Source organism: Onychostoma macrolepis, chromosome 17 (assembly GCF_012432095.1).
Source record: "Onychostoma macrolepis isolate SWU-2019 chromosome 17, ASM1243209v1, whole genome shotgun sequence".
NCBI lineage: Eukaryota > Metazoa > Chordata > Actinopteri > Cypriniformes > Cyprinidae > Onychostoma > Onychostoma macrolepis.
The window spans coordinates 30,898,625-31,042,803 of NC_081171.1; the positions used below are offsets into that span (position 1 = coordinate 30,898,625).

Genomic DNA, 144,179 nt, shown 5'->3' on the forward strand with positions numbered 1-144,179 from the left:
TCGAGGAAAACCACAGCTGATTTTTTTTTTACATATCTGATTAAAGTTAATAAACGACATTGTTTGGTGAGGAAATGATGCAAATCAGTTAAATGAGGTAAATTCTCAGAGTAGACATGCATGAGCTGCCATCGCATCAATCTCAATCGCCATCATAGACACGCAAATTGAAAACTAAAGAAAGTCATTTTGTGCCCAATGGAAGTGTTCCTGACTAAATTTTGTTTGCCATTAAGAAGTAAATTAAGTGCTGGTCCGCTGCTTTGAGACTCATATAAACCCATACACACACTTGACAGGACTAGTTCACCCAAAAATTAACATTTGCAAAAATATGCTCACTTTCAGGTCATCCAAGATGTAGATGTAGCAGAAGATGTAGAAATGTGTCTCTGCATCAGTGTCTCAGCAATGGATGCTCTGCAGTGAATGGGTGCCGTCAGAATGAGAGTCCAAACAGCTGATAAAAACATCACAATAATCCACACCACTCCAGTCCATCAGTTAACGTCTGGAGAAGACAAAAGCTGAAACTAATCCAGCATTAAGATGTTTTTAGCTTCAAACTGTTGCTTCCGGCTAAAATCCATAATCCATAATTCCGCTTCCTCCAGTGAAAAAGTCCATCTCCTATTGTCTCACACATCACCAGTTTTTCACTGGAGGAAGTGTTATTATGGATTATGGATTCATTTTTGCTAATTTCTCCAAATCTGTTCCCATGAAGAAACAAGCTCATCAACATCTTGGATGTCCTGAGCACATCTTCATCTTGTGTTATGTGTGAGTGAAGGATTGCTGTCTTGTCAATACTCTGTGAATAAAAAAAGAGGTATGTTTGACACAGAATAAAATAACAGGGATTTCAATTTAAATATGCATGATGCAGCGCTATATAAGAGCAGATAACGCCTGGTCGGTGAATAAGACACTGAAATATGGCACAACTTCATACCCAGAAGTCAGCTCAACTTCCCAAAACAAAGAGTTTAGTGTGAGGGGTAGGTTTAGGTGTAGAGTTTGGGGAAGGAGACAGAAAATACAGTTTGTACAGTAAAAAAAAAATATTACGTCTATGGAATCAACCCACAAGAAAAGGAAACAAGTGTGTGTATGTGTGTTTAAGGTAAAGAAGTGCACAGCCATCCTTCATGCTGGTGTTTGGTCAACTTTACTCTGGTGAGCAGAGCGGGACAGTGAAGGTCACACACTGACTGATGTTTTTTTCCATCAATCTCTGTAAAACGATATTTTCTTCTGCTACCATGTATTTTGTTGTTTTCTTATCAGAGATGTCTTTGTTGTGTTGTTTTGAGTGGCACTGTCATCCTCACTTGTGTGTTTTCTTTGGTAAGTTTATGTTGTGTCTGTATCATGTGCTTTCAGGGTTTTTTTATTATTATTTCTATAGACTATTTCTCTAAGAGATAAATAAACCTCCCTCTTTCCTTTACATTTTTCTTTTTTTTTTCTTTTCCACAGTTTTCTTATTCCATTTAGGATGTCTTGCTGAGTAAGCCAGTGTTGGCACATGAGAAATCGCAAACATTTTTACAAACTCATGAAAACCTCATGTTCATCTGATTTTGAATTGGATAAACAAAGAATCTGACCATGGCTATTTTTATATTTTTCTTTCGATTAGCACAATTAATATCACAGGACGTGATTATTTCAGTGATATATTTCAGTGAGAAACATTTTAGGTTCATTATTCCATCTAAAAAAAAAAAAAAAACATTTTAGCATTCAAAATCCTTTTTTTTTTTTTTTTTTACTTGCTGTGTCACTCCTGCCAGTGTCATTTCTGTTTTCATGTTAATATTAGTTAAAGTTCAAGTACTTTTTTATGTCTGTATAGATTCTATTAAGTTGAATTTTTGTTTAATCAGTTTCAGTTATTTTATTACTTAAACTAAACAAAAATGAGAAATCTTGCCTTGGCTACTAGATGAAAAAAATAAGTTCAAGGGTTTTCTTCTTATATATATATATATATATATATATATATATATTCAGTTAATATTTATTTCAAGTAATATAAAAATGCTTTTTTAAAGTTTTTAGTTTTTAGTAAACGATAATGACCTTGAATTTTTAGCTTTGAGAACAATGCCATTTTTTTTAACTTCTTTAAATATCAAATTGATATCAGTGCACCTAAAGGTGCCATTTTTGATTATTAATCAACAATGACATTTCAGTCTGTTCCTCACACAAAGCATCAACTTACAGTTCTGCATTCTGTCATCTCTCTTCATTTTTACTGTTAAATACTTTTATTATGCTGCTTTTATTGAACTTGACGGTAAAAATCACCACTACATTGCATGGAAAGGTACTGATCGGACAACATCTTCTTCTGTGTTTCATTGAGGAAGGAAACAACATGAATGACAATGAATCAATGAACTGTAGCTAAACTATTCCATAAATAAAGTGGACAGTAATGAAAATGAAGTCAAACGCAGATGCAGGAAAGTGTCAGCGGTGCTGGCTGAAGGTCCCTCAAGCGTCCACGGCTCTTTTGTTGAGGAGCGTCACTGATAGCAGATATCCCTGATCAATAAAAGCTGTTGGCTCCTCTCTTTCTCCTCAGGCCTTTCATTTCTGCTGCTCCTCCAGTCATCATGTGGATCTGAGTACATGCATGCGTCTGGAGGAGAGGAGGCATGTGCCGCCGGTACTGTGGCCAGTCTCGGACCCCTTTATCAATCAGGATTTTAATTATACACATCCCAGCTGACAGCTAGATTAGAAAGCAATCGACGCTATCGGCCACCAAATCTAATTACTGTTTATTGACAGATAAGAACGCGCTCCTTTCACTTTCCCAAATGAGATAAACTTCCTTTTAGCCGCCTCTTGGTGTGAAGAGGGTCCGACGCGCTTACTGTCCACCAAAGACTTTCTAATGACCTGCTTGTTATGATGGGATTCACAGGTTTAGTGTCAGATGTGAGCAGCATTATCAGACTCGGTGCAAGTGGATGACCGTATGAGTTTTTCAACGGACGAAACGAGAGAGCGATGGCAAATACAATTTAATTACAGAAAACGAGATGTTAAAAAAAAAAAAAAAGAAAAAACGAAAAGTAGTCGGTAGTTTCGGTGCCTTCGTGTGTTCATGCTAAAGTCTGAGTGAGATCATTATTACTCTCTTACATGAAGTCAGAAACTAAATACGGAAGCAGCCAAAACAAACTAAATAAACAATGTGTGACTGACATGACACCTGCAAAAATGTCAAATGTTTGTGGTCTATAAAAAGTCTCTTCTGCTCACAAGGCTGCTTTTATTTGATAAAAAATACAGTAAAAACTGTGAAATATTATTTCAGTGTAAAACAGCTGTTTTCTGTGTGAATGTGTTAAACTGTAATTTATTTCTGAGATCAAAGCTGTATTTTCAGCATCATTACTCCAGTCTTCAGAGTCACATGATCTTCAGAAATCATAATAATATGCTGATTTGCTGCTCAAGAAACATTTCTGATTATTATCAATGTTGGAAACAGTCGTGCTGCTCAATATTTTTATGGAAACCGTGATGCATTTTATTTTCCAGGATTCGCAGATAAATAGAAAGTTAAAAAAACTGTGTTTATTTGAAATAGAAAACATTATAAACATCTTTACTGTCATCAATTTAATGCGTCCTTGCTGAATAAAAGTAATAATTTCTTTTTAGAAAAAAAAGTAGTTTTTACAGAAAAAACTCTCACCTGTGGTTGCCAGAATGATTCTATAAAAATACAGTAATAATGTAAACATATTTACAGAACGACGTGTAAATATTATAGTTTAAATATATTAGTTTTTCATTGTAAATTATATATATGTATATATATATATATATATATGCTGTATGCTGTTTCATATATATATATATTTTTTTTTCAAAGATTGTGTATTTAACAGTATTTTACTATAAGCGTACGGTAATGTAAGGTTTGATCTATTGTAGTTTTTCATGAATATTATATAGGAACTTACTGTTAACCAGTTAATAGGTTTTTACTGTAGCATTTTTACAGTTATTACTGTTAAAATTATAATCCTTTATTTTATTTTATGTTACTTTCTGGAATGATAGTTAAAATGTATTTATTTATCCTGTGATGGTACATTGTTCTTTATTAACACATTTTATCCACATGATAGAATGTCTGATATCTTACAGAAATCTAGTTTAATTGCCTTTTTGAACTGGAAAAGGCACCGGTTTCATAGCATGAGTCATAAATGCTGAGCGCTTGGCTTCAGTTGAGCAGCTGCTGTATCACAGAGTTGATTTTATGTATGCAGTGACACTCATGGACTCTTCTCTCTATCATTGCCACATTAGACACGTTACTGTTTAAAAAAACCTGCGAAAGAGCCTCAGGTAAAGCCGGCCTAAATGATTGGATTATTGTCCTTCCATTTGGCGGCGAGATAATGACTGAATGATAAACATTGCAGTGTATAGATTTCCTGTCAGGTCCCATGAAGTAGACATCCTCATTTCTTGAGTGTCCCACCCCCGTTCCTCACAGACACACACACACACACACACACACACACACACACACACACACACATGTGCACGCCAGCGTCCATTCAGAGATTCAAAAAGCACTTACGGCCTCCTGTCCAGTTTTGTTAAGTGAGTAAATCTGCAGCAGGACCACGGCTTCCAAATGAAATTTGGGTGGATGGACTGAGTGGACCGAGAGGAACGGACTCTTATTTGGTTTAGCGATGGAAAGAAAAATGTTTGGGTTTTGAATTATGCAATGTTCAGAGGGACAGAATTTTAGATTAATGCTTGATTCTGTTTGATCCGAGGACATATTTCACTGACTCTTGACTGTCTGCTGCTCTGAACGCCAGTGACTGTAACCAGGTTTGCCATCATGTCCTAATTCATTTACAGAGCCGCCCGCCACTGCAGGGAAAAATAAGTAGGTAGCATGAGTTTGGAAAAGAAGCCACTGTCTGGCACCCGTGACCCCGGGAAGCCTCCCCAAACACACTCTCTGCTGTTTCCAGCTGTATTGGATCAACATGATGAAGGTTTATGGGAAGAGCGGCTATCCATGTTTATTAACTCAAGTGTTTTCATATCTTCTGTGGTTCTGAGAGCATCTTGGGTTTCTTGTGTGATTGTGCGATCAAATGTTTCTTCTCTTTTGTCTTCTGTAACTGATGGCAAACACAAATGCAGGCCTGTTAGTTTTAAATGAATGCAGTCTACATGTGAAAACAGTGCATATTAATAACACACAGATGACGGAAAGGTGTTTGCTTAATACACTGGTGTAGGATTTACTTTCAAACAATTATCACTCAGAAATTAGTAGTAAATTTCACTAATAATTTCAGAGAACTGACAAGTAACACATTTAATTAAACTATATATATATATATATATATATATATATACACACACACACTGTATATAGAAAGACTGAAATAGTATTTTTTTTTTCTAAAATATACTCCAATAACCATACAACTTTGATTATTTTTTTTTATTTATTTTTTTTTCGTAAACAAAACGAAAAAAAAAAAGATTATTGGAGTAATTTTGCAAGAAAATACTGTCTCACACCAAATCATTTTCAGTGTGCAAAGCTGCAAAGTAAATTTACTTGTTACATTTATTCATTTAACAGACACTTTTATGCAAAGTATTTGCTAGGGTGTTTTGGGGAGCCAAAAGGTCCTAAAATAGGTGTATGGCCCCTTCTCAGTGTAAATCTTTGTGTCCATTTTATTTTAAGTCCAAATTCTTTCCAAAAGTAACATCACACCTCTCCTCAACCAGCCATACATTTCGAGAAATCATTGATGTCTGGAGCACAAATGCTGCAGGACGAGTTACAGGTCAAACATATAATAAGTAAGAGGAATAGTAATAGTGATGCTTGCTTAAGCAAACATCATTAACTGGTGGAATCATTAGTTCACTTATAACCTAAGGTGCCTACTTTTATCCAGTCCTTGCAAAAAAAAAAAAAAAAGTTCAAATTTGACATTTGCTAACAGAAAGCTAATATGTTTTGCTTTTATATACAAACTGCTATCAGCATATCTTTGAAATGAGATGTAAGGCTATAACAAAAACATATGAAGTGATTGTCCTGGCTTCAGTGATTAGTGGTTGTTTATTGCTGTTTAAGTTGTGGTGAAACAGCACTCCCTCTAGTGGAGTCTAGTGGAATCATTCACAGCTTCATACTCAGAATCAGATATCTTCCTTCGGGATGTCCCAACCACAGGCTTGAGAGTTTAATACAGCTATTCATCCCTTATCACTGAAGCAGCTATTCTCATCTGCTTTCTTGTCTGTCTTTTAACAATATATGAATTAAAAAAATAATAATAATAAAAAAAAGAGAAATCTCTACACAACAACTTTAACATAAAAAATAAATAAATAAATAAATCTCATTGCAGTAGCTGCAAATTAACCTGAATGTTAATTTAAACTATATTATGGTCAAAACAGGCATTTTATGCCTTTAAAACAGCTAGTCATGACATTTAAGCCAGTGATTATTACAGTGTGATCTCAGCTCAGTCCAGACGCTCATGTTGTACTTTTGATTTATTCATCAGTGAAATCCACCCAGCCAACACAACTAACTAGTGCTCTAGCCCAAATATTCTTATTTATAGCCTTTCATTGGCCTCTGGTCAGGATTCTCAAGGTAACGGAAGCCTTAGCAATGCCAGGAACATTTTTAAATTGCGAATTCATTGAAATTAGTATATGCTTCTTGTAAAATGTACATGATTTTTAAGGTTTTGCTAATGTTAGGGGAACGTTCTGTGTTTGCTATATATATTATGAGCATTGTAAGAGCTTGTGTAGAATACAACTGTCCTGCAAGCCAGCCTGATCAAGGGCCAGCTGCATAAACAGCCATTAAGACTGCAGTTAGCCAAGTCTAAACCGGTCTTACTTTTCAGATTCAAATTAAACTAACATGTGACCCTGGAGCACAAAATCAGTCATGGGTATATTTAGCCAACAATACATTGCATGGGTCAAAATGATCGATTTCTCTTTTATGCCAAATATCATTAGGATATTAAGTAAAAATCATGTTCCATGAAGATATTTTGTAAATTTCCTACCCGTAAATATATCAAAACTTAATTTTTAATTAGTAATATGCATTGCTAAGAACTGCATTTGGACAACTTTAAAGGCGATTATCTCAATATTTATTTATTTATTAATTTTTTGCACCCTCAGATTCCAGATTTTCAAATAGTTGTATCTCGGCCAAATATTGTCCGATCCTAACACACATAAATTAATAGAAAGCTTATTTATTCAGCTTCCAGATTATATAAAACTCAATTAAACAACAACAACAAAAAATACCCTTATGACTGGTTTTGTGGCCCTGGGTCACATATAGGCTTACCTTTTTATGTGGCCTAACTGACTTTAATAAGTTATAATAATAATAATAAAATAAAATAAATTACTAACATTTAAGACTAGCCTAAGCACAGGTTTAATTGTTTACATTTATTTTAAATACATTTTTTCGATTTATTCGACATACATTAATTCGAAAATTATTTTTAATAAAATCCTACTTCACTAACGATAAATCAGTTTTACGCGAGATTTATACATTAGTTTTAATCCAGAATATCATTTTTAACAGCGCTTGTAATAACCGCGAATGCGTAGTTTTTACGCGCTGAAATCGCTGTCTCGTGAGCAGGTAACCATAGCAACAGTAGCCGTTGGAGTTTTTCCGTTACTATCAGTATCGAACAGAACACCGACGAGACTGCTAACATGTTTTTCTCACTTAACATCACTTTTACATTTTTATTTAGACAGTTTTAAGACTTAAATATATTTGTGACAGATGGGACGTTTATAGGCTAGGTGTCTCTTAAAAGTTATAATGGTTAAAACAAGTTGTTCGCCTGAAAGCGGCAGACTTTAGCCCGGTTTCATCGGTCAGCGGCGGGAGGAGGAGCTCATACAAATGCGCGTCCAGCGGCGCTCCGCTCCGCTCCGCGTTAAACGCGCGCAGTAGGAGATGGAGACGCACCTGAGGACGAGCTCCGTGTGTCTGTGTCTGCAGGTACACTCAATATCTCCCCTCTTCTCCTCTTTTCTGGAACATTACATCCTCAAATATCTCTTCTGTCTTCTTTCTCTCGCTGTCAGTGAATTATTGCGCTGTTTAAAGCCTCTGGAGTGTTGGGAACTTTCACACACCGCTGTGTTTCACTCACATCTGTCAAAGCTTTATCGATTAGCTTTTGCTTGCTCTCTTGCGTTAGTTCGTTTTTTAAATATGTTTATAACACAACTGAGCGAATCACACACCGAATGTCACTGAAACTAAACTCACACCGATCTCAGATCAACGCATTTACAGTCTGATCAGTGTCTTTTTCTCTTTCTCTCGAGTAAGTTTTATGCATGCGTTTTACGTAGCTGTAAGTTTAGAGTCACTAATTGTCCTCAGAAGTGAGATCTCCATTTGGGGATTTTTAGAAAATTATTTATGCATAGCCTACCATGAAATTAAATTCCAAAAATGCTGTTTTCTTGTAGTGTTATAGCTATAAAAATCAATAGAAATCTAGATAACTGGATAAACGTGTGCAATCAGACAAATTCAGAGAAAAATCTGTCAGTTAGGAATAAAGAGTAGTTAATAGTGATACACACACACTGTGATCAATAAAACAGCTTGACTTTTTGCTGAGCGCTTCATATAGAGCTGCAATAAGAGACTACACTCACTGAAACAATATACACACATGCATGTAGATCTTTACTGCCTTTACTGATTTTATTGTGATGAATTTAATATGACACAATATGACAACAGGAAACCGAGAACGAGAATAATAACTACAAAAACTAAACTATAACTAAAATACTTGCTTGTACAAAGTCATTGATAATAAATAGCCTACTTTGAAAACCTTTATATTTCAATTTTAAATATGAATCAGCTTTACGGACAATTTTGTTTTAATCTAGAACTTGTTTTAAATTAATCAGTGCATTATCATGTGCAGTTTGTTTATTCAGAGCAGAGGCACATGAGATGTGTGTGTGTGTGTGTGTGTGTGTGTGGCTAAATTAAATCTAGAGATATCTCATCATTTAACACAAGCACAATATCAGCGTTTGATATCAAATCCTGTGTAACATAAGACCAGACCTTAATAAGCATTCCAAAGGGATTGTACGCAAATCATATGGATTAGGTTCGTGGATGAATGACCTTTAATTCCATGTTTTTCAATTAAATTACTGTATGTTCCTGAACCCCAGAGACATCAATCATCTACTCCGTATCAGCCACATGACGATGATTATGATGATAGAAAAAAAAAGCACACGCAGATTCTCTCACAAGTATTTTTACGCTCATGTTTGTATTTTGTTATTGGCTTGTTACGTGTCTGTATGAACTGCATGTGCACAGGCATCCATATATTGAACTGCTGTCAAAAAAAAAAGAGAATATTTATTACAGTTACAGGGAACAGAGGTTATTTATTGCTCTTTTATTTTTTAAACAGTATTTTGATGGGACGTCATATGTATTTGATTTACGCTCATTTTGTCTGTCCTTTAATACATGAGCGTTCAGACTCTGGTGTCTCACTGAATGCATTGGGTTTGAGTTTTGAGGCTTGCAGTGAGTCCTGTGATGATCAATAGGGCTTGTGTGATGTTTTAGTATTGATTATGGAAACGCGAGCCACTGAATAGAGCAGGGCGGGGTTCAGGAGTCATGTGGAATCACAGGCGTATGTCGACCAATAAAAATACACAAATCAGCTCACCTAACATCTGAATGATGGAGATTCGTCAAAATGATTTATTTTGCAATGCGTATCTGTTACCCAGCGTGCTTTGGCCATACAAGTGTGTGTGTGTTTTGTGAATTTGTGACACTCAGGCAGCTGTTCAAACTGGCCACTTGTCATGCGTGTGCTTTCGCTATGGCTCTCTTCTGATTCTCTGCTTATAAAATGCAGTAGAGTAGCAGAGGAGCGTGAGCGACTGTGAAACGCTATATCTGCATTCTCTGCATTCTTCAAGGCTTGATCAACACAGAGACTCTGGTGATTATAAAGCTTCGCGCCCCAAAGACAGAGCGATTTTATGCTTCTGAGTGTCCACTCTTCGACTTGTCCAGCACTGGCTCACAAATGTTCAAATGGTTTAATGAAGTAGAAACATTTTAAAGTAGAAAAAAACTAAATTTGAAGGGATCAATTGTTACTGCATGTCAGATTTGTTAGATGCATCACTCCTGTTTTTAATGTTTCATTTCACATAACAAAAACATTGTCATTTTAACCAATGCATGTATATTTCTATTTTAATTGTAATTAAAAAAATCATTCTTTTTAAATTTACAAAATAATAAAACAAATGCATCAAAATTAAATTATAACTTTGATAATGTTACTCTAACATTGCCACTTACATTTTGCATCATTTTGACAGATTTCATAAAAGTGGACTTCTGAAAATGATTTTATATATATATATATATATATACATACTTTTGAATATCATTTTGCATTTAACACAAGATGAGCACTAAGTTTATTAAAGATTTTTAATGTAAATATTGTCCCCCTTTTTTAGAAAAAAATGCTTTTAAATAACATTTTACAGTTGCTTTAATATACATTTAGTGTTATATGAAATATTTTTACATTGCATTTGTAATTTTACATTAATTTACAGTAGTTAAAAAAACATGTTTTGAATAACATTTTACAATTAACACAATAGGTAGATGACAACATATTTTTCAAACTGTCATTTTAAATAACAATCCTTTCTAAAATAAACAAAAAAGAATAAAATAGGATAACAAAATGTTTCCTCCTTAGATAGGACAAATAAGTAGAGTTTTATCCGTGTGGTTTCGTGTATATTTGCTTCAGTCTGTTGTAAAAGCTGGCTGCTTGTGTGTGCGATGTCTGTGGGAGTATTTCAGCACACACTGCACATCAGCCCCGCCTCCTGCTGTTTCCCCTCCCCCTCTCCAGTGTAGCCCCGCCCCATCAGTGTGCTGAAGCCCCGCCCCCCCTGAGGCAGCAGCCAACAGCAGCTGTTCCATATTCATCAAGCTCTTCAGTCTTAAAGAGGCCGACACTGAGCATGCAAAGACTCATTTCTGCCTCTCCGCTGCTCACACGCTCATCGTAGCGCACTCTCCTGCCTCCTCGCTCGCTCTCTCTCTCTCTCCGCTTCACCCTGACCAGCCCCCTCCCCCCCACTCTCACACACACACACACACACACATGCGTACCTGAGCTGGCGGTGGGCTGCGCTGCTGGAGGGGCTTTTCGCCGCAACTTTTCTGAAGGTGCTCGCTCGTGGTTTTGGGGGGAGAGGCGAGTGTCCGGCGTCTCATCTTTCCTTCTTCTCTTCCTCCTGGAATGCTAAAACTGGGCTGATGGACATTTCCGAACTTTGCATCCCTGATCCTCTCAGCTATCATAACCAGTAGGTGCATCTTCCTCTTTCACGCACTAACACTGCTTCCTGTTTTCAGCATCTGTCTGTCTGTTTTTCTTCTTCTTTGTATGCCGATAGCACAGTTTTCTTGTGCTGGCTGAACTTTCTGCTGCTGCGATAGGGATGCGTTTTCATCTGCATGGACGCAGTGTTACTTTCTGCGCAAATTTATGTTCCTAATGTCAGCAGAGTAAGGTTTAGATACACTTTTTTTCTTCTGCTTCAGTGTAGGTTGTTTGTTTTGTTCTAGTGTGTTGCGTGACGCATGCGTCCCAGCGGTCGGACGCTCCTCTAGAGCCGTTTGTGTTTGGAAACAAGTCTGAAGGGTTCAGGCGGGACAAAAGGCACAGGACGGATGTTTGTTTATTAAATGAATGAGAGAGGATGCGGTGAAGAAAGGTCTTTTGGATGGTGGAGTGGCCCCAGAGGAGCGGCTGAAGGGGTGCAGGTGTCCCGGGGTCGTCTGAGATCGCAGCTCGCGCCAGGCTGTGGAATAATGCGCTCACTTTAGAAAGACTAGGAAGATGCAACTTACAGAAGATTTATGCTTGTTTTTCACCAAAATAAAGCTGCTTAGACTTTCATTAATTTTTATAATTCTGCATGAAACACTTTTTCTTCAAATTATCTTGATGCACATCTTTATTTTACATTTGAATATTGTTATTTTACACAGGGTTTTTAAATTATCTATTGACACGAACGGTCATCTGTTCTAATTTAAAACAGCAACTTATCAAATCGATCAGTAAATGCTTGCCTTGTGCTTGAATTATTAAAAAAAAAAAAAAAAAAAAAAAACATTTTAAAAGATTGACCAAAAAGCGCAATGTGTGTTGATCCACCGATGGATTTTTGGATATGGATTTTTTCATTTACTCTCAGTAACGTGTCACACACAGCTTTGACATGGGCCGACTGCAGACCGTCTCTCTGTGTGTGTGTTTTTGGGTAAATTAGACTAGATTACACTCTGCACCCTTTAGTCATCTTAAACACACATATTTTAAGCTGCTTTGTAGTTCTACACTAAGACGGATTACAAAGGTTCAGTAGAGCTCAGCTGCTCTGACACCTCCACGCATGCATTTCCACAGTCGCGTTTGCCATTAGAAAACCTTTATTTAGAATGAGTTCGTCTCAAATGCATTTAAAACATTTAGATTTAAAATTCATAGTTTTATTAAGACCAACTCGTTTTGTGCAAATTGTTCTAGCTCCACTGAAAATGTACAATCTGAAATAGTGTAAAACTACTGTGAGGTTTTCTTTAGTGATTTCATTATTAAGAAGAATTTTTAAAATGTTAAAAATATACAAAAAATTTTTTCTTTATTTATTTGCCTGTCATTAAATATACTTCTCATAAATTTGACCGTCACCATCATGTTACACTTTTATTTGACCTACTGTAAATGTACCAAATTATTTTAATGTAGTAGTGAAATAATTATATTTATTAATCTCTTTGCATAGAAAATAACAAATAACCTTTTTTTATTATGAATTAAAAAATAACACACATCTACTGATGCATTTCAAATTTAATGTTAATATTGAGTGTTTGTGTGTGTGTGTGTGTGTGTGTGTGTTTGAAATAGAGGAACCTGTTTTAGGTTTTTGACTGGCCTTATTGTGCATCTATACATGTATTTGTTGTATTAAAAAATCCACTTCATTTAATTTTAGTTAGTTGAAGCATTTCCAAAAAAATATTTCAACAAGTGTTGTTGAAGTGATTCAATAAAATGTGTGTTTTACATTTTAAAATGAGCATGAAGAGTATTGTGCGCGGCTGGCTGCTGCTGTTGATTTACTGATGGGGATGCATGTGTGTGAATTGAGTGTCTGTCACACACATTGTCCTCAGATGCACCGCAGCACTGGATTCACAGCGAAACGCCACCGGTTAATGTTTACTGGCACGTGCGGTGAGATTGATGCTGCTTTTGTTTGTAAACCGCATGCTGCGTGTTTCAGTATTCATGTGTAGATCCGAGGCACTCGGAAACGTGGCGATGCAGCCGGTCACTTTGACGTCTTCTTTACTCTGCTGGGATATTCAATATGACCCGGAGCGAAGACTGACTAGACGTATTCTCGCTCACTGCGGCCTCATTTCAGGCTCTCGGTCGGGATGACAGCTGGATTACGTTCGTATGCAGAAAACCTCCATAAGCACGGCCAGACAAATTCAATTGAACAATTGTTTGACTTCATTACCGAGTTGGCGGATCGAGCGCATAAAGCGCGTATCTCCGCCGTTTCCGTTTTCCCTCTTCCGTTTTATCGCATTAGGTTGGGAAAAAAGCAGCTGTGGGAATTGCATTAGTGCATCTTAAGTTAAAAGCTCGGCGCTCTTTGAGCAAGTGTTTCAGTGCTGTTGGGTTAATCAGATTTTTGCTGTCTGTGAGGAGATGCTATCGCGGGTAACCAAAGCGGCCGGCTCTGACACTATCCAGATGGGATCAGCTTACAGTAATTTGGTTTCAGAAAACATTACTCACACAGATCCATGGCTGTGGTCAGCCCACATATTCATGAGCTCTGGAGAGGGTTTCGATTCTCTCCGTGAGCCCTTCGCCGGCCAGCTGACCTTTGGCCAAAACGAGCACGCTTCTCGATTCGCTGCATGGTTTTTCAAACAAACACACAGGCTCTGGGTACCAGCGGGGGATTGTTTTTGGTGAGTGCAGAGCAGTGTTTTTATATGCACATGCAGCGTGTCACTCACCTGCGTTCTTTCCGTTGCGTGTTTATTATCGACACATGCTCTGCTGAGGGTCTTTGGTGCTCTATATTTGTCATCTGTGCACATATAATCCTGATTCACACTCTTACACCTCTCGAACCAGCTTGTTTTATGCATCAGAAGCTTGCATTATAACAACCGTGGAACCTTTCCTTTGCACTGAAGGTTGTTTAATAGAAAAAGGTTCTTTAGATTATCAGAAAAAATGCTAACATTTTAGTATAGGGACCAATTCTCACTTTTAACTAGTTGCTTTATTAGCATGCCTATTATTAACATATTGGCTGTTTATTAGTGCTTGTAAAGCACATATTCTGCATGATCATATTCTACATCCCTAATCCTACCCAATACCCAAACTTAACAACTACCTTAAATATTAATTAGGAATTCAAATTAGGAATTTACTGAGGCAAAAGTCGTAGCTAATGTTTTGTTAATAGCGAGAATTGGACCTTAAAATAAAGTGTGACCGAAAAAATTAAGAACTGTTTGCTTAAAGGTTCTTCCATGGCATCGCTGTGAAAACACCCTATTGTGACCTTTATTTTGAAGAGTGTAGTGTGTAATGTAGCTGTCAGACGTTAAAAGAATGGCAGATCTCTGAATAAAGCATGTGTAAATTGAGGCAGAAGGGTTGTGTTGTAGTGCGAGCGCTGTGGTCTCAGCGCGTCTTGACGGTAGGGTCACTTTCAGCGCTCTCACACCCTGCGGCAGCCGCCCGGCGTCGCCCATCCGTCCCCCAGTTCTCACCGAGGTAACCTTGGCATCCTGGCCGCGTCGTGACAGCAGGTTTAAAAATAAACCCAGCTCTGTTAGCGTGCTGAGGATAATGGCCCTCCAACGCATGCTGCATGGGGGGTCTCGTGCGCACACACACACTCAGAGGAGACCACAGAGGAAGCAGTGATGCTATAGACAGCAGGGCTTGTCTGAAACAAATACTAACTTTAGCATGGCAGTTTTAGCATATTTACAAAGTTGCAGTCTTTTAAATGTTAATTTGACCATTTAAAACTTTTACAAATAGAAAATGAACTTTTTGAAATCTACTGTTTAAGCGTTATCACAGCATTTATTTTGAATTAGTTTTTATTTTGTATATTTTCAGTTTACATCTCTTTTTAGTTAAAATTTTAGTAATTTGTTTTTAACTTTTTTATATTTGTCTATATAGTTTGTATTAATTGTAATTAATTAATTAATTTAAATTTTAGTTATGTGAGTAAATCAACTTAAACTCAATGGAATTTAGAAATTTTTCTAACTAGCTGAAATAAAATAAGTTAGCTTTTTTAATATATTTTTAGATAGATTAATTATATTTTTAATATATTTTATTTTATATTTTTTAATGTATTTTCTATTTCAGTTAATATTTATTCAATTTTATTTTTATTTATTTTATTTTTGTTGTTTTGTTTTAGGTTTAGTTAGCTGTAATAACCCTGGTCGAATGTAAAGCTGCACATGCAACTGAATGCAAATATGCATCTCACGTCGCTGACGTGCGGCCCATCCGCAGCACTTGCTCTCTATTTGCATCAATCGCACACACTGAGAGTAAACGATCCAAGCGCCGTGTCCTGATTTGCTCGCTAATCAAATGTTGCGGGGGGAAAATGCTAAGTCCGCTAATTTACACTTTGGAGAGGAGGGGAGAAAAAACGTGAGGCCGAATGTCCGCGGGGCGGCACGCAGGCGTTTATCAGAGAATGGTATTGGTATTGAGCGGCCAGTCGTTTGAAGGTTATGTTTCTGAGCAGTAATTGAAATGCAAAATAACATTAGGATCGATGGTTAGCTCTGTTTATTTATGAAATCAATATTGAAACGGTCTGTCACCATTGCGGCTCTGATTCCAGCTGACAGCCAAACTGAGTGTGCCACGTCCAGAGACACAGTTATTGCCTGCACTGCGGGAGGGAGCGGAAGCGCCAGGAACTGGGTGGGGTTTAGGAGAGGAAATGATGTCGCCACAGGTGTGTGAGATGCACAGCGGTCTTTTAGGATTCTGTAGTTTGTGACTGGATCTTCTGTCCCTGTGCCTTCGGTTTGCATGCATATCTGTTAACAAAACAAAAGTATTTATGTAAAGGTTTGGGGTTGGTAAGATTTTAAAATGTCTTTCAAAGTAGCCTCTTCTGCTCACCAAGGCTGCATTTAGTTAAAAATACAAATAAATACAATACAATTCTGAAATATTATTTCAATGTAAAATAAAAAAAATGTTCCATGTGAATATCTGTCAAACTGTAATTTATTTCTGTGATGCGCAGCTGTATTTTCAGCATCATTACTGCAGTCATCAGTGTCACATGATCTTCAGAAATCATTCTAAGATGCTGATTTGAATTAGCTCAAGAAACATTTCTGATTATTATCAATGTTGAACACAGTTCTGCTGCCCAATATTTTTTTTGTGGAAACCATGATATATTTTATTTTTCAGGATTCACAGATGAATAGAAAGTTCAAAAGAACATCATTTATTTGAAATAGAAACCTTTTGTAGCATTATAAATGTATTTACTGCCACTTTGGTCAATTTAATGTCCTTGCTGAATAAAAACATGAATTTGCTTTATTTATATATATTTTTGTTTGTTTTTGTATTTTTTAATCTTACTGGCTCCAAACTTTGAAATGCTAGTTTGTGTTCAAATAGTTTCACCTGAAGAGTAAAACACTTGTTTAAGAAGCCCAATGTGTCAAATTCTGACTCAACCAATGAAGTGAGTTTGGGGGTGGGACTTACTGTTTGTCAGGTGGAGTGTTTGGAAAAACCTTCTGTTGTTTGTGCAATTCAGCTTTGCTGCAGAAATGCACAATTCACCTTAAATTATGTTATTCTGATGTGTTGTTAGTTGCTCATCAAATCAAGGGAGAATATTGTGTTTGCATATTCACATGTGCAGTGCTTGACTGCACTCGACAAGATAGAAATAGTGAGAGTTAACACACGAGTGTTTTAGATCAGAGCTTCTGAAATGAATTTGATTCAGGACTGTGTCACTCAACCGTTCCATGTTGACATCCGTCTAATATTACCAGCTGGTCTCAAAATACTGTTCACTGGACACACGACAAAACAAGGATTGAAGGTTGATAAGTTTACTTATTTTGCGATTCTAACTCCACTCAGTTTCATGTGCTTCTGTATTCAGAAACACACTCTTTGCTTGTCTGTCTGTGGGAAGGTGTCTTAATTCGCTGTGGAGGTGATGAGATCTGCGTCATGTAAATCAGGGTCCGTGAACTCTCTCAGATCATCAGAGGACGTACAGTGGAAATCCGCTGCGTTTCATGAAGGTGAGCTGCAGTCATATGGCATGGAAAAGCTTGTGCGCCAGTTTATTTGTGCGTCACCTGAGTTTGTCATGCGCCAATCCTTTTCAGGCCGTGATTTTCCACACTGACTGAGTTGTGTTGGAGCTCATCGTGGTTCTTGAAGAAGCGGCTTTTCTGTAATAAATATTGTCATCTGGTGTCAGTATAAGATAACTACACAGGTATTGATCGCTGAATAGTGTTATTAAAATGAATCAGACGGAATATTTGATAAAATAACACAAATGACATGATCATACAGTGGCTTTGGTGCTGATTCTGTTGGATTTGATGCAAAGCAGTGAACAGACAGACAACTGCAGTACAGTAGTGCTAGTTTACAGAGAGAGAATGACAGTGTTTATCAAAAAGCTATTAGTTTAAAACCTTTGATATTAACTTCTATATTAAAATATGACATGATTTGGTGTTTTAGTGACATTTACACAGAGACTTCTACCTCAGAAATGAGAGACCGCAGCCAAACAAAGGTTATTTGAGCTGGTAAACATGTTAAACTCTCTTTTGGAACAAGGTTAAATAAGAAACACTTCATTAAACTGTGTGTTTTAATGAATAAGTTGATTCAGTTTGGTCATAGAAGTGTCATCATGTCAAGTTTGTCATCATGTTACGTTTACTCGCACATTATTATGCATTAGTGTATAGGTTCATATAAGTGAAAAGTATTAAATGTAATTTTTATAAAATAATTAAAAAATACTATTTTTAAGATGATTTCTGTATTTACGTAGTTAAACACATTGAATCTATGTCTTTATTGTAATTTTAAGCCATTTCTGAGTATAAAACTGCCAAAAAAATAAAATCTCTGTATGTAACTTTGTCACCCAGCCTCACTACAAGACACTTAAAAGAAGTGCTGAAACTGCAATAGAATGTCTAATAAAATCATAATATTATGTATTGTGTTAGCTCAGAGTGGTTTCTCCCAAATTAATTTAAGAAAAGTTGAGAATGGTCTTTAAATATGATTTTCTCAGCATCCGCCACGTGTCCGTTTCTCTGTCATGAGTGTGTGTTTGATGAGCTCAGATGCATTGCGTCAGCTGTAATTCACACACGTTACTGTAACGCTGATGGACTCGTTTAGTGGCGCACGCATCCCATAATGCAGGACTGCGCTACGGTTCACATGTCATCTGATGTTTCTGTGTTACTGGGATTGTTATGGCCATTGTGCAACTGCAGGGTTCATTTACAGAAGACAGTGTGGAAATAGGCGTTCATGGTTTATATTTATATGTGAGGGTGTTTGTGTTTGTGCAGGTAAATGTGTCAAACCATACACACACAGAATAAGACAGTCTTGTTCAGACGACGTGAATGTCTTACATTAGGAGCATATTTGATTTGGCAGCTAATTATTTAGCAGAAAAATGAGGAATATGCATTATTTCTAGTGTAAAGAGGGAAAAAGGGGAACGATTTTAAAAAAACCTTCCCAAGTGTGCTCCACGCGAGGAATGAACTACTTTTTCATATGATGAACTGTTCAATTCAAGAGGGAGCTTTACCGTTGGGCTCACACACTTTTACATGTTAACTCTTTCACCGCCGCACTCGTCACACTGCCTGACTTACACTCCTTTATTTTACAGTATATGTGCACATTGTTTTGAAACTGCATCACTTGGGAAACTACAAACTACTCAAGAAAGTACATTAAAGCTATTCAACAATATATATATATATATATATATATATATATATATATATATATATGAGCATTAGATTATATACACACACAGAAATAGATGTTTGTGTAACTCTCAAAACACATCACTTTGGGGAAATATGGGGTAAAATAGAAGAAATATATATATATTAGAAAACTAAATACGCATTGTATTTATTTATTTCGATATTTTTTGTAAACATTAGGCAGTTTTTTTCCTGATGTTGTTTTTCCTACAACATCAAAATACATCATTTAGGGAGAGATAAAAATATGTTTAATTTATTTTTAGTTATATTATCATTTTATTTTATTTTATTTTATGTTATTATGCTGTTATTTTATTTATTTATATTTATTTACATTATATATTATGTACTGTATGTATGTAATAATTCCAGGGAAAGAAAGACTTATTTTCTATTTATTTTTAGTTATGTTCTCATTTTGTTGTGCTATGTTATTTATTTATATTAAATTATATGAGCATTTGTATTTTATGCAAAGACTCAAAATTCATTGAAATGGATCATCCAAATAAACCAGTTCACTAAAATTATGCAGTTTGGTGAAAGATAAAACCAGTTTACATCTATAAAGTGTGACAAAAAAATGGCAAAATATGGCACACTTATCTGGAAACACTTCAGGAGTTTCGAAGTCACCACTGGATTGGTTGAATCCAAGTGGTGACTTCGAAAGAAGAAAGTCGTTGTGTTTTCAACGGTGACGACGAGCGTTTATCAGGATCAACTAAACGCTGGAGTTTCAAAAGTATGTGAAAATTTTAAAGTTTGCGGCATAGAATCTTTTGGGTTTTATATACCGGTCTGTTATTGTGGCAACATTTCCACACCCCTAAACATGACGCGGCACAAAACAAAACGTGACTGGTTGCTTTACCTGTCAGTCACATGGCCTCTTGGGCGGGTCTTGGCTACGCGAGACTATTTGAAAAGTGTTGTTATCTTTAGTAAGTGACTGTCCAACACTGTGCATATTTACATGAAATTATTGTGAGGCCAGTCTGGAGTTTGGTGTTCTTCCTTTGATTTGAGCAAGCTGTCATTTCTGAGCATGAGCTGGGTTTGCTAGGGCTGAAAGGCTAATGTCTGGCAGTTGAGTGAGATGTTTCCAGTCTATGTGGTGGAGGAGAGCGCTAGTTAGTCGTGACGTGCGTGTTTCTCCTCCTCCGTATCCTGTGCTCAGGAAGGACGCGACGGGGATCGATGGATGCGATCTGTTTCTGTGGTGTGCTAAAGGCTGTCCGTGAGCTCACAGTCTGATGAAGGCTCAGAGGCGATGCGAGGCAGACGGACTAAATTTACTCCTTGACCCCGGAGTTTAATTGGGCCGGGCCGGTCTCTCCTCCTGCAGTAACCGGGCACCGTCACCCAATATCCATCTGTCTCCCTCTCACCTTGTTTTCTTCACTCCTTCTCTTTCTTTCTCCCTCCACGGCTCAAACTCTCCGCGTCTCATTCATTCAGTGAGGAGTCAGACTAGTTGTTGAGATTGTTAAAAAATGGGTGGTGGTTGTCATGAATTACTTTAAGCTTTTCTCCCACCCCAAAATTATGTATTTTGATGATGTAGGAATAAATAACAATATTTATAAAAAACGTATAAATAAATATAGAGAGAATATTTATTTTATGCATATTTTTATGCATAATTATGTATTTTGAGAGAGTTACACAAATCTTTTTTGCAACAGAAAATAATACTAAACATTTCAGCTGTACTTGATGCATCACAATTTCAGTGTGATTTTATGTTGCCATAAAAAAAAAGGAAAGATGTTCTGTAGTGTGACATGCTACACTATTTTAAATGTTTTAAAACCTATTCTTATAGAATTATTATGCATGCAGATTTTATGAGGTCATGTTGCTTGAGAGATTGCATTAAATATTTGTACTTTGTGAAGTGAACCTTGTGATATGTGAATTATTAAATCAGAAAGAAAAAAAAATATTTTAGATAAATACAGAATTAATTTGCTTTTAAATAAATAAATAAATTACCTAATATATAACCTAATTTAATATACTGTAAATAAAATATATTGTATGATAATATTAATTAATAAATATTTCTAAACAATATGAACATTTAGCTTTTCTCCCACTCAAAAATAGCTTGATGTCTATAAAAATATATATAAATAAATACTTATATAATATTTATTGTATGCATATCTATTTTTTTATATATGTATTTTGAGAGAGTTACACAAATCTGTGTTGTAACAGAAAATAATACCAAACGTTTCAGCAGGACTTGATACATCACCGCTTTCATCAGTTATTTTATTTATTTTATGCTGTCAATTAAAAACAAAAAAACAAAACAAAACAAGAGGTGATATGGAATTATTTGTAAGGATGAACATCATTAATCAGAGGATCCTTGAGCTAGTATAGACAAAAAGGTGAGTAAAAATGAAATCAAAAATATGCTTTTACTTAAAATCACATACATTTCAACATGTGTCAATTATGCTTATATTTATAAGCCCCCCTTTAAAAATTAAAAATGACTTTTAAAAATGTATTTGTCACACCACAAGACCTTTGAAAATGATGTAATATAGACAAAAAGATTAGTAAAATTAAATCTGCAACTTAGTTAGTCACATACATTTCAACCTGAAATTGATGGACATGTTATGTTTCTTTACGTTTGGAATAATTTGAATGCATTTGATCATCTGAAGTGACTTCAGTTCATGCAAGTTGCACATTTCTGTGGGAAGCCATGACCTCGGCATCACTAACACAGCTGAGCTTCAGAAGAGACAGCACTGATGAGATAGGGTTAACTTTACCCTGGTGATATTTTTACATTGAAATCAGTTTCTTTTGCAGTGACGATGTTGAACACTTGAAGCGCGGTTGTTGATGTTTGATGGGCACAATTGCGATCAGCAAGCGCTCTTCCTCTCTCTCTCTGTCCAGTTCTCACTGGCTGTGTTCCACCTCCTTAGATCAGTCGCTCATAAATCCTTGTCAAATTCCTCCTTCGCTTTTTAACAAAGTGCTCGTCTTCACCTTTCCCCTTCTCTCTGTTTATCTCTGCACTAATGAATGAGCAGCTCTCCGCTGCGGCCCGAGATTAAACCGGCTCCCAGGGGCCTGAGCGAATGCTGCTTACACACACACACACACACACGCACGCACACGAGCGAACGAACGAACGGCCCCAGGGTCGGCCTGAGCCCCGTATTCCCTCGGTAGCTGTTAACCCGGGGCCTTTTTATGGGCAGACATTTCCAAGTGGCCCTCGGTGGGCTCTCGCCCGGAGCCCTGGACGAATCTCGTTTCATTTGCATCCATGAAATAGAGCTCTGTTCACAAAAAACAAAACTGTCCACTGCTTGGACATCAAATGCAGTATAAATTCAGTATGTTTGTTAGTGGAGTAAACAGTGTTTCTGCATGAGCCCGGCGTGACGGGGAGGAGCACGAGAGCATGTCAGGAGTTAATTGAGTTCCTTTATCAGCCCATCAGCTGCGGCCCTCTGACCGATCTCCCCTCCACCCGCCGGGCATCTGATACCGAGTGTGTGTGTGTGTGTGTGTGTGTGTGTGACTGTCATGAACCCGCTGACTCTATGACACTCAAATATGAAAGGCTCACTGCATTAGAAGAATGCAGCTTTTAACTTCTACATATGCACTATCATTCAAAAGTTATTCTGCTCACCATGGCTGCATTTATTTGATCAAAAATACAGTAAAAATAGTGAAATATTATTTCAATTTAATTAAATATTATTTCAGTTTTCTGTGTGAATATATGTTAAACTGCAATTTATTTCTGTGATGCGCAGCTGTATTTTCAGCATCATTACTCCAGTCTTCAGTGTCACATGATCTTCAGAAATCATTCTAATATGCTGATTTGCTGCTCAAGAAACATTTCTGATAGTTAGCAATGTTGAAAACAGTTGTGCTGCACAGTATTTTTGTGGAAACCGTGAAACATTTATTTATTTATTTTTTGGATTCTTTGATGAGTAGAAAGTTCAAAAGAACAGAATTTATCTGAAATAGAAATCTTCTTTGAATCAGAGGATCATTTGTGACTGAAGAATAATTTAAAATAAACTGATATTGATGAAAACATTACAAATGAAATCTGCAATATACCTTTACTTAAGATCACATGCATTTCAACCTGAAATATTGATAGACATATTGTGTGTTAACAAAAACATGTACATGAATGGATTTGTTAGATGCTTTTACCCGAATATTTGTACTTTTAAAAAATAGCCTAATCTTTTGCATTACAGAATCATTTAAAATGAACTAGTATAGATAAAAAGGTGAGTAAAAAATTAAATCATGCTTAAAATCACACATTTCAACTCAAAATTTATGGACCTGTCATACCTTTATACATTTCTTTGCAAATGTAAAAAAATATCTGAATTAATTTTGATTGATGCTTTTATCTGAAGCTATGCAGAAAAAAATAATAATAATTTAAAATTATAAATGTTTTTACTGTCACTTTTGATCAGTTTAATGTGTCCTTGCTGAATAAAAGTATTGATTTAATTTTGATTAATTACAGTAAGTGCACTATAAAAATGTTTTTAGAAGTTGATTATATAGAAGTACACTTTACAAGAAATACTATTTCATTCTTTCTACTTTAAAATTTCACATTTAATTCAATGTTGCTGTTTCTTTCTTTCTTTCTTTCTCTAATTGTGAAATTTAGTAAATCCTGATCGAATAGGTGTGTTTAATGTTCAGATTCACTATTGCTAGTATGACGGTGGTTTTGGAGCATGATCCAGTGCAGCTGAAGACCTATTGCATTCAGTTTTTTTTTTTTTTTTGCTGGGGAAGTATCTGCGCTTGGGTCTATAGCAGCACTTTGTTAAGAATCATAGACTTCAGAGCAAAGCTGAGGGTTTCTGAGATCTTCAGTTAACTGGTGTCCAGCGCTGTGGCGGTAGTGCAATTCTATTACAGCGGCTGAAATTCTGTTAGTGTGAGCGGCTGGAATCAGATTAGGGCCGAACTGAACATGATGCTCGGGGGGCTCCACTCAGCATGAATTTAAATGCTTGACCGTGGACAAAAGCAGACGTGAGGGGATCGGCCCGAGGAAGTGAACGGGTCCTTGACTCCTCCTGACACAGCGGGATGGGGGTTAAACTCATATCACTCTACAGCACTGAACATGAAGGAATGGCAAGAATTCCACTGCCTCCACTTTGCATATTGCTAAATTATATTTCTACAGCAATCCTACAGTTCAAACAGTAGAGCAGTGATGCTTGCAATGTCAAAGTCACAGGTTCGATTCCCAGGGAATGCATGAGCTGATAAAAAGTGTACCTTGAATGTAATGCAAGTCACTTTAGATAAAAGTGTCTGCAAAATGCTTTTTTGTAAACGTAAAAAACACAGTTTCCTGCAGAGTTATGAATCTACAGTTATACAACAGGAGAAATGTTGCCATATCAGAGATGAATGAGATGAGAAGGAAAGACTGATACAATAATGCAAAGATTATAGATCGTCTATAATAGAACTATTGTGTTGTCGTCTTTAGGTTCATGCAGTAAACACAATGAATACCAGTGTAGTCCGATTCACTAAAGAATGACTCTTATGAACTGATTCATTTAGTGAATCAGTCACAAACTCTCATGAATCACAACTCATGAGTTATCAGGTTTAAATTAGTTTATGTTTAAAACCTAAAATAACAAATGTAGCATGATAAATAAATAAATAAATAATCATAGTTTATGATCATTTTAACATTTAATACTACATTAATACAAATCTAAAGTTATCTGTTAATAATATTTAATCAACCTTGAATAAAAATGAGCAATTGCATTTTATTAACTAACATTAACAAAGATAAATATTGTAACAAATTGTTTATTGTTAGTTAATTTTAGTCAGTGCATTAACTTATGTTAACAAATGGGATTTTATTGTAAAGTGTTACTGAGTTTTTAATAATAATTTAGAAAAAGTATTGTTTTTTGTTCCTTTTTTTCTTTCTTTCTTTTTTTAAAACTAAACGTGTTTTGAGGTCATCTTTAAATGTGCTGGAAATCTTTAAGGAACTGCAATTGTTCAGTGGATTTAAAAAACTGGGCCCAGAATCATTTTGTTTCATGTTTATGAACAGTCATGAGATAATTTAATGCCAGATGTCATATTTTGTCATATTTGACATATTTTCAGTCGCATCAGACTCATAGAATGCAGAGCTGGAGCTGTGGCAGCTGAAGAAACTCTCTGCTGAGCGCATGTTTTATATATGAACATAAAGCCATTCAGACATTTATGCAATTATGCTAAGTGTCACCTTCAGCGTGACCTTTGACCTGGGGTTAAGCTCCCCTTGAAGTTTCGAAATAAAGCCTAAATGGAATTGCCCTGTATGCCGCTGTTTCTAATATATGGCTGTTAATAAATGAAATGAATGTGCAGAAAGGTGCACACGCATTTATCTTTATTCAGCAGCTCTAAACAAACGCTAAAGGTTGGACTCTGAAAAGGAATGAATTCAATACAGTAACAGCCTCCTGCTTTTCACAAGCTTGATTTGTCTCCTGCCAGGCCCATACTATAAATAAGAACATTGTTCTTAAATGACAAGTCAAGCAAACAATATATTGTAAAGGACTTCATCTATATTTGTCAACATGCCGCTTTATCATACATTTATTATCATCAATGCTGATTCAAGATGGCAGACCACAGTCCAAAACGTTTGCCTCTTACAAGCCATAAATATTTTTGCCAGTCGTAAAACTGTCTGTATATATATATATATATATATATATACACACACAATCGATTAAAACATGTTATCACGTTAATCACAGTCATGGACTGTGATTAATCATGATTAATCGCAAATTTAAAATACTAGGATTTACCTCTAAATGTGTTGAAATAAAGAAATGCATGACAAACTAGTTTAAGGAAACAGAACCTTTCACACTTCCGCCAGGATTGAGACATAATCCTTATTCTTCTTTTGTTTTTATTGAGCAACTATCAGCCTTTATACTGGCAATAAAACGAATTGGACCTGTTCTGGAGGTGCATTAGAGCTAATATTAGCATCATGCTTCATAAGACAATTTATGAGATTAATAGTGCACTTTTACTCAGAACTCACTTCAAACCACCATCGAGTGTTTGTAATAACTTCCTTTTACGATCACATGTGGAATTTGGTCGTTTACTGTTGGTAAAATATGCTATTTATAGCCTTTTTATCGCTGTAGAAATTAGCATTTCAGACGTACACATAACTCTCAAGAAAATCACATACAAATATTCTATCATAATCATGTGTTTATTATCTTGGTAACACTTTACAATAAGGTTCATTAGTTAACAACATTAGTAAACATGAACTAAGAATGAACAATACTTCTACAACATTTCTTCATCTTAGTTAATGTTCATTTCAGCATTTACTAATGCATTATTAAAATCACAAGTTGTGTTTGTTAACATTAGTTAATGCACTGTGAACTAACATGAATAAACAATGAACAACTGTATTTTCATTAATGAACATTAACAAAGATTATTAAATAGTGTAATAAATGCATTGTTCATTGTTTGTTCATGTTAGTTAATACATATTAACAAATGACACCTTATTGTAAAGTGTTACCATTATCTTATATAATCTATAGTGGCTGTTGTCATGTTTATATCTGCTGCTCTGCTGAAACTCACGTTGTTTGTGATGTTACAACTGTCTCTCCGTTCTTAAGTTGCCAGGGATACATTCAAAGTATAATACACATTAGTAAAAGCATCTATTTTATTATTTCTAAATTTTTATTTGTGTATATACACTTTGGCCGCAACCCACGGCTCTGTAATTCTTTCCACGACTGCATTTTCAAAATAGCCCAATTATGCGGGAAAACCGTGATCCTGGCAACACTGGTTCGCTGTACCCTTATCACACAATGATAGATTACCTTCCACACTGCGATGACGGCAAGAAGTTGTGGTCAAACCTTATCAAACTATTAATTTATGCATAAAAAACAATTAATTAAATGTGCGTTAAAATGTTTAGATTAATCGCATGTGTTAACGTGTTAACATTGACAGCCCTAATATACAGTATATATATATATATATATATATATTATTTATTTATTTGCATATTTGTGACTAAAAGCACAAGTCATTGTGATGATATTTTGTTTTGTTGTTTTACTGCAATACATATTCCACATACTTCCACAAAAAAATATCCCAGATAAGCAACTGATGGTTAATTTTCCAATGACACAAACATGCTTTCTTTAGTACATCTGAACTGAATAAGCTTACATCAGTCAGATCATTCTTACACTTCAGCTGAAGTTTTTCATCAAGTTACTGACTAACGAGCTTTATTGACTCGCTAAAGGCGTTGTGTGTAGCACTCGGCGAGCTTCCGCTGATATCCGGCTGTAGTCTCTGTGCAGCGTTCGGGACATAGCCATCACACGCTCTCTGGCACAGGCCTTTTTTCCACAAGGTCAGTGTTTTAACAAGGAGCTATTTTTTATTTATTTTAGCCGTTAACCTTTCTATGAATTTCCAGAGGTGGTGGCACCTGCCGCAGCGTTGAATATACATGACACAAGAGGCAGTGAAACGCTGCAATGAGATTTAATTTGACACGCTGACCCCATCTCCATGGGCACGGGAAACCAGGGCGAGAAAATAAGGTTGACCTTTGACCCCCGGCCTTGAACCCAGCATCACCCGCACTTACAATTAAATCAGTCAGAGAAACAGACTGTCTAAAGGAAGCCTGCACTCTCGCTGCTCTTTTTAATCTAAATGCAGCCATGCAGTTTCGCCAAGTCACGCTGCTTGCTTACAGTTTGGAGTTTGTAGTTTTATTTTAATTTCAATTTTTTTTTCAATCATTTCTCATTTTCATGTAGTTTAAAGTCCCCGTTGGGTGTTAGTATCAATATGTTAGTCTGAAGGTTATCTATAAGCCAGTGTGCTACAAAACAGTGACGAAATTTGCATTTAGAGGATATAAGCATTCAAAGCTTGCAGTTCGTCACTTCCGCCAAAATGGATCAATGATTTTTTTTGATGTCACCTCGTACTTCAGCTTCTCATCAAACTTTCTGTTCAATCAGATCCTCTCTAGGATCCAAAGCGCCCGGCGATAGGGAATGATTCAGACAGTGTAAATATGCTTTTGATTGGGGCAAATGAGGTCTGGTTTGCGTTGTGTCACGCGCGCACAGTCTGCTCTGGACTTTGGCTCCGGTCCAGAGACGTGATCGCACGGAGCAGATCATATGCGCGAGTCGACATATATTAAACACTTTTAAAACTACACAGCCTCAGCATGATTATGATCACTATTTTGTTTTTACTAAGAGTTTCATATTGAATCTAGGGGGCAATCTAGACTGCGGCTGTCAAATGCGGCTTTATCGAGCTCAACGGCTCTGGCCCGAGCAGGTATAAACAAAAGCCTATTGACTATTTTAAAAAGGTTGCTCGATATGTCTTCCTGTTTCTGGTGAAATTACGTCACCACATAGAATAATGCTGCTTGTTTCAAGGCACGTCATTGGACCTTTAACTTGAAGTACTACGATAGCTATTGTTAAAACTAAAATGAAAATGAATAAAATCTAAAAAATAAAAATAAAAAATCTAATAAAATAAAAAGATAATAATGAAAAAAAGTCCTAAAACTAAAGTAAAAATAAAAACTGAAAATAAAAAATACTTTTTTTTAAATATTCTAACACTATATCAATCTTTCTTCTTCGCAAAAAATCCAGAAAACCTGTATGTTTGTGAGGGCCATTTAGCCCATTAATATTACAACTCAGAATATTAAAGTCAGTCATAGGTATCGAACAGAATTACTGCATAATAAGACAAAATACAAATTTGAAAATAAAACCAGTTGAGTTTACCATTAAATTACCATTGATTGAGAATGACCTTCAGCGTTGCAGGATAAAGAAGAAAATTTTGGATGCCAACTTCTCTCATTTCCTTCCTAATTGGCGCAAATGCACTTCTTCTTTTTGTGGTGACCGGAGAAAAATCTGGAAAGAAAGACAGCGTTGCTCCGTCGGATGTTTTCACCAGGGCGTGAAGTCTGGCGGCCCACAGAATGAGCTCCCTGTCCGTGTACCACAACAGTTTAAAGATGAAAACCCATGGTTTAGTGCGATCTGAGGAGAGCCTTGTGTACACGCGATGCGCTCGCTCCACTTCAATCTCTTTGCCCTGCAGAGACGGGAACCACGTCGGTAGCGATCTTTTCAAAAAGCCCATAGGTTCGTCCTTTTCGGAACCTTCAGGCAATCCGACCAGACGCAGATTGCTGCACCTATTGCGATCCTGTAATTGCAACTCCTGCTGTTTCCAATTGTATGCCATCAGGGAAAGTATTATTAATGAATAAAACTTCAAAAAATCAGCAAAAAGGGGCCAAACGTACGGAGCTCTACTCAAGTGCGACTAGGTTCATGAGCATGTCACGTGACTCCTCTTGCTTAATGAAGTTTTTATAATAAAGTTATAATTACATAATAAGATTTCTACTTCAATTTGTTTTTTAAATATAAACATTTAAATGGTGGCTGTCATAAAAGCTTGACTGATATATTCAAACATAAATTAAACATTGACAGTAAAAAAATATAATGAATATATTATATGGTGCATATATTTAGCAAAATGCCCCTCTCTAGAGTTTATTTTATTTTTATCTGACTAATGAGTTTATGGTCACCAAATATGTTTTTTCTGAGGTAAACGTGACATTACGTGACATTGTTTACAAGATGTTATATTGACGTCTTTGCATAGAGGAAACACTGATTGAGCGATTACATGAGACAGGATACGGATTGTAAAGTTGTACTTTTTCTTTTAACTTACCTTCGGATGTTTAGTCATGTTTATTTTGTGCTGTAACTGGTGTTAAAGTGGAGGAGATGATCAGTTCACATGCGCTACATGCTGCCGCGTCTGTTGAACTGAGGTGCTACAGTGATCTGTCACTCCACATTAAAAAGCGTCAATACAGCATTTATTGTTTGAATACTGCAAAACGGTGGGCAGAAATCTGAGACTTTGTTTCATATTAAAAGTATCAAAGCACAATGCTTATTGTGATTTATTGGATGGAAGGTGCGCTTCAATGTTCCGTCCATTAACTGAAAACAGGTTCAACTAATCGATTCTTGGGATTTAAGAATCAGTATCGTTTCGTAAAAATATGGATATTTTTTACCCATCCCTAGTTGGCAGTGTAATAGTTAGACTGACATGCAGGGCTGGTCATCTGTCAGAGTTTTGGCCTGACGACATGATTTGTATGGGATCAAGGAAAGCTCAGGTTTATTAATGCTAGCGAATCCATTGGACTCCTGGCCCTGGACTCCACAGCTAAAAAAGCTGAGTGTAACCCCATCATGACCCCTGCTACACTCTGTAATGTTAATTATTTATAGACTGGAGTCAAATAAATAAGGCTCTGTCTATTTCAGATGCTTGTGTTCAATTCGCTGCATGTTTGTGATGTCTGTAAATATGAAGCATTCAGAAGATGGAATAATTCATTCCACCAGAATCCTGCTGTAACACAAGCATTTACATATAATGCATTATAAAAGTATTTTAATGCATTAATTATGACACGTAATGCACATGTTGTATGATCACATGAATAATTATAAGCACAGTTATAATCCATTATAATTATCTATTGATTGTCACACATGTGTTTTATTTTTGGTAACAATTATTTACGAAACGATTATAATGCATTAAATCTATATAATATATTATACATAAAGGCTTCAAGTGTAGCTGAACTTTCTTCTGATTCTTGCAGCCTCAAATAATTTTCAGCAGATTTCTCTGGTATTGATATGCCATATTGGACAGTTTTGATTTGCTATGACAATTGTAACATCTATAAGCATGAAGATAGATATTCAGATGTCCTGAAAGTGTGAGAGACGTTAGTGTTTGTGTTAGATATCCTTGATGCTGCACCCTTCACCATTCACTGACGCATGAACAGTGTGTGAATCTGTTTGATCGTTCTACATTCATCGGATTCATTAAATTATATTGTTTTATTTTTTCCTCAAGTTTGCATTTTATGCAGGAAAAAAAACAAAATTAATATGGTTTTTAAAATTGCAATGCTAAAATTTTTATTTTTAAGGACCATATTCAAATTAAAGCATTTTTTTTGGGCTGCACAATGAATCGTATTTTAATCACAATCATGATTTCTGCTTATCTCGATTAAGCATAGTTGCCTCTGATTTTGGACTAGTTATTTATCCTGGAAACATTGTTTTCATTTGGCATTACCATTATCTTGCATTGATAACAAGCCTCCACTATATCTTTAATGCTTGGGGTTGTCAGATGTCAAGAGTCTAAATCCACCAAAGAGATCTTTTCTCTTAAATCAATACATTTTCTGCTCAGTGGTTTACTTAATCTTCCCAACCTGGCAACCATTGACACACACTCTCTCTACATTACAAACATGTAAGTTGGAGTCTATTGGGATATTCTGCTCAAATGAAAGTGTGATACAGCCATTCTGTTTTCTTTCACACGGCCGTTTGCACTGTTTGCTGCGACTAAATCTGCAATCAGTCCCTCACTGATGAACTGTTATAAATCCAAACATGGGCCTTGACTATATTGTTTGCGATTGTGGTTGCTGAATAAATGCAGAGTTGTTGTTGTTGTTGTTTTAACTGAAAGAAAAGAAAAACATATTGTGGAATTAGTTTTAGGAATTTAAGTTTTTTTCAGTTTTCATAATGTTTTACTTTTAATATTTATCATATAATACAATATAATCAAAATCTGTATTCTATTTTCGCATTCTGGGTCCATTTCGGACCTGAAGAATCGTTATTTTATAAAACAGTCATAACTTAATATTTTTCAACTAAAACCATATTGTATCTGATCAGCAACTTATTATTAATGAGTCATTATGAATTTTATATGTCACTGCTATTATTGCATTTACCCCCTTTTTATTAATTAAAAAACTGAAATAGATTATTATTATTATTTTACATTAATATAACTTTGCAGATGATACCGGGTCCAAAATGACCCGAACATGAAACCTGTACCACATTTTTTGTTTAAATAGTTACATCTCTTGAACAAACAAATGAACAAACAAACAAATAAATGATGATGTGTATTTTGAGGGTCCTTTGCAATTTGCAAAGTTTAATTCCCTTATTTATTTATTTATTATTTTTTAAATGAATCTCTTCTGGATCAAAATGGAAGAGCTATTAGGGTTAAATAACTATTTATACCTGATTTAACATATAAACGTGTTTTGTTGGTATAAATTGATGCATATGGGATCAGTGATGACTTTGACTCGAGTAAAACCAGTTCTGTCATGACAACTTTCGGAGGGATTGGCATGGTAATGTACATGACAATTTTAATGTATTTGGTCTTGGCGGAATAGATTTGCCACACTGCTACTGCTGCGGCAGAGCAAGTACCGAGACTTGTTACTGCCAATATATCCACAACATGCTGCTGTGAGCATGTAAGAAATACTGTTGCTGCAAATATAACATACATGAAATAACCCCCCCATAGCATACATGATTACCTCGTAGCAGATGAGCTCATTGGCTACTGATACAAGAGAGAACCAATCAGCTGTGCCATGTGATAATGATGTCATTATGTCAGATTGAGTTAGACCTATCATACTGTACCATCTAGAGTTTAATTTCAGAACTTTGTATTTAATTTTGATGTTATGTTGATGTTCTCCTGATTTGATTTGCTTATGCGATTGCAATAATATAAAAATAATAAAAAATATAAAGCTCTTATTCATTTGCATCCATATCTCATGCCACTGTGTGTTTTTCAGGCTGCTGAACAGGATGGCTGCTGAGGAGCGGCACATGACGTCCAGCTGTGGCTCCTACATTAAGACAGAGCCCTCCAGTCCGTCCTCTCTGGTGGACACGGCCAGCCACCCCAGTCCCGGCGCGCATTCGGACGCCAGCGGCGGCTACGCTAGCGCCATCAACAGCCACTCCAACGGCCTGGACTCTCCGCCCATGTTCACGGCGGGCGGGCCTCTGAGCGCGGCGGGGAGCGCCTGCCGCAAACGCTACGAGGACTGTTCCAGCACGTTACTGGAGGACCCAGGTTCCATCAAGTGCGAATACATGCTCAACTCCATCCCAAAACGCCTGTGCCTGGTGTGCGGAGACATCGCGTCGGGGTATCACTACGGTGTGGCCTCCTGTGAAGCCTGCAAGGCCTTCTTCAAGAGAACAATACAAGGTATTTCATGTGCGTGTTCTGCTTTTTACACACTACAGGTCAAAGGTTTTTAATGACTGAGATTGTTTTAATGTTTTTGAAAGAAGTGTCACCGAGGCTACTTTTAATTGATACAAAAAATACAGTAAAAATTTTGAAATATTATTACAATTTAAAATAGCTGTTTTCTATGTGAATATCTGTTAAAATGTAATTGATTGCTGTGATAAAAGCTTATTTTTCAGCATCATTACTCCAGTCTTTATTACTCCTACTCTTACATTCTAATATGCTGATTTGTGCCTCTTCATATTTTTGTGGAAACTGTGATGGAGTAAGTAAGATTTAATTTTTAAAAAAGGTAGAAAGAAATTAGTACTTTTATTCATCAAGGATGCATTAAGTCATTTTTTAATGTAACAAAACATTTGTTTCAATTAAATGCTGTTCTTTTAAACTTCCTATTCATCTGTGAATCCTGAAAAATAAAATGAAGCACATTTTCCACAAAATATTTGGCAGCACAAGTGTTTTCATCAGTTCTTGAGCAGCAAATCAGCATATTAGAATGATTTCTGAAGGATCGTGTGACACTGAAGACTGGGGTAATGATGCTGAAAATTCAGCTTTGATCACAGCTATAAATTACATGTTAATAGATATTCACATAGAAAACAGCCATTTTAACCTATAATAAAATTGATCAGTTTTTACTGTATTTTTCATCAAATAAATGCAGCCATGGTGAGCGGATTTGTGCTCCAGATATGAATAAAGCCTTGTTCACACCAAGAACGATATCATCTGTTTATTCTAAGCGCACGCTCGTCTGCCGCTTTAAATTCGTCCTTGGTGTGAACAGGCCTTAGCACAGTAGTCATGTCAAGTTTATCTTTGTATAGTTCTTTTCGAAGCAGCTTTAAAGAAAATCGTTGTATCAGTGTTTCATACTCTATCAGTAGTGAGCACAAAGATATTTTCACTTATATTTTCATATAAAGCAAACTTTCAGATATATGTCACGATAAACTTATTTCATCACATGATCTGAGAATGAGAAACATTGAACCATGCATGGCCAACTGTCAATAAAAAGACAATGTGCATATTGACATTATCATGACATGGACATGGCGATGTATGGTGTGGCGCCAGCAGTGACGTTACAGTAATCAATCCATTTGATCGCCTATAAGAGGTTTACCGTTACAGAGACATATGATAAGATGACCACACTGACCAGAAGACAGCAGGAGCGGATGAAATAGCCGTTTTTACATCACTGTCTCCTCTCACTACAGCACAGAAGAAAAGGACAAACCAAAAGGTTTCACACTGACTAATGGTACAAAATCTGGTCCACATTGTATCTCATTTTGGCCGAAAGCAATACGAGGCGATCTGACTGATATTTAACGCAAGCGATCGCAGTTAGACTTGTTTTTTTCCCCATGTTTTTTAGGGGCAGGCTGACCAAAAAAAAAAAAAAAAAACTCAAGACCAGTGTGGTCTTCATGTTGCTTGAAAAAAATGTTTACTGCATAAAATAATGTTTACTGCATTTAGCCAAAATTACATTTTGTAATTTCATTTTCCCCAAAGGATCATTATTTAAAGTCATTATTGTGTTAAATAGATAAACATTACAAAAAAGTAGCTTTAGAAATAAATATTTTGATTCAACATAGAAAAAAATGGATATTGAAATATGAAACATTTTATTTATAAATTGTATTTGTTATTATTTTATTTTTGTTTATTTTTTTAATGAAATTATACTCTAAATATGGAATTAAAAGCCAGTAGGTGGCAGCAAGTCACTGTCTTAATGAGTGAGACATTGAGTCATTCACTCAACTGATTTTTTTAAACAGCTGATTCATTAATTTTTTTTGTAAAAAAAAGAAAAAAAAAAAAAGAAAAGTAAAATCCATTTAACAAAGGTATTGGTAATACTAAATTACTATAGAAATACTAAATCATACTAAATAAATCCAGAAAACCATGGGGGTTAGTTAATGCTGTTAAAACCTACGGACAGATCCGGTGTTTTCTGTGGAGTCCTGTGAGTGTTTTAAACTGAGCGCTGTAATGCAGAAATTTCTGTGGTGCGTGATGTTCAGGTCAGAACAGACTTGCAGCATCACACTGTCAGATTGGATTGGCACAGACAAGAGCAGCAGTGTGTTCTGAACCAGATACTAATCACATGGACTGTGTGTGTGTGTGTGTGTGTGTGTGTGTGTGCAAAGCACTGCCCTGCTTTCATAGACCTTCAACAACATGCAAGTAGAAATCCCGCTCACCAAGAGAGTTACTGTATTTCTTCATGTAATTTATTCATTCATTAATCCATTAATTGCATAAAACCCCATATTTCCCAATGCTCACAAGACATATATTTGGCACACATGCCTAAACGCAGATACGCGTTAAAGAAGTATCTGAGGTTTAACTCACGTGTAGGACACACTGTTCCAAATGGAAATACTCACATGAAATATAACATTTACAGATAATATTATTGTTGGCTGAGTGATTAGTTGTAAATCCTTTAAAACTAATTAAATTATCAAACTTTGTTGTTAAACACTCAATCTGCTGCATGTCTCCAAGTGGATGCTGCACACTGGTGGTGGCTGAGGAGAGACCCCCCCCCCCTCCCACATGATTGTAAAGCGCTTTGGGTGTATTGCAATACACAATAAAGCGCTATATAAATGCCTCATTCATTCATTCATTCATTCATTCATTCATTCTGTCGTCTGATTGATAGTTTAGAGTTGTTTATCCAGTAAAAGCTCTTTTAGTGTAATTGTAGAAGCGTCCAGCTTCAGCTGCTGCTTCTCGTGTGTTTTTTCTGTCAAATCTTGACTGATTTTGATCAAGTAAACGTCAGAATAACTGCAGTCATGTTTCCAGATGAACACTTACTGGACTGAAGCAGCTCAGCTTTACTTGATTCTCCATCAATCATTTTCTAGAAAAATCAGTGCGTCTCAAATCTGATCATCAGGATCTTTCCAGAAGCTTTACTTTCACTGTTCCTCAGCGGAGGAATGATCTTCATCTCACATCTTCTGAGGATCTCTCAACCAGCATTGCATTATATGTTTGGATCATTTCAGTCTCATCTAAGACATATTATTGGAGATATAGAGCGACCGCTGATATTTACATCATTTTATGTCAGTATCTGCTGCACTGTTATAAAGATCTCATTGATTTACATTACAAGCAGCAGAATTTCATCATATAATTATCAGCATCTGCACCAAATTACATATTTTTGTTCAGTTTGAGTCTCTGAATAAAATTAAGCTGTTTTTTTCCTCCGTATTCTCACTATATTAGACTATATGAGCTATACAAATCTGATGGATCAAATATGCAAAATTTTTGTTTTAAATATTTTATCTAAAGATAAATATATCTCTTTTTTTCATATGTCAGGCTTTTCAGGGTTAAATCTATACTGTATTTATGCATCGTCCACATAAGGCATGCGTTATGAATCACTGCGGAGACAAACATGACTCCACTCTCAAAGCTCTCTTGACCGTCAGGTGTTTAAACACACACTCGTTGATATTGGCTGCGTTGTATCGGCTTTAAACAGTCTATGTACCTTAGTGAATCAAACAATCGCAGTCGTCCAAAAACTGTTGGCGGCATCCCTCAGTCACATATTTAGAGTCCGGCTTTAAACACCGACAGACGCACAAAAGCATCCGCGGCGAGACACTCGAACAAACGAGCACTTTGAGTAGAACGAGGAGCCGGACAATTAAGAGGAGGAGAGTTACACAACGCGTCTCAGACGTCTCGTCCCCCTCCTCACTTTGTATTGTCAGATGGCAATTTCCCCCTCTATCGCTGTGTTCTTCCTCTTGGAGCGCTGCCTGTAATGGAGCTAATCTAGAGCCGTTTGTCCGAGCCACAGGAGTTTTGTCAATAACAATCAGCGTTCAGCAGGAGTAATTAAGGCCGAGGCTTTTCATTAGGCCGGGGGGAGGGGCTCGTCTCCGGGGACGGCCGGCGCAATTAGAAACGCAGGCACGCGTCGCCGGGTAATTTCAGCCACGGCCAGGAAGGAGGGGAAGAAACCCAGGACTCTCTTTAGATTGAAGAGGGACTGGTTTTTGTCTCGTGCAGGAGCGGGACGACTAATGGCATAATAAGCAGACGCACGGCTCAGGATGAGCGAGGGAGGATTTTAGGCAGAAAGAGACATGTGGAAGAAAGAGGGCAGGTTGAGATCATGAAGAATAGGGCAGGCGAGGAGCTTCTGACTGAAGACGAGACATCAGACGTGATTTAGAAAGTAAATAACAGGCAGAGTTTCCAACAGCCGCAAACTTCTGAACGTGTCAGAACACAGAAAAAGTGTCTGTATAATAAATACTGTGTACTGTATGATTAAAATGGAAACAAACGTCTAAAAAAGTATCTCAAACATACCGATACTGAGTTGATGGATCCGTGAGTAATCGCTATTGATCATTAAATTAAATCAGAATCAAATTTCCTTACAGTCTTACATCGCTAAACAAACAATGAACTGCAGCAATTTTAGTCCATATAGTGATGAAAGAATTATCACAAGTCTGAGCAAAGCAATTATAAATGTTTATATATTTCAGTATTGCCTACAGGCGTTTAATGTCTAATCTTTCATTTCTTTGTTGAAAGCAAGCGTTTGTCATTTTGTAAATTGTAGAGCTAGTGAGCACTGACTCTTTTTCTTATGTTTGAATAGACATTGAGTGCGTTTACACGCATAACCCCATTACGCTTAATGTGTCGACAATGTGTGTAGTTATGTGAATACATTAACGCTTTTTTTTCAACGCAAGGTCAGCTGAAAAATAAACTGATCGGCACAGCTAGATTTTTGCCCATTACCCCAATTTTGTCCGACATGTAAACAAGCAAATCAGTAATGAATGTTTATATGTTTTGTTATAAAATACTACATTTGATACTGAAATCTTTCATTTTTAATTGAAAGAAACCCATATAGCAAAAACAAAAATAGTATTTTTTTCAAAGTAGTTCAAAATATACAAAAATTACCAAAAAAGATGTGCTAAAAATATATTTACATAAAAATATTTTCTACCTTTTTTTGCTTTTTTTATATTTTTGAAAATGTATTTTAAAAATATAAATATATGTTTAAAAGCATTTGAAAATATATTTTTAAAATACATTCACGTCACATTTGTAGAAAATCTTTGTTGTATATAACACGTGTGAACACAATATTTAGCATATGTAAGACCTTCAATGAAATGTAGAAATGTATTTTATTGCCCCTGAAATACATTTTGAAATATATTTTGGTATATGAAGGTTGAAGAAACTAAATATTTTAATTTCAAAAATATATTTAATTGAGCTTCACTGTTAACAACAAAAAATTATTTTGGCCTGAAAAAAAAAAAAAAAAGAAATAATAATAATAATAAAGTAAACATGTGTAAATAGACATTTACACACAACACTTGGGCAGCTTCTGAAGCTTACAAAAGTGACTTACAAATGTATTTCAAATTCTTAGTTATTGTTCATTCATAATAAATGACTGCTCTTATGAAAGTTCAGTTCCAGATCTGGTCTGAAAGAGGATTTGTAAATTGTTTAGAATCTGATGCAGTTGAAGCTGACGATCATTGATATTGTTCACATCAGTGTCTATCCAAACATAAAAAAATGGATGTGCCAGGCTAACTAAAATATGCTCCAAGAACATTGTGCTAACATTCCTGTTAAGTTATGAAAATCGACAGCTTTTTGAGTTTTTTTCTTGGCAATAGAAACATTAACAAACCATTTATCATTTTTCAAACATTAGAAAATTTACCTTTACATGTTGTCTAAACCATCTGAAACTTGTTTAAAAAAAAGCTTTAGAAAAACATTCCATGCATAAATAGCATTTTTGTGCTGACTTTTTGAGAGCATCATTAAAGACTAGATAACCTAAGAAAGGTTCTATTAACATTACTGGAAGATTGTTTGTCCATAACCTTGAGAGAACCTTTCTAGAACATTCTGAGAACATTCCCTGTTAGCTGGGTGTGCACTTTTGTTTAATGATTTTATAGTTTGGTTTCACAAAACATGTTCAGTCACCAGAAATCACTGTCTTTCAGTTTTGCTGTAAATTCATAATCATCTTTATTTTGATTCTCCAAGCTGGTCAATCTATGTCCATCAGTCAGAGGTGGTTTAAATGAACATCTCTGATCACATGATGGTTCATGACCGCCGTGACCCACCCCGAACACCCGAGCCGATCTGCTGCCCATTTTCAACACAGGTGTAAACGTGTATGAAAGCTCCATCTCTTTCCTCTACAAAGTAATCGAGGCTGACAGTAAGCCTGTAAAAGTCAGGTTAGATTTTGATGAGGAAGACCTTCCATTTTACTATAATTTACTTACTTGACCCGAGTCTCTCCCCAAACCATGGCCTGGCACCAGTCCTGAAAAACCATCAAAGAAATTAAAGCAGATAAATGTTGAGAAGAAAAAAAAAAAAAAAAAACTTTGTCTTCTCCAAGCCCAAGACTTTTTATTTTAAGAATATAACTTTTATAGGATTTCTGAGTAGATCCATCCTGAGCGGACTGAAGCGATTGCACGCTTGTCCTCCACATTGCATCATTTCTAAGTGTTGCCTCTTGTTTGCAAATAAAATCCTTATATGATATGAGCTAGAAATATTTGCGATAGTAAATTTGAACTATTTACTACATCTGAATTAAATTTGTCTTTTGCTTACATTTAATGTTTACTCTGCACAAACTTACCATGGAATTATTGTGCTGTGTTCATTTTCACATGATCCAGTGTTTTCCACTTAAAATAATGGTTTACTGAAGACTGTCATAAATATTAGTATTGTAATTTAGTTACATAGTTTATTGCCGAATTACAGTTTAGTTTACAGTTATACTTTAAAATAAAATCAATGTCAATATATTATTATTTTTCTTATATTAAAAAAATATTTTTTGTTTATTTCACAGTAGAATATCATAATAGTAATTTTGTTTAATATTTAATAATAATAATAATATTAACAATATTTTATATTATTTAGTACTATAGTATTTTATAGTTTTTCATATTTTATAAGTATTGTTATTATGTTATTAGTATTTTTAAATTATATTGATATATAATGAACATTTTGTTGCATTTTTAATCACAATCACAATTATCAGAAAGATCGCAACTAGATTTCCCCAAATTATGCAGCCATAAATATTACTATTGTAAATTTACAGTTATACTTTAAATAAAATTAAATATTATTATATTATTTTCTTAAAAACAAAATTAGTTTACTTTTTTCATTTTACAGTGGAATATTACAATAGTACATTTGTTTAATATTTAATAATAATAATAATAATAGAAATAATTATGATTTTATTCATATTTTATAGTCGTAAAATTTTAAATATTTTGAATTTTTCCCCAAATCATGTAGCCCTAGTCAAAGTATCCAAAACTAGTTACCAGTCTTTTAATTTCAGCTGTGGTTGTTTGATTAACATCATTAACGTCAGTCGCCGTTGGCACAAGGTCTAGTCCTCAGTGTAATTTATCCTGGCCTCTTCCTGTCTGGACCAGACCTTATGCTGATAGTCAGAAGTGTGTTTACGTGAGACTAGTAGCGTACCAGAGAGGGAATGAGAGCCATCCGTCTCCTGATGGAGCGGTGGGTCAGAGTGCCAATCAGACGGCCGAGATACGCTAACCAACACTGCAATTCAAGACGCATCCTGCCGTAATGATCCCGCAGGGACGCATCCCAGAATAGGAAGTCTCAGCCTTTCCTTCTCCAGAAAATATGATAGGATGAAGGAGGAATGAGTCGCTGCACATTCTAGTTGTGGGAAAACCATGAATCAAAAGCGTCTGTTATCTGGAAACGCACAGGAAATGTGTTTGATTAGCGCTGTTTACTTGATCGTGACAACAAATGGGAAAACAGGAAGAGGAGCGATCAGACTTTATCACATTCATTTTCACACCTTTATTTACCCCAAACCCAAAGAGATCTGCTACATTTGCATACTGATTTGTATAACCCAGATAAAAGGGGGGATTTCTAATTATTTAATACATCTTGGGACCCTACACTTGATCTGTGCAATAATGTTAACATAATTGCATAAGTTGGGGATGGGGGATGGAAGCGTTTGTGGAAGATTTCAGAGCAGAAGAACACTGATGGAGAAGCTTCATCTGCAACCGCTATATTAGGGTTACAGACCTGTTCATTTCAGTTTTTTTCAACTGCTTACACACAAAATCTTTACTTGTCACACAATTTCTGAAAGCTGTCACTCAAACAGCAGAAGCACACACCAAATCTGCAAAACCATTCACTAATTCTCAGCCTTTGACTCAGTTTTCAATTTAATTAAACACTTTTTGCAAAACACAACACACAAAAATCTAACAGGAATTAATATTATGGCAAAGGTGTTTGCAAATGTTTGCTTTTGTGATATTTTGAATGCAGTGCTTCATTTTGCAAGATAGATGCAAGTGAGACATTTTGCATTTGTGTGTGCAATTCTTGGATTTGTGTGCAAGGTTTTGAAAAAGAAGAGGCAAAGTTTTGAAAATATGTGTAAGCAGTTGAAAAGAAAAACTGGAATAGAGTCACAGTGTAACTGTACCGGCTGCATGTTATGCACTAATCTAGTGTAATATGTAAATTACTAAATAATTAATTAAATAAGTCCTGAGAAAGCTTTAAAAAAGGTTTACAGTATCGGTAAGCTACTTGAAAACTGTCAAAAAACGTGGTTCAGTATGCTGTTTTTTAAGAAGTAGTAAAACACTGCATGTTACTGGACATTGAAGCTATTTAATATAAAATGTGTTAATTATAAGAAATATAATTTGTATTGGGGCATAAAAGACAATTAACACTCAGTAATACTATCGACCAGTGTTGGGGAAAGTTACTTTTAAAAGTAATGCATTACAATATTGCATTACTCCATAAAAAGTAACTTAACGTGTTATTTAGTTACTTTTTTCGGAAAGTAATGAATTGTGTTATTTTTTCTTTTGTTTTATTTTACTTTCTGTCACCTGTGCTGGGCTTGCTTATTTGTTTTTAAATAACAAGAAAATATGTTTTGGCAATTGTAAAGGCCCTTTCACACCAAAAGTGAAATGAATAAGCCTCAGGCTAAAGGAAGCATCTCTGTCTCTGCAATGATTTCATTCAACACTGTCAGTGAATAAATGGGAAAACAAAGTAACTGGTGTTACTTATTTGAAAATGTAACTCGGTATCATTATAAATTTACAATTAATGCATTACTTTACTAGCCACTTAAAAATAATCTGATCACATTCCACATTACTTGTAAAGTGTTATCCCCAAAACTGCTATCGATTTAGCTGGATTAAAAACACTTGACACTGTTCTTGATCTGAACTGAATCATGACACTATTGTCTTCTGTAGAGCTGCTTTACAGCTGAAATTCAATTTGTTTCATAATTGATTAATTTTGCAACATTAACGCTCTTATTTTCCTGTTTATTGATGTGACACTGCTTTGAAACTATCTGTATTGCATAAAGTGCTATAGAAATACATGTGACTTGACTTGAATAGTTGTCGATAATTTTTTTTACTTTTGGCATCGGCCGATATGTTTTTCTGTTTTGCCGATAAGTATTGGAAAAGGAACTTTCATTTTGACAGTGCTAAGCGCAGATGCACAGGAGATTCCAACAGTTTCTTAATTTAAAAATGCTATAATTTCATTTAAAAGTTGCTCTTTAAATTATAAATCTGTTTATTTCACAGGTTTCTTATTTCATGAAGTTCAAATTATTTTTCATTTTCAAATCATTTCTTTCAAATTTGGTAAATATAATGTCCAATAAATATATATTTAATTACAGGGTGATATTTAATCATGGGTGATATTTGAAATATTTAAAATAGTGTGATATATATACTGTATGTGTGTGTATTAATAAATATACACAGTACACGTACATATATAATGTAAACAAAAACTTTTATTTTGGATGCGATTAATCGTGATATATATATATATATATTAGGGGTGTAACGGTACACAGATGTCACGGTTCACGGTACGCACCTCGGTTCTGGGGTCATGGTTCTATACGATTTCGGTATACAACAAGAAAAATATACTATGCTAGGTTTCTTTTCATTTATTTTGAACAGACAGTAGTACAAACTAAAAAAAAAAAAATTCCACCTAGATGTGAAAATACTAAATATTATATTAAATTATAATGTTATATAAAATCTGCAGTATACATACAAGGAATAAATACTTGAAATATATTTGATTTAGTTAACAGATAAACAAGGGGGAAAAAAACAGTGTGACACGTAACGTACATATGCTGAGTTTCAGTTAATTTTGTGACGCTTAATTTGTTCACAGAAATTAAAACTAAAATGGCAGAAAGCGTCATTCTATTTGTTTTCTTTATTTTACAAAAGCACAATGTTTTGTTTTCATTGTGAGTGTACACAAATAAAAGTAGACCTTTTACAGTGATGCATTATTAATAAGACAATAAATGCGGAGTGTTTTAAGTTGATTCTGCTGGTATAAGGAAACAATTGGCGCACGCACACACACAAAACATATAAATTCCAGCATAGCTAACTTGACAGCGCAGTTGGTATTTTATCAAAATAAAATACAGTGAACCAAACATCAACGCTCCCGCTTCTGTGTCACCATTGGAACGCGACTGAAGTACAAAGCCTATAATTTACATAATAAATAATAGTTTTGCATTCAGATACATTGCAAATATGGAAATATTATGGAATATTTGGATTTGTGCCAAATGAGAGAGGTAGGATACACGAGCACAAAGCTCCATTTCGCAAACAGTTGAGTGCGCAAGCCTTTAAAGTATACTCCTTTGTCAGTGAGAGATGCGTTCAGAATCAGCACATGGTTACTGTCTAGTGGCATGGTTCTTCTGCTGGCGGTTATCAAACAGCGTTGCATTACTGCGGCGCCCCCTTCTGGATTGAGGGTGAATTGCCTGTATTCGTTATAAGGCCTCATGCACCGAACCGAGATGTCCGTACCGTGACGGTTCGGTACGAATACATGTATCGTTCCACCCCTAATACATATGTGTAAGAGATAATCAACGGTTTGCCATGCATTAAAGTATTTTAAATGCACGACGTGGAGGCCAAGAACCACCCGACATGAAGTGCATTTAAAATACTTTAATAAACGGCAAGCCGTTGATTATCCCGCTTATTCCATGGTCATTTGCCAAGTTATAGACAAGCAGCACAATATTTGACTGGAAGGGTGAAAAATTAGAGTTAGCTATAGCATTCTGCCCGCTTCAAATCAGACATAGAGATGAAATAGTGCGGTAAGATCACATTTATTTGAATGAATTATAGCATTTATTTCAATTAATTATCAAGAGAGAGAAAGAGAGTGAAAGAGAGAGATGAAAGTTGAGTGTGCGTTGTCTGTTTTTTGCTGCATCTGCGCGTCTCTCTCTATAACATAATTAATTACTTCAAAAACAGCGATTTTACACCTCATTGCTGAGGAATGTAATGTAACGATCTAGTACCTAGGCTATTTTATTAATAAAAATCGCGGGGAAGCTTTGATAACAAGTTTATGTGTGTGCGCAGCGCAATCTGCGATCTCTGACTCTCTCTCTCTCTTTGCATACCTGCCAACCAATCAGAATCCAGTATTCAGACAGACCATGGAATATATGTGTATGTGTATATATATATATATATATGTACAGTATATGTGTATATGTATGTATGTATATATATACAGTGGGGCAAAAAAGTATTTAGTCAGCCACCAATTGTGCAAGTTCTCCCACTTAAAAAGATGAGAGAGGCCTGTAATTTTCATCATAGGTATACCTCAACTATGAGAGACAAAATGAGAAAAAAAAATCCAGAAAATCACATTGTAGGATTTTTAAAGAATTAATTGGTAAATTCCTCGGTAAAATAAGTATTTGGTCACCTACAAACAAGCAAGATTTCTGGCTCTCACAGACCTGTAACTTCTTCTTTAACCCTTTCGCACGTGAGTTTAAAATATTCTAGCTGAGCCCCCGGCGTGAGTTTTTTTAGGCGACCGTTATTTTAGAACTTATAGCCTTACTGTTTCCATGGCGACGCGTCATGCTTGTCATGTGACACACCGCAGCCGTAATAGCGCTGTATGACACATGGATTGCATTTATTTCGTTTTTTCTTTTTTTATTATTAATATTCACAAACATACTCACTATATTATGAAATATCTGATATTCCGATTCTGAAATATGTGCAAGTAAATGTATTTGGTTGTTTAAACACTTTTATAATGACCGTGTTAGTTGATCTATACCGGGTGATGGGCGCCGCCATGTTTGTTCGCGCTGAATCCTAGCTGTGGGATTTACAACACGTAAATTCATCCTCGCCTCTCGAAACACGTTAAAGTAAGTCTCCAGTAAACAGGGAGAAGAGCAGAGTAAACTTTAAAGTTATCTACACAATCTGTATATGATATCAATAAAACATGTTGTCAGATTATATTTGTAAGGATCATTATTGCTGCTTCCATAGACATCAGCGTGTATTTTACAAACTATAAATGTATGGTTTTGCTAGTACTTATGTGTATTTAAATGTCTGAAATCTAAAATAAGCATTATATGGTTGAAAACACTGAATAAGTGATAATATGACAAGCGCTCGCGCGACTGATCTGGCTCCGCGCCAGAAAGCAGATTTGAATTCAGCAGTTGATGACGTGACGTACTGAATGTTCTAATCACACCGGTGTGATCGTACGCTCCTGGGACCAGCCAAGACTGATCACACCAGTGTGATCGTACGCGTTAAAGGGTTAAGAGGCTCATCTGTCCTCCACTCTTTACCTGTATTAATGGCATCTGTTTGAACTTGTTATCAGTATAAAAGACACCTGTCCACAACCTCAAACAGTCCAACTCCAAACTCCACCATGGCCAAGACCAAAGAGCTGTCAAAGGACACCAGAAACACAATTGTAGACCTGCACCAGGCTGGGAAGACTGAATCTGCAATAGGTAAGCAGCTTGGTGTGAAGAAATCAACTGTGGCAGCAATTATTAGAAAATGGAAGACATACAAGACCACTGATAATCTTCCTCGATCTGGGGCTCCACGCAAGATCTCACCCCGTGGGGTCAAAATGATCACAAGAACTGTGAGCAAAAATCCCAGAACCACACGGGGGACCTAGTGAATGACCTGCAGAGAGCTACCATCAGTAACACACTTTGAGGGACTCAAATCCTGCAGTGCCAGACGTGTCCCCCTGCTTAAGCCAGTACATGTCCGGGCCTGTCTGAAGTTTGCTAGAGAGCATTTGGATGATCATATGGTCAGATGAAACCAAAATATAACTTTTTGGTAAAAACTCAACTTGTCGTGTTTGGAGGAGAAAGAATGCTGAGTTGCATCCAAAGAACACCATACCTACTGTGAAGCATGGGGGTGGAAACATCATGCTTTGGGGCTGTTTTTCTGCAAAGGGACCAGGATGACTGATCCGTGTAAACGAAAGAATGAATGGGGCCATGTATCGTGAGATTTTGAGTGAAAACCTCCTTCCATCAGCAAGGGCATTGAAGATGAAACGTGGCTGGGTCTTTCAGCATGACAATGATCCCTAACACACCGCCTGGCAACGAAGGAGTGGCTTCGTAAGAAGCATTTCAAGGTCCTGGAGTGGCCTAGCCAGTCTCCAGATCTCAACCCCATCGAAAATCTTTGGAGTCCGTGTTGCCCAGCGACAGCCCTAAAACATTACTGCTCTAGAGGAGATCTGCATGGAGGAATGGGCCAAAATACCAGCAACAGTGTGTGAAAACCTTGTGAAGACTTACAGAAAACGTTTGACCTCTGTCATTGCCAACAAAGGGTATATAACAAAGTATTGAGATGAAATTTTGTTATTGACCAAATACTTATTTTCCACCATAATTTGCAAATAAATTCTTTCAAATTCCTACAATGTGATTTTCTGGATTTTTTTTTCTCATTTTGTCTCTCATAGTTGAGGTATACCTATGATGAAAATTACAGGCCTCTCTCATCTTTTTAAGTGGGAGAACTTACACAATTGGTGGCTGACTAAATACTTTTTTGCCCCACTGTATATATATGTATGTATATGTCAGCCACACTGCTAAGATATCGGCAATCAAAAAAATCATGTTTTGTGTTATATAGTGTTTATATAAGCGCTGTAATTAGCAAAATCGGTGAGACATTTTTAGTGAACAATTTTAATTAGAGTGACATTGAACACATACATTTACACTAAATACTCCCTAGTTGAAACATAGATATTTAGTTATGAATAAGAAGACCTGAAATGCATTAATCTTTGCCAGAATCAACCCATTTAGCTCTGTCACATCACACCAAAACAACACTATCTACCAACTATATAAAAGTTGCACACTCATCGATACAGAAATACCGCTCTAGAGATGTTTTCTGGTAAATCCTGACCGTGGTCCTGCAGTGAGTATTATTTTCCTCAGCCGTACAGTATATGTCAGAGAGCATATTGTTTTTATTCAGCACAACGTCTTCAGTGATCAAGACAGGGCTGAATAAATTGAGCGAGCGCCGTCCGCATAGACATTCAAACCACACGCTCGCACGAGAACAAGAGCGCTGTCTGCCGACTGTCATTCTGCATTTAGCCGTCGCTCCTGCCATTACCCATACATGTCCTAATTGAAATGCCTCGCCACAGTTAAATGTACATGGACATAAGCAGAATGGCAGAGTATATCAAGCACTTTGCCTATTGTTACTCGCACAATGCCACTCAAACAGGCTCTTTTATTGTGCAGGTATCAAGCGCTCAGCTTGAATAATATATCAGTAGCTGGTTATTCTCTATGTAAATAGCGAGCGAGCAGCAGAACCAGTCTCGGTTTGGGTCGGGTAATATGTAAAGCGGACCAAGTGCCGTGCACAAATGCGCGCTGAATTTGTGAATGTAATTTCGCGAGGTGCGATTCGAATGGAAGCACTGAAAGCGCACAGGGATCTTTTGTTTTGAATCCTGTCTCATCTGTTTTGTTGGCTCATGTTTCTTCATCTTTCCAGCACACGCTGTCCCTGTTCTGTAGTGTCTCACAGCCACAGGCAATTTATCAAATTGAGTAAAAGATGATTTTATAAATAAAGTGATTTATAGAACATTCTTTTGATCGCTTTGATGGATGCAGTGGCGCACTGTAAAACTCTCCTGCATTAGCTTGTTTTCATTGGGTTATTTTTGGACGGGCAGACGGGAGCGACGTCCTGCGAATGGAAAGCCCCTCAATTTTCTCTTTTCTCTTTGTCCCTCACCAGGTAACATTGAGTACAGCTGTCCGGCCACCAATGAGTGCGAGATCACGAAAAGAAGACGCAAGTCCTGTCAGGCGTGCCGCTTCATGAAGTGCTTGAAAGTGGGCATGCTGAAGGAAGGTGAGGAGCCACTGACTGACAGTGTTGGGGAAAGTTACTTTTACATTAGCTAGTTACTTTTTATGGAAATTAATGCATTGCATTACTTCTGCATTACTTTTTCTTATCTGGGCTGGGCTTGTTAGTTTGTTTTTAACCCTTAAATGCATGAATGTTTCGCCAGTCATTATTACATATTCGGGTCTTTAGCGACCCGGACCTATATATCCAGCACGGATGGATCTATAACTGCTGCAATAGCTAAAAACTCTCTCGATATTTAAGAACAATTACAGAAGAATGAAATAAAGAATATTTCAGATATGTAAATATAGTTGCGTAGGAAAAATAAACTCACACATTTACATACCTCGGGTCTCTAGCGACCCTATACACTTTTTACAAAAACATTTATCAGAAAACAGGCACTCTTTTATTTTATTTATTTATTTATTTTTTATTTTTTTTCTTGTTATATTGTTTATAATGAATAGATTGAAGAATACTAAGAACGTTGATGTCTAACTTTAAAAAATAAAGGAGGGAGAGGGTAGTGAATGATGTCCCGGGTCGCTAAAGACCAGAGGTATGCATTTAAGGGTTAATAAAAAAAGTTATATTTTTGGCAAATGTATAAGCTCTATCACACCAAAAGTGAAATGAATTAAAAAATAAATAAATAAATAAATTTCTCTTACTCTTACTTCAGCAATGAAACACAAATGTTGTTTATCCAAATGGTTGAATTGGATCATCAAAAGTCAAAAGTAAAGACATTGGTTAATAAAATGGGATTAAGGCTATTTGCGTTATTTAACATATTTAATTATTGCAGGTTTGTATCATATTCCGAGTTTGCATTTCACTGTTTTTATTGATTTTGAGGAATACTGAATCTGTTTTTGTGCAGGTGAGATACATGTTGACATTTAGTCTAGAACTGCAGTAAGATCATGTTCACACAGCACACACAACGCATCTGCACTTGCTCCTGATTTCTCTCAACATGGCAACACGAGAGCTGTCAGTCAATAAACGGAAAACAAAGTAACTGGCGTTACTTATTTGAAAAAAGTAACTCAGATATTTTCTTGTAAATTAAAAAGTAATGAGTTACTTTACTAGTTATTTAAAGTAATCTAATTACATAACTTGCATTACCACCAACACCGCTGACTGATGGGCTATGCTTAGGATGTTTTTAAATGCAGACAGATGCCTAGCTTGCACAGGAAGAGCGAAGAAATGCGTTGGTCGGTACATGATTTTGAAAGGAGCGAACAGATCACTTAGTTTAATATTCTAAACCTTTTTATCAACTTTTGCTCTAGGGTTGAACTTAAACTAAAACTTAAACCTTAAACATGAAACATGAAACATGAAATGAAATGAACTTTAACTGAAATAAAATATTTAAAACTTTTTTATTTCTATTTTATTTTATTAAAAAATAATAATAATACTAACATTACAAAATTACTAAAATGTTGACTTATTTTCAAAAATAAAATAAAAAATATATAAATACAACTAATTCAAAATATTTCTAAAAACTATAATAGTAGTTTCCTCTTAGATCTGGATATTTGGTCAGTTTATTCAACTTTGTACAAGGGTAGATCACTTAGGGTTGGGTTATGCCCAGTCAAGGGTTAGGTTCAATTTTGTTTTAGAGATTTAGGCCTAAACTTTCCTCAACCTTATCCATAATTACGTCAAACCTTAAAATCAAATTATGCAAATGATGTGTTGCTTTGATGTATTTATGCAACAATCTGATTGATTTCTTGAACTTCTTGAATTCACAGATTCTAAAAGAGACTGGTCATAATAGTCATACATAGGAAAATAACATTGTGTTTGAGGATGATGAGGAGAAACACTTCTCTTATCTTATGTTGTTGACGTCAAAGATTGTATGTCAGAAATTCATCTTTTGTTATCAAATCAGACAGATTTTGTGACACCCTCATCCTCAAAAACCATCAACAAGTGTTATTTTATTATGTATATACATTATTATTGTAGTATTAATATTAACTTTTACTTTTATATTTTCAATTTTCCTTTTAGTTTTAGTAATTTTGTTGTGCTTTTGTCATTTTTATTAGTTTTTATATGCCTATTTCTGTTTAGCTTTATTATTATTATTATTTAAGTTTTAGCTTTAGTAATTGCAGTACTTCAACTTTTATTTAAGCAACTTTATAGTTTACAAATATTATTTGTTAGTAACTTCTATTATTTTCAGTAATTTCATTCCAAGGCATGAACATAGTTTTTGTTGAACTAATCGCCTGTACCTGCTGTTCATTACAAATCGCGTTCTCGCTCATTTTCAAACATGCCAGCGTTTGAGGTTGAGCTTGCGTATCATTCTCCTTCACATACATGAGTGAAGTATGTTTCACTGTTCACCTCAGCAGTCTTTCATTAGATCACATTTTACTTTGTAATGTCATTTGTTGGCCTTTAAATCAGTCACACGGTCTGCACTGACTCCATCAAACACACGTCAGTGATCAGAGCCGAGCACAGCGCCAGATGAAGCCAGCGCTTGCCAGAGACACACAAGCCATGTTAGACTCGTAAATGTTGTTGGCCGGCGCTCCAGCGGACCCGTGTCAGAGTGCTGGACCTAAGGGGCTGTTGGCACGAGTCACGCTCACATGCAGTAAATAATTGCGCCCGTTGGGCAGAGAGACAGAAATATGCTGAATAGGTCGATCCGTGCATCTGACTAATAGAAGTGTAACAGTATTCCGACTGGAAAGGCTTCTGTCCCAGAGCACACGCTCTCTCCCCGACGTATTGATCCGCTAAATGTTTTCCGAACATCTCAGCTCTCTTCCTGCGGATGCTTTTTTAAAGTCCTGCCATGTGGGAAATCTGTGACAATTAAATGCGCTCACAGATATTTCTTTCTCCCCTACTTTCTGCTTTTTTCATGTCTCACTGTATTCATGTTTATGCAGTGGATGTGTGTTTTTATGCAGGAGTAACATAAGAGCATGTGCGTTCTGGCTGGATTTGAAGCAGGTCTGTAATGTAATGTGTGTAGTTCACTCACAATCCATCTGTGAAAGCTCTTCCGTCTATATGGAGCTGAATGAAGTAACGGAATCTCTCCACTGCACGAGACACTGAGAATGAATCGCATTACTTGCTGATGAAAAATTAATGCAAATATATTATCTGGAGGAATAAGAGCCCAGAAAATAGGGAGGGATTGTCAGAAATGAATCACCTGTGTCGAGGCAAAAAATGGAGCTTAAACAATAAGATGGAGGAACAGACGGCATCATTGACATCAGTGCATATGTCTGCACTTTTCAACGGTTTTGAGATGTTAGGAGGGAACAATACTGTAGAATTTGTATTTTTAATATTTCTGAAATAAGTCCCCCCTGCTCACCAAGGCTGCATTTATTTGATCAGAAAATACAGTAAAAATTGCTAAATATTATTAGGATTTAAAATAGCTGTTTTCTGTGTGAATATCTGTTAAAATGTAATTGATTGCTGTGATCAAAGTTGCATTTTCAGCATCATTACTCCAGTCTTCAGTGGCACGTGATCTTCAGAAATCATTCTAATATGCTGATTTGCTGCTCAAGAAACATTTCTGATTATTATTCTGATCAGTGGTGAAAACAGTTGTGCTGCCCAATATTTTTATGGAAACTGTCATACATTTTATTTGGTAAATAGAAAGTTCAAAAGAACTAGATTATTATTATTTTTTTCTAACATTATAAATGTCTTTACTGTCACTTTTGATCAATTTATTCATCATTGATTAATAAAAGTAGTAATTTCTTTCATTAAAAAAATGTTCTGACCTTAAACCTTGTGTTCTCAGCTGCAAACACATCAAGTAAGATATTTTCACCTAGAATAAATAATAGAAATGTTGGCAAATATTAAAGTTTTTTGGTTTTGATATATTTTATTTTTATAATTTATGTTTTCATTTTAATTTTACTTAAAGTTTTATTACTTTTGTTGTGTATTTGTCATTTTAATTACCAGTATTATTTATATATATATATATATGTGTGTGTGTGTGTGTGTGTGTGTGTCTGTATAGTTTATATTAATTTTTAGTTTAAAGTTTTAATTTATTACACTTAGTTGTAGTAGATGGATTTTATTCATTTATTTATTTATTTTTAGTTAATGATAATAGCCCTGATATAATACAAAATAAGTATTATTTAAGGACAACAATAGGACAGCCTCAGACAGCACTAAACATGACTTAGATGCCCTGTGTAAGCACATAAGATCTTTCGCACAGGCTGGGTTTGTTTTTTACTCTTCAGAAAGGATCATTTCTAACACAGCTTTCTCACTGTCAGTCCACACGTTACTGAGCATCTGCAAAACCACTTCATTTCTGTGTTAGTGTTAAGAGATTAACCAGCTTTTTCAACATTATAAAAATATGTTCATACATTGCACAAATGAACAGGCATCTTGTTGGCCATCCCGCGTCCCTCCTCAAGTGCAAGGTCACTGTCTGTCTCCGATGCGACGCTACGTGAGCGCCAAATCAATCAGGCTTTTCAAGGCGACAAGGAAATGAGACGCAGAGGGTCACGTCTGTCCACGTCTACCCTCAGTGTACGACCGGAGCCACGGCCGAGCGGCTGTGAGACGAGCGAAGGTCACGCGCTCAATGCAGCCATCTCACCTAATTATAACTTTACAGGACAGGACAGCACCTGCGTGAACTGTCGGAAACTTTCCTTTCTGTTTGACAACGTACCGCGAATTATCACGCTGCGTTTACCAGAGACAAACCTGAAGAATGAGCATCTCTAATTGAGATATCGTTTTTAGAACTGATAAGGATAATAAAAGTCATGTGATAACCGATAACCGATAAATTATTGTTTTATTTCTGCTTTTTGACTTAATAATAAATATTCATTAGACTACAACAAGTAAATGTAACATGTATGTTTTAGTAGAAATAACAATACTATTATATATTAATAATTTGTTAAAATTGTTCAATTTAAGTAATTCTGTTAATGTAGAATTGTTCAAAAAACTTTTATCTTGAACTAAAAGGCTGCTACATAACTACTGTTCAAAAGTCAGTACGGTATTCAGCAATTAAATTAATGCATTAAATTGAGCAAAAGTGAAAGTAAAGATACATAATGTTACAAAAGATTTCTATTTCAAATAAATGCTATTCTTTCGAACTTTCTATTTATCAAAGAATCCTGAAAAATAAAATGAATCACAGTTTCCACAGAAATATTGGGCAGCACAACTGTTTTCAACATTTATAATAATCAGAAATATTTTCAAGAGCAGCAAATCAGTATATTAGAATGATTTCTGAAGGATCACGTGACACTGAAGACTGGAGTAATGATGCTGAAAATACAGCTTTGATCACAAGAATAAATTACTGTTTAACAGATACAGTATTCACAGAGAAATCCAATACATAATTAGCAACATTGTGAAAATTGATAGAAACATTGGTTTATTTCCAGTACTTGAGGTGTTTTATTGTCAATGTGTGAATAGTGAATATGAACAGTTATTTTCCCCATAAACAAGCTGATTATTACTAAATGTGTTCTATAGACTTCTCTTTTGTTTCGCTTATTCACAGGTGTATTTATCACCCATAATTAAGTGAGTTGTACAAAAGTGATCGTAACAAAGCCACCACGAGAAGAGAAAAAATGACTAATCAGTAATGATAGAAGAATCATTTCAAAGCTGATAAAACTAAAGAGCTTATCAGCCGCGCAGGGCCGGTATTCTGAGCGCAGGATGTTTTCAGTCGTGAGATTTACTGCATGGTCCTGGACCCGCTTCATTCCCTCAAAACAGGAAGTGATCAATAAAAGGACTCAGATGTCAGGGACTACAGGTTTTTTTCCTCTGATCAATGGAAGCGAATCGGAGCTGGGAAGAAAGCAACAGATACTATTGAGAGATTACACTGACGTAATCCAAAGACTCTTTAAACCCACAAGACTCACATCTCTCACATTCTCAAGCCTTATGTAGAAGTCTGATTTCCGTCTGCCATAAAATCTATAGAGAATTATGTGTTTGTCTGCTGGGCAAAAAATTAAACCTTAATCTGAATAACACCACACTATTAGCAATCCTGCAAGACGTGCCTCAATATGTGTCCGATATATTGGCTTTGGACATCAGAAGAGTGTTCGTTCCACTTTTTGGTGTTTTGTGGAGTTTAAATAGTTACTTTACTCAAAACATTTTTTCATTTAATCACCCTCATGTTATTCGGACCTAATGTTTTTATGTTCTTCACAAAGAAATACAGTGAAAGTGGATAGCGATTTATCCTGTCAAAAAAAGAAAAAAACACCATAACAATGTTAGTCATGATCCATTTGTGGTGTCTTTTTTTTAAACTTGCCTCTTATTTCTACGTTTGTTGGACATTCTGCCCAACATTTCACTTTGTGTTTCACAGAAGAAGAAAAATCATACGAGTTTGGAAGGACATGAGTGTGAATAAATGATGACCGAATGCTCATTTTATGTGAGCGACTTCTTTAAGACACATATCTGAGTGTGTGAAGCGTGTGAGTGTGTGTGTGGCGGTGGTTTCTCTCGAGGCCTCGTCTGAACAGGTGAGAGGATTACCGCAGGCGTGAACATGTGTTTTCCACCAGAGAGCCTAGATCACTGCTGGACGAGGACGACACGCTGTAGATCATCTCTACAGGGAGACAGATGACTGCCTGATCACAAAACACACGCTCGCAGTCTAAAGAAAGTGTAGACACGTACTGAATTTAATAGATCATGAGTCAAATCATCTGTGTGGGGAAGGATGGTCGGGTCTGATTTAAAAATTTAAAGATATGATGTGTGGATGTTGGAGCTCTGGCCTGGTGGATGGTGCATGTGCTCCAACGTGTTGAGATTATGCAGGGAAAAATAAGAAAGTAACCAGAGTCCATTTTGATGTGTAATACATTTTTCCACTGGACAGATCTATCTCAGAAAATACCTGTAAATTCATCACCTTTCTGACATTAAAATACGTAAACAACGTTACCTAAACAACACGTAGTTCTGTTTTAGTTTTTTTGTTTTTTCCCAAAACAAAACTTCTGAATTTAAGAAATTTTCAGAAGAAAAAATATTCCCGAAAATGTGTACATTTAGGGGCTTGTCACTTGGGCAGTACTCATAATGGGACAACAACTTTGTACCTTTCTACCCCTAAAAGGTGCATATTAGTACTACAGAGTAGTGATATGTACCCTTAAGGTACCACAATGAATTTTGTAGGGGTAAAGGTATCCCTTTGAGGTTGAGTTGTTGTACTCCTAAAGGTCCGATTTTTACATTTTTCCAGAAAGTGCATCAACCCACAGCGAGCAACATTCAGTTGTCCTTTGGCAGGAAGTTGTCCTTTGTCTTTTGAAGAGTGCCTGACTGGGTCCAGCCCTGCTAGAAGAAGCCACGGCACAGGTGTTTTTGGGTTAGATGTCAGCTCTGCGGTCCGCTCGCCGTATCTCTCGTCACCGTTTGTGAGGAAAAATGCCAAGCTGCCAAACGCAGGGCTCTTTGAAATATTGCTGACGCGAGGCCAGTTCAGATGGGGGTTGTCGGCAGCCATGAAAGGTAGAGTTCACCGTGGCCTTAGGACATGGCCCTGTGAATTTCCTAGCTAAAAACGGGTCAGCCTAAGCTCCCTGAGACACTGCCAACCATCCCAGCCACGCTGACACTTTCCCCTCACCCAGATGACAGGCACCCAGAACAGGTGAGACCACCAAAAATAAGGGCCCCTGCCAAGTCCAGCTACCCACGGCGAACCACCGACAGGAGTGGGGACAGGCCCTTTTGTAGGGGCTTTGCTCAAGAGGGGATTGTTGTTTTGAGAGAGGAAAAGGAGCCCGGGGTCAGCTGGCCCTCGCGCAGTCACGGGCCCGAGGGCTAATCCGCGCTCGGATGCCTTCCACGCTGGCCCTAAGCCCTCTCTCTCTCCCACACCGCCACGCTCGCTTTGAAGAAACGACATTCGAGATCCGCTCGCTGTGAATCGGCGGCGGTCAGCGCCGTAAAACACACTCGCTTTCAGAAACGCATCGCTCTCGTGTTTCACTGAAGATATTCCAGTTTGAGCCGCTCATTCCTCTCATGCATGTGGAATCGTCCAAAAGATGCATTCACTGCTCTTATTGTCAATATGAAATGGCATTCACAACTCATTTTACTTCTGCATTTAACTACAGTGAGAAACAGAAAAGCTGGCGCCCAACGTAGGGCTTTCAAATTGGGATTGAATACTGGTGGGAAATGTATTTCTTTATTTATTACTTGATTAATGAAACATTATGAAAACAAACATTTGAGTCTCGTCCTCAGATGTCACTAACTGACTAATCATCTACTTCACATTGCACACAAAACTGAGAAAAACATTCTTGATCTAGTAGGATCTGTTTGGATTGTTTAGCTGTAATTTTACAGTACATGTTGTACTGATTGGACCAGTGAGGTTGTGATCTAACGATGAAACTACTTTTTTAATGAAACATTATGAAGACAAACACTTGTTTTGCATTGGAATAACATGCACTAATGAGTCTCATCCTCTAATTCACAAGGCAGATAAAACTGTAAAATCGTTCTTGATCTAGTAGGATCTGATTTGACTGTATAGATGTCATTTCGCAATGCATGTTGTAGTAATTGAACCAGTGAGGCTGCAGTCTAAAAACCTCATGACACACAGATCCATTGCAAATCGGCCTTTTTCTTTTATATCTTTCCCTCCCTCTCTTTCTTTCTCTCACCCTGACCCTCTTGCTCCGGGTGTAACGGGAAACTAGATAGTGCCAAGGTTTAATTCCTGCCAGCATCTGTTTAATTATGACAGTTACTGTTCTAATTAAAACAGGCACCTATGTACCTCTGGATCTTCACACTATCAGCTTTGCGATGGCTGACGGCAGCATTTGACATGGAGTGTTTCTCCATCTGAATCCTTTAGAATCCACAAGATCTTTACAGAAAACCATATACAATACAGAAAAAAAAGCAGCTTAAACCAGCCTGAGGTGGTCTGCCGGTTTTAGCTGACCTAGTTTGATATTTTAAAATGTTTTGGGGAGACTAACTAAACCAGCTGAGACTAGTTTAAGCATGGACATTTTCCATCGTCACAGTGTTGTATTTAATCTATTTAACATTAGTACCATTAACATTATATACCAGATTTGTTGGCATGACAATTTCAGCAACAAGACCGTGACAAATAATGAGAATATGCCTTTGTTTAGGACTAAAGTTATGTCCTTTAGGTATGTTGTAATAATAAGCTTGTTAAGTCAAACCATTTGGGCCAGATTTAAATTATATTTACGGTGCGTTTAGTCAATCCAATCTTTAGCATAATTCAAAATCATTTTATCTCGCTCCCCACCGTCTGTGACTATCAATAAAAATATTAAAATTGTAGTTAGGAGAAATGAGATTTTACTGCGACTTAGCAACCATCAAATGATCTCCCGGAGTTTGCGAGGAAGAGTAGGACCACGGGGACCAGCGGGTAATTAGGTTAGTGGGTTGTCAGTGTCAGGAAATTGAAAGACAATCCTAATCAGATTTATGTTTCTAGGGAATCAAATAATTTGTATAAGGAGAAGAAATCTCCCAATTTGGCTTCTAAAAAGATAATGCAGTTTGTTGTCGCTGCTCTTTGTTGCGCTTTTTGTCTCATATTTGATGAAATAGACATTATAATTCAGATCAAATGCAATTAGCAGTTCATATTCTGAAGTTGTACATTTCTGTGAAACGTTGAAAATGCAAAGCGTATACAGTCAGGTGAACATTCTTAAGCCTGCGGTCATTGCATCGGAGTTACGCTGTCCGTAAATGACGCAACAGTGTCCTGCGCTTACGCCACTGCTCTCATTTGTCGACTGATTATGGGTACTAAATGGACCTCCTTTCCTCCTCTCAGTGTTTTTCTCTTCTCCTCCATCCCTGTTCTAATCTCACACTCTATAATGTTCAATAAAGAGGGAGCAGGGAGAATTGTGGGAGTGTAATTTGCTGTAGTGGCACACAGACCTCCTCTGACACAGTAGTTGTAGAGGGATGAAATCATTTAGCCACCAGGGAACTTTAACTGGTTGCTCGTTTTTTGAATTAACTATAGTACGTGATGACAGAGTTGTATATGTTTTTAAAAAGCAATATAGTTTTAGTATAGTAATAACAATTTAGATATTTTTAAGCAATTGTCTTTATAAATGGTCTGCGACTTACAATTTTCGCTCAGAAATTGCTAGTATATTTCGCAAATAATTGCAAAGAAAAGCAAGTAACACTTGAAGTAGAAAGATTGAAGTAAGTTGTTGTACAATGTACAATGAAAAAATGTTTTACAGTGTCATAACCATGACATGTCAGCCCCAAACAAAAATAAATATACTGTTTTAGTTAAAAAAAAAAAAAAACTAATTGTATGTCCTATTAATATTTAGCAATAAATAAATAAAATATAAAAAAATTACACTAAGGCTGCTTCACTTAACGTGTGATGTGCAAAATATGGTTACTTTGTCAACACAATAAGATTCCTCTCTGACTGTGGTAAAAATTCAATAGATGGAGCTGAAAATGTCATTTTGTGAGAAAATAAAAACACAACATGCTTAACATACTAATCCAAAATAATTCTGTTGATTCATAAACCTTTGGTCTTTTAAGTCGCAGTTTCAGTTGCTATCTTTCCCAGTTCTCAAGAATCAGCCCCGTTTTCTGATTTAGAGCTTGATTTCCGGCTTGTATGTACAGTATAACCTCCATCTGTCAGATATAGATTCAAATGCAGTCATTTTCTCATATTCAAAGTTTTCAAACCATCGTGAATGAATAAACAAACAGGTCAAGTATTACAGGTTTAGGAGTGGTGAGTAATGTGCACATGTAAAAGCATTCTTATCAAATAATTGACTAATAAATAAGGTGTTAGTGTTAGTTTATAGCGTGAGTGTTACAAACATGCTAAACTTCAATAATATTTGTGTGATTTAGGTACTTTTACACACATCTATTGTTTTACGGTGGAAACTGGCCAGTTTTGCGGCTGATGCTGTATATAAATGCGCTGCAGCTGCTGTCGTTAGCGTTCCCGGCGGCGCTGCTGATAAGCTAAATAATGAGAAGGTCCGTCTGTGAGTTCATTGACCCCGTGTTAAATATTCATCTGTTTAGATGTGCGGCAGGCGTGTAGTGTCACAGCGGCCGCGCTCAGTGTTCACATATGGAGGCCTGACACCTCCGTCACACGCTGAGAGCGCAGCAGCTCATCCCGCTGATCCCTCGCTCCCTCGCTAGCGTCTGTCGGCCTCGCAGGCTTGTATGTTTTTGTGTTGGTGAATCTGTCAGCTCTTTCCTCGGTTTAAATTTCCCTTAAAGGAGAAATGATTTATTTACACTCTGATACTGTTACTATAGAGGCTAGTGTGTGTGTGTGTGTGTGTGCGTGTGTCAGAAAAAACCTACAAAGCAAATACTAGCTCCATTGCAAAGGAACATTAAAATAGTACATATTTTACACCGATTAGCACAAAGCAATAGAAATCCTCCCTCTTATTTCACTTGAAAGAATTTTATACTATTATAGTTTTTATTAATATTATAAAATTGTTTTTTATTTTTATATTTTCTGTTTTCATTTTAGTTAATGTTTTAGTAATTTTGTTGTGTGACGTTTTTTTTAAATGTTTTTTAGTTAATGCTTTAGTAATTTTGCTGTGTTGTTTTTTTAATGTCTATATTTTGTATTACATTTTATTTCAGGTTTAATTTGTTTAGTACATCAAAAACTAAATGAAAATGAGAAAAGCTGCCTTGGCAACTAGCTAAAATAAAATAAGTTTAAATTTTTTAATAAATGTTTTATTGCAGTTAAAGTTTATGTCAAGTAAAACAAGTTTTTGAAAGTACTGTATGTGGTTTTTCATTAATCAGTCAACAACAACAACAAAAAAAAACTTCAGTAAGTCCTGATAGATAATTGTAAACAGTAAAGTAACAATTTATTTGACTTTTTTCTTTATAGTAATGTAACAATGCTTTGAAATCTGCGATTTTATTTATTTATTTATTTATTATTAAAATTACAATTGTGCCCATGTCTCCTACAAGCATGATGTAGAACAATAATATTAATACTGTATATCAATAATATACTCTTATATTATTATGTACCAAATGCTGAAGTGTCTGTATCATGACACGCTTTAAATGCTTTGTGTTACAGAACTTTGACATAAACGTAATCTTTGAAATCATCTTTACATGGCTTTGGTTGTTTGATTTCTCACATCACTCGAAAAAGTTTATGCTCCTCAAACTCAAAACAACATTTTGTTCACAGATGTGATGAAATGTGTATTGATTTTAAAGTGTGTTTATGTGTGTGATGTATCGTTTGTGTTTGATCAGGTGTTCGGCTAGATCGCGTACGAGGAGGCCGACAGAAATACAAGAGGAGAATGGATGCAGAAAACACAGCCTACCTGGGGCTCACACTGCCACCGCCAGCCAAAAAACCCTGTGAGGACACACACACACTCTCTCACACACACACACGCACACGCACACACACACACACACGCACACTCACACACACACACACACCCACGCACACACACGCACGCACACACATGTTCATTTTTGTGAAAAGTGGGGACTCTCCATAGGCGTAATGGTTTTTATAGTGTACTTACTGTATGTGCTATTGTCCTACACCAACCCTACACCTAAACCTACCCCTTACAGGAGACTGTGCATTTCAACTTTCCCCAAAAAACCTCATTCTGAGTGATTTATAAGCGTTTTGAAAAGTGGGGACATGGGTCAATGTCCTGAGATGTCACCTTCTCCTTGTAATACCTGTCATACCTTTGTTATTATACAAATCTATGTCCTGACTTTTCACAAAAACACACACACACACTCTCACACACACACACACACACACACACTTTTATACTGTACAAACTGTATGTGCTATTGCCCTACACCTAACCCTACCCGTTACAGGAAACTTTCTGCATGTTTACTTTCTCAAACAAACTCATTCTGTATGATTCATAAGTGTTTTGAAAAATGGGGACATGGGGTATTGTCCTCATAAATCACCTTCTCCTTGTAATACCTGTCATACCCATGTCAATATACAAATTTGTATCCTCATATGTCACAAAAACACACTCACACACACATATATATTTCATATATTTATAAATGAAAAAAAAAAATCACACATTCACATCACACTTCTGTGAATGCAATACATGTTCACTTACGGTTTTTTTCAACTGCTTACACACAAAATATTTTCTTGTCACACAATTTCTGAAAGCTGTCACTCAAACAGCAGAAGCACACACCAGATCTGCAAAACCAGACACTAATTCTCAGCCTTTGACTCGGTTTTCAATTTCATAAAACACTTTCTGCAAAACACAACTCACAATTCTCTGCGTAACACACAAAAATCTAACAGGAATTAATATTATGGCAAAGGTGTTTGCAAATGTTTACTTTTGAGATGTGTTTGTGATATTTTGAATTTTTTGTGTGCAATTCTTGGATTTGTGTGTAAAGTAAAAAAAAAAAAAAAAGTCACAATTTTGAAAATGTGTGTAAGCAGTTAAAAAAAACTGTAAGACATCAAAACATTCAGCATCATTCAAAACTTTCATTAGTAAATCATAAACATTATATCAAGATTATATTATATTATTTTTTCAATATTCAGTGTTTTTGCTGAAGCTGCATAAACTACTGATCAGTTAAACATCATGAATCGTGACTGTGACAAATGAAACTTTTTATAATGTTTTATTATGAGTGTGAATATGAACACACAATCGCAGAAAACATATATTATGAATAGTTTGTGAATATTTGTGCAGTGAATCTGAAACAGATATAGTTGATGCTATATTGTTTATCACGTTTCCGGTGTCCGAGTGATTTCACATCAGAATAACTCAATTTGTGCCTCCTCATCCTCATGCTCAGTGACGAAGATCGTGTCCCATCTGCTGGTAGCGGAGCCGGAGAAGATCTACGCCATGCCGGACCCCACCATGCCCGAGAGCGACATCAAAGCGCTGACCACACTGTGTGACCTGGCCGACCGCGAGCTGGTGGTCATCATCGGCTGGGCCAAACACATCCCAGGTCAGTGAGGCAGGCCATAGTGCAGAAAGCATGTGCTTGTCCAAATTAATATTTATTATTTCAGATTATTATTTACTAACAAATAAAAAGGGGCCATGAAATTAGGTGAAACAACTGGTAAAGCTGGACACTTCAGCTACATGATTTCTACTGTTATTTTATAATCTTTCATAATAAAAATCAAACTTAAAGTTCATCCTCAACTAATACAGAATGATGCAAAAAAAAAAAAAAAACTTTAGTTATGACATCATTGCATTCATGACATCATTTATATTATTTTTTATTTTATTTTATTTTTAAAACATTTGTTAAAACATGTTCGTTCTGTGGCAGTTAAAACCAGACATGTTGAAGAAAGAAAGGGAAAGTAACTGTTGTGTACACATGCTGACTCAGTGCCGTCCGTCTGTGCTGGGTTTTTAGGGAAGATGCTAATCATTAGCTGGGTGAAGTGCTATCTAGTAAGGAGATTAGGAGGATGTTGACCCCCTTAATCACACAAACACACACACACACACACACACACAGTGCTGCGTCAGCACAGAGAGCCTTTCAGCAAGGAGCTTACAGCCGACTGGATCACTGCTGACCCAAAAACACAGTCTCCTCAAAGTGCTCCTCAACACACACACACACACACATGTGGTTTACAGGGACTCTTCATAGACGTAATGGTTTTTCTACTATACAACTGTATTTTCTGTCCCCTTATCCTAACCCTACAGCTAAACCTACCCCTCACACTCGGCTAAAGGCATTTTTACATTCTCGAAACACTTCATTCTGTGTGATTCTGTGTTTCCTCATGGAGACCAAAAAAAAGTCCCCACAAGTACAAAATTTGCTGGTATTACTATACTTGTGGGGACATTTGATCCTCATAATACCAGTACACACACACAGTGCTTTTTTTTTTTTTTTCCGCTTTGCTATTATTTTTTATTTGTTTTGCTTTCTGTTTTTTGTTTGTTTGTTTGTTTTTGTTTTGTTTTGATTGTTATTTATTTACTTTGCTTTGTCAGTGCTGTGTACCTTCAGAAGTATTTTGTTTTGTTTTTGCTTTGTGTTTTGTTTTTCATTTTGTTTTAATCTAATATTTCTTAATTATTTATTTATATATTTTTATATTTATTTTTATGTATTTAGTTATTTATTTTTGCTTTGCTTCGTCAGTGACGTGTATCTTAAATTTAGGTTGAAAAAATTCTTAATGCACATTGTTATTAATGGCAATCTTTCATTTTGGACAAAATTAATACAGTTGATTGTGCACATATTCTGCACACATTGCATTTGAATTAAACAATTCTGTAAACGTATTTCCTGTCATTAAATTATCAATATAAATATATCAGATGTTAAATTATCCCATATTGTTCAGTAGTATTTAGTGTATTAAACAAAACACATATGTGACCCTGGACAACAAAACCAGTCTTAAGTGTCAATTTTTCGAAAATGAGATTATACATTATACATTAGATGATTATTATACATCATCTGAAAGCTGAATAAATAATCTTTCCATTGATGTATGGGTTGTTAGGATCAGACAATATTTGGCTGAGATACAACTATTTGAAAATCTGGAATCTGAGGGTGCAAAAAAAATCTAAATATTGAGAAAATTGCCTTTAAAGTTGTCCAAATCAAGTTCTTAGCAATGCATATTACTAATCAAAAATGAAGTTTTGATATATTTACGGTAAGAAATTTACAAAATATCTTCATGGAACATGATCTTTACTTAATATCCTAATGATTTTTGGCATAAAAGAAAAATTGATCATTTTGACCCATACAATGTATTTTTGGCTATTGCTACAAATATACCCCAGCGACTTAAGACTGGTTTTGTTCTCCAGGGTCACATATTGCACATTTACAACAGTAATTAGTCTTTGTCTGTCACAGTCAGTGATGGAGAAATATGATACATCTGCACTGAAGGGCCTTTAATTCTAAGTTTTTTCACTAAAGAGCATTAAGTTGTTAGTTTTCAAACATTATCAGTTTATTACAAAGGGGAGACCAGTGGATCATAGGTAACACTTTACATGTTTTTTATTTCACTAACCCTGTTCAACTGTGACAGTGCTTGAGAAGGCAGGTTATGCCAGAGCGTTTGCTGTGATTCTTTACTACATAGACCACACTCAAATCAAAACTGACCCTGTTCATTTATTTATTAAGACTATATGGTATCAAAATGTTACAGCATTTCACATAGACTGGAATCTGTACCTTAAGATGACTCACTTAAGTCAAGACACCGTTAACAACCCATTTTACTGTTGTAATGTGATCTAATTCTAAGTGAAGGAGGCAAACATGTAGGATTGTATCCATCAAGTGTCTTTCATATGAAATTTGCACTAATATTATTAGTGTACACGCGTTACACACTGGTCTTCTGTACTCACAGGCCCCCGTTCGCACCTGTCCGAAGCGCAACCGTATTTATATGTCACAGTAAAGCCTTTTATAGTGCATGTTAGGACACGGCGCTCAGACTCCCATCTCATCTGTCAGTAAACGGCTGTAAACAGCCTCTTGGTATGGTCAGGCCCTATCGAATCAGCCGTTGATTAATTGTTAATTAATCCCTCCTCTGAATGTCCGGGCTCTGGTTGGCACGGCAGAGAGAGGAGGTCTCTGTAAATAGTTTGAGTGGCGTCTCATTAAAGCTGATGTGTGGAACATGTTGACAGATGGCTTTTTTGCTGCTAAGGTGCTAAAGACCTTTGACATACATACACTAGCTTCTTGTTCTCGGCCGGATCGCATTTCACTCTAAGTCCCGGAGTTCCCCTCCGCTCGCTTCATGGATATGCAAACGAGCTAAACTACTAACTCTACTAGAGCAAGTTACAAAAACCCACATGACTGAACGGACGAAGCTGCCATGTGTAATGTAATGGCTTACCTTTCACTGGAACAGCAGAACTAGTGTCTGATTATCTGGACAACAGAAGCTGTCAGATGTGGTTTGGAATAAGGCTTTACATTCCATTACCGGTCGGACACCGTAGCCCTGTCACATTAGACAGCTGGTGATCACCTGCCTCCGGACCCCTGACTCCTAGGGCCGGATTTTTCCAGCAGAGAATTCTGAGGATGTGTGGAATTGTTTCCCAACCTGAAGCGTCCGCTGTGGGAAGTCACATGGCAAGATAGCTGTCTTGCTTTCAAAAAACGTAATTCTGATTTAACCGGAGTGTACTAAAATGACACATAATGGCCTGGCTTCACAGACAGGGTTTAGACTAAGCCAGGATTAGGCCATAGTTCAATTAGGACATTTAAGTAATTTTTATTAAACGTACCTCAGAAAAAACATTACTGGTGTCCCTCTTGAGACAAAACAAAGGCATTGATCAATTTTAAGATGAATCAGTGCAAGTTTCTTTCAGTTGAAACAGCTCAGACTTAGTCTGGGACTAGGCTTAAGCCCTGTCTGTGAAACTGGAGGAATGGCTGTGTTCCGAAACCCAGGGTGCTCCCTAGATAGACAAAATTTGTAGGCATCGCTGATGCACTCCTAATGCGAAGATGCTTGTGAAAGAAAGGCATCATTACGTTGCGTTGTGCAATACCCCTTTTCGGCCAAATCCTAAAGGTGTTGTCACATTTCTCCTATGTCAAAAGTTTAGCGATGTATAAAGCACATCTAAAGCAGAAGTTGTTTGCTAAGGCCTTTTGCAAAAGAAAGGTATCATTAGGAACCATTCACACAGCACACGTTTTCTTTTACATTGGTCTACTGTCCATTGTTTTTTTTTTTTATGTAAACGCGCTAGACTGGCGTTTTTACCATTGCACTTGTGTCTTTTGCAATGGCATCAAGTTAAAAGAAGTTAAACGGGTTTTGAGACCTTGCATTTTTCCCCCTTTATCCCATTCCAAATCCTAAGGCTGTGGTTTGCATATTTTTGGTGACATTTTGTGAATAAAAGTGGTTCTTTTTTTGTCACTGTTGCAGTTATGTATGAAACAGCTCACACAGAAGTTACTTTTAACCCTTTCACACGTGCGTTTAAAATATTCTAGCTGAGCCCCCAGCGTGAGATTTTTTAGGCGACCGTTATTTTAGAATGTATAGCCTTGTTGTTTCCATGGCAACACGTCATGCTTGTCATGTGACACACCGCAGCCACAATAGCGCTGTATGACACATGGATCACTTTTATTTAGTTTTTCCTTTTTTGATTATTAATATTCACAAACATTACTCACTATATTATGAAATATCTGATATTCCGATTCTGAAATATGTGCAAGTAAATGTATTTGGTAGTTTAAATACTTTTATAATGATCGTGTTAGTTGAGATACCGGGTGATGGGCGCCGCCATGTTTGTTCGCGCTGAATCCGATCTGTGGGATTAACAACACGTAAATTCATCCTCTCCTCCCGAAACACATTAAAGTAAGTCTCCGGTTAAACTGGGAGAAGAGCAGAGTAAACTTTAAAGTTATCTACACAATCTGTATATGATATCAATAAAACATGTTGTCAGATTATATTTGTAAGGATCATTATTGCTGCTTCCATAGACATCAGCGTGTATTTTACAAACTATAAATGAATGGTTTTGCTAGTACTTATGTGTATTTAAATGTCTGAAACCTAAAATAAGCATTATATGGTTGAAAACACTGAATAAGTGATAATATGACAAGCGCTCAGCGCCTCCGATCTGGCTCCGCACCAGAAAGCAGATTTGAATTCAGCTGTTGATGACGTGACTCACTGAACGTTGTAATCGTACCCGTCAAAGGGTTAAAACAAGCAGCTTTCTGTTGGTCAACGCAGTGAATTCATGTGACCAACTTGAACCTGTTGCAAAATCTGCATGGGGAAATTTTTCAACCTCATGCAAATTTCCTGTGCAGATTTCTATGGAAATTAATGGATTTTAAACACGAAAATTTGCAAAACAGCGGTAAATGTGACCACACCTTGTGGTTGCATAATGTTTTCCAGTCCCAAAATGCAGAATTCATAAATCAGTCAATATCGAAAAGTGTTTAAAAAAAGAAGAAAAAAATCTAATTGAAAATGTATTATTTCAGACTTATGTTTGAGGTGTTATTCCAGTTAGGATGCACAGCCCACAATAAAGGTTTGGGCAAAATCCAGTCATTTCAGTAGGAATCAACTGGGAATTTCCCTTGAGGTTGAAAAAAACTCCCAATGCAGATTTCACCAGTTTGTCACGCAAATTCACTACATTCAACAGAGATCTGCTTGGTCTGAAAGCTTTTTCTATGTGAGCTGTGCTTCATACATCACTACACTATTGAAAATGAACCTTTTATGCCCATGAAATTTCCCTGAAATCTCACTAAAGTGACCACCACCAAACGCTGTGTTTGAATATTTTTTTCTCTTCAGTCCATTATTGAGTCACAATAAGTTCATGGGCACCTTAATTGGACTGGCGTTGATGATGAAAAAGCATATGACAAAGCATATGCAGTTGAACCACAAGCATCAAGCCTAAATTTAACAGGCATCACGTCACCCCTCATGATGGCGGATAATTCCCCTCATGCATACAGTAATTGCGCTTGTATCCACCCTTCTCTCTTTCCCTGGCTTTGGTTTGCTGTTTTCTCGTTGTCATTAAACGGTGAAATCTCCTTACTGTGTTGCCGGGGCTGATCCAGCTCGAGCTGTGTAATCTCCTTGTAATGGAGTGTGAATACTGCCGGCCGATAAATCAGCACCTCATCAGCGGCCTTTATTAAATATAGACACCGACCGACAGGCCTTAGTATATTCAATTTAACCATTGATGGGCTTCAGCACCACCGATCATGATGGATGTGGCAATCAAAGCCTGGATCCGACCCCGTCGCCACCCATGCGCGAGATGGGAGAGGTGAGTGAGGGGCATCTGCCGCAGAGGACAAGAGTCTGTGCTCTACGACTTGATATTTAGTTGACTAGTTGCCCAGGAAAGTAGTCAACTAATCGGCCACATGCCATCAGCGGCCCACCATGTGCTGACCACCAGTGTTTGAGCAGAGAGGATTTTGAAGAACGGTTGCTGGTGAAAACTGTAATGTAATTTCAAACAAAATCAGGCCAAAATGAAGTTTGTTTCTGGAGTTTAAGCTTGCCAAAGTGAACTTTCCATAAAGTTTGCTCCAGTTGGTAAACACCTTCGAACAACCATTGGTCCATGGTGCAAAATCAGACGAACTGGTGTGACTTATGTCTACCAAAATCAGACCAACAGCCTGTGAGATCACGCATACACGATATTATCGTGCTAATTTATTTAATTATTTATTTACTTAGGTTCATTGCCGGAAAGTGAACCAACTCCAGCGTAAGGCTAAAAGCAGCCTAATGTTTCTAATATGACTGAATTTGTATTTAACATGATAACAAATTAGTAGAAACATCGTAAGTTACTAATTATAATGTTTACATTTCCTCAGTTATTCAAAAAGCAGTTACAGAAAACAAGCAAAGAACATTACATTACCAAAGAACATCATCACAAGCTCGGCCTAGCACAAGTTTATGCACTTTAAAAACACTCCCGTTATAATCAGTGAATCTACACTGTATGATGAATAAATCTCTTATACTTACATCGCACATACATCTGCACTTTGTTGTTTATGAGAGAACTCGCGAGTCAGAATTCAGTCAGCGCGCGCTGAACAACAGAACTCCGCTGTTCCAGCGATGGCTCATCTGAACGCCTCTGATTGGTCATTGCATTCATAAACTCAGCATAATTGTGTGATTGGTTATAATGCGTAACACTGTAAAAACGCAGAAAAAGAAATATAATGCAACAAATAAGCCCTAATATTAAAAAGTATTACTAGCCTGATAATGATAATAATAATAATAAAAATCGTCTTGCTATCGTCAAAGGCATCATCCACAGGCGATATCTCTGACTATCATCGATACAGTCGTTTATCGGCACAACCCTACTGTCCAAACTGATTATAAGTAAAATCGAAGAACAAACTGTTAGTTTGAAAAACCTAAATTTCTTGAAAAGCTAAATTTCCTTCGACCATTTGTCTGTGACACCGATATTTCCAATTTTCTTTTAACACTAATTGAACTTTGATCATAGATGTGTTGAAAAATAATATAAATACAGTTGAAAATGTACCATTTTAGACACACACACACACACACATATATACAGTATGTGTGTGTGTGTGTGTGTGTGTGTACTGGTTTTTGTGGTTTACGGGGGCAAAATTTGTATAATGACATGGGTATGACAGAGGTATTACAATTTGAAGGTGGTTTATGAGGACACTGCCTATGTCCCCGTAATTCAAAAGGGTTAAAAAACATACTAAATGGTGTATCATACTTTTAGATTGGTGTAAATCTAAAACTGCACAAAGTTTCCTGTAAGGGGTAGGGTTAGGTGTAGGGTTGGTGTAGGGTTAGGTGTAGGGTTGGTGTAGGGCGATAGCACATACAGTTTGTACAGTATAAAAACCCTAACGCCTATGGAGAGTCCCCACAAGGATAGCAAACCAGACGTGTGTGTGTGTGTGTGTGTGTGTGTGTGTGTGTGTGTGTGTGTGTGTGTGTGTGTGTGTGAATTTTAGCACACCATGTGTTTATCTTAGCAATATGCTGATGTTAAAGTTTGTGCCTTTGTATAATCAGTCACTTCTGAGATTTTATTCGTTAGGATGCACAGCCCACAATAAAGTTGCGGGCAAAATCCAGTCAATTCAGTAGGAATCAATTGGGAATTTCACGTGAGGGTAAAAAATTTCCCCACACAGATTTTGCAATACGCAAATTCGCCACGTTCGCCAACAAAGATCTGCTTGGTTTGAAAGCTCCACCTGGTAAACACCTTTTATGTGCTGATATTTCAAATTTCCTTTTAACCCTAAGCGAGGAACAAAAAATAACTTTGCTGTGAGTATATACGTACGGGCCTTTGATCATAGATGTCCTGTCCAAGTGTTTCGTAGTTTATGTACTTCCGAAATGTGACTTTCACTTTCACATAATTCCATTCTGTTAATTTGTCCGTTATGGGTTATTACCCAAAGCTAAAGACACACAGAAGACACCACAAGTCAATCCCTTGAGGAAGCTGTTTTGCAGGGTCAGGTCCGTCAATACTACACGGCTACTCATTAACCACAGAATCTGTTTAGCAGTGGAAATAAATGATGTGTAATTACGTGACTGATTAAACCTCATTTCTGGCCTGTCATCAGGTTGAGCAGCTCATGTCAGGCCCAGCGGTGTCTCTGGGGACGAGTACGCAGTAGTGCGGGCCGGTCAGGAGGTCAGGGAAAGCAGATTAAGACAAGGGTATTACTGTATTTAACAGAACAAAACGTCATATCGTTCATGCTTCACTGACCAAATGATCTCTAGCCCTGCACTGGGTTCTGATGGGACGCTTATCATTAGTAAAGTACAGATAGATCTTCATTTAAAGTCAACATGAAACGGCACCCAGAAGTCATTGTACTTCCATAATGGACGCTTCATTTTTGTGAAACTCCAAAAACATACCTGTGTATACAATTCACTGCAGTTTCCAGCTGAAATGAACACTAGTGGCAGTAAAACATCAACATCTTTTATTCCTTTTCACACAAAATATGATTACATGGGCAGATTATTCATTAGTAAAACTTATTTTTGCACGATTCCTTGCACAGTCAAGAATTTTGATGTTTTTATCACATAACCAATAACCAGCTCCATATATATATATATATATATATATATATATATATATATGAAGAGTTCATTTGCAAAAACAGATAACTATGTTTTTAACAGTTCTCAGAAATCATGTTTTTTCATTGTGCATTCCCATTAATCTCAATCAAACTGCAGTTGGGTTATTTTGATTAGGTTACAAAATAACTAAAAAAAAAAAACAGTTAACTAACACAATAAAAACATGATAACATAATAAAAAAACATGATTATCAGAGATATCAGTTTTTGCAAATAATCTCTTCATATATATATATATATATATATATATATATATATAAATTGGGAAAGATTTTTGGAACTATATCTTTATCGTTATCTTTATAGTTATCGTCCTTGGTGTGAACAGGCCTTAACACAAAAAAGAGAAGAAAAAAAAAGTTTTTAAAACATAAAAAAAAAGTGCATTTTAAACATTCAGAAAACATATACAAATAACGTTTTCATAACTTAATTGGAATGTAGGCAAAACATTCTTAGAACATAACGAAAGGCATGGTCGCTTCAGCAAATGTTTTTTATCTCTCGTTTGCTTTTCTACTATCAGAATTCAGATAGGTGGTACGTTATTTTCAAATATTATAGATTGTTAACCTTTTAGTGGCAGATTGACATTTGTCTGTCTCGGATAAAACTGAATGCACTTTTAGCATCACTTTGAAAGTGTCCTGAAACACGCAACGTAATATCATTTTGCAGAAAAGTTTCCACAGGCACGTTTTTCCAATTAGCCTATATTGGTAATGAAATGTATTTTTGTATTTAACAAGACAAAATATGTATTACAGGTGGGTTGAAAAGTAAAAGTGTGGTGAAGAAAGTCATTCAGAGGTGGGGCAAGTTTAATTTGTTATGAAGGAAGATTATGAAGACGAATATTTTATCATTTTGCGTAACATCACTGATGAATCATTTACGATAAGATTATGAATTATGAAATTTCAGAAGTTTGCTATATGTAATATCTTTTCTGCTTCTGAATAAGCAGATCTTTGAAATGATTAAGATGTGATATGATATATGTCAAAATAGACGTGTTTCTCTGGCTGATATGACAGTGGTTTTGCAGTTAGAGATCAGGAATGACATAAACACTGACTGTGAGGTGGAATCCATTGCACAGCTTTGATTTGATTGTGCTCTTTGTCGTCGTTGGCGTGAGATGAGGTGAGACAGACGCATGAGCTCAATGCTCGTGTGAGCAGCAGCAGCGCTGCTGGAATTATTTATGGAGCAGCGTAATTTATGAGCAGACATGTATTGATTGGGTCCCAGCTGATGATGTCATGCCAAATGTAGAGGAATCAGACAAACACACACATTTGTTTTCATCACAAAGGAGACTGTCCACAGACTTCGGCTGCTTGCTTTTATAGTGAGTTCAGGATCTTTTCTGTACTCTGACCTTCACACAAACCTTTTTTACGGGTTCATTAAGATGTTATTTATTTATTAAGCCAATATCAATCCCTTTACATTTATAGCTCAATGCATTTTGAAGACTGTGTTTTTCTCCACTTCAGCAGCACTTAGTTACATGCACCAGACTTAACAGTTTTATTACTATTTATATTCTGAATGTTTTTTACTGATGGGTTTGTTCATGTATCATTCACACTTATTAATAGTTGATTAATCAACTGTAGAAGTATGGTGATATGGTTACAATTTTATTCTATTCACCTTTGATATCTTGCCTTTATTAAAACAAACAAGACGAAATAGCAGACAGACTGCAGCGCCTGTCAGAAGTGAAGGCATATGACAGAAAGTGTGCAGTGATATTTCTATCTGAAATCGCCGCTGATATAACGGCGATGCTGTGGGCTTCCCAGTGAAGACTGACGCATTAATAATGTACAAACTGTCCACGCATGCGGATTTTTATGTGTAATTCAAGTTTATGTACTTTGATTTCAAATGCATATCGGTTTCATGTCTACACGTTTGTGGGTGCGTGCCTTAAATGAAGTGCTTTTTTAATGGCCGGTGGTTCATGACTTCACCATATGACTTATAAATGTTCTCCTGTGAGAATAAGGTGCTCTAATCACCTTACATTCACAGATGTCCTCCTTATCCATCACATATACCTTGGCACAATGCAAATGTCTCAAGGATGATGTATTGTTATTTTCAGTGTCATGTAGAGTTTCATTGGAGAGAGGATGTTGATTGACGGCGAAACTCTCACAAACTCCACCAACAAACCATCAGGACGAGGAGGAGGAGGAGACCAGAGCCATAAACTGACAGGGATAAATTTTCAAATATAAGCTTGTTAATACAGGCAGATTAAAACCTGTCGTTTTTTATGGCTATTTTGTTTATAAAAGGCTGCCAGAGTCATAAAAAGCCTTTTTGCGAAGGTTTCGGCTTTTGTCTATTTTCAGAATTGCTGGCTTTGATTTAGAGAGCGTGAAATATATCACGGGAGATGGCCGAGCTTGTCTTTGTTATAGAAGATGTTTCAGCAATGAATTTTATTGAGCTGCATAAAAACAAGCTAAAAACTGATTACATTTTTTACTAGTGCTTAAGATAGATCACAATGGCAGCTGTTTCTGCACCGAGTAAAAACCGAGATTTCAGAAACATTTCAACATGAGTAAATGGACACGAGAAACAACCTGTCAAAGCAGATTTTTATAAAGTAGATCCCATTTGAAGGGAAGTCAGCACTCTGAGGCAGAGCTTCATAAACTCAAACAAACATTATATATGTGCTGTATATGTATTCAGTAAATTGTTTTACATTTGGGGTTTAAAATACAATTAATAGTAATATTCAGTAATAGTATTGATTTAACTGTACCGAACTATCAGATAAGAGCAAAATTTGATCTGAATTGTTAACTTTGCAATATCAACACTTTTATTAAACTGAACTGAATCAACAATGAACTAAACTAAGCTCAATAGTGACGCTGTTGTCTTCTGTAGAGCTGCTTCTCATTTGATGAATTTTATAACATAAACAATTAATTAAATTTTAATTCAATTAATTTCCTGTTTATTAATGTGAAGCTACTTTGAAAAAAAAAAAAACTGTATTGTGTAAAACACTATATAAAAGTGACTTGACATCAGAATAAACAATTCTTCCCCAGAGTAATATAGTTAATTAGTCTAACCATAAACTTTTCAGATTTCTTATAAAATATGCATCATGTGTGTTGATCAGCATTTCATTTTCAAATGCAACTCGTCAGAATTTTTTTTTTATCATAATCTGTTTTATAATATCTACACTGAAAAAGAAAACATTTTTTAAACAATTTTCACTGAGAAATTGTTAGCAAATTTCACAAATAATTAATATCAAAGTAATACAATTAATTAAACATTTTTTTAGTAGTAAAACTGAATTTGATTAAAATGAAGTCTCATCTTTCCTTTGTGTAACTCAGAACTGGCACACTGTGGATGTAACATGGGTTGTGAACAGTGTTTAATGTTTTTAGCATCGCTGTCCGCCTCTTTGTTTTGTCAAAGACACTCATGGCCTTCCAGTAAAAGAAGGCCGTGATCGACATGTGGCATTCATGCACTAAATCAATGCGCTTTGCATGTGAATCCGCTCACGTTAACCCAGTCCTGAGCCTGCATCACTGAAGTCTTTCTCACTTTGTGTAGCGTGAAGTGTTTCTGACTGTATGTATGGAGCGCGTCTGCGCTGACCTGATCTCCGGCGGCTCCCGTTCATCCCGCACCTCCATTGCGAGGCCCTTATTGATCCCTCTTCACATTGTCAGGGGCCCCGCGGTCCTGATCGCAATCTGTTAATTAATGTATCCTCCAGCACGCCCGGCCGCTGTTCGCCCGCCTGATAAAGGAAATTAAACACTCAGCTTCTCTTTTCTGCCGCTTTCTTGTTCTCCTCCGGCTCTTTCTGTCTCTCGGCCCACAAACACTCCAGAGCGTCCGCCGGCAGCAGATAGACATCGCCCGCTCATCTCTGCATTCATATGAAAGTTTGGGGTCAGGTGTGGCGGGCGAGTGGATCAATACTGTAATCTATCGGCGCTTTAATGGCGAGCGGGGCAGATAGCGCTGCTTTAGTCCACTTGTAAAGCAATCATTTTAATCATCGGAGCGATCGTGTGATGTGCAAACGGCTCGTGGAGATGCGCTGCACACGTTATTGACAGCTGTCAGAAGAAAACACATGAAGAAAGAGAGCATAATCATAATGCCCATGTTTTAATATGTGTTACTCTGGAATTTCTGTATTAAACACAGTATTGCTGGTGGGGAAATGAAGCATGTTTTATGTTTTTGTATGGATTTTCGTGCAATACAGTGAGACAGTTTTGTCCCCAAATTGCATTTATCTAACAAAATGGCATAAACACCATACTACTGTTTTATCTAAACGTACTTATAATGTCTAAATGTTTTACTTGCATAATATTTTCCTTTATGGAGGAACCCAGGGGCAGTGTTATTTTAGTATTACTGAGATATAGTTTTTATTAATATTTTGAATCAGTTGTATTATTATTGGTTGAGGAGAGACCCCTTTCTATGTAAAGTGCTTTGAGTACCCAGAAAAGCGCTATATAAATGTAACGAATTAGTAGTAGTATTAGTAGGATTTTTTTGTTTTAATTGTGTCTATATAGTTTTATTCATTTTTATTTCAGTCTTAGTTTTAGTTATTTTAGTGCATTAAGTTAAACTAAATTAAAATGAGAAATGTTGCCTTGGCAACTAGCTGAAATAAAATAAAAAATAAAATTATATATATATAAATTTTTATTTCAGTTAATGTTTATTTTGTTTCAAATAACAAACATATTTTAAAATGATATTAAATGTAGTTTCTGTTTTAGTTTTAGTTAACTAATAACCCTACCCAGGAGAGGGGTTTCTGTACAGACACAAATCTTAAAGTCTTTACAAAAAAATATGATGATTCTGAATTTTAATTTGGAGGACAGAATTCACAACAAATGTCCAGTTCAAGACATACTAAACCACTGTTAGAAAACAACGTTATGACTGAAAATCTCCTGCTTACTGAGTCCCTGTGTGACAACTAGCCCCGGGCTGCCCATTGTTTGTGTGTGTGTGTGTGTGTGTGTGTGTGTGTGTGTGTGTACGGTCTATTTTCTTAATTCAGTATATTGAGTACAGAATGTCTTGTCTCTTGCTCAGGTTTCTCCAGCCTGTCTCTGGGAGACCAGATGAGTCTACTGCAGAGCGCATGGATGGAGATCCTGATCCTGAGCATCGTGTTCCGTTCACTGCCCTACGAGGACGAGCTGGTGTACGCGGAGGACTACGTGATGGACGAGGAGCACTCGCGGCTCACGGGCCTGCTGGACCTCTATGTGTCCATCCTACAGCTCGTGCGCAAGTACAAGAAACTCAAGGTGGAGAAGGAGGAGTTCGTCACGCTGAAGGCCATCGCACTCGCCAACTCAGGTATCAGCAGCTTTAGACTAATTCCTTTCTTTGTTTGTTTTGTTTTAAATTTATACATACACTGCCATTCAATTGTTTGGAGTCAGTAGGAGTGTTTTTTTTTTTTTTAAGAGATTAATACTTTTATTCAGCAAGGGCACATTAAATTAATCCACAGTGACAGTAAAAACATTTACAACGTTGCAGTAGATTTCTATTTCAAATAAATGCTGCTATTCTGAACTTTCTATTCATCTGTGAATCCTGAAAAATAACATGTATCACAACTTCCAAAATTTTGTGCAGCACAACTGTGTTCAACATTGATAATAATCAGAAATGTTTGTTGAGCAGTAAATCAGTATATTAGAATGATTTCTGAAGGATCATGTGACACTGAAGACTGGAGTAATGATGCTGAAAATACAGCGCTGCATCACAGAAATAAATTACAGTTTAACACAGATTCACATAGAAAACAGATACTTTAAATTGTAATAATATTTCACAATATATGCAGTCTTGATGAGCATTTTGAGATAAATCGATTATTTTATTTTGCTTGATGTTTTAGTCCCTCTCAAACACATTTCACTGTTAGGCAAGAATTGCACAGAAAATCAATTAAGCTACAATTCAAATTATTAAAATAAGTGATAAATAGTAACAAAATAAAAGTTCAAAGAGAAATAAAAGGCTGATCTTACTTAGTATTTTTGTCTTGTTTCTAGTTCTAAAATTCTTAAATCAAGATGCATTTACTAGATGAGCAAAAGGACGTAAGATATTTAGTCTTGTTTCCTGGGAAAAAAAGTAAAATACTCTTAAAACAAGATTATTTTTACTTACCACACTGGCAGATAATTTTACTTGTTTTAAGCAATTTCGAGATTTTTTTTCGCCCCAGGAAACTCATTTTGCTTAGCTAGTAAATGCTTAAATCTTGATTTTTTTTTTCTTTGACTAGAAACAAGACAAACATACTAAGATCAGGCTTTTTTTGCAGTGCATGCTTTCTGACAGTATGCTTTATTTATTAGTACAGTCCACTCACAGATACGAGCGCATGAGTCCCGTGGAAAGATGAAGGGAGTGGAAACAGAAGAGCGTGAGAGACCGCTGAGCTTTTAATTGAACAGCTTCCGTGTGGCTGCGTTCCCCGTTTCTCTCTATCTCCATAACGGCCGCCGCCACAGATAAATTTAGCATTTCATTAGGAACACCAGGGCTGTCAATAAAATGTGTAAAGTTGAATGGAATGAGTATCAGCGAGCGTTCGGGGGAGAAGACACAGGCCCGTATCGACAGCTGGCTTTTCAGAAGGCAGGCCCCGTCCTCGCCTGATCAATGCGGCCCGCGCGCCGCCTCGTTTTATTCTGCCGTCTCGTCCGCTGTCTCTCTTTGTCTGGCTGAGAAATGAAAATGCTGATGGTGGGCTTTGGCGCGCGCGAGATGACGGGAGAGAGAGAGAGAGACGCGGTCTGTCCGATGGCTCTCGCGGGACTGCCGCTGTCTGACAGCTGTGAAAATTCATAGCCATTGATTTTGTAATTAGCAGTTTATCAATCGTATCGACAGGCTCTTTCTGATGGATTGCAAGGAAATTGTTTCTTCAGACGTGTTTTTTTAACCTCCACCTCACACACACACACACACACACACAAGTCCAGGTCTTCAGTCTGTCTCTCAGCTTCGCACTGCAAAACGTGATTCTTCCTCAGTATGTTTGTCTTGTTTTCCAGTACAAATATCTAAACTGTCTTAAATTAAGATACATTCACTTGAGAAGCAAAATTACAAGATATTAAGTCTTATTAATTGAAAAATGTTTATGATTAAAACAAGAAAAGATATCTGCCAATAGAGTCGGAAAAATAATCTTGGTCTCTTTTTGAATTAGTGTTTTTTTCTGACTCTTTGTTTGTTTATTTGTTATCACTTAAATTTGATATATATTTTCAGCTAACAATACTTAATATCTTAAGACATCTCAAGTAAATGTATCTTGATTTAAAAATGTTTAGATACTTGTACTGGAAAACAAGACAAAAATACTAAGACAATCTCTTTTTTGTGTACTGTATTGTGTACATTATTAATTATTGACATGATAAATAAATATGGATTCGCTAAATAGTAGCATGGATCATGTTTATCATATAAAACATTGCCAAATAAATACTTTTTATACCAGTATTTATATAAACTGTTTTTCAAAAGTTTGGGGTCAGAAGTCTCTTCTGCTCACCAAGGCTGCATTTATTTGATCAAAAATACAGTAAAAATTATTATTACAATGTAAAATGGCTGTTTTCTATGTGAATATCTGTCAAACTGTAAGTTATTTCTGTGATGCAGCGCTGTATTTTCAGCATCATTACTGCAGTCTTCAGTGTCACATGATCTTCAGAAATCATTCTAATATGCTGATTTACTGCTCAACAAACATTTCTGATTATTATCAATGTTGAACACAGTTGTGCTGATTCATTTTAATTATTAAAATAAACAAGAGGTTTTTTTTTCAACTGCTTTTACACAAAATCTTTATTTGTCACACAATTTCTGAAAGCTGTCACTCAAACAGCAGAAGCACACACCAGATCTGCAAAACCAGACACTAATTCTCAGCCTTTGACTTTCTGCAAAACACAACTCACAAAAATCTAACAGCAATTAATATTATGGCAAAGGTGTTTGCAAATGTTTTATTTTGAATGCAGTGCTTCATTTTGCAAGAGATGTGAGGCATTTTGCATTTGTGTGTGCAATTCTTGGATTCGTGAAAAAAAAAAAGAGGCAAAGTTTTGAAAATATGTGTAAGCAGCTGAAAAAAAAACTGTAAGAAGAAATGGCAAGTAACAATGAATGTAAAAAAAAGTGATATTTCGAAGCAGAATTGTTTTCTCTGAAAAATGACTTTTTACACTTCGTCAGGCAGTTTTATTGTGTGCTATATTGGCTGTGTGGGTGTTGTACTCAGCATGTGTGATGTGTGTTGTTCTGGTGACAGACTCCATGCACATAGAGGACGTGGAGTCGGTGCAGAAGCTCCAGGACGCCCTTCACGAAGCGCTGCAGGACTACGAGAGCTGTCAGCACACAGAAGACCCTCGGCGGGCGGGGAAGCTGCTCATGACGCTGCCGCTGCTCCGGCAGACGGCCACCAAGGCCATCCAGCACTTCTACAGCATCAAGATGCAGGGCAAGGTGCCCATGCACAAACTCTTCCTGGAAATGCTGGAGGCCAAGGTCTGATTGGCCGCTCGTCGCGTGACATCATCGGGGCCAGAGACTGCGGAGGACGGCCGCGTGGGCTGCGGGACGCTCGTCTCTCGTCGGCCTGAGACGTTTTTAAAGACCTGAAAAAAATAATAACTTGGTTTAAAGCATAAATATAAATGGAAAAATAATTTAAAAATCTATAACAAATACTATGTACTTGTACAGTAATGCTTTTTGTTCTTGATCTGTGCTTATATATGATGGAAGAAACTGTAAGTCATTTCAGAGTGAGTAGTCATTTTCGTTCCGCTATCCCTCCGTACATGTCGCCAACAACCTCGGTCCGGCCCTCGGACGACGCCAGGACACCTTGAGGACTTGTAAATATTCATGGCAGGATTTGGCCGAGGCTGGATGTGGAAGCTGCTGCCGGTTCTTCCCTAAATGTGAACTCTTGCTGACGTCCTTGAAAATACCTCTTCTTGAATCCTGGGAGGACGGCGTTTGTGACACGTTCATCCGGGATCTCAGTCATCTTACTCTAGTAACTCAGCAATAAATCGAGCCGATGAGGAGCGCCCACCTCTTGTGTTGCACTGTACTGCTTTTTTAAACTACTTGTTATTGTTGTCGTCGGTGTTTCGGCCTAAATGTAGTCGGTGGGTGAAAGGATCGAAGGATTTACGATGCGTGGCAGACGTCCAAGATGCTCCATGTTCAAACAATCAGATGCCTGTATGTCAAACGGCCTATTTTGGGCTTGTTAAGCCACCGGCAGAGGAAACGAGGTGTTTCTGCTCGGACCCTGCCAGGACTTTTATAGCCATGTATCTGAATGAAGGTGGGCGGCAGGTGCGGGTCTTTATCACCAGCTTTATTTTTAGGTCTTGGAAGTCGACAGCAGATTGAACAGGAGGGGTGTTTGACCTCATGTTGACACAATAGCATCGCTTTAAAAATGGCCTTCGAACTCGCCGGCCCTATAAACAGCTTATTACCCTTAGATCCACTTTACAGCAGTCCACCGTACACCCATTAGTCCAAGTTATCCATTAGGAATATCCCGTATCCGAGAGGCATTAGCTGTGAAAACAGCAGCGGTGTCACTGAGTGGACCGAGACGTCGGCGGACGCTACTGATGTCATTTACTTGAAGTGAACTGTGGCGCTGTCGGGATTCGACAGAAGGACCTGAGGGTTTGATTGTGTCCTGGGGTGCCTTTCCCAAAAGCAGCGATTCTCGTTACCGACATAGTTTAGCGATTCAGTAGCTATGTTTCCATCCAAAGTTACGAATTAAATTGTGCGCAAAATTGGAATATCGCATAAAACATTTGTGAATAAAGCATCCAGTGAGTTCAAGAGAACAAAATCATCACTTCTTGATTTACATGCACTAAATATCACCAAGAAAAATTGCATCTGCTGCAGTAGGAGAAGGCACTGTATATAATCATTTTTGTATGCAATAAATCACAAGCTTTAGAGCGCGTAGATGAAATGCGTTCGTGTCATCTTATTATCGGAGTCTGGCTGTTTTAGGAACGCAGTTGGGGAGTTAATTATAACGAAGCACTTTGAAGAGACTTTTATTTTATAATAACTAAACTAGCATTTCAGATGCTGTGCAATGAGATTGGTCCAGTTATGCTGTCCCATCGCAATGTCGCATCTTTTTTGATGCACATAAAGGAATTTATTCGATAAAAGTGTTTCTATCGTAGCTTATGCGTATGTTAAGAAATGTATCCTACTTAGTTGAGCGCATGTTTTTTATGCGCATTTTTAGAATTTATGCGCGTCTTGGCATTTTCATCCAGCGTTTTTTTATGCGATATCCCAAAATTTGCATAAAAATGGATGGAAATATAGCAAGTGTTTCTTAAAACCAAACATCTGCAAACAGCATCGCAAGCTTGTGTGGTTGAAAGTACAACTTTTGACCTGCGGTTAGAAGCATCTTGTTGGTATGACATGGACTTCAATAGATCGTGCTCAATTTGCACATTAAGCTATAAAACAGGCAGTACATTCTGTAGCCTTCATTGCATTTAAATCAATCGAGTGCTGCAGTTGTGACGTCAAACGCTGCAGGTTTTATTATGGGGTTTTTCAAGTCATGATACTTGGACGTTTTGTTAACTTGTATATTTACCACAGACCTTGTTTTACTCATGTTGAAAAATACCATGATAAAAAACCCATTGGAAAATCTTTAGGGAACCTGTGGTGAATTAGTCGTCTGGGTTTTGGTGTCACGGCTCCAGCACTCTATATACATTTTGATCTATATATTTTGGTATGTCAACAATCAGCTGTGTTTTTGAAGAGCGTGCATGTAAGTAAAAGTTTAAGCAAACCCCAGAGTATGACGTAAGAGGAACCAAACATCAAATGGGAATCACAAATAGTTAACTAGTGCTGACTGAATAAAATAATAAATTTAAACCAATTACGTACTGCATAATAATTTGATTTGAAAAGGCGAATGGCTTTCTGTTGTTTGTGTAAATTAACTATAATAATCTGACATCAAAAATGCAGTCACATTAACGAAATTAGCAAACAAGGTCCATTGTCAATAGTATAGAGATATATGAAGCACTTTCAAACTAAGCAGCTGTCTGTTGCATGAGAAAAAAAACTGCGTGATCATGCAAAACCCTCAAAAACGCGGATTCGTATTGGACTGATTGGATTTCGCCTGTGAAAGTTCGCCGAACAACATTAAATGTGACCACATCTTATTTGCAATTTTGAATTGATCAATTAGTGTGACATCATTAATGACAGGCCTGGTTTGTTCTCAACAACAGATGCGACCATGTTACTACAATTTGGGAAACAGTGACCAGTTAGTTGCATTGTTAGCAGGGTGGTTAATCAGCGAGATTTGTCATCATATGGGAAACGATCCCCAGGTCCAATCTCTCTCTGCATTGCTGATGTCTCTCATTGGCTTCGGCCAGACACTTCCCAGAAAACTTGAACCCACCACAATCTCGACCCCGACCAGACGAGATCGCGAGAGAAGATAATACAGGGATTCATTTTATATGCAGCGCAACTGTGTGGATTCACATTAGGGATCAATTCTGACCGAAATCATGCCAAAGCAGCGCACATCTGAACGACATGAACGCAAACGCTTCAAGCTACAGCACGCACATGCGAATTCACACGTCATTGAGTTCTGGAATATGCCAGAACCCAATTCATAACATAACGCAATCGTACCGCAATGTTTTATGAACATCTGTTAGTCCTGCACTTGAGATGGACACATGGTAATGAACATATATGCAACATTCACGTAGCTACCTCATCATTCATCCACGTCTGGACATTCTGTAAATACTCCTCCGTTTCGTAGTGCGCTTTATTTAGCCTGCTCCTGTCATGTGGACAGTAACACAACATCTGGTATCGCTAGATAACTAGGTTAACTTCTCACATACCACACTAACCACCAAAGCACACTAGATTTTTACCACGTCCTGTTTGGTGCACTGATTTAGGTGCTTTTTTTCTACTTTTTTGACAACAGGACACTTCATCATCTACCCAAAAACATGTGAATGTGTGAGTGGCATTAATGTTGATTTGTGCCTCTCCGTTCACTGTTTAGGAAGGAAAAGATGCATATCTGTAAATGCTGTCATTTATTTATTTGCTTCTACCGCAGCATGTCAGGGTCAGAATTGGTCCCTCGATGTTCAAAATGACGAAGGCTTTTGTGTTTCTCCTCAAGATATTCATTGTGTATATTATATCACTTTGGCCACGCTGTACTGTACAATAATATTGTTCATTTAACAAACACCTGTGTCACTTTCTTTTTTATGTAAAAAAAAATGAAAAAGTAACAAAGACGTACTCTCAAAGCACTTTTAGACTTCTGTTCATTTCTTCTCACAAACATACTGCCAGTCAATAGCTTGTGAATATATAACAAATATTTATAATGTGAAATGTTGTAAATAACAAAAATACATTTTTCTATGTCATTGCGGTAAATGATGGAGGTCAATTCAGGTAAGATCTGAGTCATATAATGTGTGTGTGTGTACCTGTTTTTCTATTCAGGTGGCGACTTAAACCTGAATACACACAGACTCATGGGGACTCGTGTCAGGGTGGGGAGCTAAATTGAGGTCTCCACGGGTAAACAAGCTAATAAATCACACAGAATTAAGTTTTTTGAAAATCTAAAAATGCCTGTAGTCTCCTGTAAGGGGTAGGTTTAGGTGTAGAGCAATAGAATATACGGTCTGTACAGCAGAAAAACCATTACACCTATGGAGAGTCCCTACAAGGATAGCAAACCAGACGTGTGTGTGTGTGTGTGTGTGTGTGTGTGTGTGTGTGTGTGTGTGCACGCATGTTACTTATTACAATTTTAAACTGATTATGCATTTGGAAGATGCTTTTTTCCAAACCAATTTAAATTGCATTCCAAGAACACGTTTTATGAGTTCCTGGGAATCAAACTTATGACTAACTACAGAAATGCTATTATGAATGAATTTAATGAATGAAATTGATCTTGTATTTACACTGATAGTGACACACAAATCTGCACAGGAGTCTGTATTTAGAGCTGAAGCCCTGCGCTGGACTCGTGTGCATTACTGTCCTGTAACTGTGGTCAGCGGAGCCGGATGATGATGACCTTTATCTGCTCCGCTGAAGTCTCTCAGACGGAGCGTGGCTCAGTAATGTAGTAACGTGTAAGTGCTGTAGGACGTCCTCAGAGACCCGCAGAGCCCCAGAGACAGCAGAGCAAACAGCCCAGAACTGACATGTGCTGTGTAGCAAAAACACACCGCGGACCTGCTGCAGATAAAAACCTGCTGATCTGCTGGAGTGTGTCAGACACAGCCACTGTTCACTGCTTCAAGTCTACTGGAGCCCTACACAGAGCCATTAATGTGTGTGTGTGCATATATACACAACATTTATAGTATAACATATATATGTATATGTTTTTGTTGTTGTTGTTGGTATATCTCAAATGCAAATATGTCTAAATACACTGCAGAACAAAAGGTATCTCAAATATCACTGTCACTGCCATTTAAAGAAGAGTTCCTGAAATAAAATATTAACATATTTTTTTTTCTTTTTTTTTAATTACGTTCATCAGATAAAAGTCTATTATCAAGTTGAAAAAATGTATAAATCACACACTAATCAATCTTACATCATTATGAAAATTTTCTGAGCAACTTTTCAATCAACTTCCCTCAGGCTTACAAAACAGTGTTAACATTCAAACATGAGCAAATTTGAAAAAAATAAATAAAATCATTAATAGAAAAATAAAAAGTTCCAATACCTGTTACAAATAATCAAAAAAGAATCACAAACATAATTCTACATCCAAATGAACAATAACACAAAACCACCAAAGATTTTAACCTTTACACAGAAGTACTGAGATATTTTGCTTGTGTAGAGATTCTGAGTGAAGAAATAAACTAAGCATAAGCATAAGAGACATCCACCAACCTCATATATATATATATTGAATTTTACTATAGCTTAATTTAAGCACTATTTAATACTAATGTTATATTTTTCCATAATTTTTTCCATATATTTATCTTTTAGCCATGCTTTATGACATATTTCATAGCCTCATTAAAGGCAATATAAAAGCCATCAGTTCCCCAAAAAAGCTAGATAAATAAATAATTTTTTTTTTTTTAAACTCTGCAAAACAGACTGTTTACCCAATTCCCGTGCTGTGTATTTTTATGAGAGGACTATCAAGATTTTTTCAGAACATGCTAACATTAAACTCTATTTAAACTGTGACTCGAGTCGTGTATGTGTTCCTATGTCTGCTGTAGCTGTATGACACAGAGATGAGCTTCAGTTAGGATGTTGCCTTATGGTTTGAAACAAAGCTTCAGTGTAAGCAACACTATTAACTACAGCATTAATATCCATCGTTGGAAATGTAATGTTTTCAGGATGAATATTCAGATTTTGGCCCAGGCTGTTGGCTGTAATCAAAGCTGGTTTTCCCAGCATGCCGTGTTGCGTCACGTTGACGGTGTGTTCGGTGGACAGATTTGCATTCATCAAAGCGTGAATCCTCATCAGTACGTGTTCAAGGCCTCGTATCCGTCCTAACACATCTCCATTACTCTCAGCGCTGATGGCCGAGGGAAGAAACGCGTGTCTTTGAACTGAGCTGCAGTTTACACTTCACATAAAGTAAGAGCTAAAATTACACACAGGACTGAAGCGGAGTGTGCAGAAATCCCGCGGGAGCCACAGCTTCAGAAATAAAATAAAAGGCTTCGTCTTTCAACAGGCTCTCGTCTCAGAGCTTCTCCTGGTCCAGCGCGTTTCTCATTGCTCTCTGGCTCTGCTTCTTCTGCTTGTTGAATATAAAACACAGGTATTTAACACTTTACAGCTGCATTCTTATTTGACTTGAGAAACATATCAGAAAACTTCATCTGGTGATGATTTTTGAGCAGTATCTCAACCAACAGGTTCACAGTGTATTTTGTGGCTTGCAGTATTCCAGCATTGAATTTTATTTAGAAAAATTCCACATAACAGTTTCTTTACTGCATACAACATTGAAAATCATACAATATTATTACTTACATTTTTACTATTATCGCTTTAATTAGTTGTTACCATTTAGTACCTAATGAGTTGTAACTGACAACCATGTAACTTGCAAACTTATTACCCATCTCACATTTATTTTTATTTTTGATGTCTGTTTAATGTCTATTGTTTAATATTTCAGCCCAGCTAACAAAAATGTCTTCTGAGAACATTTTGCCAACATTCCATTTAACATGCAGTTTTTAAAATGTTTTATAAATGTTTTTTTTTCTTGCTTTTGTGAACATTACATGAACGTTCCATTTTATCATTTTGCAAACATTATGGGAATATTACTTTTGAATGTTCTGAAACATGTAACATATAAACATTATAAGAATGTCCAGCTATGATGTTTTAGAGAAGGAAGAAAAAATCCATGAACAATATATAAACTTTTTTTGTGATAACATTTTCATTACATTATTAACGACCAGATAGCTTTGAGCAAACAGTCTAATTATATTAATGAAAGAAGATTCCTTCATAACTTTGAGAGAACCTTGTCAGAACGTTTACTATTAGATGTGACGTCTTAAATTGTTACCAAATTTGGTCTCAAAATGTAGGCCAAATTTTGGTATTGAAATTGCAATCCTTGTTTTAGATAAATACTAATTAAAGACTAAAATGACCAGTATATTTGGTTTGACTCTGAAGGATCAGCAGCTCATTTCACTGACCATCTTATTTTGTGACCCATTTATGGTAATTAGCAACTAAACTAAATGGCACTGGGTCATGGGAGTGAACGCAGACGGACGGAGATCAGCCGTGAGCGCGGTGATGCTGTGTTTTAGTGAAGGTGCATGTGTTGCGCTGGGATGGGATGGACTCGACCTTTTCTGCATGTCAAGCAAAGGTTAGAAATCTCCACTGGCCTTAAAGAAATGCTCTTGTTTGCCATTACAGTGAAGATCTTTCTCCAGCTGCACACAGACGCTCTCGAGGGAACCTACAGATGACCCACAAACCCTCGCTGTCCGTCTGTCTGTGTCTCACTCGCTCTGCTTCTTAACTGGTCATTTCTTGACATTTCTGCCCAATACTCGCCTCTCTTTGCTTAAGGCCTCAAAGCAGAAAATATTTGAATGATCTGTCAGCAAAACTTTTACAGTAAATGTATTATACACAGTAGATTTTTGATGTTAATTTTCTTATTTTCAAACTGCGTTCATCAGGGTCATTATAGTTAACAAACTGATTAAATAGTTAATAAACAAACCTTCATTACATAAAAAAAAAAATTATATTTGAAATGGCAATATTTCTAATTTTCATTAAACGTCATCTTCTAAAAAAACTAAAACTAAAAAAAAAATAAAAATAAACACAACACAATTACTAAAAATGTTAACTAAAATTAAAACAGAAAATTCAAAAAAATGTAAACATTTAAATTAAAATATTAACAAAAAATATGATAGTATCAATGATACTTAAATATCATTGGAATTCAGTTCATTGTGATAAAACTTTATGTATTTCAAAAATGTAAGCTTAATATCATTTACTTAGTAGATTGAGACATAAAGATGATCTGCACCACAAACTTTTGGTCTGTCGATCATATAGCGTTATTTATTTTGGTAACGCTTTACAATAAGGTGTCATTTGTTAGCATTACTTAATGTATTAACTAACATGAACGAACAATGATCAACACATTTATTACACTATTTATTCATCTTTGTTAATGTTAATAAAAAATACAGTTGTTCATTGTTAGTTCATGTTAATTCACAGTGCATTAACTAATGTTAACAAATCACAACTTGTGATTTTAATAATGCATTAGTAAATGCTGAAATTAGCATAAGATTAATAAATGCTGTAGAAGTATTGTTCATTCTTAGTTCATGTGAACTAATGTACTTAACTAATGAACCTTACTGTAAAGTGTTACCTTTATTTTGTAGCTGTTCACATAAACATCAATACAATCCCACATGTATTCCATTGGAGGTAAAAGTATGAATGAAAAGGTCACATAAGAGTGAAACAGCTGCACGTTTATTGTTCTCAAGTAAGTCAAACGCTTTTCCACAGACTTTCTCGTCTCGAGCGCATCATTTTACTTAATGCACTATCATACATATGAGCAGCCATAATTCACACGTTTATATTCCTAAATGTGATTTGTATTTAAAATATGACCTTTAAAGCTTGATATATGGAAATGGACAGATCATATGTAATTCTGGGATTAAATGTCTTATAGATCATAGAGTTTATGAGAAGGGAACCTTGACCGGCCGGTAATTTACAGTGTTATGAGATCAGTGCAAAACACGCTGTAAATAAGCGTGCATCCGACGGAACGCGTCTGCATCTGTGACAGTTCACGCAGCTGCATCAGTCATTCAGGAAGGCAGATCTGGTCCGGTTCATTTCAATATGGCCGTCTGCACTTGGGCTCCGTATCACGTCTCCCGTCTGGCCGCGGTGACCTTGCTGTTGAGAGGGAACTTTCATAAATAGACAGCGGGAGGTATATACAATATGACATTCATAGTCTTCCTCACCATCATCATCCTCAGTCAGATCAGCGCTGGAAGCTTGAATATGCCACATATTAGACATAACAGTAAATCCTGTCAGCGTTTACGCGCCATGTTTTTCAGTAGAACACAAAAGGAGACATTATGAAGAATCTTCATGCACATCTTTTCCCAGAAACAACAACAGTCGAGCTCCAAAACGGCATCATGACTCACACGGTATAGGGGAGAGTGGGGCAAGATGAGCCAGTTTTTACTTATGTGGACCTCAAGATAAGAGACAATGAGGCAGAAGTGCAATCTAGAGTGATTTCAGGATGTTTCCTTTCATTCAAAATGATCAGAATGTATCTACGACAAAGGGTTCTAAAAATATGTCTTCTTATAAAAAATTTTAAAAAAGTGTTTCCGTGGCTCAATTTGCCCCGGGTTAGGAGTAAGTTGACCCAAGTCAGTGGGTAAGATGCACCATCTGTGTGTAAACTGATCATCTGACTGAATCTGATTCAAACCCATGTGAAATTTGAAAGATAATTTACCTCTTTTAGGGCTGGTTTTACTAAACAGGGCAAATTAGCACGAGAAACGCAATTCCAAAACAGCGCCGATGGGCGTGGAAATTTCTGCGGGTGATTTACTAACAATACACAAATTAAAGAACACAGATGCAACATCTCATTTACATATTGACCAACGCAATATACCAAGCACAACACAAATTAGCGTAGTCGCAAATAAAGAATAAAGAAATAAAGAAGCCACACGTTGAGAAGAACCGGAGGCCAAAAAATGAAGGTTAGCTAGAAGTTTTGATGGAGCTGGTATTGCATGACTCTGAGGAATCCAAGTCGTCTTTTATTTTCTGAAGCACATTAAAAATAACATGGCTTGGCAAACGATATGCTCGGATAATGTGTTCTTGCTTTCTAAATAAATTAATACGTGTGGAAAAACTCCTGTCCCTTCTACCACGAGCTCTCTGTTCTCTGTGTGACTCCTCCAGCAACAACAATTGCAGCCATTTCAAGCGCAAAATAGTTTAAGACATGCTTTTTTGGGCGTTAAATAATGGCGCAAATGCCAGTAATTTGACGAGCTCAAACAATAAACACATTGCGTGATTCATTTGAATACTCTCTGAAAAGGAAACTCCTACAAATGCATATTCAATAAGGTCAGGTGCAAAAATAACTGTGTCCACGCCTTTTCAGCGCTAATTCGTCACTGCGCATCTTTAGTAAAACCTGACAGCACTATTTTAACACCAAAAGACGGTTTGCGCTGGTGCAAGCTGTTAGTAAAACTGGCCCTTAAAAACTAATTTAATAATCACATTTCGTTTTACAAACAGGCATATTTATTTTCTTAAAGCCAACTTAACTTAAACAACATAAAACCAATCAAATGAAGTTTAGATTTCAATCTTTAATTGACTGCGTTTATGAAACAATTTGTTGAACACCAAAGTTGTGACTTTGTGTTTATATATATAAAATATATCTTTAAAGGCAGTGAGTTTTCTTTTTTTCTAGATTTTTTCTAGCTGTTGACAGTATTTTCTGATTCAGAGTGATAAAAAGAGAAATCCAGAATCCCCCCTTTATAAACCTTTAATATGTCAACCAAACTAAACAATATCTTCTAATATGCAGATTTATGGAATTTCTGAAATTTTTTGTATATTTAATCAGAATCATTTGCATATGTAAACATAACATTTCAGAAACAAAGCAGTCATCTCAATGTACTGTGATGAATCAACTGAGGAGGTTTGGTATTAGTTAACATTTTTACCCAGGTCTTTCTATTTTAAGGGGCACCAGCCAGGAATTTCACCTTGACAGTAAAGAAAAATCATGGAAGATTGTTGAATAAATAAGAATTACATTGTATTCTGACCAATCTGAAAGATTTGAGAGATATCGTTAACTTGTAGAGCCTCTTACTGGATTCTCAACACAAGGGGTTTTATTAACAAAGGCATAGACAAGAGTAACTAACAACTACTGAATGGATACAATGAATAGATAAAATGCAAAAGATTGATAAATACAAATGATTGAGTAGAATGTTACTATGGGCATTTGACCGCTGTTCACTACAGCACGAAACAAGACAACATACGTGTTTGCATAGTCATCTATTAATTGTTGACCATAGTCACTGTGTTTTTCCTTTAGATTGTTTGAATATCAGGCGTTCTTGCAGGACTCCTAACCCGGTTCATGAGCAGAAGAGAGATCTGTAGTGCATCAGTCAACTCGCTTTTACAACAGCAAAGGAGAAAAACAGCTCGACACCAGAGAGCTTCTGCACGCTGTAAAAGGCTGTAATGCAGTAAAGTGTCTTTCACAATATCAGTCTGCCACGGCGCGACACAAAGACACAAAGAAAAGCGCCATGGCATTCACGCGCTGATCAATACGCCTGCTTACAGCCGCGGCATTGCTCTAATGAATGTACGCTGGTAAAGTGCACATATTGGCAGGCTTTTTGGGACGCTTTTCAAGAGAATTAGCACTGTCACCACACGGCTAATTGAGAATGTCTGGAGCATAGATTTCTCACAAAATATCAATTAGACCAACAGAGTGAATCCAAACACATTTCGTGAGGTTCACGGTGCTCTGAGACAAGAGACAATGACACGCTGGTGCAGCTGAACTCACAGAATACGGAGCCAGCACAGTTTATGAGCAAATAAATGATTAAAAGTCACTCTGATGGTGCAGACATGGGGGCAAGAGCTATTAAAAATGTGTCACCAAATGCAAATATATTTTGCATATATATATACTATACTTATAACCAGAGGTGGACAGTAACTAAGTACATTTACTTGAGTACTGTACTTAAGTACACTTTTTGAGTATCTGTACTTTGAGTATTATTTTTTCTGGAAACTTATGACTTTAACTTCACTACATCCGAAAGACAAATATTGTACTTTTCACTCCACTACATTTCTATCAAGGTCCTCGAAGTAGAAAGTTGTCACTCTGTAGCAGCTTTGAAAGTCAGCGGGTGATTTTTTTCTTCTCAAAAATGTGACTTTCTTTTTTTCAGACAGTTTATCAGTAATCACTCTTGTAGGGCTACATGAAGTGATTTCCCAGCTTTTTTGAACACTGACTAGTTGCATATGTGATATTTATTTACAATAATTCAATAATAAGAAGTTAATGTTGTGGTATATATTAGAAACAATATGTGACCCTGGAGCACAAAACCAGTCTTGAGTCGCTGAGGTATATTTGTAGCAATAGCCAACAATACATTGTGTGGGTCAACATTATCCATTTTTCTTTTATGCCAATAATCATTAGGATATTAAGTAAAGATCATGTTCCATGATCTACCGTAAATATATCAAAACTTAATTTTTGATTAGTAATATGCATTGCTAAGAACTTCATTTGAACAACTTTAAAGGAGATTTTCTCAATATTTAGATTTTTTTGCTCCCTCAGATTCCAGATTTTCAAATAGTTGTATCTCAGCCAAATATTGTCCAATCCTAACAAACCATACATCAATGGAAAGATTATTTATTCAGCTTTCAGATGATGTATAAATCTCAATTTCGAAAAATTGACACTTAAGACTGGTTTTATGGTCCAGGGTCACATATTGTCTGATTTTGCTAAATTGATGCATAAACATTTTTTGTTTTGATGTCAAATAAATCTTGCTGTTTTGCTTTTTTGTTAAAGCAGTGTTGCTGTTGTAAAGTTATACAGATAAAGTTGTGCTGCTGGGTTTTAAAGCAGGTTTGATTTTTTTTCTTTCTTATCACTCTGTATTTACAGGATTTCACTGTCCACTCTGTTCAAATGTGGATGAATGGCTACACATAGATGTGTGCACACACTGTCAGAGCTGTGAGAGATCACTACCATCCTGATTTTGTGGGGGTGGGTAGGGGTGCTAATAAATATATTTTTTATTTTTCCCCCCATCGGTTTTTAACATTCTAAAAACTCTTTATTCCAAAGATACTACAAGCTAGTCAGTGTATTCAGTAGGTGTAATGTATTGTAAGTTGCTTCAGAGGTATTGCAAGTATTACGTACAACAATAATAAAACAGTGCATTGACATAAAAAAGGAAATTTACTTTTGGTCCTTAAGTACTTTTAAAAGCAAGTACTTCTGTACTTTTACTTAAGTAAAAATCTGTCTTTACAACTTGCACTTGTAACGGAGTAATATTTGACCAGCAGTATCTGTACTTTCACTGCTTCTGCTTATAACTAAATATTTATGAGTAATATTTAGGGATAGAACTGTTCAAAATAAACATTTGAGCAACTGAAGTAAGTGTCATGAAGTCACTTTCAGCACTTTATGAGTATGATTCCGCTGTGGTTAGTTTAGCTACAGTGTTATTCAGCTTTATTACACTAATGAATCTGTGCTGACAAGTCACATTTATTTCTATGGCTATTCATACAATGCAGATCGTTTCAAAGCAGCTTCACCGGGAAAATAACAGTGTTAATGTACAGTTCAAGCTGTAAAGCAGCTCTACAGAATATAAGAGTGTCATTATTCAGTGCAATGTTGACTCCGTTCAGTTCAATAAATGTTGTGATGTTGCAGATTTCATCAATAATGATGTGAATTATGTAGCATCAATATGGATCATTTTCTACATCATTCAAATCAAATCTAAAAAAAACACATCATTATATCTGCAGTGTTTTGTCAAACCCCAAACCCTCCACTTATTCGACAGTTATAAAATAAAATATGTATATATCGATTTAATCACCTTTAACAAAATAAAAGTATCTGTTTTAAAAAGATATTAAATCAACAACTTTTTGTCATTGCACACGATGAGCATCTTTATAATACTCGTAATAACTTTTCACAATTAGAGTTTTACATGCAATGTAAGTTTGTTCACATTGTTTTTTCAGCTGCTTACACACATTTTCAAAACTTTGCCCCCTTTTTTTTTAAATTTACACACAAATCCAAGAATTGCACACACAAAATGCAAAATGCCTCACATCTCTTGCAAAATAAAGCACTGCATATCTCAAAAGCAAACATTTGCAAACACCTTTGCCATAATATTAATTCCTGTTAGATTTTTGTGAGTTGTGTTTTGCAGAAAGTGTTTTATTAAATTGAAAACTGAGTCAAAGGCTGAGAATTAGTGTCTGGTTTTGCAGATTTGGTGTGTGCTTCTGCTGTTTGAGTGACAGCTTTCAGAAACTGTGCGACAAGGAAAGATTTTGTGTGTAAGCAGTTGAAAAAACCTGTAACGCTAACTATAAGCAATAGCTTTAGTGATGCTTGACTTAAGTTTGTTTCTTCAGCATCACAGCACTGATGGCTCATGGCATGTGAACTGTTCATTTAATGGCAATGATGTTACAGAAGGTCTGCTGTGTGTGACTGTGTGTTGTGATTTTTCTCCGGTGTGTGTTTGCGTCGTCTTTCCTCTCAGGTGAGCGGAGCACCTGTGAATCAGCCGTACGGAGCGCTGAATGATCCTCTCTGTGCATTATTGTAATTATATTTCCACGGACAGCTAAATTAAGTCATTGTGCTTCAGGGGACACAGACAACTGTACTTTTCCCACTGACACACATGAGGCAGTGCAGTCTGTTAAGTAAAGGAGAAAAGACCCCTATTTATAACGCCACCGTTTTCACCATCGGCTGCATGCAGAGGGTTAACCAGTCACACATTTAATGCGTTTCACTTGCTCAGCAACAGCTCTGAGTGCTGATCTTATTGTAGTGATGAAGACTTATTAAGATTTAATGAGAAGAGCTCCATCTGTAGACCACTTGTTGAATTGCAAACGTGATCAGTGCTGTCAAACAGTGCAGGTCAACACAACAGTGGTTATGATGCTGAAATGACAAACGTAAACAAAAATATAAATTGCTTAATAGGCCTACTGCAGTAGCTATGAGACAGAAGAGACTGGACACAAGCTTTCACATCAACATCTAAAGCTATGGGAAGTGTTTTCCCTCTTTAAAAAGTTTCTGTCCAATTACAGGTCATGATTTTCTTTATAGACTAAATAACATTTTTAGCCTATTATTTTAGTTAGTTTGTGGCTGTGTTTAAGTACTAACGCATTTTACCAAAGCTTTTATAGCTGCTTTAATCACCATAAGATTATGTTTATGTAAATATGACCAATCTGTGAACACAAGATCTGTTTTTCCTGCTAACAAACATACTGTATGCTGCATCATTGTTGTCTTGAGCCCAGGGTTATTATTGTTAACTGAAACTAAAACTAAAACTTTTTTTAAAAATCGAAATGAAATAAAAGAAGATATAATAACTGAGCTTATTTTATTTCACCTATTTGCCGAGGCAACAGTTCGCATTTTTTATTATATCAATGCCAAATCAATACTAAAATAACACTGCTTGAGCCTGATATTTGCATTTGCATTTAATTAGTATGCACTAAAATATTTGCAAGTAAATGTACTGTACAGTTACATAATTAGTGAATTTTCAGTACACAAAAATGGCAATGGCACAAAAAAAAAAAAACATATATATATATATATATATATATATATAGAGAGAGAGAGAGAGAGAGAGAGAGAGAGTTGTAAATTACTTTGGATCACACAGATACAGAATTTATGTATTTATTTATTTTGTCATTACTAGTGGTCAACCCATTTTTTTTTTTTTTCTCATTTATGTATTTTATTTTTTTTTCAGTGGTTGGTGCTGATAGAGATTAGTGCATAATGCTGGTTATGTAGAAATAATGACAGCAAAATGCTGAAAGAAAACACAAAATGTACAACAAGAATAGTTTATCATCCAGAGGTGAAGTTGTTAATAGAGTTAAGAAATACATTTCTGTCGATTAACTGCAATGTGGATAATCTCAAAATGGCCAGCTGAATGGGCTTGACCGATATGCCGGTCTAATCGCAATATTCATGGCTGGGAATTAGACATATCGTGAGCATTTGAAGGAGCTGCACATCACGTTCAGTGACAGAGGGAGATCCAGCACTCTTGGTGATATGTGGCTGCATTACAGCGCTCAAGGCTGGCCATCCAGTTAAAATGCTCCAGTAACATTTCCTTTTATTTATATCTGTAGACCTTGACTGAAATAAATGAGTTGAGACAATGGTAGCGGACGCTGCCTCACGAACAATATCCTCATGACAATGGCAAATGAGCACACGTGACACATTGAGCTCGCTCACCTGACAGCTGTCCGCAGCTGCGCCACGGAGGCCTTCTGAAACTTGAAAGTCGGAGCATCATCATCTTAAATCTTAGCCATCAGCTGCGCTAGAGGAATGAGCGACAGCCGTATCCGTCAGTGTACGGTGCAGTATAGGCCACACTCCTTTCAATTTACAGCCTCCTTTAATGTTCTGTCATATTTACTGTTTTATTGCATCTTTTTCACGATCACATCCTTATGTCCAGGCTCATGAGCTTTTCTATGCAAATCATATGTTTTCAGGCGTGTGGAGTCCATTTGTTGTGTTTGTGAAAGACAGGCGTCATATTCAGTAAAACTGTCTCAGGTAACAGGGAATGTTTTCAGAACTTTAGCCAAGGTTCTGTAAAGGTGATGAACAAACGTTCTTCCAGTAACGTTAACAGAAGCTTTGTTCGAGTTATCTGAGACCTCATGCATAAAATGTTGCATAGAAACAGTCCTACATTTGATCCAAGATCATTTCTTAGATATGCATACATGTGATTCAGAAAAATGAACTTCTCTTACAGATCTGAAATCTATAAAAAGCAAATGATCTTGAAATTATGTGCAGGTATGCTTGGAAAATGTTTTCCTATAAACAGGTCATCATGCACACAACACGTGAGTATTTCCGGAAACATTAGATAATAATTATCAATGTTTGAAATGGCATTTACAGAAATGCTTTTAGTTTTTCATCATATTTAATAAAATTAGTTTTATTTCATGGTGGAAGCACTGGTCTGCCCGACTGAACAGTTGACAAAACCACTTTAAAACCATCAAAACCAGCTTAACCAGGAGGGAAAAAAGACCTAACACATTTTCAGTAGGAAGAGGCGTTAATGTTTACATTATCTGATCCCAATATGTTGTTAATGCTGTTAAGATACAGGAGCAAGAAATTTGTAAACCCTTTGAAAACATCTGGATTTCTGCACTGATTTCTTTTAACATCTTCATTCAAGTCACAATTATTGAGAAAAAAAAAAAAAAAGGCTTACAGGGATAGTTCACCCAAAAATGAAAATTCTGTCATCATTTACTCACCCTAAAGTAGTTCCAAACCTGTATGAATGTCTTTGTTCTGCTGAACACAAAGGAAGATATTCTGAAGAATGTGGGAAACAGAGCAGTTCTGGGGCACCATTGACTTTCTTCAAAATATCTTCCTTTGTGTTCAGCAGAACAAAGACATTCATACAGGTTTGGAACTACTTTAGGGTGAGTAAATGATGACAGAATTTTCATTTTTGGGTGAACTATCCCTTTAACTAATAACACACAAACAGTTAATTTTTTCTAATTTTACTGAAGACTTTGAGTGATCATTGACAGAACAGTAAAAATTTAACTGAAACTCTATCATGACTTTTCGAAAATTTAATTAAAGAACTGAGATGAGAAGAAATGTATGTTGGAAGGGTGTCCTGTTCTTCTCAGGAAACCCTGGTTAGCTTGAACCAATGCCTTGACCCAAAAGCTTTCACTGTACCTTAAAAACTCATTACAAAGCTGGAAAAGACTATGAGAGCTTTGCTAAAGATCTGGGTGTTATTGTATTTAGGGAAGATACCCTCTCAACAAATGTAGAAAATTCTGTACTATTGCTACTCTCAGTAGGAGTAAACATCTTGCCAAGATCACTCTAGATGCAAGACAGACACAGATAACAGAAAAAGAAAAACACTACCAGAAAAACACTGAACAAGAATGATGTCCGCGAAAAGACAACAAACAGGAAATCACTGCTGTCGAAAAAAAATGTATGTCTCATGTTTGGCCAAAACCTCCTGGATGTTCCAGAACACTTCTGAGAAAATGTTCTGTGAAAACTTTGCAATCACTGAAAGAAGAATTCTTGCAAAATTGTGTCAAGACATTGTTCATGAGCTAGAGAGGTTGGGTGCTGCAAAAAGAAGAAAACACGTGTTTTCTGTTCTGACCTTAAACTTAAGCCAATTCAGATGCTGTGACAACCTAAAGAGAGCTGTGCCATCAAGACAAGCCAGAAATATTGAAACACTAAACAGATTTGTGAGATGGATTGGTCAATGGTCTTATATAAGCAGCAACAACAACAAAGGAGGTGTTTACTGCTAAAGGAGGATCTACATGTTCCCGATTCAAGGGTTCACTTACTTTCTCCACTCTGTACCGTGAATGATTACTCCGTGTATTCAGTGTTACAATGTGTTTATGTGGTATTCGTTTAATCAGATTGTGTCTGTGAGCTAAATTAAGATCAGACCACATTTTATGAGTAATCAATGCAGAATCCACAAACCTATAGGAGTTTGACACCACTGAACTTATGTTCAATATGTTTAATCAGTTGTGAAAAACTGATTCTATATCAATAAATAAGTATAATTAGTTAAAACTACTGATCTAATTATTTATGTTTTAATCTAAATATCTGTTCCCATTCAAATTTCAATAAAATGTTTTGTTGAGAGCAACCAATTCAAAGTCACACATCAAAAAACATACAGACCACAGCTAAAGGCTCTATAATCTTAAACAATCCCACAGACCAACCACCCAATGAGAACACGCCCAACAGGAGTATAACATTTCAAAACTCCACCTCATTTGGCAGTTTGATCTCATAGCTCATTTTCTTGTCAGTAGCATTGGGTGTAGGCTGAACTTTGGGATATATGGTGAACGCTTCATCACAATACACTGTGTGAGAGGTAACTGTAGTCAGCAGCTCCACAGCACCTTGCCCACTTCATTTGTCAGACTATGTCTCGCTTTAACTTCGATTTCTTCTTAACCCTCCAATTAAAGCCCACTAAAGCTCACCCTGGGAGATAGTGAGAAGAGCGGACAGCTGTCGAGAGTTACAAATGACAGAGCGTTCCGCTTTATCTACCTCAGTCACCAGGAATCCATGACATCAGCATTCACATGGCAGAAGATGAGATGAGGACAGCGGAGCGAGAACAGGACCTTGAGTCCAGATCACTCACAACTAGAGACAAACAAGACACAAAGAAAAGACCTACAAATGATTCAGATTACCCTACAAACCACCCTGAACTACCCTATCAATCACTCTGAACACTCAACCAACCACCAAGTTTACCCTATCAACCACCAGACCACCCTACAAACCACCCAGAATACCCTATCAGCGGCTCTGAACACTCTACCAACCACCAAGTTTAGTCTAACAACCATCTAGATCACCCTATAAATCACCCAGAACACCTTACAACCCATCCTCATCAACCTATCAACACTCTTAACACCTGCCAATCACCCAGAACACCCCATCAATCACCCAGACCACACTATAAAGCACCAGATCACACAACCAACCACCCAGAACACCATACAAACCACCAGATCATCCTATGACCTACCCAGAACAACCTACAAAAACCACCAGAACACCCCACCAACCAACCAACCAGTGCACCCTGCAAACCACCTGATCACCCTACAAACCACCAGAACACCCTGCAAACCATCCACATCACCCTAACAAGCATCCAGAGCACCCTGCAAACAATCAGATCACCCTATTAACAACCCAGATCACCCTACCAAGCACCTACCAACCACCCAGAACACCCTATCAATCACACAGAACACCCTACAAACAACCCAGATCACCCTACAAACCACCAGATCACCTTATCAACCATTCTGAACACCTACCAACCACCCAGAACACCCTATCAATCACACAGAACACCCTACAAACCACCAGATCACCCTACCACCTACTCAGAACACCCTACAAACCACCTAGAACACTGTACAAACCACCGGATCACCATAGAAGCCACCCAGAGCACCCCACGAATCACCAGATCCCCCTACCAATTACCCAGAAAACCCTATAAATCACCCCGAACACCCTACAAACCACCAGTTCAACATAGAAACCACCAGGACACCCTAGAAACTACCAGATCACCCCATCAACCCCCCAGGTCACCCTAGCAACCACACAGAACACCCTATCAACCCAGATCACCCTAATAACCACTCTGAGGACTGTGGCAGTGAGTTTTACACACACAAGCACAACTCATGTTCTCTTGAGAAAATGCATAACTCTGGCTCAATCTACATTCTTCTCATCAGTCAAACCACAGCAGGCTAAATATCGTTAGCATATTTCTTCTGCCTCTGTGCTGATAACAGAGAGAGATAATGGTATAACTACTGTATATAGGGCAGAGCAGAGAAAGCTGGGAAATCTCGAGGAGTTTTTCTCTCTGTACACTACAGAGGAGCATGCCAGGGGAAAACCTGTTCCTGACCTGACACTGATAATCACCTTACCTGTGTGTGTGTTCCTCTGTTTGCTTTCAGATTTCTTTCCTGGGAGAGGAGAGCAGAGAACGATAAAACTGATGGCCTGAAACACAATTCATAACACAGCTCAAATAAGCATTGGATTCTCAGTGTTGCTGTAATAAGCACTATCACGGACACTTCTGTGACTAGTTTGTTCTCTCTTTCAAAACAACTATTGTCAAGAGAATCTTGCTGAGCAGGTTAATTTAAATAAATGAGTTAATTTAAGTAAATGAGTTTACATGTTCATAGCAGTTACCTGAATAACATCAACTTACTTGCTAGTAAGTGCCTTGAACAAATCTTTGAATATCTTTCAAAGTGTTCATATGCTAGTAAATCAGTATTTATTAATTTACAGTATTGGAGTATGATTCACTAGAAAATACTTTTGTTTGTTTGTTTGTAATTGTTGTGAAATTTACTAGCAATTTCTGAGTGAAAATTGGTACATCTTTTTTTTTTTTTTTCAATGTGAACAAACATTGATGTTCCAAACCTTGATATTTCCATTTTAGTCTAAATAGAGACACTTTATATTCACCAAAAATGTCCAGCATTTTGGCAAGTCAAACAAATAAGGACCCGTCAGTCCTCAGTGTTTGTTCAGTGTTCGTCATGGACTGGAGAGGGTTGTGTACCATCATATGGCCCTGCATGTTTTACCTTAATACATACAGTCCATGTGCAACAACCTACTCACTCACCGCCGGTCAATGTGTGTCGATACGGTGGATGGGTGATGGAGGAGTTAGTCGAGTCGATGAGAGGCTGATCACTGAGAGGCTGCTTTGTTTCAGTAATGACGGCTTAAGCGAATGCCCATATTATCACTTTAAACACCTTTAACTATCAATCGGCTTGTGCAAACAGGCATAATGCTTTAGTGTGTTGCAGCCGGACACCATACGACAGCACATCTCTCACAATGTAATGCAATGTTTAATTGTGAATGACTTTCTCTGCCTATATAACATACGAAATTAAACTAAACATAAGAAATAAAAAAAAAAAAATAGGTAGTGTGTTTGAAAATTTACTATTACCACATAATCCTATTGAGAAAAAAATAAATAAATAAAATATATATATATATATATATAACAAAAGTGCTGTATCAATCCTGCTGTTTTCTATTGGGTTTGTTGTTGTTAAACGGTCAATGCTACATTATGCAACATTTAAGGTGCTGATGCAAGCACTTCTCCTTTTTAGAGCCACATTCAACATATTTGTGTCATGTTTAATGCATTTTCTCACAATGATTAGACATAAGAGAAGACTTAAAAACATCTGTTAACAAAAATCAGTACATATGAACAAGTATACATGTATTAATTTATTATGTTTTAGTATGTTGAATTGCACTCCCATCCAGGCTGGGAAGCTTTTATAAACACTGCAGATGATATGTGTTTATGAGACTTTAAGGCATCACTTTATATGTCCGAGACAAATGCAAGTCTTAACAAAAAAACAATGATTCCCTTTTAGGTTCCTATTTTCTCAATAATGTGCTTCATAATAAAGCGAGAGAAATAGTTTAAAGTTTTGTTCCTGATTATGGGACATCCATTTTTTAAGAGACACTAAATTAAATTAGCAATTGGGTTGGAAATATATATAACTTAGTGCTGTAAAAGTTCACTCGGTTATTTGCAGTTGATTAATTGCTTAATTAATGATATTTTACAATGCAGCTTGATCTCTTTAACATTTTAATGTGCTGGCCTCGCACATAATACTGATTAGAAATTAATGAAGACAAGAAATTACTGTAGACAATGCAACCATTAAAACTGTTGTAATTATGAGATCCCTCACTGATTTTTTTTTATGCCAGAAACATTAAAATCATACATGTATTTCATATATGTCCACTGACGGGAGCCGCTACAAGTAAAGGAGTAGTTCACTGTTTTTTTTATGGGTCTGATGTGACGTTAACAGTCATGAGATGAATGCTTTGTCTCAGATGAACTGTAATATTAAAGTCAAAGTAAGGATGAATATTTTCAGTGAGCCTTCCTCCTTTCATTTATGAGAATACATGAGCAATAATGGGGGAAGCATTAAAATTAAGCACAAAACAACATACATGCCCTAAAGCAATAGTTCTTAAATCTGCCTTCTGTCATTTTGTCTGTTGAGCTCTTAAAAGACCCAAAAGATCACAAAACAAGTCTGAAAGTATGCATGTGGTTTTAATGTGTTCGGTTTTTACATGTAAACGAGGGTACACGTACAGTGCATGTGGTGCAAATTTTGTCACCAAAATAGTACTGTACGCTCACCATCTGAACTGTACAGGTCGCATATTCGCAGTGAATTTGATTTGCACTAATCAGTTGTTGCACAAGGTGGCAGCACTGGCCCGACCCTTGTTTCACGGTAGCAAACAAAACTAAAAAGAGGGAACAACAACAACAACAAAATAGCGAAGACTGCAACAACAACAGATGGCCGCATTGACAAACGCTTGACTAAGGGCCAGTTTTACTAACAGCTTGCACCAGCGCAAACCGTCTTTTGGTGTTAAAATAGTGCTGTCAGGTTTTACTAAAGATGCGCAGTCACGAATTAGCGCTGAAAAGGCGTGGACACAGTTATTTTTGCGCCTGACCTTATTGAATATGCATTTGTAGGAGTTTCCCTTTCAGACGCAAAAGTTATGTGAGGAGAGTATTCAAATGAATTAAGCAACGCGTTTTACTAACGTTTGCGCTTGTCAAATTACTGACATTTGTGCCATTATTTAACGCCCAAAAAAAGCATGTCTTAAACTATTTTGCGCTTGAAATGGCTGCAATTGTTGTTGCTGGAGGAGTCACACAGAGAACAGAGAGCTCGTGGTAGAAGGGACAGGAGTTTTTCCACACGTATTAATTTATTTTGAATGCCAGAAGAACACATTATCCGAGCATATCGTTTGCCAAGCCATGTTATTTTTAATGTGCTTCAGAAAATAAAAGACGACTTGGATTCCTCAGAGTCATGCAATACCAGCTCCATCAAAACTTCTAGCTAACCTTCATTTTTTGGCCTCCGGTTCTTCTCAACGTGTGGCTTCTTTATTTCTTTATTCTTTATTTGCAACTACGCTAATTTGCACTGTGCTTGGTATATTGCGATGGTCGATATGTAATTGAGATGCATCTGTGTTCTTTAATTTGTGTATTGTTAGTAAATCACCCGCAGAAATTTCCACGCCCATCGGCGCTGTTTTTGAATTGCGCTCTTGCACTAATTTGCCCTGTTTAGTAAAACTGGCCCCAAGAGGGTTATGAGAAAGACGCAACTTTAGTTTAAAAGAGTACAAAGACATTTTTATCAGTCATATCTTCTGGAGAAAAATACATCAGAAACTGGACAAAGATTAAGCTTTCTAGAGCGCATGTGTCGACCATCTGCATTCACACACGCTATCAAATGGAGAATGCTTCTAAAGGCTATGTGTTCCACTGTACATGTAAGCTAATGTACAAAAACGTTAAAAAAGCATTCATTTGCGGAATGAAATCCAGTACTTTTTTCTTGCAAATTTTCGTTGCTGATTCCAAAACTAGTGTCTGTTTTGCTTGAGCACGTCAAATTTTCTCATAAAATATGATGCATTTTGTAGCATTTTTGCTTTAACAAGCATTTGTGTGGTGAAGAAGTCTTACATTAACCCCTAATCATTAGAAAAAAACTGCCACAAAGATATGATTCCTGTCTTCCTCGGAGCCAAATTACAACTATTTGTTTATGTGAATGATCCAAGACTTATATTAATAACAAGACTTCAAGACTTAATTAATTATAAGGAGTAAAATCAAACTGGTCTGATGACACAGCCCTGCATCTTAAAAAATAAATTAATTAATTAATGAATATATATATACAGTATATATTATATATTGTGTGTTAATTGGTCCAGAATACACTGAAAAAAGGTCTTCAAACTATTTTCACTCAGAAATGACAAAGAATTGACAAGTAACACATGCAAGTAAACAAGTATCATAAGTAAGAAATTTTGTAAAGACAAAAAGTAATTTCTTGTTAAATATACTCCAGTAATCTTTGTTTTATTTACAACTTATAAAAATATTTTTACAGTGTACAGATGTAGCTGATTTTTATTAGTTAATCAGCATCCATCAAATGATGACAAGAGGATAATAATTACTTTTCAGCAGGAGTTTGAATGTGAATGGCCCCTTTATACAATGGTGTGCACACTATCCAACCAGGTTATTTTGTTAAAAGTTCCCATTGTTTGTTACATGAATTTTGTTGGTTTTAATATTGCATCGAAGGTGGAAAAGGATCTGACGTGATTTTTCTTGGATTCTTATTTTTTACATCTCAAAAAGCTGCATTTTTTAACAGGGGTGTGTAGACTTTTATACCCACCGAATATCCTCGCATTCACTCTCTGTGGGTACTGGCTGCTGAAATGCCAGACTCTGGTAAGGAGTGAAACCATTCCAGCTGCTAGCATCAGGGATTAATCAATAGATCTTCTTTCCAGTGCCTACAAATACATCTTATCTGTCTGTTCAGTCCAGAACTGGCACATCATTACTGTCCTTTTTGCTTTTCAGTAGCCAAAGTTTTACTACATGTTTGGGTCACCTAATACATCATTGCACTTTACAGTCTACACAGTACTAAAGCTGAACTACCGACTGATCTGTGCAGATTTCTCTCTGAAGACTTTTCACTGGAGGAAGTGTTATCATGGATTATGGACTTACAGTAATTTAGCTAGAAACAAAAGTTAACACGTCTTGATGGATTTGTTCCTTACAAACACGCAGCTTTTGTCTTCTCCAGATGTTAACTGATGGACTGGAGTGGTTGTGGATTATTGTGATGTTTTTATCAGCTGTTTGGACTCTGACAGCAAATCATTTCACACACAATTGGTATGGCAAGTAGCACAGTATTAATAAACATGAAATTCTGAAGTAGAAAGACTAAAATAGTATTTTCCTGTAAACCATACTACAATATATTTTTTTATTTACAACTTTGAAAAAAAAAATTGTACAGTGTATTTGAAGTTTAAGTGGAACTGTTCACACTGTAATATCAGTATGGAATTGCAAATATTTTACTCTTTATTATTAATTAATAATTCATCAATTAATGAATTATTAATTCATTATTAATAAATATGCTCCAGAGATTAATAAAATGTATAAAACCATTTCAACAAATTTAGATAGCACATTAAATGGCTATTTCTCTTCATAAAAGTATTTTGCGCTCCTGAGAATCACATTGATTTGTGTGACATTTGACATTTTCATTCATATGAACAAATGAGAATTCATGTACCTGCTGGAAAGTTTAAGTAATTTTGTAGTGTGTGTGTGTTTTTTTCTTCTTATGTTTTCTTCTTATAAATATACACAGTACACACAAATATATTATGTAAACAAAAACTTTTATTTTGGATGCGATTAATCACGATTAATCGTTTGACAGCACTATTTACAACATAAAGTTAAGCTACTGTAAATGAAAATGAGAAATGTTACCTTGTTAACTAGTGAAATTTTTTTTTTTTTTATATTTTATTTTATTTTAGTTAAAGTTTACTTTATTTCAAAAAACTAATTTTGTTTCATTTTTAGTTTTTAGTTAACTATAATAACCCTGGTTAAGATTGTAAGAGATGGCTCCACTGACAACTGCTGTCATTTGGTGTGGAAAACAGCTGTGCAAAGATTCTTCCAAATAAAAAAAGACAAATAACAGCATACAGGTTTGGATCAACACAAAATTAACAGAAATCTCATTTTTTGGTGAATTCGTCCATTTAAACGGCTTGTGATTCCCTCCGTGTTAGTTCATGCTAGTTCACCTCCTCTTCAATAATCTGTCTCTTTACAGCTGGACGCTCGGCGCTTTACCTTCACATTTAGCTTTCAATTAGCCCTGTGAACGTTTTCAACACTTTGGCACAATGGTTTTATAGGCCAGTGTCTTCAGCCATTAGCGGTGCTTGCAACATTGGCGAGTGATAAACCATCTGGCCTGCCTCCCAAAGAGATTGAGCACACTTAATGGAGTGAAAAAGTAAAAGCAATTAATGTCACATTAATATAATGATAATAATGCCTTCCCTTGCAGCTCAGGCGAGTGAAGTAGAGGCCAGGGACGAATTAGAGCAGTGTGTCACGTGAGAGACACCACTCGCTCTCTGGGGAGAAGATGAGAGATCTCTGGAGAGCAGAGGAGAAAACACAGCTCACTTCACTGCAGCTGCTGTACAGTACGGGTAGTCAGGCTCGTTAACTACCAGCATATAGTCTGATCTAATTTACAGATTAAGGTGCATCACATTAGTGACATTTTGGCCCAAAAAGGTCAAACTGTCAACAGAGATGTATGAAGCAGAAGTCACTTTCAAGCTTTCTGATTTTCTATACTATTATAGATTTAAAAATTTTTTTTTTTTTATATATTTTTGTTATTTTAATTTTAGTTTGGTTTGAATGATTTTAAATATGTCTATATTTGTATTCATTTTATTTCATTATTTTTATTTCTTTATTAATTATTATTTTTAGCTAACTATAATAAATCTTGTCTACAGGGCATTTGCTTGACCAGCCCCTTGTGAATACTTTTGCTTTCATGCAAAATTCCCAGTTGTGTGGATTTCTATTGAAATGACTAGATTTTGTCACTGAAAATACGCAGAAAAACAGTAACTGTGACTGAACCTGTATTTTGCGAACCGGACTCTCTTTGGAATTGGACTGAAAATATGCAATGGTAAAAACTTGTCAATTTGGTTAACAGTAATAACTGTTAATATAAATTGTAACAGATCTTCATTTACATTTATGCATTTGGCACATCGCATTCATGGCACACATTTACATTTGATCAGTTCTTGCTTTCCTTGGGAATCAAACCCATGACATTGGTGTTGCTAAAACCATGTTCTTCTGTTTGAAATATCTGATGCGATGTACAGTTTTTGGAAGTGAAAAATAATTTACAGTAAAAAAGTGTAAACTGACATTCCCAGAATTCTCTATGTGACACTTTATATTTGATGGTTTTTGGTTTTTCACTGAAATAATGGTTTCTTCTTGGTTTTTCCTATCAGTTATACAGTTATAACATAAACCCTGGTGTATATCTTATGATGTTTATCTTTAGAAGGATCGCAAAATTCCGAAAAGATTGATAAAATACAGTAGACTGAGTTATAATATAAGAGTCTTTTCCCCAAAGCTTTTAGAGGCAGGTGTGTTTTGGAGATGATGTACTGGACAGAATAGCCTACTCTTGAGCATGTGTGTGTGTGTGTGTGTGTGTGTGTGTGTGGCTAATCATGTCTCCCTGCTGTTGCTCTGTCTCTTTCTATCTCTTGACCCTTCTGTGTTGGTGCTGCCCCTCTCTATCAGTGTTAATTTCACTACATCTCCAGGGTGGCTTTTATTGGAATATCTTAACCAACCGGCTACATTAGCATAGCGTGATGGATGCGCTTGAATCTCAGGCCAGATAATGTCCACACTTTGCATTTTAAACTAAGAAGTGCCACCCATTCTCATGCTAGACAATTAAACTCCATCATATAAGCAGATTTCCTAGGCATTATATTTAAAGATTATTTTCTGATGATTTCACCAGTTGCTGATGCCATAGACAGATAAATGACTAATAAACACAGTGTTAAGTGTGGAGCCAAGATTTAAAAAATAAATAAATAATAATCTAAATTTAAGGTTTAAACCAAACCATAAATATAAATTAATTTGAGGAAAAACTAATACATTTGGCAGCAAAACAAATTTGTGTTTTTTTTTGTTTTTTTTTCCCTTAAGTTGGTTTCAACATTATTTTTTTCAGTGTAGTATTAATAGCAACTAAAAGGACTGGTGTCACTGATCTAAGATAAGGATGAGATTCGTAACCTAATCAGTAGATCAGCAATATGAACCGCAGAGGGTTAAACAAACAGTTACACCTTCATAATGTTCAAAACCCATATCAATCAGAACATATTTATAATTTCTAAACTGCTCTTTTTCATATTGTCACTAATGTCTGTCAAAAGACATTCATCACAATATGAAAAAGGGGGGGAAACACTGTAACTAAGGCATAATGTACAGTCAGTCATTATTGCAAAATAAACCAAAATAAGCAGTTACCTAAGTTGTGTCAAATTACTGACACTAGCAGTCGGACTTGGGAGCCCCAAACACTTCTGACGTTTCAAAAAAGGGCAATAAAAATTGTCAAATTTGCATGCCAGCCAATCCACCTGATATACAGAGCAGGCTTTGGGTCAGGCAATGGCTATACTCGTGGTCCAGGAGCGTCATCTGTGGCTTAACCTTTCAAATATGCAGGATGCATAGAAAGTGCGCTTTCTTGATGCCCCTATCTCCCAAGTTGGCAGTTCTCTGCAGTAAAAGCCCCCTTTGGCAGGGACGCACTGGCCCCCAGCTGTTTCCCCCAGTGAGCCATCGCACAGACACTGTGCAAGATGGAAGGAGAACAAGTTCTAATGGTTTCAGCAAATTTGCCCAACCAGACTTAGTTCTCAGAGCTCACGCTGATGGTGTTGGCCCCTTCCTGGTGAACCCTCTGAGGAAGGACCTTCTTTCTCAGGAGCAGGGCACAATCTGGCACCCTCACCCAGACCTCTGGAACCTCCATGTCTGGTCCCTGGATGGGACAAGGAGGAATTCACAGGGCTATCACCAGTGCTGACAGATATAGTAACTCAAGCAAGAGCCCCCACTATACCTTGAAGTGGCATCTATTCACTACATGGTGTTCTTCCCAAGGTGAAGAGCCACAGAGATGTGTTGTTGGGTCAGTGCTTTCCTTCCTCCAGGAAGGTCCTAGAGAAGCGGTTGTCTGTTTCCAGTCTGTGGAATGTGGCTGTGATAGCTCAAATGATACTGTGCAATGTTACCGTACTAGGGACGGCATGACCTAATCATTAGGTTCCTTGTAAGTGCACTAAGGTTGAATTGAAGATTTACAGTAGCAAACTGCATTTGATTTACAGTTGCAAACTGTACTGTTTTACATTAAATTACTGTAAAGAAATCCAAGTCATCAGTATACTACTGTAATTTATTCATTTTAATATAGATTTCATTAGATTTCATTATTTTTATATAGAATTCATTTTATTATTACTCTACATAGGTACTACTGGCATTCAGTTAAAACAGACACAATAATTACAAAATATCAAATTCTTTATTTAAAACATTGCATGTATAACACTTAAAAATACAGTCTTCCAATGCTGGAACAGTGCATCTTCACCATTTCTCCTGTCTTAGGACGTTTTGCAGTGCATTATGTTGTGTCCTCTGAATTCATCCTCACAAATAATCTTTAGGCAACAGAAACATAATGGGGAAAAAAGACAAACATCTGCAAAACCCAGGTGCTGCTCCAAAACGTGGCCACCATCTTTGCTCACCATCCACTTTGTTAGTGACAGAAATGTCTTCTCTGAAAAACAAGAAGTAGAAACGGCACACTTTTAAAAGGCAAACTCCATATAGTACACAAACCTTTCAAAACCATAGTTGGCCAACATTAACTACTAACACTGAACAAAATTTAACATTAGTTAACCTAATGTTAATATAAGATAAGCGTTGCTCCTTAAAAATCATTTTAATTCAGTAACTTAAGTCAATAAGCTGTCGTTTGAAACAACAGCCCGCAGTTTACCATAGTAAGTTTGTTACCGCCATGTTGACGGGTAAATGTTACTAACGTTAGGTAATCTGGTGTGCAAAAATCTGACACAAACACACAGACAAACGTATTTTTACCTTGCTTGCAGGTCTTATTCTCTCGTAAGGTGCATCGACACACACCACAGATGTTCTCCGGAGCTCTCCCACTCTCACGGGTTCATCCCAGGCAAAACCCGCGGCGCGACTCGATAAAAAACAATATAGAACCCATTATATAGTAATATTATATACTATCTACAGTGAATGCGGAGAGTAAAGTGATGCCCCGGTATATTTCTGACGTACAGATGCACTCCAAGCGCTGGCGCTGTTTCTGACACAAAGTACAAACGGATTTTTCCAATTATTACAAGCGATGTAACACATCCAGTAGTCAGTCCCAAGCTGTTGCGGCGTTATAGACACGGTGTTGGGCAAATCGTGTCAATCCAAATGTAAGAAATGAGGAAAATAAAACAAGCTCAATAAAATGGTGCCAAAGCGGCCGTTACAGCAAATACAGTAGTATACAGCAAATTTTAAAAATACAGTAAGTCTCTGTATGTGGGGTCTGACGTCACAGAAAATTCCCATGATGCAAAGGGTATTACAGTTATTTACTGTAAAGGGAATTTGCAGTATTATACTGGGTGATATACAGTAAATAACTGCAGAAGTTACAGAAATGTCTAACAGTGCACTTTAGCTCCAACCCTAATCAAACACACCTGATCCAGCTAATCAAGGTCTTCACGATTACTAGAAACTTCCAAGCAGGTGTGATTTGGAGCTGGTTGGAGCTAAACTCTGCAGAGCTGTGGTCCTCCAGGAATTGAGTTTGAGACCACTGCCTTACAGAATGATCCATCCACGTGTCTAGAGTTCAGTCCAGCTGACTCTCATATTGTCTTGAGATCCCCAGCTCAGATATGTGTCAAAGTTCCCACTACTCTCTTCAGGGATCAAGTAGTGAAATTGCAAGCAATCCCTCATGATGAGGGAGACCCAGCCCTGTCTCTGTTATGTCCAGTATGCACCTGTACTACACAGAGAGAACTTTAGGTGATCTGAGCATCTTTTTGTCTGCTTTGGAGGATAGCAGAAGGGGAAGGCTGTCTCAAAACAGAGAACAGCTCACTGGATTGTGGATGCCATTCTATTGGCGTACAAAGCCCAAGGCATGCCCCATGGGAATGAGAGCTCACTCTACCAGGGGCATTGCAACCTACTCGGCTTTAGCAAATGGCACGCAGTCGGCAGACATCTGCAGAGCTGCGGGCTGGGCTACACCCAACACCCAACACCTTCCCGAGATTTTATAATCTCCGGGTAGAGCCAATTTCGTCCCAAGTCTTGGGTACCAACAAGTAAAACTCGGGCAACTGGCTGAGATGCTTTCCCCACATCTGATGTGATAATATGCGCTCTTTTGTCCAAAGGAGCTCCCCATGCCTGAGGTACCTAGGAATTTTTTACCTCCAAGCACTTAGTGGAGGAATTCGGTACCAGACCCATTACTTGTGGTGTGTCCCATTTTCAGGTGAGCTCTTGTACTTGTATTAGTGCTCCATATGTGTTGATTCTCTATTGGGAATCCCATATGATGCAATTTCCACTGTTCGGTTTCCATTCGGTGAACCCTGCTTCTTTCACCTGGATGAAGCATCACTCTGTCACCAGTCATTGTGGTCAGTAGTTTCTCACTTACCAGGTAGAGCCCACCTTCTTCCTTATGTAGTACTTCCCACTAGGAAAGTATATTGGATGTCTTTCCACATGTCAATCTCGCCTTTGGGCAGGATGTGATCTCTGCAATGTTCATGCACCTCCGAATCTCGTAACACAGTTCCGGAACTTCCGGTGGTTGTGGTGTTTAATATAACGTCTCAGTTACGTAGGGTGACCATACTCTTTTCCCCGGACATGCCCTCTTTTTGAACCTAAAAAGATTTCTAAATCGCCCAAAATGTCCGGGATTCGGCTTTTGCTCTCTAAAGTCGCCATTCATTGTGTGCATTTTTGTATTAAAGCCCTGCGCAGGACTGCTTTCTCAATCCCGTTCCCAATTTCTGACCATTACTTCCTGCTCCCGCAAACATTCTAATATTGAATATAATTTTCGCACATCAGGAGCTCCTATCAATATGCAGAGTATTTAAATCGCTTTGGATGCAGCTCTTGTTGAATGCAGGGTTGCCAAGTCCGCATTTTTTTCCAAGGAATTGGGCTGATTTTAAACTGTTGCAGCGTGTTGATTTTATCCCATGGGTTAAAGATTTGAAATATTGCATAAATTACATTAAACTGAAACGCATATATTGAAACATTTTATGCTCGACCTTGATAAAACTGTGGAAGACGTTAAGTTTTGTGAAGGATGGCCACTGGTAGGAAGCCTTTAGCTGTGTTTTTGATCAATCTGCAAAACAGTGACTGTAAAATATGTATTTTATGTATGGAAATGAATTTGCAGTATTATACTGGGTGATATACAGTAAATAACTGCAGAAGTTACAGAAATGTCTAACAGTGCACTTTAGCTCCAACCCTAATCAAACACACCTGATCCAGCTAATCAAGGTCTTCACGATTACTAGAAACTTCCAAGCAGGTGTGATTTGGAGCTGGTTGGAGCTAAACTCTGCAGAGCTGTGGTCCTCCAGGAATTGAGTTTGAGACCACTGCCTTACAGAATGATCCATCCACGTGTCTAGAGTTCAGTCCAGCTGACTCTCATATTGTCTTGAGATCCCCAGCTCAGATATGTGTCAAAGTTCCCACTACTCTCTTCAGGGATCAAGTAGTGAAATTGCAAGCAATCCCTCATGATGAGGGAGACCCAGCCCTGTCTCTGTTATGTCCAGTATGCACCTGTACTACACAGAGAGAACTTTAGGTGATCTGAGCATCTTTTTGTCTGCTTTGGAGGATAGCAGAAGGGGAAGGCTGTCTCAAAACAGAGAACAGCTCACTGGATTGTGGATGCCATTCTATTGGCGTACAAAGCCCAAGGCATGCCCCATGGGAATGAGAGCTCACTCTACCAGGGCATTGCAACCTACTCGGCTTTAGCAAATGGCACGCAGTCGGCAGACATCTGCAGAGCTGCGGGCTGGGCTACACCCAACACCCAACACCTTCCCGAGATTTTATAATCTCCGGGTAGAGCCAATTTCGTCCCAAGTCTTGGGTACCAACAAGTAAAACTCGGGCAACTGGCTGAGATGCTTTCCCCACATCTGATGTGATAATATGCGCTCTTTTGTCCAAAGGGAGCTCCCCATGCCTGAGGTACCTAGGAATTTTTTTTTACCTCCAAGCACTTAGTGGAGGAATTCGGTACCAGACCCATTACTTGTGGTGTGTCCCATTTTCAGGTGAGCTCTTGTACTTGTATTAGTGCTCCATATGTGTTGATTCTCTATTGGGAATCCCATATGATGCAATTTCCACTGTTCGGTTTCCATTCGGTGAACCCTGCTTCTTTCACCTGGATGAAGCATCACTCTGTCACCAGTCATTGTGGTCAGTAGTTTCTCACTTACCAGGTAGAGCCCACCTTCTTCCTTATGTAGTACTTCCCACTAGGAAAGTATATTGGATGTCTTTCCACATGTCAATCTCGCCTTTGGGCAGGATGTGATCTCTGCAATGTTCATGCACCTCCGAATCTCGTAACACAGTTCCGGAACTTCCGGTGGTTGTGGTGTTTAATATAACGTCTCAGTTACGTAGGGTGACCATACTCTTTTCCCCGGACATGCCCTCTTTTTGAACCTAAAAAAAGATTTCTAAATCGCCCAAAATGTCCGGGATTCGGCTTTTGCTCTCTAAAGTCGCCATTCATTGTGTGCATTTTTGTATTAAAGCCCTGCGCAGGACTGCTTTCTCAATCCCGTTCCCAATTTCTGACCATTACTTCCTGCTCCCGCAAACATTCTAATATTGAATATAATTTTCGCACATCAGGGAGCTCCTATCAATATGCAGAGTATTTAAATCGCTTTGGATGCAGCTCTTGTTGAATGCAGGGTTGCCAAGTCCGCATTTTTTTCCAAGGAATTGGGCTGATTTTAAACTGTTGCAGCGTGTTGATTTTATCCCATGGGTTAAAGATTTGAAATATTGCATAAATTACATTAAACTGAAACGCATATATTGAAACATTTTGCGTTCGACCTTTGATAAAACTGTGGAAGACGTTAAGTTTTGTGAAGGATGGCCACTGGTAGGAAGCCTTTTAGCTGTGTTTTTGATCAATCTGCAAAACAGTGACTGTAAAATATGTATTTTATGTATGGAAATGACATATTTTGAGTTTTGATATGGGATATGGTCATTGCGGTACTTTGGAGGCTACTTTAACCCCCTCAAACCCCCCAACCCGTCTGCATCCCAAGTTACATATGTAACCTCCGTTCCCTGATGGAGGGAACAAGACGTGGTGTCTCTCCTGCCACAACCCTGAACTGCCTGCCGAAATAGCCAGGAAACCTGAATGAGTTGAACGTGGCTGGCATGCAAATTCCACTGGCCAATTTCATTGGTCTTTTCTGAAATGTCAGAAAATTTGACACAATGTCTCATTCCCTCCGTCAGATAATGGAGGTTACAATAGTAAACAAGAGATTTTCCACGAATGAAGAAAGTTGTACATATTTGGAACGACGACATGATTTATATTTTTGGTACTGACAAACTATTCCTATAAATTACTGTTTTTTGTAGCATTTTTAAAATGTTGCTGTTTATAATGTTTTAAAATTCCTTATTTCATTAAACTATCCATTGTTCACTGACAGTTCTGCTGTGAATATGTTCCAATCTGACAGAAGTGTCACTGGCGGCACGACTGTGTAAGATGTGCTGATGGCTTCTACAAAGCTGTCAAGGCGTCGGGCACCTGATCAATGCCAGTAAATCAAACTGACTCTTTATGTGACAGGGGACAGTTGTACATTTATATGCTGCTGTATGAAATAACATCTTCAGCTTATGTCACACACCTGCTTGAACTCCAAACCCAGTCTGATGCAACACCTGATGGAAGATTTGTATATATCTGTGAGCATTTCACTGACAGTTATCACTCTCGTGATGTTTTTCTTTACAATAATAATTTTCCTGATGACTGCTAAAAGTAAATCATCATTTCTATGTTTAGCAAAAACTCTTTTTTATTATTATTTAAGTAATTATTAGGCTAATTACCAATTGGGTTTGGAACAGAGGACCAGTTCTAAATCTTATTTAGAATTTAAATAAATAATTTCCATGTAAACTGAATGTATTTTTAAAATTTGCATCTTTTTTTTTCTGTTATATACTAAGGGGAAAACACCAGAAAAATGAATAAAACCTAGAATAATATCTGCAGTCTGAAAATCTAGTCAATATGTGTTCTGTACCTCAATACACTGGTGTCAAGAGAAAATAACATTTAAACAAAATTGTTTTAATTTTATAAAAACATTGAGTGCTATTGTCTTAGTCGAACTAAACGTTTTGCAGTGTAGCTGCAATTTTATCATGAATCATGCTGCATTTTTGCTTGCAATGTAGAAAACTGATTGTCGTAACAAAATTAATATTTGACTCCCATTTAGGAAGTTTGATGGTCACTGCATTCTCAGCATTACATTCACATGTTGATACACATAGTGTGACGACCACATTCAAAAAGAGAGCTGCTGATGTGAAATCGCCTCTCATTACGAGCTGCAGCTCGCTGAGAAGTCGCTCATGCGTTCTGCTGTTCCTCCACCCAGATGGCTCATAAAATCAGATGCATAGGGATGGATCTTGGAATATGAGACAAACAAGGAGATTAATGTAATGGTGCACGTGCAGATGAAGCAGCAGTAATGACAAGACCTCTCAACGGCGTGGAGATGAAGGTGTGTGTGTGTGTGTGTGGGTGTGTGTGTGTGTGCGCGTGCGTGTGTGTGTGTGTGTGTGTGTGTGTGTGTGTGTGTGTCTGTGTGTGTCGGGGAGGGAGTGTGTGTTGCAGGAATACGTCCCAGCTCTCCACAAATGATGGATAGCAACAGTAGGAAGAACAAAACCAAGCATTGCTCATGCTGTCACCACAATGAAACAGCTACATAACAGCATTTGGTCACAATGCGAGCAGCAGAGATGCCAGGCCATCATGCCACTTCTACTGGAAGTCAAAGACTTCATCCATCACGCGTCCAGTCCCTTTAGCATTTGACTGTGCACAGCACTAGCGAGTTGTCTTGCGAGGGACTTCCAGAGTCGCTGAAGAGCTTTGATCCATTTATTTCACCTGCCATTGTTTCAGAAGCGTTGTTGTTCCGTTGGGGTTGAAGAGGATCCAGTCAAATGTGTGCTGTAGATGAGGAACATCTGGAGAGATTCACCTGCCATGTCTACAACTCCTTCCAGAAATGTTCTTAGAAATTTTAAGTCATTTTAAGGATGCAAATAAAATATATATTTTTAAAGCAACATGTATAATTTCTGAGGCACAGGCAGCAAACTGAATTGTTTTCCTGGGATAAAACAGCCTAAAAGCTGAATAAAGTGTCCCATCCTGTAATCACAAACTGTGACAGATCCATTGGATATAGCTTGCAGTTGGGTGAAAGTCAGGAACTTTCTCTGGTTTTGTTGGTGATGCTTGCACAATGTTTGCATACACTCTTAAAAATAAAGGGGAAATTTCACAGCAATGCCATAGAAGGATGGTTTTGGGTTCCCCAAAGAACCTTTTAGTGAACAGTTCTTAAAAAAACAAAAAAACTAAACCGTATTTGTTTTGTGAAGAACATTTTAGTATTCTAAAGAAACTTTTTCCACTATAAAGAACCATTTTGTGCAATGGAAAGGTTCTGTGGATATTAAATGTTCTTCATAGAACCATAAATACCAAAAAAGAACCTTTATTTTGAAGAGTGTACTTTATCACAGATGAAGCAGATTAGATGTAATATTTGTCAAATACAAAAAAAAAAAAAAAGTAATGTAAACACCAAGATGTGAATAAAATCAGAAAATGTGCATGAAAATGTATGCCCTCAATCTGACAGGAGACAAGCACATAAACAATAATCTAAAAACATTCAATGAATAATTTCTCAATGTGCAAAAAACAACAACACGTGATTAGATATCTGTACTAACCAGCACACCATTCTCATCACACACCATGTCAAATTTTGTTTTAGTGATTCTAAAATGCCTGAGCCAAAGTCTGTCATTAAAATGATTTGGTATAATCACCTCCCAGAAGTGTCTTGCATGACTGCATTCCCAAACATAATCTGCCTCCGAACATCAGATAACATGACAGAATTTGTTACTGTAGTTTTGTCTGCGTGATCTAAGGTAAATGTGCTGCTTTGGATGGCAATATACCTACACTGATGAGGCGTCAGTGCCTTATCAAAGTGAACAAAAATTCTAATCAGTATGCAAGTCAGACATCGATCGGTCTGTGCAACACAGCATCAAGTTCTTGTGTCTTATTTCTATGGCCCTGACTCTTGTCTGTCACCAGTCCCGCCCCCCACAACTCACTCCATTGGCAAAAATATATTGAAAAAATATGACACTCTTCCCCTATAGCCACTATCCAACATGCAGTACACTCCCAAGACAAACTTTCTGGAAAGGGACCACAATTATAGGGACTTTTCCACCTTCGTAATTCACACATACACCAGGAACCACCACTAACAACAACCAGTTTTGTATGCCATTTGAGGATGGCAGGATTGGAGTTGCGCTTTTGTTATTCTTTACTTTGTTGGTTGAATGGTTTTTAAACATGGGAGTTGGAAAGAGCAGGAGCGATGAGGATTAGAACATTGAGAAAGATTCCTCTGACAAACAGACAAAAAAAAAAAAGGCTTACTATTTATCATATTTTAATTTAATGTGCAGGGTTTTTGTTGTTGTTGTGGTTGATCCCAACATTAATTTAGGTAAATGTACATTTTGACTCAAAATCTCTCTGGATTTCTTCCATCAAATAAACGCTCAGGAGGGCTTGTTCCTCACTGTTGGTGTAATTGTCGCAGGACTCCATGTTTTTGCCTTGAAAACATATCTAAGAAATAAGCTGACAAATATGAAAATCTTCTTTTTTTAGCAAATGCTAAGTAAATGTTTAGTCTCCTCCACTGACCAGTTTGTCAGACGTAAATAAGCATAGGCACGTCTCTTAGAAGTACGATGTATGTAGACAGATCGTATTATAAAAGGGCTTTGGTAAACATTTGCATCACTGCACTACATATGTGCACAAGGTGTTTTTGAATCCAAACAAGAAAGAATTTTAATCTAAAAACGTCAAGAAGTGAGCTAAATTTCTTCTGTTTACATGTGGTGGCTGCAGACTCTACTTTTTCTCATTGGTTTGTGCATCAAGTGTTTCACCAATCACATCCTCCCAGAAAGCCCTGGTATAAGAGCTAACGTTTCCTCTAATCGGCAGAGAGGAACTATAATAATTCCTCAAAAAGTTCCTGATATCGCCTTATGAAAGGTCACTAAGTGAACTGATATTTAACCAGACATTCTTTTGTTCCTCCACGCTGTTTATCAACTGACAATGTGATCCTAATATCTGGTGAAGTGGTGACTTTCACAGATATTAATGGCGCATTTAAGCAAAAAACGATGGATTGAAGCAAGATTTGCAACGAGAGAATTCGACTTAATATTGAGCCATTGTGCTTTACCAGTGCGAAAGCTTAGAAGTCCTCCGAGGCGGCGTTTTAATCAACTCTCTTTCTGTTGGCTAAAGCAGCTATGGGACCTCAGTGTTACCCCGGGAGCCAATGACCCTGCAGTCGCCAATGACAAACCGCAGGCTCTATCTCCAGCGTGTGGCGAGCGTCCCTCCAAACACAAAGCCACCCAGAAACGCACAAGCCCAAAGAAACGCTCCACATGCCACAGTCAGGATGAAAATGACCACTAGCGGATGGTTAACGCAGCCGCCTCGTACCCCTGCATGCGGGGCAAATGAGTGGTGTGGGGCGGCTGTGGGGCATTCAGGGCATTCTTAAAATTAAAAGTTATAGTCTATTAGCCTGCGTTTGGTAGCTGAGCACGCACCCATGCCTAGCGTGGCTGCTAATGGGAAAAGATGTGTGGAAGTGTATGATTTATGGGTGCATGCGAGCAGGGGTGGAATAATTTGGTGCAGAACGGGTACTTACTGAACGGCAACAACTCGGCTACTTATCCGTACTTTCTGGTGATAAATTAGCTCTTGCTTAAAGTGGCCCAGGACCCATTTTTCATTTTGATTACTACACTTGATATCTCTTTCTTTTGCACTCTTTCTATGTCAGCAATGGTCCTTAGCAGTTTTTGTGTATCAAGGCAGTGTGTTTAAGTAAACCTTCGCTCTGCTTCACTCAACCTCTTTTTTTTTTCTTTTTTATCAACGTCCCTATGTAGGGCTCTTCTTTAATCTCTCCCTATCCAGGTGCTGCTGCTGCTCACCATCCAGCTTTACAGCAATCGCTCACCTGAAAATAACACTTCTGTCACTGTGACCTCATGTCATTCCAAGCCCATACGCTGCCATTTTATGTGCTACGTGAGAGGAGAAATTTTGAATAATTTTTGTGAAAAAGATAAATAATCTTTATAAATCTAACGCTTTCCATTCAATAGTTGTTTTCATGTACTCATTTTTATCAGTCTGTATGAATCCTATCTGATTTCAGATTCTAAAAGTTCTCTTTATAAATTATAAACTTTGCAATCTGATTCACATATTTACATGCACTGTTAGACACTTCAAAGGGTTTTTACAGTAACTTACTGAAAAGTGACGTGACATGTGGACAAGTATGGTGACCCATACTCAGAATTTGTGCTCTGCATTTAACCCATCCAAAATGCACACATTTATGCTGTGGCGCCTGGGGAGCAGTTGGGGGTTCAGTGCCTTGCTCAAGGGCACCTCAGTCATGGTATTGAAGGTGGAGAGAGTGCTATACATTCACTCCCCTCACCTACAATTCCTGCTGGACCTGAGACTCGAACTCACAACCTTTGGATTAGGAGTTCAACTCTCTAACCATTAGGTCACCACTTCCCCACTTCCCTACTTCCCTACTTCCCTAGTGACTTCCCCCAACTTCTCCTTACTGTTGCCAATAAGTTACTGTAATTAAGATTTACAGTAGCAAACTGTATTTGATTTACAGTTGCAAACTGTACTGTTTTACAGCAAATTACTGTAAAAAATCCAATTCATCAGTACACTACTGTAATTTATTCATTTTAATATAGATTTCATTAGAATTGATTATTTTTATATAGAATTAATTTTATTATTACTCTACATAGGTACTACTGGCATTCAATTAAAACAGACACAATAATTACAAAATATCACATTCTTTATTTAAAACTCTGCATGTATAACAATTAAAAATTTTGTCTTCCAATGCTGGAACAGTGCATCTTCACCATTTCTCCTGTCTTAGGACGTTTTGCAGTGCATTATGTTGTGTCCTCTGGATTTATCCTCACAAAGAATCTTTAGGCAACAGAAACATAATGGGGGAAAAAAGACAAGCAGCCAAAGAATACATAGCCATCTGCAAAACCCAGGTGCTGCTCCAAAACGTGGCCACCACCTTTGCTCACCATCCACTTTGTTGGTGACAAAAATGTCTTCTCTGAAAAACAAGAAGTAGAAATGACACTTTTAAAAGGCAAACCCCATATAGAATACACAAACCTGTCAAAACCATAGTTGTTTTCTTACCATTATCAGTCTCAGGGTGGCTGGCGCTGCTCCATGTCTTTCTTGATGCTTCATTGCAGTTGCCTTTAAAACACAAATACAAAAAAATGCAGTAAATCTTAAGTTCCATTAAAAACTATAACAAACTAATTCTAAAACTAGAAAAGGCAGCTAGCCATAAAACTTGTTTAACTTAGCTAACATACGATTTAATTTTCTCAATAGGCAACTGACCAACATTAACTGCATTTACATTTACATTTAGTCATTTTGCACAAAGACAAAGGTACATATATTTGTATATACTGTATATATGGTCTTCTTCTCTCGTAAGGTGCATCGACACACAGCGCAGATGTTCTCCGGGGCTCTTCCACTCTCGCGGGTTCATCCCCGGGCAAAACCCGCGGCGCTGCCCTGATGAATCCGTGTCTTCCTCGGACGCGAGTGGCGCGCCCCACTCGATAAAAAACAATATAGATCCCATTATATACTGTATACTATCTACAGTGGATGCGGACAGTAAAGTGATGCCCCGGTATATTTATGACGTACAGATGCACTCCAACCAGGCCCCGCGTAAGCCAGGGATGGCCCTGCATGTAACACATCCAGTGTAGTCAGTCCCAAGCTGTTGCGGCGTTGTAGACATGCTGCAGGGCAAATCATGTCTATTCAAATGTAAGAAATGAGGAAAATAAAACAACCTCAATGGCGCCTACAGCAAATACAGTAGTATACAGCAATTTTTAAAAATACAGTAAGTCTCTGCATGTGGGGTCTGACGTCACAGACAATTCACATGATGCAAAGGATATTACAGTTATTTACTGTAAAGGGAATTTGCAGTATTATACTGGGTGATATACAGTAAATAACTGCAGAAATTACAGAAATGTCTAACAGTGTGTGTATTTAAAACCACAGAACTGGAGAAAGCTACCGCTAAGATTGTTTTTGCCTTTGTGACATATCAAAAAGAAGAGCTGTTTTTAGCAAATATTTAGTAAATATTCAGTCTTCTCCACTGGTCATTAAGACATAAATAAACATACGCACATTCGTGATAAGTAAACATACGCAAAAGGTATTTTGAATCCGATTGAGAAGATAGCTGTGTTTAAACGTTTACATGCTTTGTTTTTGTTTGTTTTTTCTGTTGATTGGATTATTTCAGTTCTTTCAATCTGATTAAAATTTAATTCAAATCAAGCTCAGTGGGATTGACTGAGGTGTTTACATGAAGGCTTTTCAATCTGATTGAGCCATCAGTCCAATTACTACTGGATTGTGTAGTGCATGTAAGCATAGCTAATGATAGATCATGATAACCATGTTCGTCAAGCTCAAAATTGGACCCCCCCCAAAAAAATTCACCAATAAATAGGGATGCACCAATGTATCGGCCAGTAATCAGTATCGGCCGATAAAATCAATTGTCTGCACTATCGGCTGATTGCTTAAAAGCAGCCGATTATTTCCTGTCAATCAAAATGCTGCGGAAAAGCGTGTCAGACAGCAGCAACCTGCGTGAAGAAAATGTTTCTTGTGTCCAATTAGGGCTGTCCAGGTTAAAGCAATAATAACGCATAACGCGGGCTATGTTTGACCCTATGGATCACACATAGTCGATGCCAGGGTTGCCAGATCTGTGGTTTTCCCTTCACCAAACATTATTTGTTATGTGCCTCCAATCCAAATGTCACAAAGAGCTTTGTGCTTCGTTAATAAGAAACAAAGGCTCAGCTTTCAAATCATGTACATTTATCACAAAATTCAAACAATAAATGCCATTTTGACAGAACATTTAAACTGAGTTGTACTCATTTTTATTTGAGTGTGAGTATTATATCTGAAAAAAATAAAAATAAGAATAGCTGTTTTTGTTCATTTTAACCTCCAATGTACCAAATTAGAAGATTCCCTTTTACAGCATTAGTTGGGAGAAATGTTTATTTCCTTAAGAAAACCAAACTATCTGTATCGGCAGATATCATTCTTGATAATTGGTATCTGATGAGAAATTTAGTATCTGTAACTTTTAATTTCGTATTTAGAACTTTTATGGTGTTTTTGTCCTTTTTAAACCCCTGTGATTGTAGTACAGTATAGAATACTTTTAAAAAGGACTTATGAAAATATTATACTTAGGAGTGATCTTTATGTTTGTATTTTTATTTTTTTGTTTGTTTTTTGTTTTTTTTTGGACAGTTAATAGATTTTATTTACAATTAAATGAAAATGTATTGAAGTGTACTTAAATTTGTATACAACGCAAGTGCACATTCAATACAATTAAGTGCACTCCTTTTTCACAAGAAGCTTTTTCTCAAGACTATCATTGCATGAAAAGAGCTGCATAAATATCTTTAAAAATATTGTCTTTGATGTTTCATGGAAAAAAGAAACAGCATACAGTTTGCACGACATGAGGGCGTGCAAATTTCCATTGTCTGGGCAAACTATTCATTTAATTCAGTTCTGTTGCAGTCCAGCAGATCTCCAGTCATTTGGTTCCTGCATATCAAAAGCCCTGTGGTTTGGCTCATTCACTGTCGCTGCTTGTCCAGCTGCCAGAAGACTGGAGCCCTGTCAGTCAGCCGCGACCCGGCCGGGACCTTCCCCTACTGGGACAATGTTCCCATTGATCCCGGCTTGGCTGGAGTGACAGGACGCCGCCTCCGTTAGGGAAATAAGCAGGTAAAATATTAAGTTATGGGGGCAGGTTTCAATCAATAAGCAGGCCTGTGACTGAGGTGGGCTCTGAGGTTATTTGCCCTGCTAGAGGACCCTCATAATGCAATTGAGGGATTTGAAACACAAGTGGATCTGCTCCAAAGCACCACAGACATCGCCCGTCCCATTCAGACCTGACTGGAAGCTCACAGATTTCACCAAGCGGCCAATGTTGTTACTGAACATACTGGCATCTGCTCGGCTTCCAATTTCTAGGACGAGCAGCCGATCCAATAGCCTGTGTTCCAATACAGAGCAAACAAATACAACAGACAAACGGCATAATGGAAAAATTCCAACAGGGGCACCTGGAAAGTGACCAGTCACTTGAAGTTCTGCCCAGGGTTGTTACTGTTAACTACAACTATTGAAAAATTATTTTTGCTGTTTTAAATACAGTATATACATATACAGAGTATATATATATATATATATATATATATATACAGTATATATATTAAATGAAAACCGTAAACTTAGAAAAACTTATTATTAGATAATTAGATGACAAACAAAAATATTGCACATGTTGCCTAATATTTGACATTTTATCGACAGAAATAAAAAAGTAAATAGTTGAAACCCAAACAGAAACATTAATGATAAAATAAAAATGACAAAGTGCACATAACAAAATTGCTAAAACTAAAGTTTACATTTAAATTAAAAACTACTTATAAATATTAATAAGTACTATAATAGCATATAATACTAAAATAGCACTGATTAATTTTTTTTTTAATTAATTTATAACAATAGGGGGATTAACTCAAATAGACATTGCTCTTTAAAGTAACAAATGCAGGTTCCCACAGGTGTGCTCATATTTAATATTTCCAACATAATGATAAACCAAAAAAATTAAATGAAAAAAATAAAATGTTTGTTACGTCAGTTACCTGTTATGGGGGTGTGCAGTAGACACACTCATCTTGATGATTTATATATATCTGCTAATCCTGCCCAATCTGATGATAACAATTACAGATGTCCGCAGTTACAATTACTTTACAGACATAAGAACTTAGTCCTGTATGACTGATATACTGCAAACCGGGTCATTTTAGGGCAAGGTATTGTACTGATCCCTTCTAATGGTTGGAAATTACATATTGCTTTACTTTGTAGTGGAAGAAAAACCACCAACAACAACAAAAAAAACAGGATTGCGTTATGTAAACCCAGAGTTCTGAGAAGTCTGAATTGTGAGATAAAATGTTATATTTACCTTTTTATTTTTTTTTATTCTGTAGCAAAAAAAAAAAAAAAAAAATGCAAATATAATAAATAAATAAAATAGAACTGTGAGATGTAAATCCAGAATTATGAGAAAGAATGTAAGAATGCAAGATGTAAACTTGTCATTGTATGTTTATATATTTCAATTGCAAGATACAGTATATACTTGCAATTCTGAGAAGAAAAGTCTTAATTGTGATAAATACTCTTCAGAATTGTGAGATAAAAAGTTGCAATTAACTTTTTATGTGGCGGAAATTAAAAAAATAAAAAATAAAAGAATTGCATGAAGTAAACACAATTCTGCGAAAAATATTAAGGATTAAACACACAATACAGTATTTTCATGCAAATACTGTATTGACATCCAGGACATAAACATTTTGTTTTATGCAATGCATCATTAACATAACAAAAATTAAATCTGTTTGCTTCAAAGGAAAATAAAGTGCCCTGAATTGCACAGCCAGCACAAGAATGGTGAACAATACAGGCCTGGCAGTCATTAGTCATTTGGTTGGCCTCTGGGACAGGAGTCAAGACAACCCTGGCCTTTCCAGACCCCTGCGTTTCAGGTGAGGCGACCGCTGTTAGTCCCAGCAGGACAAGTGAGACGGACCCAGGACGAGCTCCTGAGGCGCTGACGAACGCCTATCTGCCGTAGAGCCCACCCTGCGCCGCTGATAAAATGTTAATGTAATTAACAGATAATGACTGTTGTTTTTAGCTGTCGATAAAGGATCAGACTCCTGCAAAGTCACATTCAGATATCTGCCAGCCATTGTTGGATTCAATTATTTCCGAAACACTCCCCCTCACCTGTCTTCATCGGCCGCGTCCCCTCCTACCTGTCTGTCTTTGTCTGTCCTCCTCTAAAGCTGACAGACAGCCGGCATCGTTGACTACAGGACAGCCGAGGAAATCTGTAGAAGTTCACTTCAAATTGATAACATTTGGTCATTTGGTACGTCCTGCAGTGTCATCAACAGTGCTGATTACATGTAATCTGAATTATGTAATCAGAGTACAAAAATTAAGTAATGTGATTGTTTTGAAATGATCATAATCAGATTGCAGTTACTTTTTTGATTGATTACATGATTACCTATTACTTAATAATGGTGATAAATTCTTCTTTTTTTATCTTTTAAAATTTTCTTTCTAAAAAAGCATCTGACCACTGGATTTACAGGGTAAAAAAATATTGTCACTTTTTAGGAGTGTTAATATTGCATATTTTCTGACAAACACATTATAAATTGTAATATATTAGTATTATATTATATTATACTACTGGGCCTTTGAATGCTTGAATCTGATTGGCTGACGAACATTCTAAGGTGTGCAATGATTTTCAGGGAAATGCACAGCGAATGTAGTTCAGATCTAGACCGCATTACATGTCTTTATCACTTCGCCACATGATTTCAGTTATTTCAAAGGTTTACAATAGCAAAAGAACCAAAACACGCAAAAACACTGACCAGGGAAATAAATCCGATAAACAATAGGATAAAAATATATTTATATATTTCCATGTTTTCGACACAAAATTACGTTTCATTAAGTACGGAAAGCACATACCATTTTTCTCCAGCTCTCTTCCATAGAAACACACACATGGAAACGCACAGAAACGTTGTCAATGCCGCTCTTACAATTTTATCTGTAATGTAGTTTAGCAACTTAAAAGCTACATGACATTTCACACTAGTGAGGTAATAACGGTGCTGTTTTTGAGACAGATGAACCTCGTGAACAGTTTCGCAATTAGTAGAGGCGCTACTGCCAAACACTTGAGAGTCAAACAAACTCAGGTAGGCTAATTCACACAAGCTTAATTTCTCTCAAGCCTCCGTTGCAAGCTCTAAAAGGACGTTTTAGAGTTATCAACGGAGGATGAGAAGCGTAAGAAATTAATCCTACTCGAAAGAGCTTTTTAAGTACAAAAACCTGCCGAATGTCTTGAAATACAACACATGAACAATGTCTTGAGGTCTGGTAAGCGTAGTATAAGCAGAATAATTTTCATAACATTTTTGTTTGTTCATAACATTGAGAGAACCTTGCCAGATTGTTAGCCAAACTTCTGAGAACGCTCCCTGTTAGATGGATTAGGTCAAAAGTAATCTAAAAGTAATCAAAAAGTAGTCAAATCGATTGCCTAACATACTGTATGTAATGCAACGGATTACGTTACTGCAGTACCTATCATTTTCATCATTTAATTATAGCAGTCAGTAACAGACTACAATTTGTAAGCAAATCCAAGGCCGTAAACATGAACATTGTATATATATATATATATATTGTATATTTTATTAATAAAATAGTTTTGATACTGTATAGCTACATTATATTACTCAGCAATGAGGAGGTAATAATTGGGGGGGACTTGTTCTCAATGTCTATGGTGGTTTCGGCCACTGGTGGATTTGGGGGCCCTGAGCAAATTTCAGGTATGGGGCTCCAACACAATAACTATGTGCTCTTTTACTCCTAACCCTTATTTTGCTTGCTTTCTCTTTCACATGGGTTTTAGCTGTAACTATTTTATTTACCTCTTCACAACTTAAGTAAATAATTAGTCAACCTGATGCTGTTCGAAAGCCATATTAGGCTACCTAATTTTTTATTTAGTTTTTTCTCAGATCACAAAAGAAGACATTATAAAATTAAAAAAAATTAAAAAAAATTGCACTTGTCCATTTAATGAATTGTAAATTTCTTCAATCTTTTTACAAAAATAATTCAAATGCCATATAACTCGTTCCATATTCCAAGTGTTCTTAAGGCAATCGTTAGGGTTTGAAATAACAGATCGAAAATGTAATCTATTATTAAGCATAAATCTCCAGTCATTGCATTCATGAATTTATACGAGTGCGTGGCAGTTCGCGACAGCGCGCACACAAGTGAGTCATTTTGAAACATCAAGACAAATAAAATTATGATTTGAAACACAATACATTCTTTACTGAGGTGAATATCTCTGTTCTGAGACAGTCAGACAGTATTATACAGCTTAGAATGCGTGCAAAGTGTGCTCCCTCATATACTCACTAAAAGCTGTCACTCACTTTAATTCATTGCGATCTCACGACGTTCTGTTAATAGGCTCTCTGCACAATGAATCTCTTATTTACATCGTATCTACACGTTGTTACAATGAGAGGATTCTTGCAGCCGTGTGTACATTTGACGCTCTCCATAACACAAATACACACTGGAGCGTTTGCCAAACAAGTTTCACCAATATCAGATGGGGCCCCCTGATTCGCCGGGGCCCGAAGCAGCCGCTTACCTCGCTTATTGGTTATGTTGGCCCCTGGTTACGGCCCTGAGCAAATCTACCTAGTACTGGGTGTGTTTGTACTTAAATCGCTCTGGTGGTGCGCAATGTCTGCTGGATATTTTTATCTCTCCACTTCACCGAAGTGATATATGGATGTACACATGTTTCCTATGTAGTGCCCTTCAGCCTGAAAACATCCACTCTGTGGAACTCAAACCGAATGTGGTCGAATAGCCTCTGAAGGCCACTTGGCAGGGCACTAGCGAGGGATTGGAGCGCACCCCGCGAGTCGGGCTGCTAGTTAACTCCTGCGGTCCCAGCAGTGTTTCAGCTGAGCCATGCTCATAAATCATGCGATCGAAGCAGGCAGCCGAAGACACCCCTCTCACCTCGGACACGGACAGGGACGCGAGGCGCAAACAAGACAAATGTATTTATTTTGAACAGGAAACCACGCGGGGTCTATCAGGACGAGGGAAGTGCGGCCAGTGGCGCGGCTTTATTTGTACCGCTGTATTTTAATAAGCATCAAACCCAAACAAGATTAGGTGCTTCCAGTTTACAAAATGTCAGGGAAGGCAGCGCTATCAGTCATAATAAATGGGCTCATGCAAACAGTGGGGTCTTTACCATGCATAACAGTGTGTTTGGAGAGCATTGCGCAGATGCTGGGCGCTGATATGCAATTATTCTAAAGAGTATCAGAATCCGAGCGCGAGCCGGACATTGTGCCACCGCGGCCCTGAGCGCTGCATTTGTCTTCACTGCTCAGGAGGAACACGGGCACTAAGAAAAGAACGATCCAGGAATAATAATCATGCTGCTTCTTATGTGCATTGGACTGGAATGTTGCATGATTATACTGAAGAAAATCACTCGCAGTTGAAAATGTGAATCCAGTCTGTTAGAGTTTTTACATTGCTATATGATAAGTACTAAATGGTACTTTCAGCAGTTGGTTTATTTAGGATATTCTGATATCATCCAGGCAATGAATCGTCTGATATTTGGCCATTTTGAGATGATTGGCATCAGTATGGTTGATTCACAGAGGTATCTTACCCAATATCCACTGACAGCCCTGTCTTTCCATCATAGACTGTTTGTGACAAACCAACTTCAAAAATAAATAAATAAATCATTTTAATTCTGTATTTTTTTTCTCTGTAAATATAATATGAACATTATAGAATTGCAAGTTTAGTGTTCATTTCATTTCAGCAATCTCATTTACTGTCAATAAAATTCTATATATTATTTCAGGCACTCTGCTTTATACATATATATTGTTACGGAGTGATCAGAACATGAGACATGCGGATCCATCTGCAGGGCTTTATTCATAGACATGGTCATACACAGGCAGGATCAAAAACTGGCAAACAGGTATATAGAGGTCAAGTCACAAGAGCAGTCCAGTAAACACGCGTGGGTCGATCGACGGCAGACGTAATCCAGGGGGCAAAACAAAGAGAGATAATCCAGGTACACAAGCAAAGGTCCAGGCAGGAGCAAACAGAGTCCGAACAACAAGACAAAAGGGGAAATCCGAAATACACAGGCGAGAATCAGAACACGGGAAAAACAGGCAAGGCAAGACTATGACTAAACTATGGCAGTAGAGCTGGCTCCGTAGAGTAGCTATCGCTAAACAATACTCGGCGACTTGAGCAGGATATGAGTGGGTGCTATATAGTGTGTGTAATAGCTTTCAGGTGAGCGTGTGATTGGTTACAGCTTGTGTGTAATGGGAAATGCAGTCCAGGGTGATGTGTAACAGTCAGTGTGGTGTGAAAGTCAATAAGATAGGAGGGCGACCTTGGGTGGTAATCGGACATGGACCAGATTCGTGACATATACACTGTATTTTTTTTTTGTTTGTTTGTTTGTTTGTTTGTTTTAAGTTGTATTTGTAGTTGTAATTAAGAATATTGTTTGTTTTACAAGAAAACCAGTATTTTTACATCAAAAAGTAACATTTAATTCAAAATATACTCAGCTAACAGGGTAAGTTATGAAAGTTAAGTTTTAAGTTATGAAAACATTATTTTTGAATGTTCTTTAAACATTCAAAATGTCCAGGTTTTTTAAAATGTTTTGAAAACTTTTTGTTGGTTATATGAAGATTAAGAGAACATTCAATTTGATTTTTTTTTTTTTTTTTCAATTCATTTTGCAAAAAAATTATGTGAATGTTACTTTTGAATGTTCTCTGAACATCTTGAAACAAGTAGTAACATTAAAAAAAAAAAAAAAACATTAGACGAGCATCCGACTAAAACATTTCAGGAAAAAATAACAATGCTTGAACAATGTGTAAATGACATTTTTGTGCAAGTTTTGAGAACATTAAAAAATACCAGATAACTTTGAACGAAGGTTCTATTAACATGAAAGAATGAAAGAATGTTTGTTCATAACTTTGAGAAAACCTTGCCAGAACATTAACCAAAGTTCTGAGAACATTTACTGTTAGATGGATTACCTGGCATTTCTTAGTAATTCATTGTGCAATTTACTAGTAAAAATGTTTCTACACCACTTTTGTTTTCTTTTTTTTCTTTTTTCAATGAAACATGTCAAAATTGACCACTGACAGACCCACACTGCTTGAACAACAATTATACATTTATTAAGGAATTAATATTATTTCAGGCTCAACTCAAGCTTTATAACTGCTGCTGATTACTACAAAAAAAAAAAAAAATAGATAAATAGATAAAAAAGAGAAGCATGTTTACAGTAATGCACTTGACATTATATTCCCATTTTCATATTTATTATGTTAACCCAGCTCCCTGGCACAGCAACTCTATGTGTTTGAGCACTAATGATGCCTAATTTTTATTTCTTGGTGTCTTAAGGAAGAATGCAACTATATTTTCCAGTGAGTTCCAGCCATTTCAAGGAAAAGTGCTCATGCAATTAGAGCTAATTGAAGTGTTAATTAAATCAAGAATGATGAACAGACAAAAAGGGGTCGGGGTGGAATATGTGTTATGATTGTATATATATTGGACATGATTTGATCAACGACACTAATAACAATCTGAAAAGACCCCTGCAGATGTCCATCACCCCGAAATCACTCACCTGTCCCGTGTGACACACCTGAGAGAGACGGATTCTGCTACCAATCAGAGGTGAGTGGCACTTTCGTCCTCTAGTAAAAATCAAGCATATCCGTCCCCCGGGTCGAGCTTAATTGCCATGCAGAGGAGAGAAGAGAGCCTGTCACACTTGACCTTGCCTGACATTAGAGTATTGTATATCTGCAATGCTAAATAATGAGGATATCACAGAATCAGGTGCTCAGGTATGAACGGGGTTTACTAAAATAAAGAACGAACGGCATGCACACCAAAGTAATGAACACAAAAATCATTCATCAATTAGACCGCTGCGTCCGCCCACCTGGGCTCCGTCCCCAACCACCGAACAGCAATAACCCGGATGGGCCTCCGTATTTATATAAATCTTCCCAAAGTGCCGTGTATAGGATAATGGGGGTCATTCGCAATGGCTTTCAGGAGGTTTGTACCTTTCAAGGGCTCAAACGAGACCCATCATCCTCTCTTACAGAAGGCTTTTCTTGCTGTACGTGCGCTGTTCACTAAGGAAGATGTATTGACCAGTCCGGGGCAAAAGGTGACACACTAAAAACATGGTTGTAGATCAGAACATGAAGCGACGTTTATAATGCATTGTACTAATGTGGAGTATTTCTAAGTGAAATATAGTATTCAATGAAAAAAGCAGGTCAGGATTTGACATACTTTTTTAAAATAACATCACTGATGAAGAGAAGGTAAACAGGGTTAATTTGGACTTTGGACATATGCATAAAAGCCAAATACACAGTGAAAAAAGATAAAATAATAAATTTAATTTTTAATTTTTTTTAAGTCTCTTCTGCTCACCATGCTTTTATTTGATTAAAAAGGTAAAACAGTAATATTGTGATATTATTGCAATATAGCTGTTTTCTATGTGAATATCTGTTAAACTAATTTATTTCTGTGACTAAAGCTGTATTTTCAGCATCATTACTGCAGTCTTCAGTGTCACATGATCTTCAGAAATCATTCTAATATACTGATTTGCTGCTCAACAAACATTTCTGATTATTATCAATGTTGAATGATGAATAGAAAGTTCAAAAGAGCAGCATTTATTTGAAATAGAAATCCTTTAACATTATAAATGTCTTCACTGTCACTTTTGATCAATTTATTCCATTCTTGATCAATAAAAGTATTAATTTCTCTTTTTTTAAATCTTACTGACCCCAACATTTTAGAAGGTAGCATATCAAAAATATTCAGCAGCACAACTGTTTTCAGCATTTTTTTTTTTTTTTCGGCATAATAATCCAAAAACGTTTATTGAACAGCAAATTAGCATATTAGAATGATTTCTGAACGATCACGTGACACTGAAAAAAAATGACCACCAAACAAGAAAGGGCTAATTTTCATGCTGACAATAGGAATAAAAGCAGTACATGCACATAAAAAGACAACAGACAGAGAATACTGAACATTCACAGCTCATGCTCAAATTGATTTCCTGTGTCCTACGAAGTCAATGTCTTCTTGCCTTGTTTCAATAGTTCGCCTGTTTGACCTTTCCTTCTCATCTTCTTTGGGCTGAATTTACGTCTTAGTGTTTGTCTGTGGCCTTTTCATTTGCTGTGTCCAAACCAGTTCACATTACACGTCCCAACAAACTGAACAACTGCTCCAATGATGACAAACCAATCACTTAAAAAACACTCAGACACTGTGTGAATGTAGAGGACTTTAGCTTGTCCAGAAGTCCAGAACACTTTCACTATACAAGCATTCAGATAGTTTGTGTGGCTATCATTTTATAAAGACAACCTCGGAAAACTATAAAACTGAAAAGAGCAACATTAGTCTGGGAAGGTGTTATTGGCACTACTTCAATGTTTTAAATTCTTATAAAAGATACACTGAAATTATTTAATACTTATTGATTTTTAAATGCAGACACACTGTTTGCTGAAATCAAGTCCAAGCACCATGATGGCATCATATTTGTTGCATGCAACCTCACAATCTTGCAGACAAGTCTTCAGTTTTGATGCAAATGCTTAGCACATGAGTACAGCTGAACACAAAGCCTTCTGAAGTAAACTTCATTTGATAGTGTGCATGAACACAGACACTCAACACATGCACACTAGAAAGATTCAACCCTGTGTAGACACTGTAAAAAATGAAAAGCTGACTTAACTTAAAATTTCAAGGCCACTTGCTACACAGCTTTTTTGAGTTCACTCAACCCAAGTCACACATCTTTTTTGTTCAGCTAGTTTTGTTAGTTAAAAAGACTTATAATGCTTCTCCAATGTGTCTCAAATTATGTTCTGTGAACTTTTTTACTTGCTTAGAATTGACAAACATTAATGGATAAGTTAGTCTAACAAGTAGACAATATTGTTTTTGTTTGTAAGACAACTTACAAGACTAAAATATACAGAAAGCAGAGAAATGTGGTTGAATATACTCTAGGCCTCAAAACTAGACACTAACCTCCAGAACGGTGGCAATCAACAAATGTTAAAAAGATGAGCCCTTTACATCACAGTACAACAAATAACGAACAATAATGATAAAACAACAACAAAGAAGTTTAAATGAAGTCAGCAAACAGCAAAAAAATAATCCTATAACAGTAACTGCATAATTTATTCATGCTGCAGTGCACGCTGGGAACTCACAAAGCCTTAACATTTGAAATTTAACAATATGAAATTCTTTGTTCAGACAACTGTGTTTGACTAGTTGGGACAACATTTGGGGTAATTTTGTTGATCTGACAAGGGTTTTTATGTAGTTTTAAGAAAATAGCATTTTTTAGTATATGAGACTCAAAAGGTTTCGTAAACTGGAAAATGTGCAGTTGCATTTATTACAGTGTAGACTAGAGTTTCTTGCATCTCTTAATTTCAGTGTCACATGTGTCTTTTGCAGATATAATTAACCCTCTGGTATTGTTCATTTGGGGGTCACACTTGTGTTGTTCACGGTCAAAACTGACCGAACACCCGAAATGTAACTTTTTTTTATTTTCAGTAAAATCAATGTAATATATTTTTGTTCCATAATATTTTTTATTTTGTATTTTGAGAGAATTTTACTGTACTAATTAATATTTATGCAATAATTATGATCAATATTTTCCTATTGAAAATAATACTTTTTTTTCTAAGATTTTGGTATTACTTTTCAATTATGGCAGTATTTCATGTTAAAATAGAGACAATGCCTTTAAAATCCTTTAAAAAAAAAAAAAAAAAAGTCAGATTAGTGCCATCTGGTCGGAGTAAAAAAAAATTAAAAAAACATCTGCAATTCCATGGTTTAGCCACTATTCTTATATAGCTTTATATAAAAGGCCTATAAACTCTCTAGTGGTTTTTAGGCATAAAGACTTGTTTTTATTAAGTTGTGGATCTGGATATATATTTAGACATTCTCAAAGACAACTTTTTGTAAAGGTTTAGATTTTTTTTATTTATTTTTTTTTTTGGTTTGAAATGTTAGTTTTTGCATTAATTTTACTACAGTCAAACCTGAGCACAGAGAAAGGCATTTTGTTACATATAGCATCAAAATTCAACAAAAATGAACGGGAATGCTTAATCAGAGATTAATCAATCTGATTTCAACCTGTTATTTGAGTCTTCTGGCTCAATTGTTCCATATTGTTATAGTGCACTCTTTTTCTGCATCGTGAATGATTTGTAGATTCTACACACAAAAAATTCTCTGTATTTTCGTATTTTTGTGTATTTCCCATTCATTTCCAATGGCGGTCATTTTTGACCGCGAACAACACAAGTGTGACTATTTTTTTTTATGGCCATTTAGCTTTTTCAAATCAAATCAAATTTTTTATTTTTTGGTTACGTAGCGACTGCCATAAAAGTCACCAAGTTTCGTACCATTCCGATGAAGTAGCAATTTAAAAAAAATAAATAAACCATAACAATAAAACTGTCTAAAATGACTGAACAGCACCAGAGGGTGCTGAAAATATAATTTTTATTTAAAAATGTGCACACATTCACTCTAGACAGCTGTTTTAATGTTTTTCATCTCATTACAGTTTATTATGAATCTACAGGAATTGCAATAATAGCCTACATTTTCAGTTGAAAACAGAAATCGGAATAAAAGTATAGTTTGCATCACAAAAGAATAATTTGCATCAGATATTACTGTCAGTTGTTTAACATTTCTTTTGTAATTGCAACAGCTGTGAAATGTTAAGCATTTAGCTACTTTTTACCTCACACACTCTTTCACTGTTAAAACTGAAGCATTGCTCTGGAATTTATGTTTGCTTTCTGTGAACAGTAAATCCCGCCTCCTTGATCTGATTGGCCATCTCAGTCAGTTTCACACTGACGAGCGCTGTTTCTCCTCTGAGGCAGGTTATTATAATAATATCCAAGGTTATTATTGTTATCTAAAATTTTAAAAAAAATTAAAAATACTAGTAAAAAGTGAGATAAAATTATATATATATATATATATATATATATATATATATATATATATATATATATAAATTTTATTATTTTTTATTATTATTTATATTATTTCAACTAGTTTGCAACATTTCTTATTTTAATTTATTTTAATTTGAACTATACATTTTAAAAATGACAAAAAGAAACAACTAAAAAATTACTAAAACTTTCAAATGAAAATAAATGCATAAAAAATATTAATTAAATATTACTTTTAAAACATTTGTCATCCTATCAGCAAACAAAGACGATGCTCAGAGATTCTACCCATGTAGAATATTTCTAGTCACTTATGAGGTTTTATTTCTGCCTTAGAAAGCAGCTGCTGAGCAGACAGTAGACCGCCAGGCAGCTCACTAGCCAATATGTTGTTTAAAGGCTATTTTTATTGAATCATTGAGAAACTTTTTATGCAAAGATGGCAAATTTATTCACAGTATTAATGTTTCTGCAGTCCACTTTCCTTTCTGCTGTTTATTTCCCCGGCATCTGTTCGGCTCTCAGTGTCACAACAGTCTGTCAGACGCAGCCTCACGCTGAGCTAGTTGTTAATGGGAAGCTGTGTTTTTATCTCCCATTAACCACACCTCTAATGACAGACAGCGAGACAGCGAAACGCGTCTGACCTCTGCCACTCGAGCACCCAACATGTGGAGCATCACCAGTCATCAAGGGGTTTGCAAGTTAACCATCACTTGGTCATTCTTAGAGTCAGTCATTTGACCAAATGTAGTGGCATCTACCCTGACTGAGGTCTGCTGAGCCATATGAGTCATAACTGTACTTATAAGTTTTGTTGGACCCTCATTAAGGGAGGGAGAGAAGAGAAAAATGTTTTTTGTAAGTGGTGAATTTTAACTGACAACTCTCAGCTGGTTCAGTTGCCATTTAAGGTTGAAGTAATAGGCTACTCTATACAAGTACAAGAACACTAATGCATTGAGCTCAAGATTTCAGTCCCTCCAGGATTTTGCAATTTATTTATCCATTCATTCTTTTATTCATTTGTTATTTATTTGTTTGTTAGTATATAACAAAAAAAAAGAAAAGAAATATGATGCATATTTTAAAATAACATTACAATAAATGTAAAAGATAAAAGATGCAATAAAATTTGTTTCAAAGTTGTCTTTATTTGTAGTAATTAAACTTTGACTAACTAACTAATTTCTAGTTTGTTTATGGTAAAATTAAGCTTTAAAAATCCCCCCCCCCCCCCACACACACACACAAACACACAAAAAGAGCAAAGTAAAAAAAACAAGGAATGGTCTAAAGAAATGGCATTAAATAGGTATGGTATTGTCTTTATAATAAATACTCTTTTCATACAAAGGTATGAACGGTTTTGTCTTTGGGAAAATAAATATTTTTGATTCTAAAATGTAAGGTCTGAACCAAGCCATTAATATAATTTGGAAAATAAATACATTTGGCTATAAAAAATAAAAAAAAATAAAAAAATAAACATTAAATCTTTTAAATTAAATATAAATATATATTAAGTTGGTCCACTTATTTCAGTGCAGCTTCATAAAACATACAGGAAAATGTGTTAAAATGGGACAATGTTACAGAATTCAAACAATTTTAGCTGTAAACCAGCTCTACAGAAGACAATAGTATCATTATAGAGAATCAGTTCAGTTCAGTGTTGATTTGATTCAGTTCAATAACAGTGTCAATGCTGCAAAATTCATAAATTTGACTATTTCTTGCATTCCATGGGATTTGAACCCTTGACCTTGGCGTTGCAATTGCTATAACGTTTGAACTACAGGAACGCATTTGATTATATTTTACGCTTTGACCATTGACACTTGTTACATACACACAGTACAGACTAAAGACGTGGTGCGCCAGGCGTCAGCGTGGCCTTGTCAAACACATGCGCTAATATCTCCTCATAGGAGCCCAATGAGCCGTCGCACACGTCCCCCATCTGCCAGGACTTCATCGAGGGACGCAGATGGAGCTCTCCAGCTTTTCCATCCAACTGCAGCCAGAGCAAATGGAGGAGAATGCATGAGCACAAGTGAGAAGAAATCAGCCATAGTACGTGTAGAACGCAGCCGCTGCAGGGATCGGTGTGAAATGCAATCTTCTTCTTATAAACCACCGCCGCGGTTCATCTTATAAGGCGCTCTCATTTCGCTCTGCCAGGTGTAATCTCGCCAGTGGATGCACAAAAACTCAAAGTAAAGGAAGCCAAAGGATGCGACACCGAGGTGAGAAAAACAGTGGCTGCCTCAGACGGAAAAAGACATATAAGTTTAATAGTATCCTTTAACATCTCCTTAACCCGGCGCGCGGGACTCCCCTCGGCCCCCTCCTAACCCGTGGCCCCGGGCGCCGCTCCCTCGAGGGCTGTTTGATTCTCCTGTCGGGGGGCCGCTGATGAGCTGCTCAGGCCACCGTGAAATGCACCATAACCTGCCAGCGCGAGCGGCCCGGGCGAGATTGCCGTATTTACTTTTTAATCTGGCCGCCTTAATACACACGATAAAAACTTTGTCACATTAGATGGTGACAGATGGGCCCGGAGATGTTATTGCTGGTCCAGGGGCCCGAGTGTAGAGGGAACGGCGTTCGGGGGGATGGGTGAGAAAACCGCTCGGCCCAATCACGATAATTTTTCATCACTCCAATTACATTGTTGAGCGCGCTGCCGCACACACACAAACACACACACACACACACTTCAGTGACATCAATAAGATAAAACGAGGTGCCCTCACGAGTGTCTCTTCCGCACAGTCTATTTTGTCTTAAACAAGGACTCGGCTGTGTTTGCAGTGGAATATAAATGCACTATACTGCATACTCCAGGTGTTTGTTTAGAGCCGTTTGCATTATGCAACGATACACATTTCAAACAGCCGTACGCTGCATTGATCTGAATTTTTCCCATGATTTTTCCATGACAGGACATTCTAAAACGCTTAAGGTGAAAAATGCTTAATGCATTAAAACAGGGTTTTAAAAAGACCAAACTCAGTAAACACATTATTAATAAAGCATTCTATTTACACACAAGCAGATATGAGCCAAAAATATGAACGCAATGCATTTAATTACGCATTAAGCATTTTCCTTATGGGAGGAAAACACTTAACATGGCTAAATGCATTAAAATAGTGTTTTTTGAAAACCCCAAACTCATAAAACAATATTAATAAATCATACTATGTACAGACAAGCAGATATGTAATGGCCGTAATGCCAACGTTTAACTACGTGTTAAGTGTTTTCCTCCCATAGAAAACGGTTTGCGTTCGTATTCTGGACTCATATGCTTGTCTGTAAATAGTATGCTTTATTAATAATGTGTTTACTGAGTTTGGTCTTTTAAAAGCATTGTTTTAATGCATTAAGCCACATTAAGCGTTTCTCACATTAAGTGTTTTAGAATGTCCCTCCATGACTTTTACGAAGAGATAAGGATTTTAAAAATTGATTCAAGGCACCTTAAACTCTTTTGATTTTACCTTTCCTTTGGTGAGTAATATAGCTGTAAACAATCTGCAAATTTACAAAGCACAAGTCAAACCCAAACGGAGTTGAACGCTCCAACAGAAAACACTGGCCCGTTTGTAGTCCTGTCATTATTTCTAACTTAGCAATATCACCATGTTACACATTTGCATAATGCCCACATACTGGCTGCTTTGGTCTGCCCTCAAAGAACAGTCAGAGTCAAGGAGACGCTGTTTTCTCTGAGAAAAAACTAAACAAAAACATTGCATAGACTTCCAAATTGATCACAATTATAAAGACCAAAATTATTATGGATATTAGTATTATCACAGTATTGTTAAAATAAGCTGGAAATGTTCAAAAAGTACCTGCCATAATGCAACTTATGTTTTTATTATTTATTATTTTATTTATTTTTTATATTTGTTATTTCGCATTTTTTGCCACTTTTGTGTGAAATATTTTAACTTTTGTCACTCTGACCAAATGATGAGTCAAGAAAGAGTTTGGAGCTAATATAACGTCTCGCTTACAGGGTGCTTTGTTGTGTACAGCATATTTTTGTTAATGTAAGTCTGTATGCATACAGCATAGTAGTATTCTGGAGAAGAAGGGAAAAAAAATATGGAGGACTGAGGATCATTTTAAATCATTTATTAGTACTTACTGAAATTAGAAGTTATTATTATCCAGTCTATAAGATTTATTTGTGTCTTAAAGAAATAGTTCACCCAAAGATGATAATCTTCTGAAAATGTGTTCACCCTCAGTTCATTAGAGATCAGGATGAGTTTGTTTCTTCATCAGGTTTGTAGAAATGTGTCGCTGCATCAGTGTCTCAGCAATGGATGCTTTGCAGTGGGTGCCGTCAGAATGAGAGTCCAAACAGCTGATAAAAACATCACAATAATCCACAAGTATTGAGAAGCCAAAAGCTGTGTGCTTGTAAGAAACAAATCCAAATCCCATGATCCATAATAACGCTTCCTCCAGTGAAAAAGTGCATCTCCTGTTGACTCTCACATCAAAATCCAGCCACATATTTGTTTGTTTTGGCTTGTAAACGCTGCTTGATCTGTGCAGATTTCTCTCCTGATTCAGGACAACTTTTTCACTGGAGGAAGCGTTATTATGGATTATGTACTCTATGGTATTTGTGTTAAAAAGTCTTAATGCAGGATTTGTTTCAGCTTTTGTCTTCTCCAGATATTAACTGATGGACTGGAGTGGTGTGGATTATTGTGATGTTTTTATCAGCTGTTTGGACTCTCATTCTGACGGCACCCATTCACTGCAGAGCATCCATTGCTGAGACACTGATGCAGCGACACATTTCTACAAACCTGATGAACACACAAACTCATCCTAATCTCGGATGCCATGAAGGTGTGTAAATTTCCGGCAAATTTTCATTCTTGGTGGAACTATTCCTTTAAAGGTGCAATAAATAGTTTTGCCCCTGCTCGAATATGTTACAATAGCTAAAAAGCTATTACAATTATTATTATTAATGAGCTAAAAAGCATCTGTCTCTACTGATGAAGTTGCTATTAACATGTGAAACAGACACTTCTGAATTTGCCTGTCTGCTGTCAGGATAGTCACCAGTGAGTGGTTTAAGACTGTAACGTCAAGATCATGGGTTCGATTCCCAGGGAATGCAAGAACCGATCAAATGTGTACCTTGAATGCTTAAGTCACTTAAAACATCTGCCAAATGCGTAAATGTAAATTTTTTGTAAACAAAGAATTGTGAACTCTGAATGCCGCTGTATTATTACAACAGGAGAGTTACGTTTATACCCCATATGCATCCACAGCTGGCAATATAATCACTGAACATTTGTTTTTATTAATTCTTTCTTCATCTCAGTCCATTGCATTTCCCTCTGTCTGTCTCTCTGTGCCTCCAGCGCCCTGAGTTTACCAACTTTGATTCCCATCTCCCTGTCTTTAATTCCTTGCTAAATGTAATAAGCGGGTTTGTTTGTGAAATGAATGTGGTCGGTAATCAGGAGAGCGATGAACAGCTGCTGGGGCTGCGGCACATTGAACCATCGCCCCGGCTCTCCGGCTCGGTGTCGTTCTCTCCCAAGTGCCATGCTGGCGTAAGCCACTAATGAAAAGAATGTAGTCACAGATCTCATTTTTCAGGCAATTCTTGTGTAAACGGGAGATTTTCCAGACTATGCGCTCTGCTGTGAAGGGGCTCCCATAAATCAAGCGGGCCTCCTCCTCTGCGACTTGACACAGATGTGCGTCTCTCACACACAATCCCAATGACTAGCACAGGATAACGCCACAAACAATCAGAGACGCTCAACTGTTTGCCTAAATAATACATTTTGTAACACTGTGACATGACAACAAAATAACCACAACAGCATCATGTATAGAAATTAACAGTTTATCACAATTTACTTACATTCATGTCATCCTAAACAGAAACACATTTAATCAAAGTAGGCTCCTTGGAAAAACATGCATCTACCAACTCCAAAAACATACATTCAGTTCATAGCATTTTCCATCTGAAATGAACACTATCACATAAATTATGATTACAAACCAATATTTGCCATCAATGACTTTACACAGTGTGGGTTTTATGGTGTTTCTTGTCATTTTTAAGACTGAAAATGTAAATTACCATCCACAGTCATTCTATGGAAAAGTAGTGGATATTTGGCTTATTTAAATTATCAGCGTTGGGCATTATATTTATTCTTTTTTGCCTATAAGTGCCTATTTTATTTTTTATTTTCTGAGCACAGAGCTCCACAGACCTTCGTCACGTTAGACGCCATATTGAATTTAACAATGAATGATGAAAATGAGGCTTTGAGAGACAGATATAAGGCCAAAAATAATAACTATAATAATAATTAAGCATTGTTCTAAATTTGAAAGAATAGCAGAGTTCACACCACAATTATGACAAAAATGACACATAGGAACGATATTGTCGAAATCACTTTCAGAACATTTTGTTTCCAGCTGATGAACAATAAAAACATTAACAGCCAATCAGAATCCATCCTGCTTTAGTATTTAAAGCGATATATTTAATATAATGCTAACATAATAATAAGTTTGCTAACATAATAATAAGTTTCCATTAAAAATGATACTTAATCATGAATAACATTAGCCTAAAGGTAAGATATTTTTAGATGTAAATAACATTAAACTGTAAGTAAAATGAATAAGGATCAATAAATAATGAAAGAAAAACATCAGAAATGACATTTAATCATTATGTATTTGATATGCGCAACACGGACTGAATCATGAGGCGTGCTGTTTAGAGGTATTAAAGAAGCTTAAAGAAGTTTATTGACATATTGTTCTCTCTCTTAATATGTACGTGAGTGTAAATGTCAGCAGCATCACATATGTCTAAAGGAATGAATGTTGCTGGGTAAAAAAAAAGAGCATATTGATGTAATTAACTCAATCTGCTATTTTATTCCAACCGTTACTCCTGACCGGATGCTTCCGTAAATATTTAGCGTTTATGAAGAGTTATGCTTTAAATAAGTATCTGGTGCAACGAAAAAATATTTAGTAGTGTGCAAGTTGTAACTTAGTACCCAAACTAGGCTAAGTTGTAACTTACGTACAGCTGGTGCAACCGGCCCCTGGATCACATGTAACAGTTTTATGGAGTTTTATCAAAGACTGAAAATCTTTTGGAAAGATGTTTCATCAGCTGAACAATCTCTACGCTGTTAAACAACTATACAATCCCACATCCCTCACAGCTTTATTTTCCTGTCAGAAATTACAAACAATTAAACATTAACTAACGTCTTCAGTTTACCATCTTTAAGTCAAGTCAAGTCACCTTATATAGCACTTTATACAATACAGATTGTGTC

The 144,179-nt window shown here is 36.8% G+C and overlaps 1 protein-coding gene across 6 annotated transcripts; it reads left to right on the forward strand.

Annotated features, from left to right (window-relative positions):
* The first annotated feature begins 7,782 nt into the window (after positions 1-7,782).
* On the forward strand, positions 7,783-85,954 carry esrrb (estrogen-related receptor beta). Of its 6 annotated transcripts, XM_058748975.1 has the most exons (8): positions 15,618-17,385; positions 17,482-17,593; positions 33,267-33,688; positions 49,123-49,239; positions 61,705-61,815; positions 63,292-63,453; positions 77,369-77,638; positions 80,631-85,954. In XM_058748975.1, exons 3-8 carry the CDS (start codon positions 33,280-33,282, stop codon positions 80,873-80,875), a joined length of 1,314 nt encoding a protein of 437 aa, XP_058604958.1. In that variant the 5' UTR covers positions 15,618-17,385; positions 17,482-17,593; positions 33,267-33,279; the 3' UTR covers positions 80,876-85,954. The 6 variants fall into 6 exon arrangements, with proteins under 6 accessions (XP_058604957.1, XP_058604956.1, XP_058604958.1 ...); XM_058748974.1 differs by lacking the exons at positions 15,618-17,385; positions 17,482-17,593 and adding an exon at positions 7,783-8,104; XM_058748973.1 differs by lacking the exons at positions 15,618-17,385; positions 17,482-17,593 and adding an exon at positions 11,184-11,517 and having other exon boundaries at positions 33,267-33,697.
* Positions 85,955-144,179: the final 58,225 nt, after the last annotated feature.

Excerpts from the sequence above, each read along its gene's own strand:
- esrrb (XM_058748970.1), top strand. The coding sequence starts at position 31,743 with ATGCTTGGGGTTGTCAGATGTCAAGAGTCTAAATCCACCAAAGAGATC. Across the intron at positions 33,698-49,122 it reads AACAATACAAGGTATTTCAT|GTAACATTGAGTACAGCTGT; the intron begins GTGCGTGTTCTG and ends GTCCCTCACCAG. Across the intron at positions 77,639-80,630 it reads CATCGCACTCGCCAACTCAG|ACTCCATGCACATAGAGGAC; the intron begins GTATCAGCAGCT and ends TTCTGGTGACAG.